We start from the raw sequence: 144,179 nt of genomic DNA, 5'->3' as shown, positions 1-144,179 counted from the left end.
AATTTTGTAAGTAACCAGAGATCTATTTGCGCTTCATTATCAGTTTGTTCTTAATATACCACACTACATTGGCTCCCAATATTGTTTTTGTACCTCTATTTCAAAGACTCTTTTATTCCTGTTGTCCTCTGAGGGAAAAACGTAACATTCTTGCAGATGACGTAGTTATTTATAACATCACATGAATTTGTTCACTATTTTGGGAGATAGAATTAGGCACTGACCTGCCTATGACCAAAGCTTTAGAATAAAGGGGTTTGTTTTCTGGGTTCTGAATTAACCAGCTCTTATTCTCCTGTATTTATTCCCAGATACCGAAAACTCTTCTGCATTTGAATGCTGCGGGTTTCACTTTGTACTGATACATCGGGCCTCTAATGAATTAAAGTTCTGCAGAGCTAGAGAAAAATAGAGACCATAAGAACTTGTTCTCATTAAGGGCAATTTTGTTTTTTTAAGTGCAATGTTCGCTTATGTGAGTGTTCTCGCATGAGCGATGAGCTTTCTATCCAATCGCAAAGGCGGCTCCTGCACTACTTTCAGAGCATTTGTTTTTCAATAGAAAGGATAGGGAAATCACTAACCGCTTGAAAAAGTGCTTTGAAAAGCGATTTCCCAAGCACTTTTAATGAATAAATACATTGTATTTATTCATTTCCAGGGCAAAGAGTTCACTTTCTGACTGATGTCAGGAAGTGAAAAAAAAAAAACGCTACACAAAAGCGCTTAGAAAAGCTCCTTCAAAATCGCTCAGTAAATCACTCGGCGCTTGCGATAGCAATGGCAATTTGTAATGTGAACTAGGCCTAAGAGGTTCTGCAATTGAGCATTGTCTATCAAAGAAATAACCTAACCCAGTGTTGTATGGCAATGTGAATGAAGATGAGAGTGAATGTACTGGTACTGCTGACCAGGACAGGAGGCCAGCCATGGCCAGATTTGAGGCAAGGACAGAAAGGCCATTGCTTAAGACATTATGAAGCAACGGGCAGGCAGCTGACTGGCACTGCCAAACGTGTAAACCCCAGACCCGGTCCATGGTCACACTGCTTAACAGGGAGAAGTGGTGTACAGCTCAAGATGGGGGGGGGGGGGCAGCACAGGATGGAGGAGCACAGGACAGTTGAGCACAGCACAGGACAAGGAGGATGGGTGGGGAGGGGGCGGAGTGCAGAGGCGTAGCTAGGGTTTTCAGCGCCCGGGGACAAAGACTATTAATGCGCCCCCTAAGGTGAAGGGTCGTGACCAAATGTGGGCGTGGTTATGTGTGCTCCACATTTGGTCATGCCCCTTCAAATGTACATGGAGGTGAGCAGGCTCACGCTCACCCACCCTCCCTCAGTATGTACCTTCCAGCATGTTCCAAGACAAATTCAGCAATCATGAGCCCCCCCCCCCATCAAGACAAATTCCGCAATCATGAGCAAACATGAGGCCCCCAACATGACCAACTCAGCAATCATGAGGCCCCCAACAAGACAAATTTAGCAATCCTGAGGCCCCCAACAAGACAAATTCAGCAATCATGAGGCCCCTAACAAGACAAATTCAGCAATCATGAGGCCCCTAACAAGACAAATTCAGCGATCTTGAGGCCCCCAACAAATCATGAGGCCCCCAACAAGACAAATTCAGTAACCATGAGGCCCCCAACAAGACAAATTCAGCAGTCATGAGGCACATAAATAGACAGCATTTCACATAAATAGGCAGAATGCCTCCTTAATATGGTAGACACCTCTCACCTGGCAGCAGTTACCCAAAATACACTCAATCTGACAGCAGTGCTTCCCCAAAAATAGGTAGCCCCAGGTCTATAGGTGTCCCCAGAATAGGTGGCCAGCAGTATAGATGTCCCCAGAACAGGTAGCCAGGGGTAGAGATGTCCACAGAACAGGTAGCCAGGGGTATATGTGCCCAGTATATGTAGGCAGGGGTATGTGTCCCCAGTATATGTAGCCAGAGGTATATGTGCCCAGTATATGTAGCCAGGGGTATATGTGCTGAGTATATATAGTCAGGGGTATATGTGCCCATTATATATAGCCAGGGGTATATGTGCCCAGTATATGTAGCCAGGGGTATATGTGCCCAGTATATGTAGTCAGGGTTATATGTGCCCAGTATATGTAGCCAGGGGTATAATATGTGCCCAGTATATATAGTCAGGGGTATATGTGGCCAGTATATGTAGCCAGGGGTATATATGCCCAGTATATGTAGGCAGGGGTATATGTGCCCAGTATATGTAGCCAGGGGTATAAATGCCCAGTATATGTAGCCAGGGGTATATATGCCCAGTATATGTAGCCAGGGGTATATGTACCCAGTATATGTAGTTAGGGGTATATGTGCCCAGTATATGTAGGCAGAGGTATATGTGCCCAGAGTAGGTAGCCAGGGGTATATGTGCCCAGAGTAGGTAGCCAGGGGTATATGCCCAGTATATGTAGTTAGGGGTATATGTGTCCAATATATGTAGGCAGGGGTATATGTGCCCAGAGTAGGTAGCCAGGGGTATATGTGCCCAGAGTAGGTAGCCAGGGGTATATGTGCCCAGAGTAGGTAGCCAGGGGTATATGCCCAGTATATGTAGTTAGGGGTATATGTGCCCAATATATGTAGGCAGGGGTATATGTGCCCAGAGTAGGTAGCCAGGGGTATATGTGCCCAGAGTAGTTAGCCAGGGGTATGTGTGCCCAGAGTAGGTAGCCAGGGGTATATGCCCAGTATATGTAGTTAGGGGTATATGTGCCCAATATATGTAGGCAGGGGTATATGTGCCCAGAGTAGGTAGCCAGGGGTATATGTGCCCAGAGTAGGTAGCCAGGGGTATATGCCCAGTATATGTAGTTAGGGGTATATGTGCCCAATATATGTAGCCAGGGGTATATGTGCCCAGAGTAGGTAGTCAGGGGTATATGTGCCCAGAGTAGGTAGCCAGGGGTATATGTGCCCAGAGTAGGTAGCCAGGGGTATATGTGCCCAGAGTAGGTAGCCAGGGGTATATGCCCAGTATATGTAGCCAGGGGTATATATGCCCAGTATATGTAGCCAGGGGTATATATGCCCAGTATATGTAGCCAGGGGTATATGTACCCAGTATATGTAGTTAGGGTATATGTGCCCAGTATATGTAGGCAGGGGTATATGTGCCCAGAGTAGGTAGCCAGGGGTATATGTGCCCAGAGTAGGTAGCCAGGAGTATATGCCCAGTATATGTAGTTAGGGGTATATGTGCCCAATATATGTAGTGAGGGGTATATGTGCCCAGAGTAGGTAGCCAGGGGTATATGTGCCCAGAGTAGGTAGCCAGGGGTATATGCCCAGTATATGTAGTTAGGGGTATATGTGCCCAATATATGTAGGCAGGGGTATATGTGCCCAGAGTAGGTAGCCAGGTGTATATGTGCCCAGAGTAGGTAGCCAGGGGTATATGCCCAGTATATGTAGTTAGGGGTATATGTGCCCAATATATGTAGGCAGGGGTATATGTGCCCAGAGTAGGTAGCCATTGGTATATGTGCCCAGAGTAGGTAGCCAGGGGTATATGTGCCCAGAGTAGGTAGCCAGGGGTATATGCCCAGTATATGTAGATAGGGGTATATGTGCCCAATACATGTAGGCAGGGGTATATGTGCCCAGAGTAGGTAGCCAGGGGTATATGTGCCCAGAGTAGGTAGCCAGGGGTATATGTGCCCAGAGTAGGTAGCCAGGGGTATATGCCCAGTATATGTAGTTAGAGGTATATGTGCCCAATATATGTAGGCAGGGGTATATGTGCCCAGAGTAGGTAGCCAGGGGTATATGTGCCCAGAGTAGGTAGCCAGGGGTATATGCCCAGTATATGTAGTTAGGGGTATATGTGCCCAATATATGTAGGCATGGGTATATGTGCCCAGAGTAGGTAGCCAGGTCAGGTGTCCCCCTCCCCAGCAGGAGGGGAGCAGCGCAGAGAAGAGGAAGAGCTGCTCTCCCTTCCTCGCTCTCCCCTCCAATGTCCGGGTGGCTGGCAGCGGCGGGCGGAACTTACCTCCGTCTCGTCGCAGCGCCGGATGGATCTGCCGCTACTCCGGTCTGGTTCAGACCAGAGCAGCGGCTGCAGGACCCGAACTTCCGGCCGGCGCTGGAGCGAGACGGAGGTAAGTTCCGCCCGCCGCTGCCAGCCACCCGGACATTGGAGGGGACAGCGAGGGAGGGAGAGCACCTAAGGTGAGGGAAGGAGGGGGGAGATGGCCCCCCTTCCCCACCGTCCGCACAGCTCTCCCTCTTCTCTGCGCTGCTTCCCTCACGCGCCGCAAAAAAAACCAAAACAAAACAAAACCCCGATGCTCAGCTGGGCGCCCTTGGGGACCAGGCGCCCCGGGGCACTTGTCCTACCCCGACCCCCCCTACCTCCGCGCCTGGCGGAGTGACAGTGTGACAGTGGGCCTTGGGTGATAAAATGTTCAAATTCGGCACTGAGGCCATCACCAGATCACACTGTGAAAATGATGACATCCTGCAGCTGTTGCATGCTCCACTGCCACACTTCAAGCTTGCAACCTCCAACCCCCACCAGTGCAGGGCTTCGGGCGCCATCTTCCTATAGCCCTGCTCTCTGCCTGTCAGAGAGGGACGTTCGCAGGCCCTGGCTGCAGGCAGATCATCGGGGAACTGCGCACCGGGAGAGGAGACTTCTGCAGGTGAGTAAATGCTTTTTTTTCCCTTTTTTTTTACAAGTGCACATTGTTTTCTGGTGAAACGCTGCACACATTACGATTATTTTCTAGTAAAACATTGCTGCATTGCGATTATTTTCTGGTGAAACACTGCCCACATTACGATTATTTTCTGGTGAAACATTGCGATTATTTTCTGGTGAAACGCTGCCCACTTTTTGATTATTTTCTAGTAAAACATTGCTGCGTTATGATTATTTTCTGGTAAAACACTGCACACATTATGATTATTTTCTAGTGAACCCTTGCTGCATTGCGATTATTTTGTGGTGAAACATTGCCCACATTACCATTATTTTCTATTGAAACATTGTTACATTGTGGTTATTTTCTAGTAAAACATTGCTGTGTTACGATTATTATTTTCTGCTGAAACACTGCACACAATACGATTATTTCCTAGTGAAACATTACTGCATTGCGATTATTTTCTGGTGAAGCATTGCCTATATAATTTTTTTCTGGTGAAACATTGTTGCGTTATGCTTATTTTCTGGTGAAACGCTGCACACATTACGATTATTTTCTAGTGAAACATTGCTGCATTACCATTATTTTATGGTGAAAGATTGCCATATGACAATTATTTTAGGGTGAAACATCGCTGCTTTACGATTATTTTATGGGGAAACATTGCCACATTACGATTATTTTATGGGGAAACATTGCCGCATTACGATTATTTTATGGTGAAATATTACCACATTACGATTATTTTCATGGGGGGCACCATGGGGGAGAGGGGGCAAGCAGAGTTGAGGCTGCATAGGATACAGCAGTATACTGAAGTCAGAAACAACCCTACATAATCTCAAACCTCATCAGCGGCCAACCCTTTTAAAATGCGCACACATACACATTAATGACGAAACCCCCAATACTTGCATACGCCGTGCCGATGCATGGGCAGAACAGAGAATCCTGTGCATAGGAGGATACAGACGTTGCCATGTGTGCCTCTAGGAAGGAGCCCACGCTTGGCCTGCCGAGGCACACATGAGTTATGACATACTCCAGCCGCAAAGTGGGCATTTCTGGGCTGTTGCACAGTGACTGTATTGATAACAGGGCACAGACAGTAATATTGCTAAGGCTGCACAGAAGTGCAATTTGAGCTCGCTGTCCAATAAAAATAATGTAAAAAAAGTGCTTAATATTTATATGTAAATGATTTAGTCAGTGTTTGCCCATTTTAAAATCTTTCCTCTCCCTGATTTACATTCTGACATTTATCACATGGTGACATTTTTACTACTGGCAAGTGATGTCAGTGGAAGGAGATTCTGCTTGCTTTTTTAGCAGTTGGAAAGAGCTGTAAACAGCTGTTATTTCCCACGATGCAACAAGGCTCCCACAGTGTGATGTCAGAACCATGGTCCTGACATCACACTGTGGGAGGGGTTTCACCACAATATCAGCCATACAGAGCCCCCTGATGATCCGTTTGAGAAAAGGAAAAGATTTCTTGTGTGAAAGGGGGTATCAGCTACTGATTGGGATAAAGTTCAATTCTTGGTTACGGTTTCTCTTTAAGGAAAATAATATAATACGACTGCAATAATATAATATGGCTGCATCAATTTATGTTTATGGCATTTTTTTCCAAGTTGACTTTCCCTTTAACCACTTCACACCAAGAAGTTATTTTTCCTAAAGGTTAGACTTTTACCTTTGCTCCTACTGATTCAGCAATAACTTTATCACCACTTAGGACACCTAATAGAAAAAAATATATACAGTATATTTGGGACAAGTCAGACCTTTGGGCCAATATCCAGAGCTCGGCTAATGATAACCAAACTTTGGAACTAATACTCAGAGCTTGGCTACTCTACAGCTCTGAGCTCTGGTGCCCAACTAAAGTACCCGGCACTCCATAGCCGCAAACTTACATTGCAGTCTACTTTGCCACCAGGTGTAACCATTGGGCTTTGCGCCCATTTACTTGATCCACGGACAGTTTTACTATAAATGCGGCAATCTTTCAGGTTAATAGCCACTTTTATAAATCTGGCGACCTGAATCATATTTTCCTGAAAGACAGATTTACCATTTACAAATAGCCCTTTACATTCCTTAAAGTAGCAGGGATAGCCATACTATGGGCTCTATTCACAAAGCTTCACGTAAATGTCTTATGTATCACTTAATTGATAAAAAAAATAACCTTTCAGCACCTTTACAAGAAAAATAATCACTCAAAGTAAGTTGTTCCTGATTATCTTCATTTCAATATTAATTTTCTTACCTTATGTTTATTAAATTGTCCTCTTTGGGGGCTTAAACAAAGTAACATAGATGAGGTCAAAACAGAGGAAAACAGGTGAAAAAGCTTTGTGAATCATTCCCTATGTCAGGGAATTTATAAGTAGATAACTACTTGTTCTGCTTACATAACAGATGTAGTACTGTCCATGTTTTGATTTCAATGAATTTTCTATAGTAAATAAAGATAATTCTGTTCCTAGCATTTGCCATCTTGGTTCCTTCTGACTGAAGCCAATACTAATTTCATTTCCTCCCTTACTATTTTTTTTCTCCTAGAATCTCTGTCATAGCTGCTTGCTTTGTAAATACATGAGAGCACAGCCATAGAAATCGTATTTCAGCTCACACTGAACTGCCCTCAGCCGATCAGTGAGGAGCAAGGATGTGGGAGGGTGGTTGACAAGCTTCCCTCTCTTACTGTCTTCGGCAATTGCGAGAATAGAGCCAGTCCGACTGAGATAAGATTTATTACAGCAGAAACATTTCTGAATAGATTGGAGAGTTTGCCCTGCAGGTTGAGGTTCCAGGCTTGCACAATGAACACAGAGCAGTGGGTAAATGGAATTTGATTTTGTGGATGACAATCCCTCTTCAAAGAGTGAAGGCGCACTTGAGGTAGCTTAGAACATGACATTCTCCTTTAAAAAGCTAGGTCTAGAATATAAGTGACTGGAAGAAGGAGATGTTCCAGAGGAAAGAGGTGCCAGGAATAACGGGGCCTCTTCTACAGACAATTATATGAGCTCTGAGTGGGACGTGATCATACCGAGCTGCATAAGATGAAAGCAAGCCAAAGGAAATGAAGACAGGGAAATAACACTAATGAAAGGGAAACACAAGAGGGTATTTCATGGAGAATAAAGGGTGGGAGAAAAGCAGAGGAAAAAACTACTGATTTTCTTTGCAAACGTTACTTAAAAGCAAAAGACTTCTAAGCGTAAAATGTTGAAGGATTCTGGTACTGGGAGAGTTGCAATATATAAACTACCAGCTCTGACTTGCTTCTAAAATAATGCCAGTTTCCTGCCTAGTTTCCTTTCCTTACATCTTCTGAGTCCCTAATCCTGGAAGAGTCTGCAGATCACATGTTCACACTTCTCTCTGTCTTCACACTTGAATAAGTCCGTGGCTGTGATAATGCTGAAGCACGTTTGTAAAGCAGTCAGCCACGACAGACTACATGCAATAGTGAATACCTCAAAAAACAGGAAGGGTAAAAAACACGCACTTCAACAAGCAAAATATTACTCATGTTCTGGGTCAGTAAGTAGCCAACCACTGATAAACAATTGGTTAAAACGGAGGCGCAAGATAAGGATAAAATAGTTAAAAACCGTATAAAAAGGGGGAGGTAGTTGTGGACTTACCTCCCACAAGTAGACACACTATCAGTTATTCACTGAAAAATATCTTTATTCAAATAGAGTCCGGAGTGGTTGCAACACGTTTCATGGGTTACATCCCTCTTCATCAGGCTGTCAATGGAGCTCGTAAAGATCCAGACCAGGTATGAGCACCTCCACTTATAGCTCTTATGGGAGGTAACCCATCCTTAGTAGAATCACATGAACGTTAAGAGTCCCTGTCTTAAGACACCAAAAGATACAATAAGATCTGCAAGTAAAACTCACCTCCTGGTAACTCCTGTCCGGAACCCGGCCCGCGGCACGCCTGCGTATATGGTTCCTGACTGCGGGTTTGACCAGATCAAGCGGGGTGCAGGCTTATTCAAGCTAAAAACAAGGCTGTGACCCCTCAAACGCTCCTACTGCCACCACTAGCTGTTGCTAGACACTTCCACTCTGCTGTCGAGTTACTTGCATTGGCGTTTTCGTACGTTGGGTCAGCTGCGCGCTTTAGGCCAACATATGACAAATGCCCCACACACACGCACAATTGCAATCTTACACTGTAGTGAAGCAAAACCACTAACAGTCGTTCCGAACGATACTGTTAGACTTCCCACTCTGCTGTCTAGCGCAGAAGTGCCCCATACACACAATGCAATTACAATCTTATACGGTAGCGTTGCTCAAACGTACAATCAGGCATGGACTTATACACAGATACACTTCAGTCTCTTCTAGGCTATGAGTGTTAGTTTAGTATAGCAGAAGTCACACTTATTAAATAACGATTTAATATTCCAGGAAAAAATGGAACAATGCAGAAGATAATATATACAAAAGATGTACAAGAAACAAAGTAAAAATTACAATTATAAAAGTTACAACGATACACACAAGGCTATTTGCTTACCAAAATAACACGGATCAAGATAGAATAACCTCGGACTTGGGTTTTGTGGACGGACACAGTTCTGGTTGGACCAGGAGCCCACTTAGCTTGGACCAGGAGTCCAGCTTCAGCTACCGTCAGGAGTGGACTGATTTTAGGTATCTGCCCCTGCTTTTTATGCTTTTGCCTTGAGGCTGCAAGCCTGTTTGGCCGGGGGGGGGGGGGGGGGGGACTAGTTTTAATTACATTCCCAGACATACAGTAATTTGATTCCCAGAGATCTACTTCCACATGTAAAAAGTGTATTATAGCACACACACAACAAAAGACTTCCTAACTCCTGGTCACCGGTGACAACACATGGGTGACATTATTTCCTAGCATATCAAAGGGAAGGATTTGACTGGCTATTGACTAAATAGCCATCTCCTTGCCAGGGGCTAGCAAATCCATTTAGCATTCCCTGCTCCTAAGTGTGCCCTAATTAGCAGCAGACAATGATAGAGTTCATTCACATGTATATACAGAACTCCAGGAAGCTAGCTGCCAATACCTTCAAAGCCAGACTGGCTGACATACATAATATACAGCAGATAGAAAAATGGAAATATACTCCTGTATTATCCCAACATCATAACTAGCTGCTATATCATGACAACTCCTGTAATAATAATACATTTCAAACTTTTAATGCACAATATGACATGTTTGATTTTAAAAGATAACTGAATTGAGAAGAATATGGAGGCTGCTACAGTTGTCCTTTATCCACTTTCACCTAAATAGGATGTGTGGACAGAGCCGGAACAAGGTCCTCCAGCACCCAAGGCTAAGACACCAAAGTGCGCCCCTCTATCCCTCCCACCCCAGCCATCACACACTGATTGCTATTAGACTAAAAGGCGCCCCAGGGCCCCCAATCCTCCCAACACCTTAATCTCTAGTTATCTGGCTTGCAGTCACTGCCATGTATACGCTTTTCTTATTTCTCTCTGCTTCATACACAATAGGGGAATGGTAGCTGAGTTTTGCGCCCCCTCCTACAATGCGCCCTGTGGCTGGAGCCTCTCTTGCCTCTGCCTCGGCCCTGTGTGTGGACCACAAAAATGCATTGTACGGTGCAATAAAAACAATTCCCATCTATTAAAAACATTTAAAAAACTGCAACATCTAAAGCTAACGAGATTCTTGTTTATATTAAAACAGGCATAAATGCAAAGATAATTTTGTAGCAGAAGGTGGGGGCTCAATCCATTTTTCTAACAATCTATTTAATGATATTTAATTCAAAGGAGAAGATAAAGTCCAGCACCCTTGCTGCATCAAACACTTTAATAGTGGCAGATTCTAGCTGCAGGTAAATACTTACATCCACGTCTGACGGGGCATCTAACAGTGATAGCTACACACTTTAACCACCAACATTTCAAATGGACTGTCTCCCACTTAGCTAAAACCGATTGCCCAAACTAGGGTGGAACGCAATCAACCAGACTGGTTGCAAAAGCGGATCTTGAATTCTTGATGTGAAAAGTAAAGCATGGCAACTCTTTCGACAATGTGCGCACAGCCAATTATCCAGTGTTAAAGTATACCTGACCCGAGGCCAAGCAACCCAAGGTAAGAATAGGGGCATGTTCATGCTGGATCTTACTGGATCCACATACCTGTAATTGTCCATTCCTCTCCTTGTTTCCCCTTCTCTACGTAATCACTTTCAGCTAAAGACAAGTTTTCAAACAGGAAGAGGAAGGCCAGTGGGCTAACAAAACCCCCTTAACCCCTGCCATTGCAGGGAGGCCAGGGGGCTAAATGACTAGGCTCCTGTGCTGCTGACTTGTAGAGCAGCAGACTGATACATTACATACTTCCACTGAGGGGTCCCAGCCAAAATTTTGCTGGGGAGTCCAGCAATTTCCAGTTATGCCCCTAAGGAAGGCTTGCCGCAGTGTTCCCTCCAATCACCCTCCCATTTCCCCACCCCATTCACTTCCTTATTTTGATTGGAAGAATTGGATAAAAAAAATGATAAATTCTTCCTACAAGCATTTTATTCAAGTTAAAAATATATATATTTTTTTCTGATAACAGCCGTGGGACCTCGCCCCCTACGGTGGGCTGGAGGAGGCTCAAGGTAAGTGAAACTTTTTATTTTTAGTAGAGCTCGGAGTCCCTTTAAGCATAGAAATGAGGTGCCCAGAGACTGCATAATAACATCAGAAATTATACATTACAGTAAAATCGTACCGTCTCACTTATGAGAGAATTTTTGTGAATCTACCCTATAATGATAGTTGACAGCTTCCCATACGCAATTAACTTTTTCTCCATTTTTTCCTAGGAGATAATTTTTCATCTTCTATTAAAACATTAACATCTTCTATTAAAAATTAAAAAATCTTTTCAGCTCTTTACAATTGGAAGAGTAGCAAAACAACGGTTAAAAAAAAGGAACCATGAGAGTAGGTTCACAGTGCTACATTAAAGTCGCGAGTTATAGCCCTTTCTAACGTGTACAATCGCACTGCAATGCAAAGTCATTGCTACATACACAGTGCATGCGTTGCGTTATAGTGTAACGCAGCACGTTCTGTGAAAGTAGTGCTTGCAGTGCGTTTTGCACGTTATGGGCTGCGTTACTGTGTTTGCACATGCTAAGTGGATTTTGTTTTGAACAAAAAACCTAACGCATGCGCCGGTTTGGGCGCATCAGGATGCCACGATAACGGCGCATTTGATGCAACGTTAAGGTCGCATTGAGATGACAGCTAAACGCAACGCAATATAGCATAACGTGTACTAACACATTATGCTTTTGCGTTGCGTTACTACCTGCGGTGCGACCTTAACGTCGCACCAAAAACGCAACGTCAACTGTGAACTTAGCCTCAAACTTATTTTGAGGATTTTCTTGCTTGCTGGTGGTCTGGTAGTTTAAAGGGCATTTTATTGACAAGTTTGAAAATATCACCTACGAGAAAACTCAGGAGAAAAAGTTAATCGCATATTGGCCAAGGGCTGTTGTTCAATTCACTTTTTCTCCTAAGTTTTCTCCTAGGTGATATTTTAATTCCTTAACAATAAAATGTCTATTTAAGGTCAGTGGGAACCTGTAAAAAAATTCAAACAGATACTCACCTAAGGAGAGGGGAAGGCTCCTCTCACCGTCCCAGCGCTGGCTCCCCCCGATTGCAGTATTCAACCAATTGGTCAAATACTTCTTTCCGCCGCCGAAGGAGACTTCGGAAGTCTTCGGGAGCCCAAATGCTCCCAAAGAAGGACGGCTTCGTACTGTGCAGTATAAAGCTGCCCGTCTTCGGGGGACCAAGAGAGGAGCAAGAAGGCTCTATTGGACCCAGAGCCCAGAGCTCCCATAGACTTTAAACCACCAGCAAGCAACAATAATCTTGACAGTACTTTTTCACCTACTTTTTTGGCACTTTTTCAATTGCAGATTGCTGAAAAGTTATTTTAATAGAAGATGAAAAATTATCTCCTTGGAGAAAGCTCAGGAGAAAAAGTTAATTGCATATGACCAGGATTGCCAATGCATTTAGGCATTTTCTTTAGAAGAGCTATACTGCCAGTTCTGTCAGTGGTATACAATTAACCACTTCCCTACCCTGGTCATTTTCACAGTACAGCTCAGCTTTAATTACTTTGACAATAACTTTATCAATTATCCCAACTAAATGATCTACAGTATATATTCTTTTTTCAGGACTAATTAGGCTTTTTGTGGCCGATATTTCTTTTTAGTAATTACCTTATTTCCTATGCATTTTAAAAGGAAAATAAAGAACAAAGTGGAAAAAATGCACAATTTATCCACTTTCATACATTATAGCTTTAAAGGTTAAAGTGAACCTAAAGTCTGCCCAAAAAAAGAGATGAACTCACCTGGGGCTTCCCTGCAGCCGATCGGTGCCCTCGCAGCTCCGCTCCGATGGTCCAGGACCCGCCGGCCAACACTTCCGGTTTGGCCGTCACCGGCCGACAGGCATGAGAAAGCGAGTGATTCTTTGCGTTCCCAGCCTGTATATTGCCCCCTATGCTGCTATTGCGACCTCCTGTATATCTCCCCCTATCGGCCAGGAGGCCGCAATAGCAGCATGGGGGGGGGGGGCGACATACAGGCTGGGAACGCGAAGAATCACTCGCGTTCCCATGTCTGTCGGCCGGTGACGGCCAAACCGGAAGTGTTCGCCGGCGGGTCCTGGACCATCGGAGCGGAGCTGCGAGGGCACCGATCGGCTGCAGGGGGCTGAGGGACGCCCCAGGTGAGTTCATCTCATTTTTTTGGGCAGACTTTAGGTTCACTTTAACTGTTCTATTGTGCATTAAACTCACGTTTTATTTGTCTATCTCTTCTTCTGAAACATTTAATTTGTTTTCATAATGTATTAGTAACAGATTGTATAACCTACTCACTTGTTACTCCTGTCTTCTCCTGGAATGTTTATTTTACACTTGTTACTCATTAGCCCTGAAAATTGAATTATGTGGGGGGAGGAGAGGGGTTTGCTGTCATCCCTTTTCAACTCTATAGCGTTTTTATCAGCTCAGAGATAAACAGTGTTATCTAGGATTTTGTAGGGAGGAGAGTGCAGTGACTTATTTTCACATCTTGGGGCAGGAGTGGATAAAAAGGGCACCGTGGTAATTTGGGCACCAGAGAAAGCCATTAGTGGAGTATTGGTTGATTCAGATAGTAAAATATTAATAATCTTTAACACAAACACAACCCCACCACCACCAGAACGCCGCATCTCTATCCCCCGCCAATGGCTAAATTTAAGATCACCTCCCCCCACCTATGCCTAAGGCTTAGATCACACTTGTCCATGAAGAAAGCCATCAGTTTACTGCTACGGGCATTTTCATGCCTTTTCCATGGATTGCCGTTTCTTAACCCTTTGGGGACCGGCTGCCTAACCCCCTTTAAGAACCAGGCGATTTTGCATGGGGGTGTGCTTTAGGGGGGTCAGGCATCCGTATCCTCAGTGTGGCTGTATAGGTATGTTGTCCCCTGTGTGGCCAGGTGTCCCCTGTATAGCCAGCAGCCTTTACACACCTCCCAAGCTCCAGCGATGAACAGCTGTGGACCCCTCCGCTCTGGCCGGCATCCCTGCTCATACTGATGTTAAGTTCCGGGTCGCGGCTTGATGACGTCATCAAGCTAGGACCCGACACTTATGTCAGAACGAGCAGAGATGCCAGCCAGAGTGGAGGGGAGCACCGATCCCCAGGGGAATGGCAGGAAGGTGAGTGAATCCTCTACTTTCCCTCCCTACCGCAGCATTACTAACAGTGATCACTATGATCCGCAGGCGATCATAGTGATCACGTGATCAGGAGCCACTTTTGATGGCTCCTGATCACTGAGGGGAGATGTCCGCTTTCACATGACAGCTAAATCTCCCCTCTCGGATGAGCACAATCGCGTCGGGAGCGGAAACGGCAGGTGGCGTAAATCCTATGCAGTATCAGCCTAAGACAGCCAGAAGTGCGGCGTAGGATTTACATGCGACGGTCCCGAAAGGGTTCATCAATATTCATATTTAACACGTAAAAATATTTGGGCAAAAACGCATGCGGATTGCATGCATTCTCTTTTTTGACCATGGAAAAGCATTGCATGCAGAATGCATGCGTTCTGCATATAATAAGCAGAAAGAATTAACTTGTTGAGCATTTTAAAAACGCATCTAAAAACACATTGAAAGCGCATACCAATGTGTTTTTTTTGTGCGACCCATAGACCTCGAGCAGTTAATTGCTTCAGCGTCAGTGACTGGACTCCTTGGATATCACTTGTGTGTGGGGTGAAACAGGAACAGACAACTGCCCTTTTCTCACATTGCCCCACTATGTTTTTATGGTGTTATTGCATTACCAGAAGAAATGGGTTTTGGGCACGCGAATGTCTGAGGGATCTTTCCAATAAGCAATAAATTATGCCTCATAAATTACATTTTAGCCAGGTTTCTCTCCAGGACTGATTGCACATCATCTTCTGTGACAGTTTCTTTGACACACATTGAGGAATTACTAGGTTTTATGTGCACATAAAACAAAACATTCCGGTTTAAAAAACATTTTCTGCTAATATAGTTGCAATGTAGGATCCAAACATAAAATGTAACTGTCAGGCATAAAGTAAAATATCAATTCTTTATTTTGATCTGGTAAACAAGTAATAAGGATGCTAACCAGGCAATCCAAAAGTTAAAAATCACTCTTAGTTTTCTTATCCATAAAACAACATTCCCCAGTTTCCCTGGCTCTTATTTAGTACATCTGCTGCAAAAAGGAACTGGCAGGGCATGCTGGGTTGTCTTTTTTTGCTTCTTCACTTTACCCTCAGACTTATCTAATACAGCCTGATTGGCTAAATCCTCTTTTCCTCCTGTTTTCCCCTCCTACACCTCTATTCCTCTCTGATTGGCCAATATTTCTCATACTGAGACAATGCACTTTCTATTGCAGAGCTGGGTTGGAGTGCCTGAAGACTGGGACAAGGGTGGGCAATGCATACACAATCAGGCAGAGGAGAGTTAAGGTGCATACACACATCAGACTATAGTCTTTGGAAACTGAAAGATCACAGACCAATCTTACCCCCTTCCATGTAGTATAAGAGCCATACTCTACACAGTCTTTTCTATGGAGCTGAACTCCACATCAGAAAAAAATCTTTGCAAGATGCTGCACACACAGATGCTGTACAGACACAAAAGATCAGGATCTGCAAAAGATCTGTTCCTGCCAAAAATCCATTCCTGCAAATTGCACTGATAGTCTATGAGATCTGCAGATCATCATACACACATGATTTAACTGACATTCATCTGCAGATCAGATCCACCAGGATGGATTTTCAGATCTGCGGATGATTGCTTGATCTGCAGATGAATGTCAGTTAAATCATGTGTGTATGATGATCTGCAGATCTCATAGACTATCATTGCAATTTGCAGGAATGGATTTTTGGCAGGAACAGATATTTTGCAGATACTGATCTTTTGTGTCTGTACAGCATCTGTGTGTGCAGCATCTTGCAGAGATTTTTTTCTGATGGGGAGTTCAGCTCCATAGAAAAGACTGTGTAGGTATGGCTCTCATACTACATGAAAGGTGGTAAGAGTGGTCTGTGATCTTTCAGTTTCCAAAGACTATAGTCTGATGTGTGTATGAGCCTTAAGGGAAGAAATGACATCAGGATTTATTTCAAAATAGACACAGTTAAGATGTAGAATCCCAAGAAGGATTTTCTCTTTTTTTACTATAGAAAAATCACTAATATCAAAACGTGGACAGTGCAATACATATGTTATGTAAATAGATCAAGTACCATTCATCTACTTATATACAGTATATGTTTTTTTTCTGAGGTAGTATGGCTGACAGTTCCTCTTTATGGCATGTGGGTCAGAAAGCTTTAATGGGACTCCAAGCTCTGGCTAAAATAAAAATTTTCACTTACCAGGGGCTTTCTGCAGCTCAGTACTGGTCGGGACGTCCCACGCCGGCCTCCTGGCTCTTCTCTCCACGGCTGTCCATATAGGGCTGTCCGGCGGCTCCCCGGGCGACACTGGCCGAGTGTCGGGGCTCCTTCTTCCGCAAACCTCATCAATGACGTCGCACGCCGGCCCCCTCGCGTCATCACGGTGGCCGGCGTAACAGTACGGCGCATGCGCGATTTAATCCCGCATGCGCCGTGCTGTCACGCCGGCCGCCGTGATGACGCGAGGTGGCCGGCGTGGGTGATCCGCTGCCATGTTTCGCGTATTTTGGGGAACTGCTTCCAAATTATGTGTATGTTGGTGGAACTGCTGCTGCCACATTGTCTATTTTGGGGGAACCACTTCCATATTATCTGTATTTTGGAGGAACTTATGTGTCTTTTTGGTGAAATGCTGTCAGATTACATCTATTTTTGGGGGATACACTACGGCAGAGCTCAAACTTCCTTGGCAGACCTTTTACATCACTGCTAAGGTCATGTATATTTGGCCCCACCCATGACCACGCCCATGGCGTGCTTGACCACGCCCATTTTTTGGCGCGAGGTTCTCCAAGTGAGTCCACTCACTTCTTTTCCCAGGACTAGACCCCTGTGCTAATGTAGCATGAACTAATTCCCGCAGGGCGATTGCTTTGCGGTTTTGGTTTTTGACCCTGCATATTTAGGCATGCGAAAGCAAATGCATATTTGCATGAGCAATGTCTCGTGATTAGCCAATAGGCCAAATTTGCAAAGCCAGATTTGTCAGGTTCACGTGGTTGATGCACACATTTCCTTTCTGGTGTAATTAAATGTAGCTTGTCAGGCTTGTCGAGCCTGGATTGCCGGAGACTTCCGGGGAGACAGCGCTGAACGACTTGCAGCTACACCGGAGGTGGAAGCCTCATTGGGACCCTGAGGCTTCCCCCTACCGAGGTGAGTACCCCCCAGGGTACAGGTTCTCTTTAAGAGGCATCATATCGCCTAGCAGGGATTGGGACTTGATCCCTCTGGTGACATTACATGGCTGATACTGTGGGCTAGCTATGCGTGGCAGAGGAGGGACGACAGAGCGGAATGTGCAGGGTCAAAGCTGCCACTGAGGCTAAAGGGGAAATTGCCCCAGGGCCCCCCGACCGCTGCCAGGCCCACCCCCCTTCCATGCTGCCGAATGCCCCAGGTGGTCTCCCACAACTGCTCCCGAGTCCCCTGCACAGTATTTAGCTGCATTGTAACAACTCACCTGTCCTGGCAGCTGCCTCGGCCATGCTCGGTCTTCATCCCCACTGCAAGTTATTTAGACATTTCATGTGCCGTATGGTGAAGAGGCAGGCAGCGGGGCTGGAGACAGAGCATGGATGAAGCAGCCACCTGAACAGTTGAGATATGACAATGCAGGTAGGGGGCCCCCAAGTTACCACTGCCCCGGGCCCCCATGCCACTTGACTACCTGAAGACCGCTCCACACCAATGGGCATGGCCACCGTGGCAGCCCCAGGACCACCTAACGTCAAACGCATCAAGTCCTGGGACTGCAGTTTGCAGGAGATCGCAAGCTGCGTGCGCATCTCCTGCTTGGGTGACGGAGCTGCGCCCTGCTTTCAGTCTCCAAGCGGCAATCGCCACTCGGGAGACTGTTAGACAGCGAAACCACCGCCTTTCCTTTAAGTACAGTGCTGTGATCAGCAGCAGCACTGTACTGGGGACAGCCGTGTGACATGGCTGTTCCCCTGGGGCACTTGGGAGTGATCGACAGTGATAGGCTGAAGCCTATCACAGCCAATCGCTGTGATAGGCTGGCTGGGGGACAAATGGAAGGCTGACGGGGGAGGCAGCAGAAACGTGTTTTTTTTAACTAAAAAAGACTATAAATATTTATATTAAAAAAATAAACAACTGGGGGGGGCGATCAGACCCCACCAACAGAGAGCTCTGTTGGTGGGGAGAAAAGGGGGGGGGGGGAATCACTAGTGTGCTGTATTGTGCGGCCCTGCAGCTTGGCCTTAAAGCTGCAGTGGCCCTTTTAGTAAAAAATGGCCTGGTCTTTAGGGGGGTTTAGCACTGTGGTCCTAAGGTGGTTAAGCCAGCCCTGGGCACACCATGACACAGGGCCGGATTTGTACTCTTTACCGCCCAAGGCCAGTGTCATCAGCCGCCCCCTTCAGTATAGGTAGCCAGATGACCCCTTACCCCTAGTATAGTTAACCTGATGACCCAACCTCCAGTATAGGTAGCCATATGACCCCTCCCCCCCCTCTAGTATAGGTAGCCCGATGACTCGTGAAGTATCCTGGTCAGACGCTCGCCTGATTTCCCTGCATTGCAGCATTTGCAAGCTTGCAAATGCTGCATAAGTTTAGCCTGCTGCTTTGGTGCCCTTGCTCCTGTGGTGCCCTAGGCCATGGCCTAGGTGGCCTTGGCCTAAATCCGGCCCTGAGTGGGAGGAGCGAGTTTTTCCTAGTTATGGTCCTAAACAAGAAAGGATACATGTAATGTACCCTCTGCTCCCACATCCATATCACAGGATGCCTGTATTGGTCTGTTGAGCAAAGTACTTAAAATGATCCCTTAGCGATTTTCAAAATGTGAAAATTAGGAGGAGCAGGCATGTGTAGGAGGATTTCCTCATGCCCACCGCTCCTCGTTCTCCCCCGTCTCCCCTCGATTATGGTCTAATGTCCCCCCAAAGTTACTTCTGGGTCAGTAGCACAGTGCAGGAGTTGCTCAGCAACGGAGCTCTCTGTGCATGTGCACTACGTCACAACTGCATAGTGCGTATGTGCAGAGCTCTCCCATACATGGAAACGCAATCAAGGACACAAGTCACCGGGCAGTGCATGCGCAGTACTCTCCGACCCACCCGACCCAGAGGTAGCTTCAAGCGGACATTAGACCATAACAGAGGAAGACGGAAGATAACGGGGGAAAGGAGGGTACGACAAGAGCCTCCTACACATGCGTCCAATACCCCCCCCCCACCCCTACCCCCCTACCCCAGCGCAAAGATATCCTTTAAATGACTTTTACAATATCTCCCTGCAATTTTAGATTGTCTACAGAGACAACAGACTGATGGCTTTCCCAGGGCCTTGTTCTTTTCATGTATCTGCTGCAATGCTTTGCTAGCTAGGAAGAAAGAGAATACTTCACATCTTTTCCTGGAAGCAGTTCTTGTGGGTCTTAGGCAAGCTGAATTACAGAGCAATTCAACTGAATGGAATAAATGAGCACGTCTATTTTAGCAGCTTCTATTTCTCATCATGAGATTGGATGTTTTCTTGGCATTCGCAGTCGAATTTTGCTCGAGGTGCTGGATCAGTAAATGCTCTTTACAGAATTGTGGTAATAATCATCGTTTTGCTCTGTGATCCTATCTTCAGGGGCGTAACTAAAGGGAAGGGGGGGTCATCAGAGGTGTGTGGAGGGCCTCCCAACTACTCACCTTCCCTTTCTCATACTCCAGATCATGTGTTTTTGTAGCTACACTTGTTAGGGCTGGGAGCCACTAGGGTGTTTTTGGAAATGTTTTGTCCGGCGAGTCCCAAAAATGCTTTGCCAATGAAAGTGAGTGGTGGGGAACCCACTAGTGCGATTGTGATGCAATAAGGGGTAATCTCAATCGCAGGACATGTAACATTTTAAGCACTTAGGGGGATTGAGCGGTTGCACTTTAAATAAACTTTGAGCGAATATATGCTAATGTGAACAGTACAACTGAGAAATTTGTAGAAAGATGGGATATATGGATTAATAAACAAGATTTACCTTAATGAATATTAAATACTGACTGAATTATAGACATAACTTAAACTCATTCAGGGTACCTCCTGATCATCGGGTATTCCTAAAATAACTAAATCAAACTGGTTTATTTGTTACTCTGTTAACCGGGTAATCTTACAGTTCACTTTTTCTTTTCAGATTACTGTACAGCGCTTCTAAGCATCGGGGAATCGCAATTGCACTAGGAATTGCTGCTCACAGCGCTGCAGTGATTTTTAAGCGCTGCAGCCATTCCCACTGGGTTCGGGGTCTTACTGGTGTGAAGATCCTGATGGCCACACTTGTTTTATGACCCTTGTATGAAGGACCCCCAAGCTATGAGTGTCACCAAGGGGAGGCAAGGGAAGGGTGTGAATATTATGGGGCCCCATCAACCAGGGGCGTAACTTGAAGTCACCGGGCCCCCCTACAAGAATTTTGATGGCCCCCCGGGTGCCCGCTAAGGGCTGTTTTGGGAGGCAGGAGGGGTCACAGCATAAGGGGAGAGCATTGGACACTCCCCCTCACCTCGGGCTCTCCTCTCAGCGCTCCCCCTCCAGCATCTATCACCGACAGTAGCAGCGGCAGCAACACATACCTCCATCCACCACAGAGGTCTCCAATCTGTAAGAGCCTAACGCTACTTCCTGTTTAAACAGGAAGTAGCGTCAGACACTTACAGAGCGGAACCTCCGGCCGTGGATGGAGGTATGTGTTGCTGCCGCCGCTGCTGCCAGTGTCCAATGCTCTCCCCTCATGCTGCAACCCCTCCTATCCCCCAAAACAGCCCTGTGCGGGCCCGAGGGCCCCCCCACGGCTGCATGGCTTGTTATGCCCCTGCCATCAACGTTTTACTGGGGTGCCCCATGATTTGTTGCCACGCCTCCGCCTATCTTAGTTACTTTAGTACTACTATGATATTTATGATATACTTGCACAGTGAAGCAGGTCTGGGGTGTTGTGGTACCACAATCTGAAGGGCCTTTTTACACTACATTTCCACTGTGCTTGTGCTGCATTCATGTGTTTGGAAAGCATTAGTGTTTTCTGAATGCAACAGGATAGATAATGTCTTATGCCCAGCATGAATTTCAAACTAAAGTTAACTGGGCTGAGGCAGCCAATCAGAAGCAAGCTCTAATGTGCACATCCAATCGCCTGCGCACGCACACGAGCATTCACACCAAGTGTTTATGTGCAAGCGTATGTTCACGGGGAGCATTGGTTCAGACACGCATTTGTATCTGTTCACGAACAAGCAGGAGTGTCTTTGCCATTTGCCATGTTCACCCTGGGCTAGCTGTGTTAAAGAAAACCTGCCATAGCGTACAAGTCTTTTTTTTGCAATTTAATTTTATTATAAAATTAACTTTACATTTCATTTTGCAGATGGCCCTTGACTGCGTCTGGAGTGCAGACTGCCTTGAGATCTACCTTCTACTGCATAAGCAATTGGCTGCCCTGAGCAAGAATCCTTGTTACACATTCTATGCACCTACATTAATACAATAACTGGCAACAAACTTGGCACCCTCATCTGTTTTTGTTAGAAGGACAGCGGCATTTCACAAAGGAAAGCAGGATGAAAGAAGACCTAGCGTGTCTTGTTTTTGGAAATTCACAATCAGAATCTTGAAAATATGAAATCTTCTTCATTGTGTATTCTCTACACCAAATGACTGTAAGGATATCTGCAACCATGTCCTCAGTTATACATTGCAAGTCTGTCTGCCTTTGTGTTGTACCACTCAACCGAGTTGTCAGTGGTATACTTGACACTAAGGTCCATTCACACTGGGGATCGCAAAACGCTAGCGGTAGCATTCTGCCGCAACAATTTTTTTCATGTTAAACGTGTATTTTTCACTGTATATTTTTTGGGGGAGGAGTCAATCAACATATCTGTATGTTTTTAAAAAGTGGGGGGAAACCCACGCAAAACATGAGGAAAACACAGAAACTCCAATGCAGAGAGTGCCCCGACCTGAATATTGGCGGGGTGGATAATTGGGCGCCCAAGGTTTGGCTTTTACATTAACAGTCAGTTTAGTTAAAAAATCTGTCCATCAAGCTCAACCAGAAACAGAGAGAAAAAAAGGAAGCACCGTCCTGAACCTGCTAATGGTTAGAATTAGGCTGAAGTAAGCGGCTTAGTGTTGGTGTAGGTGAGGAGTTAGTGTTAGGCGTAGGGGAGGAGGAGTTAGACATGGTGGGGTGTTTAAATTAGGCAAAAGTGGGGGGGAGGCTAGTGTTAGGTGTAAGTGGGGGAGGTTAGTGTTAGGCGTAGGTGGGGGTTAGGGTTAGGGGTAAGTAGTGGTGGTTAGTGTTAAGCATTGGTGGGGGGTTAGTGTTAGGCGTAGGAAGGGGAAGTTAATGTTATACTGGATCCACACTAAACAGCGCTGCGTAATATGTTGGCACTTTATAAATACAATAAATAATAATAATTATAATGATACAATTTTTGAGACGATTTACATGGCAGATCGATTTTTTTCCAGCATGTCTGATCTGAGGATCGATCGATTTTATGACCCATTTCCATTCGTTTGGAAATTGGTCGTAAATCGCTTATACAATCGATCAACCCTTACATCGAACATGCTGGAAATAATCGATCGGGGATGTAAGTCGACAGAAAAATTGTATGGTGTGGATCCAGCATTAGGTGCGAGTACAGGGGGGTAGTCTTAGGCGTAGGAGGGGGAGGTTAGTTTTAAGTGCCAGTACAGGGGGTTAATGTTAGCCATGGGTGGAGGTTAGTGTTAGGGGTAAGTAGTGGTGGTTAGTGTTAGGCATTGCTGGGGGGGTTAGTGTTAGGTGTAGGAAGGAGAGATTATTATTAGGTGTAAGTGGGGGAGGTTAGTGTTAGGCATAGGTGGGGGTTAGTGTTAGGGGTAAGTAGTGGTGGTTAGTGTTAGGCATTGTTGGGGGGGTTAGTGTTAGGTGTAGGAAGGAGAGATTATTATTAGGTGTAAGTGGGGGAGGTTAGTGTTAGGCATAGAAGGGGGAGGATAGTGTTAGGTGAGAGTACAGGGGGTTAGTGTTAGGTGTAGGTGGTACCTATGCAAAGTCCAGAGCAGAGTGTAAATGAGAGGTTACTCGCCCAGATCTTTGCATTCCACTGACGAGATCTCCCTTCAACCAGGGGCACCTCTAGTTACTTAATACTGAGGGTATCTCTGGCTACCTAATGCTAAGTGACACCTGCAGCTACCCATGATGGGTAAGGGAAGGCAAGGGTAGAGAGAAGTAACAGCTGGGCCAGCTAGCACACTTGCGGTTTGGTTCGGCAGGAGTTTGCATATTCATTGAGGGTAAAATCTAGGGTGCCAGGACATCTGTGCCTATAGTAGTGTTGGGCGAACAGTGTTCGCCACTGTTCGGGTTCTGCAGAACATCACCCTGTTCGGGTGATGTTCGGGTTCGGCCGAACACCTGATGGTGTTCAGCCAAACTGTTCGGCCATATGGCCGAACTAAGAGCGCATGGCCGAACGTTACCCGAACGTTCGGCTAGCGCTGTGATTGGCCGAACGGGTCACGTGTAGTGTTGGGCGAACATCTAGATGTTCGGGTTCGGGCCGAACATGGCCGAACTCCGAACATAATGGAAGTCAATGGGGACCCGAACTTTCGTGCTTTGTAAAGCCTCCTTACATGCTACATACCCCAAATTTACAGGGTATGTGCACCTTGGGAGTGGGTACAAGAGGAAAAATTTTTTAGCAAAAAGAGCTTATAGTTTTTGAGAAAATCGATTTTAAAGTTTCAAAGGGAAAACTGTCTTTTAAATGCGGGAAATGTCTGTTTTCTTTGCACAGGTAACATGCTTTTTGTCGGCATGCAGTCATAAATGTAATACATATAAGAGGTTCCAGGAAAAGGGACCGGTAACGCTAACCCAGCAGCAGCACACGTGATGGAACAAGAGGAGGGTGGCGCAGGAGGAGAAGGCCACGCTTTGAGACACAACAACCCATGCCTTGCATGAGGACAAGAAGCGTGCGGATAGCAATTTGCATTTTGTCGCCATGCAGTCATAAATGTAATACAGATGAGAGGTTCAATAAACAGGGACCGGAAACGCTAACCCATCACAGATGTTCATTGTTCATGTTACTTGGTTGGGGTCCGGGAGTGTTGCGTAGTCGTTTCCAATCCAGGATTGATTCATTTTAATTTGAGTCAGACGGTCTGCATTTTCTGTGGAGAGGCGGATACGCCGCCGATCTGTGACGATGCCTCCGGCAGCACTGAAACAGCGTTCCGACATAACGCTGGCTGCCGGGCAAGCCAGCACCTCTATTGCGTACATTGCCAGTTTGTGCCAGGTGTCTAGCTTCGATACCCAATAGTTGAAGGGTGCAGATGGATTGTTCAACACAGCTACGCCATCTGACATGTAGTCCTTGACCATCTTCTCCAGGCGATCGGTGTTGGAGGTGGATCTGCACGCTTGCTGTTCTGTGTGCTGCTGCATGGGTGTCAGAAAATTTTCCCACTCCAAGGACACTGCCGATACCATTCCCTTTTGGGCACTAGCTGCGGCTTGTGTTGTTTGCTGCCCTCCTGGTCGTCCTGGGTTTGCGGAAGTCAGTCTGTCAGCGTACAACTGGCTAGGGGAGGGGGAGGATGTCAATCTCCTCTCTAAAGTCTCCACAAGGGCCTGCTGGTATTCTTCCATTTTGACCTGTCTGGCTCCTTCTTCAAGCAGTTTTGGAACATTGTGTTTGTACCGTGGATCCAGAAGGGTATAAACCCAGTAATTGGTGTTGTCCAGAATGCGCACAATGCGTGGGTCTTGTTCAATGCAGTCCTAGGCCGAAGAGGTCATAGCCTAGGGTCACAAAACCTGTTTATTGGGCAATTTCAATGGTGGCGAGTCTGACGTACATAAATCGCAGCAATGGCCGTTAGCAACGTCTGAATCTCACGAAATGTCTCATGCAGGTAGAAGACATATTGTTAGACTTGGGCTCCAAAGATGGGTTCCCTACATCTCTGCAAACCAGAGTTACAGGGCTCCAAATTTGGTAAAATCCCCCATAGGCTTTCATTGGGCCTCCTATTTACAGTTCCAAAATCTCACATCTTTTCAAAGGGCAATTACTCAGCAGTGGCAAATTTTCTAGCATTGTAGGGACCCTTAGGGGGAACATGACTGGTGAGTTTCGGGCCCCTAGGCCGAAGAGGTCATAGCCTAGGGTCACAAAAACCTGTTTATTGGGGCTATTTCAATGGTAGCGATGGTGACGTACATAAATCGCAGCAATGGCCGTTAGCAAAGTCTGAATCTCACGAAATGTCTCATGCAGGTAGAAGACATATTGTTAGACTTGGATTCCAAAGATGGGGTCCCTACATCTCTGCAAACCAGAGTTACAGGGGTCCAAAATTGGTAAAATCCCCCATAGGATTTCATTGGCTCCCTATTTCACTTTCCAAAATCTCACATCTTTTCAAAGGGCAATGGCTCAGCAGTACCAAATTTTCTAGCATTGTAGGGACCCTTAGGGGGAACATGACTGGTGAGTTTCGGGCCCCTAGGCCGAAGAGGTCATAGCCTAGGGTCACAAAAACCTGTTTATTGGGGCTATTTCAATGGTAGTGATGGTGACGTACATAAATCGCAGCAATGGCCGTTAGCAAAGTCTGAATCTCACGAAATGTCTCATGCAGGTAGAAGACATATTGTTAGACTTGGATTCCAAAGATGGGGTCCCTACATCTCTGCAAACCAGAGTTACAGGGGTCCAAAATTGGTAAAATCCCCCATAGGATTTCATTGGCTCCCTATTTCACTTTCCAAAATCTCACATCTTTTCAAAGGGCAATGGCTCAGCAGTACCAAATTTTCTAGTATTGTAGGGACCCTTAGGGGGAACATGACTGGTGAGTTTCGGGTCCCTAGGCCGAAGAGGTCATAGCCTAGGGTCACAAAAACCTGTTTATTGGGGCTATTTCAATGGTAGTGATGGTGACGTACATAAATCGCAGCAATGGCCGTTAGCAAAGTCTGAATCTCACGAAATGTCTCATGCAGGTAGAAGACATATTGTTAGACTTGGATTCCAAAGATGGGGTCCCTACATCTCTGCAAACCAGAGTTACAGGGGTCCAAAATTGGTAAAATCCCCCATAGGATTTCATTGGCTCCCTATTTCACTTTCCAAAATCTCACATCTTTTCAAAGGGCAATGGCTCAGCAGTACCAAATTTTCTAGCATTGTAGGGACCCTTAGGGGGAACATGACTGGTGAGTTTTGCCACTGCTGAGCCATTGCCCTTTGAAATGGTGTGAGATTTTGGAACGGTAAATAGGAGGCCCAATGAAAGCCTATGGGGGATTTTACCAATTTTGGACCCCTGTAACTCTGGTTTGCAGAGATGTAGGGACCCCATCTTTGGAATCTAAGTCTAACAATATGTCTTCTACCTGCATGAGACATTTCGTGAGATTCAGACTTTGCTAACGGCCATGGCTGAGATTTATGTACGCCACCATCACTACCATTGAAATAGCCCAAATAAACAGGTTTTTGTGACCCTAGGCTATGACCTCTTCGGCCTAGGGGCCCGAAACTCACCAGTCATGTTCCCCCTAAGGGTCCCTACAATGCTAGAAAATTTGGTACTGCTGAGCAATTGCCCTTTGAAAAGATGTGAGATTTTGGAAAGTGAAATAGGGAGCCAATGAAATCCTATGGGGGATTTTACCAATTTTGGACCCCTGTAACTCTGGTTTGCAGAGATGTAGGGACCCCATCTTTGGAATCCAAGTCTAACAATATGTCTTCTACCTGCATGAGACATTTCGTGAGATTCAGACTTTGCTAACGGCCATTGCTGCGATTTATGTACGTCACCATCACTACCATTGAAATAGCCCCAATAAACAGGTTTTTGTGACCCTAGGCTATGACCTCTTCGGCCTAGGGGCCCGAAACTCACCAGTCATGTTCCCCCTAAGGGTCCCTACAATGCTAGAAAATTTGCCACTGCTGAGTAATTGACCTTTGAAAAGATGTGAGATTTTGGAACTGTAAATAGGAGGCCCAATGAAAGCCTATGGGGGATTTTACCAAATTTGGAGCCCTGTAACTCTGGTTTGCAGAGATGTAGGGAACCCATCTTTGGAGCCCAAGTCTAACAATATGTCTTCTACCTGCATGAGACATTTCGTGAGATTCAGACGTTGCTAACGGCCATTGCTGCGATTTATGTACGTCAGACTCGCCACCATTGAAATTGCCCAATAAACAGGTTTTGTGACCCTAGGCTATGACCTCTTCGGCCTTGGACTGCATTGAACGCGACCAGGGCCGGCCCTAGACTTTTTGCCGCCTGAGGCAAATTTTAAAAAAATTGCCACCGCCGCCCCTTCCCCCCCCCCCCCCCCCCCCGAGAGGGGGGGGGGGCGCGCTCTGGGGGGCCGCCGAACTGGAGGGGTAGCTGGCAGGACGGGGGTATTGGGCCAGCGGCGGGGAGGGGGGTCGGACCCCCCCCTCCCTTGCCTGGGTCCCCGTCCTCCGCTCCCTTCCAGCCTAAATAGACGCAGCCGAAGTGTAAGAGGCACGGGCGGGGAAGACACTCACCTCTTCCTAGCGTGCGCTCCACTGACGTCACTTCCTGCAGCGTCCTGCAGGAAGTGATGTCAGTGGAGCGCACGCTGGAGCGAGGAGGAGGTGAGTGTCCTCCCCGCCCGTGCCTCTTACACTTCGGCTGCGTCTATTTAGGCTGGAAGGGACCCAGGCGAGGGAGGGGGGGTCCGACCCCCCTCCCCGCCGCTGGCCCAATACCCCCGTCCTGCCAGCTACCCCTCCAGCTCGGCGGGCCGGCTCCCCGCACCCACGGACGGGCGGGTGCCGCACTGCCGCCCCTGGAAATTTGCCGCCTGAGGCAAAAGTTTCACCCCGCCTCATGAGCGGGCCGGCCCTGAACGCGACCCACGCATTGTGCGCATTCTGGACAACACCAATTACTGGGTTTATACCCTTCTGGATCCACGGTACAAACACAATGTTCCAAAACTGCTTGAAGAAAGAGCCAGACAGGTCAAAATGGAAGAATACCAGCAGGCCCTTGTGGAGACTTTAGAGAGGAGATTGACATCCTCCCCCTCCTCTAGCCAGTTGTACGCCGACAGACTGACTTCCGCAAACCCAGGACGACCAGGAGGGCAGCAAACAACACAAGCTGCAGCTAGTGCCCAAAAGGGAATGGTATCGGCAGTGTCCTTGGAGTGGGAAAATTTTCTGACACCCATGCAGCAGCACACAGAACAGCAAGCGTGCAGATCCACCTCCAACACCGATCGCCTGGAGAAGATGGTCAAGGACTACATGTCAGATGGCGTAGCTGTGTTGAACAATCCATCTGCACCCTTCAACTATTGGGTATCGAAGCTAGACACCTGGCACAAACTGGCAATGTACGCAATAGAGGTGCTGGCTTGCCCGGCAGCCAGCGTTATGTCGGAGGCATCGTCACAGATCGGCGGCGTATCCACCTCTCCACAGAAAATGCAGACCGTCTGACTCAAATTAAAATGAATCAATCCTGGATTGGAAACGACTACGCAACACTCCCGGACCCCAACCAAGTAACATGAACAATGAACATCTGTGATGGGTTAGCGTTTCCGGTCCCTGTTTATTGAACCTCTCATCTGTATTACATTTATGACTGCATGGCGACAAAATGCAAATTGCTATCCGCACGCTTCTTGTCCTCATGCAAGGCCTGGGTTGTTGTGTCTCAAAGCGTGGCCTTCTCCTCCTGCGCCACCCTCCTCTTGTTCCATCACGTGTGCTGCTGCTGGGTTAGCGTTACCGGTCCCTTTTCCTGGAACCTCTTATATGTATTACATTTATGACTGCATGCCGACAAAAAGCATGTTACCTGTGCAAAGAAAACAGACATTTCCCGCATTTAAAAGACAGTTTTCCCTTTGAAACTTTAAAATCGATTTTCTCAAAAACTATAAGCTCTTTTTGCTAAATTTTTTTTCCCTCTTGTACCCACTCCCAAGGTGCACATACCCTGTAAATTTGGGGTATGTAGCATGTAAGGAGGCTTTACAAAGCACAAAAGTTCGGGTCCCCATTGACTTCCATTATGTTCGGAGTTTGGGTCGAACACCCGAACATCGCGGCCATGTTCGGCCTGTTCGGCCCGAACCCGAACATCTAGATGTTCGCCCAACACTAGCCTATAGCTGCCATATTTATTTCTTTTAAGTAATTCCAGTTTCGCAGGCAGCATCTGTGGTGGGAATATAGAGGCCGGAGCGGAGCCAGTGGTGGGGGCAGCGGAGACGGTGCGTCAGGTCACTTGCAGAGAAGTAATGCAAGGAAGCTGGGAGTGGCATGGCTGGATGTTCTCACCCCTATGACAGTAACTCCAGTGATCCAGAGAACTGGGATCGGAAATTGTGTAACAGACCTCGTAAACTGTACAAACACTCAAGGTACTTTGCATGGATTATGGGGAGGATGATGGTGGTCTAAACGGACAGCATCACAGCGGTACCAGGATCCTGAAGTATTGAGGCTCCTGGATTTGTGCATGGTTGGCCAGTCTAACAGTGGCCAATACATCTGGTGAGTCTGTTTACTGTTGGGTGTCCATGGTAATGGTGGCACAAGAGATCAAGAAATTGCATATGAGAACGGCGTTTGAGAACTCCTGAATTATGTCTATGTGGACGTTTTATATGAAATAGGATGTGCGCTTAAACGATTGTATACAAGTAATTCCAGTTGCCTGGCAGCCCTGCTGGTCTATTTGGCTGCATAATCACACCAGAAACAAGCATGCAGCTAATCTTGTCAGATATGACAATAATGTCGGAAACACCTGATCTGCTGCATGCTTGTTCAGGGTCTATGGCTAAAAGTATTAGAGGCAGAGGATCGGCTGGACTGCCAGGCAACTGGTATTGCCTAAAACAAAATAAACATGGCAGCCTCCATTTCCCTCTCCTTACAGTTGTCCTTTAAGTAGTAAAAGGTGACAGACCCGGGGTTGAAAAAAGAAAAATCAAAACTTTCACTTTTAAGATTTATCTCCTACCAGGTTCCTTTGAAATTGCAAGGCTGGATGATCTAATGCAAGCTGCAAATAACAGTGCTCAGGAAAGCTAATACTCACCTACGTAAAAGGCTTTAACTCCATCAACAATCCATTTCCTCTCCCCCAGCTGTGACACGGCTCTCTCTGAAAGCACATGAATAAAAGCTCGGCTGATGCCCGCGCAGAATAATATCTAGTGTAATAAAGCTGCATGCGACTGGGTAAATATCACCCAAAACAGTGTTTGATCTTCACTTCACTTTCACTGTTTACCCACCACTATCAGTGTATAAATACGCCGTTTGGCAGTTTGGCAGTCTGCCAAGTAGTCCAGTCTGTATTTTAGAGAAAGAAGAGGGGAGGACCCGCAAATCACAGCAGAGCGCGAAATAACAATCCGCCAAGGATCTTTTAGGGCTTGTTCACACCTAGGACGTTTTCGCCTTTTTTTTAAGCGCTGGCGATTAAAATCTCCCTAGCCTTTTGCACACTACATGCGATTCCGATTTTTTTATTGTTTTTTACATGCGATTCCGATTTCTGATTTTTAACTGTATTTTTCGGACTATAAGACACTCCTGACCATAAGATGCACCTAGGTTTAGAGGACGAAAACTAAGGGAAAAAATATATACTAAACCTGGTGCATCCATGGTGAAGGGGCATCTTGTGGATTATGCCCCCCCTTGTACCTCTTGTGTCTCCCTGTGTCATCCTCTGTCTCCCTTGTGTCCTCCTGTGTCCACCTCTGATCTCCTTGTGTCCTCTATGCCCTTTGTGTCCCCCTGTATCCTCCTCTGCATGGGCACAGTACAGGGAGTCCCCGCTATTGCGGTGGGTTGGAGGTTCGTATTGGCAGGCATTCATAAGTCAGGAACTCCCTGCATTTGTCCCATAAATAACCTACAAAAAAACTCTACCAAAGACACGCACAGCCATGGCTGCGCATGAGCAGTGGCCCATCGACTCGCCAGTTGGCCAAACGGAAGAGGGTCACTGCAGGGGACTGGAGTCATCAGGCAAGTTAAAACATAGTTGATTTACTTACCTGGGGCTTCCTCCAGCCCCTTGCAGCTGACATGTCCCATGCCGCATCTCTGATCGCAGCTGTTGGCCTGGGGTCACCTCACGGTGCTGAGGCCGACCTTGAGGTCGTCCTTACTGCGCCGGCGTGAAGCGCCGTCGTCAATCAAGCTCACGTTGTCCGCAGCGTACTCTGCAGACGCAGAACTACTCCGCATGTGCAGTACGCTGCAGACAACGTGGACCTGATTGACAGCGGTGCTTGCGCAGGCGCAGTAGTGTAGGTCGGCCTCTGCACAAGCTGCGGACCCCGGGTTGGCGGCTGCGATCAGAGATGTGGAGTGGGACATGTCAGCTGCAAGGGACTGGAAGCCCCGGGTAAGTAAATCAGCTATGTTTTATTATGCCTGATGACTCCATTAAAGTGCAACCCTCCATCCCTCCCACCCCAGCCGTCACACACTGATTGCTATTGGACTAAGAGTAGCCCCAGGGCCCCCAACACCTTAATCTCTATTTATCTGGCTTGCAGTCACTGCCATGTATCGCCTTTTATTATTTCTCTCTGCATCAAACACTCTAGGGGAATTATAGCTGAGTGAGTTGTGCGCCTCTCCTATACTGCGCCCTGTGGCTGGAGCCTCTCTCACCTCTGCCTCGGCCTAGCCCTGACACAGGGGGCTGGAAGATGCCCCAGGTAAGTTAAACCCGTGTGTTCCCCTACAGTTAAGGTTCCCTTATATTGATGTACACTGTACGAAGTTTTCCAGGTTTAGGGTTAAAACTCAATGGGAAATCTTTGTAGCTGCCTGTTGTGAGGGCTCCAGTGATTTCTGCAGAGATCCTGGATTCACATCACTCTGCAAAGCATCTGAGATGCCTTCAGGGATTTCTGCTGTTACTTGTGCATCATTCTCCTCAACCATTCAACAAGAACTGTCTTGCGTAGGGCACTTTTTATACATCAGGCTCTGTATGCCTGATGAAATATAGCACAAAGTGCATCCTGAAAACACCATGGCATTGAATGGCCAGAACTGAAGAGATCTGAAATGCATTCATTCACATTTCCAAACATTACTGGTCAGAGAAGCAGCACAATGTTTGATTAAGAAATGCAAATCTATTAAATCACTAAAGCTAAAGGTGGCCTTACATCAGGCGACTTGGTGGACGATCAAGTGCTTGCCCAACTGACAAAGCGACCAATTTCAGGACAGAAATTGGTCGCATGGCCGATCGTGCATGCTGCAAGATGTCGGGCCGAAGTTGGTTGGTCGGGTTGCGCGGCAGTACGGCAGATGATTTTGGAATGAGTGATGAAATAACAAAACCCCCAGCGCCGTAATGTATAAACGTGCCCCCGGTGTGTGCATTTATACATTACCTGTCCGGAGTGAGCCTCCACGCGGTGTCCGTCCATTTCGCCGGGTTCCGCATACACTCATACACATTAGCAGCGCATAGCGTTTGACGTCAGGCTGTTAGAACCCGGAGAGATGGGCGGACACCGCACGGAGGTTGCTACAGGACAGGTAATGTATAAATGCACACACGGGGGGGGGGGGCACATTTATACATTGCGGCGGTGGGGACACGGCGGGCTCAGCTGATTCCCTGAAGATTTCAGGCTGAAATCGGCCGGGAATCGGCCTGTAATATATGGGCAGCTTCAACAAGAGACAAATCTATCTCTAATAAGGCTTGATTTGTCGAATCTGCCCATAATTGTCAGGTCTGTCTATGAGCACCTTACGTACACACATGAGATAAAAGTCTTTGGAAAATGAAAGATTACAGACCAATTTTACCCCCTTCCATGTAGTATGGGAGCCATACCTACACAGTCTATTCCATTAAGCTGAGTACACCCAGGGCCGGCCCGCTCATGAGGCGGGGTGAAACATTTGCCTCAGGCGGCAAATCTGGGGGGGGGCGGCAGGCACTCGCCTGTCCATAGACGCTGCTGCTGGGGGCCGCCCGCCGAACTGGAGAGGCGGCGGGCAGAAAGGGGGCATTGGGCCTAGCGGCGGGGAGGGGGGTCGGACCCCCCTCCCTCGCCTGGGTCCCCCAAACTGCGCTCCTCCTCCAGCGTTACGTATGAGCCTGCATATGATGAAGAGGCAACGGGCGGGGGAATCACTCACCTCTTCCGCGTTCCATCGCGTGCTTCACTGACGTCACTTTCGGCAACGCCGCCCACTGTATTGTAAGTGGACGGCCTTGCAGGAAGTGACGTCAGTGGAGCGCACGATGGAACGCGGAAGAGGTGAGTGATTCCCCCGCCCGTTGCCTCTTCAAATCTTCATCATATGCAGGCTGGTACGTAACGCTGGAGGAGGAGCGCAGATCGGGGGACCCAGGCGAGGGAGGGGGGGTCCGACCCCCCCTCTCCGCCGCTAGGCCCAATACCCCCTTTCTACCCCTCCAGCTCGGCGCCCCCCCATCCCCATGGGGGGGGGGGGGGGGGGGGGCGATTTTTTCTAATTTTGCCTCAGGCGGCAAAAAGTCTAGGGCCGGCCCTGAGTACACCCATCAGATAAAAAATCTTTGCATACTGAGGAATTTATCTGTCACATTTTGTCAGGTTTGTCAGGGAGGTTTGAAAGACTGATCTTTCTAATGCTAGGTACACACCATACAATTTTCTCGTAGAGTTACCTGTCAGATCGATTTCTTCCAACATGTCCGATCTGAATTTCGATCGATTTACTGATCTTTTTTTCATCGTTTTTTTTATCGATTTTCATTGAAAATTGGTGGAAAAAAACGATCGAAAAAAACAATTAAAAAAACCATTGGAAAATCAAAAGATCTATCAAAATTCAGATCGGACATGTTGGAAATAATCGATCTGGCAGGCAAATCTGCCAGAAAATTTTATGGTGTCTACCTAGCATAAAGATGCTGTCCACATGCAAAAGATCAATTCCTGCAAAATGCATTCAAAGTCTATGATATCTGGAGATCTCATACACACCTTGTTTAATGCACATTCATCTGCAGATCAGATCCACCAGGATGGATCTTGCATGTGTGACTCTGCAGTGCATTGCCGCGGGGTACAAGAGGTACACAACTGCATTGGAGTTAATGGTACTGCAACTTGCCATAGATGTGGCATGCATGCACAGATTTTTGGAAAAACAGTGACAAACTGTCCAACAGGGAGCAGGTGATTGAGCGGGGAAGGGGGGGGGGGGGGAGCTAGCCAAATTACCCTGTTCAGTAAGCAATCCCCATCTGGCATATGGCCAAGCAGGAAGTGACACTCACTTCCTGTTGGGCAATCGATGACGTGCACGGTAGTGTATTGCTAACTGCGTGGAAGTGTATTGCTGATGTGCGCAGAAGCGTATTGCTAAAATACGCTTCCGCACATGTGCGATGCTGAAAACTGCGGCTTTTTTTTATACACATGCGGCATGCGCTACCATAGACTTACATGACTTCCGATCTGACGCAGATCGCTGCAGGAGCCGCACGGTAACGTAGGTATGGATGCGCGTTAGATAGTGGGGGAGGGGGGTGAACCAACCCATAGACTTACATTAGACTTAAATTTACTGCACTGCACCACCCCAGTGTGAAAGGTTCCTAAAGTGTATCTGAGCAGAAAATAATTAAGAGATGAATTTATCGTTAGATGCAAACTGCCACTGCTCTCTGCAGCACTGCGTGTCAAGTGCCGATATGCATGGTGTCACAGACCCTACCATTCGGCTGCATTTAAATTGATAAGTGTGCAGTTTAAAGGGTACTGGAGATGACGGCGGGGGGGGGAGAGATATACATGCCTTGGGCTTCCTCCAGCCCCTTCTAGTCCAATCGCTCCCTCACCGTCCTTCTGCATTGTCTGAATAGTCTGCAATTGGACCTGGAAAATCCTACAGTCAGGCCATTAGGTGCAGACGCAGTCCAGCCCCCGTCACGCTCCCATAGCGCCTGCACAGAACACTCCCAGCCACGGGAGCGCAACGGGGCATGCGGCGGCCGCCCTCACATGCGCAGTACACCCCGGTGTGGTGAAAATGTTATAATATTTTGCAACCAGTTGCAATAATTAATATTTTTAGCTATCAGAAAGTGCAACCTAACCATTGATTTCAATGTATATGTATCAGAAAATGCAACCCAACCTAACCCTAATCGCACACAGAACCCTCCTCTACTGGGCAACTAATAACCCACCCGGAGGGAACTAAACATCGCCAGTTGCAAATAATGATAGCCAGGAAATGTGGTAGAAGGCGGGGCATGCGCAAACGCAATTGTGCTTGCAAGTGGAAAAGGGCCTTTTCCACTGGTTGTGATCCACTTCAAAAAGCGGATCGCAGCCGTTGCTGATCACTAGAGCACCGTGATAACATGTAAATCGTGGTGCTTATTTTCCATTACCGTGATTCGTTTTTTGCCGAAATTACAATCGCTGGCTGATGCAACTCTTTTTGCGATCGCGCTACATTCCCGACGACTCCACGCACAATTGCGGAGAGTGGAAAAAAAACAGCTTGCACAATCGCAAGTGCAGGTGATTTGCAATTGCGATCACGCTTGCTAGTGGAATAGGGCCCTTACTGTGGTTGCAGCATGCAAAATAATGTAATTCATAAAAATGTAAAAGTGAGAAAATCAGAGAGTTCCAACTCCCAGACATTTTATCTATCGTTTGCAGGAATGCATCATGATTATGTCTAGTCGTTGTGTTTGTCTTCATCACTGTCATCACTGTCTGATCGCTATCTTTGCACAGTGTAGATGGATGCAGACAGCAGAAGGAGCAGCAGCTACAACATCCTGTTTCTTTAACCGGGCGGTATAAAGGCTGAGATGCTTGCTAAGTGGCTCCTCCTCTCTCTGTTCAGCTGTGAGTCAGACACTCCCCACGGCTCATCATTGTACTGTGCCTGTCTCTGGGATAACACTGCTGCTCCCGAACCCCTCAACCATGTCTGCTTGTGAAGAAGCAGCCACTGCCCAGCCCCAGAAGCCTGAGGAGCAGCAGCAGCAGGCGGAGGAGAACCAGACTGCCGAGCCCAAGAAGGAAGAGACGCCGGCTAAGGAGGAGCAGAAGCCGGCGGAGGAGACCCCAGCAGCCGAGCCAGCAGCCCCCCAGCAGCCTGAAGTCACCTACAGGTCCCTGGTGCTCAACAGCCATGGGGGCTATGATAAAGTCAAGCTGCAGAACAAGAAGGGCACCCCCAAACCCAAAGCTGGCCAGGTGCTGGTGCGGGTGAAAGCCTGCGGCTTGAACTTTGCCGATCTCATGGCCAGGCAAGGGGTATACGACCGCCTGCCCTCTCTGCCATTCTCCCTGGGCTTGGAGTGCTCCGGCATCGTGGAGGAGCTGGGAGAGGAGGTGACTGATAGGAAGGTGAGTGGCATGGCTGGCATAGGGTGCCTTCTGCTGAGCTGTGTGGTCCTGACTGCCTGTTGCCATTGTGACTATACAAGAAAAAGATACAACTTTGCACCAATCTGTTGAACAGAAAAATCTGAGTAATACATTGTAACATTTTAAAAAATCTGAGTGATACATTGGTCATTGTCATTTTAAAGGTTACAATCAATCAAACTTTGATGTGTAATTCTCAGATTAAAAATGGTATGGTGTGGCCACCTTAAGGCTGGCATCCTGCTCCTCTTGGTCACCTGCTGCCAGTGTGCAGCAGGCACCTGCTAGCTCCTTACATTACAGGTACATAGGGTGTGCTGCAAGTGGCACAGCTGTCACAGGCTGGCACACTCAGTGAGAGCAGCTGCCAGTGTATGGGTGGTGCCCCTCTGTCACACTGATGCTGAAAGGTGAGATGGGGAGGGGTTGGCACATGCACTGGCCTTAGGAGGGTGCAATAATGTATTCCCATGATTGGTGGGTGCAGCATCCCTGCTGATGGATTTTTAGACGATAACAACTTGCATCTTATTTAGTGATTAGTTGGCGTTTTCAGCTGGCCTGTTGGGTTCTGATTTATAATCTCACAAATAGCCACAAGAGGGCGCACTTGTCAGCGTCCTCCGTGCAGTTAATTTCGCTACAGTATACAGCTTGCTGTTAGTGTTGGCAAATCCTATTCTTTCTATCTGGAGTGGTTCGATGAATGATGGCCGGGGATGGAAGAGTTCATGAACTGCTGTAGACTAGTTGGCTGATTATACACCCGAGTCGACCATGGTGCCTTCTATTGATGGAATTTTTTTTCCCCAATCCTTACCATTTCTCTGTGATAAGGGACTGCTTAAAATATCCATTTAAAGTATATTGCACTGTTTACCCTCCTACAGATTTGATACATTTGGAAAAAAAACAACTTGTATCCTTAGTGGGCACATTTTTTAATCTTCAGCTGTGCACATTAATAAATGAGGGGGGAAAGATGTCTTTTGTCTGACCACACCCTAACTTCTTGCATTGTCTTGGATATGAACATTGTCTATTGGGCATGTATTTCTTTTCTTATAAGCCTATAGCTCAATCAGAATCTACTTGGCATAGGATGTTTTTAGGGCTCATCACATCAGACAACGCGAACAGGAGCCGTTCTACTGCACGCGTTGTCTGCCTGCGGCGTGTCTGGTATCTGGGGTGCGACGCAATCAGCGGCGGTAGCTGGTAATTAAACCTGACGGAAAACGCCGGCTCGCGGGTGCGTTGGAGGAAAAACTGCGCCCGGGTGCGTCGGAACCGCAACGCATCGACACGCAGTGTCGAGTGTGAAAGGTAAAATGAAAGTCTATGGACTTTCATCTTACCTTGGTTAACGCAAATGGCTTCCGTTTGCGTTAACGCACAAAGTCTGCCCTAATATGAAAGAGCCCTTAGCCCTGGATGAGTTGTATTACACGTTACACCAGGAAGCCTGATATATTAACACTTTTGTGCTTGGCCTTGCTAAGGAGGGTTGTATCAGTCTGAGCAACTTAATGTAGTAATCATTCAAGTTCTATGATCCAAAATCCTGTTTCCTTTTGGCATGTGGATGACTTGCTTATCATTCCCTTGTGTTGTGTAGGCCTGACTAGTGAGAAGTCAAGATTTATAAATTGTATCGCTATGTAGAATGCTTTGAACTCTATGAAGTTTTGCACTTGTGCAGTTTTGTGGCAGTGATGATCAGCATGTAGTGGTGGGATGTCATACTGTGGGGAGATGGGTGGGGCACTTACTAGAAAGGAATTCTGAAGTTCTCTAATTGACTGACAAAGGATTTGTGGCATCTGGGTTAACATGAATATTCATCTCCTTACCCTCAGATCTGTAAAGTGATGCATTTTCTCACCACAGTAAAGATCCTGTACTGTGGGACTCTGAATGGTGGTCAGTAGTGGGAGAGCCCTGCTGCAGATGTCTACTACTAGATTCTTCAAACCACACCCTATCTGGCCTGTGTAGAAGTCTCCAGTCTTGTGCCTCACAAGTCCACACCAGTAATGATGTATAGATCAGAATTAATCCTTTGCATACATTTTTTGATACACAAATACCAGAATTGGGGGAGAAACAGATCTTTGCATCTGACTTGATTTTGGAAGCAAAGGATTAACTGTTGCTCGATTAATCAAGAAGGCAATAAATCAATCCTTCCAAAATCAAATTAGCCCTGTGTGAAGATGGGATCAGCTTCTGACCCTAGCAACCAGATTAATAGCCCAAATGGTAAGTTAGATGCCACATTATATCGAGCGATGCACTTACAGTGAATGCAGTCTGTGTTACAACAGCTAATGCCAGATAGCATTTTGAGTTGTACCCAAACAGTAATTTTGCAGTGTTCCAACCTAATGCTGTTTTTCTCTAGTCAAAATATACATGTAAACCCCACCCCAACTTTACAAATTAAGTACCTCTAAAATACCCCTTGTATACAGCTATGGAAGTGATATGCCAAAAGCCTGAATTCAGGACATTGCTCTGCCTGGACCATGTCCTCATGGTGAAACTGTGAAGCTTCACTGGTAGGCAGGCCCACCCTTCCTCCAAGCTGAAGTGCAGAAGCCATGCTCACACCTGCTGCATTGGAGCACAGGAAGAGGGTAAAGCCCAGTACATACGTTCAATTATGATTGTCCAATCACTGACCGATGTTACCACCAGGGCTGTGGAGTTGGAGCAATTCTGGGTACCTGTAGTTGGTCTGTGATTTCACAAACTGAAGAGTTGGAAGATTTTTGTACCAACTCCACAGCCCTGGTTGCCACCTCCATGTAGTATGAGGATTTGCCTACATTAAATTCTCGTAGTATTCAGTGTCGATCCTCCTACAACATGGAGGTGGTAAAATTGGTCAGTGATTGGCCAATCACAAGTGAAAGTGTACCAGGCTTGTGGTGCTTGCATCAGCCTTCATCCTGGAATGCATTATTGGAGGATGATCTACTGCATTGGCTCATTTGCTGGCCCTTCAGTCATCTTGACATTGGTAGCAAGCCTCTTTGATTTGATAAATGGGGCTTTTTAGGGACTTTGAGTATTTAGATTTTTGGATTGGAGAACACGCCTGACTAAGAGCAGGATAATTATAGCACATCTTTGGCTATAATGCAAACACTGGGGCAAGTGGCAAGGCTCAGTGCCACACCAGTACAATGATGCGTTTATAAAGACCTTGCCAACCACTGAGGCTATCACAGGCTGACATTTTGATACCCATAGGCCTCAATTCACTAAGCTTAATCAAACACTTTATCAAGCATTTGATGATTTACCTCATGAGTACAATCTAATTTTGAATTCACTAAAGTGTTAGACTTATTGAAAGTTTCATCGATTAAAACATTACATAAATGACACCTTAGTGAATTCAAAATTAGATTTTACCCATGATGTAAATTATCAAACGTTTGAAAGGTGTTTGATAAAGCTTAGTGAATTGAGGCCATTGTGAGATGTACAGTAATTATATCTGACAGAACGATCTGACTGTTGGAAGATGCTGGATTGCTCTATTTGGTTCTATCAACTGAAAAGATGAACTGCCATTAACTGTCACACAGCTGCTCACCTGTCTGAAGAGAAGTACCGTATATTCCGGCGTATAAGACTGGGCGTATAAGACGACCCCCCAACTTTTTCAGTTAAAATATAGTTTGTGATATACTCGCCGTATAAGACTACCCCTCTTCCAACGTACACTAAATTTGAAAAAAATCATATACTGGTACTGTATGTGGTACCCAGTATATAACAGTATATAGTCAATTGACTGGTTGGACTGGTCACCTCTCCCTCTCCCTAAGTGGATTGGTCAGCTCTCCCTGTCTCCCTGTTTATCAGCAGTATGGAAGAATAGATCGCGCTGTGCCCATAAAATACGCCTCTATCACCCCTCTGGCCCACCCCTGTATCCTTTTTATCTGCCTCTCAGATCTCACACATATGCGCCTGCGCCGCTTCACTACAGTCCTCAGCAGTAAGATCTGAGAGACGGATAGGGGGTATCACCCAGCATCAATGATACCCGGCGTATAAGACAACCCCCAACTTTTCAGAAGATTTTCAAGAGTTAAAAAGTAGTCTTATATGCAGGAATATACAGTATTTGCACAAAACATACCAATGTTGCTAGTGCACATGAGCTCACCGATACTGAAGATGCATTTCTGAGATGTTTTTTAGCTTTTATTCCTATAGTACATGGGTAGGGGTAGCATGAACCTGAGAATGATCACAATTTTGTCCTTTTTTTTTTTTTTTTTTTTTTTTTTTTTTATAGCCTAGACTTCTTCCGGTCTCTGATATTTTATCAGTATCTTCCCCAGACTCTTTTGGCTGGGTGCACCACCCGGCTAGTTTTGGTGAGCACCCAGCTGTTATCAGCTCACCTCCTCCTATGCTGTAAGTTGCACACAGACGCACCGCCCTGCATCCTCATCTTGCCCTACCCGGCTACATTTTCATGCCACCTGGCTGGAAAAAATTCTGGGTAGAACACTGTTTTATGGTCAAAGGAATCTATTTCTGATTTGATCAGTGATGGAATGGGAAAATTGGGTGTGTATGGGCACTTTTTGGGTAGGCACACTAGGCAGAATTGCATATGCGTGTTCTATAGCACATAATAGAAAAACGCATATGCGATTTCTGCCTAGTGTTCCTACCCTCTGGTCTGCGGCTGTTCCTGCAATTGGTTTTTTTTTTTTTTTTTTTTTTACTGACTGACCTTCATGTGGAGTTTGGAATGGATTGTCTATTGGTAAGTAGGGATGATCAAAGATGTGCAAATTCTTGGAAGTTGATGCACATTTTTAATGCAAATGTATGAAGTTTGAAAATGGACCAATCAATTTAAACCCAGCTTTAAAGAGAATCTGTATTGTTAAAATCGCACAAAAGTAAACATACTAGTGCGTTAGGGGACATCTCCTAATACCCTCGGTCACAATTTTGCCGCTCCTCGCCGCATTAAAAGTGGTTAAAAACTGTTTTAAAATTTGTTTATAAACAAACAAAATGGCCACCAAAACAGGAAGTAGGTTGATGTACAGTATGTCCACACATAGAAAATACATCCATACACAAGCAGGCTGTATACAGCCTTCCTTTTGAATCTCAAGAGATCGTTTGTGTGTTTCTTTCCCCCTGTTCTCATGCACTGAAGTTTAAGGTTGCTCGTTTCTTCCTGCAAACAGCTTTGCCCTTGTCTGTAATTCCTCAGTATGTGAAAGCCCAGCCAGCTCAGAGGACGATTTATCCAGCTTGTAAAAGATGAGAAGAGAGAAGCTGCCCAAATCTAAATAATACACAGGCCGTGTGCATAGAGGGGCCTGGAAGGGGAAGTTCATAGCAGAACCACAACACTGAAGAACTTGGCAGCCTTCCAGACACAGGCCGACAAGTCTGACAGGGGAAAGATACATTGATTTATTACAGAGACTGTGATAGTAGAAAGTGCTGCAGTAAGCCAGAACACATTAGAATAGCTTTTGGAACTTGTAGGATGATAAAAAACAGGATGCAATTTTTGTTACGGAGTCTCTTTAAACTGATTGGTCCTTTTTCAAGCTGCATATATTTGCATAATTTCAGAAGTATTTGCGTTTCATTGATCATCCCTATGGGTTAGTGTTGTACAGCAGTTTGTTTCTCTGGCTTTGTTTCCAGTGTATAGTACTAACTAGAGTCACATGACTGGCAGGCCTTGGCTACTAAATTATTTATTTTTATTTTTTTGCGGTAAAAATGCGTTTTTTTACTGTACTTTTTTTTTTTTTAATTTTTTTTGAGTGATGGTAATTGGCTCATTTTTAACATTGAAATAAGCACTGCATTCTCCACATTTGCATTTATCAAAAATCGTCAGCAATTGCAGCAGTGAGATCACTGCCATATACTTTACATTATGCTAGTGATTGCCTGCAATTTGGTGATCCATGGTAAACTCGCATGCATTGCCCCAGTGTAAATGGACCCTAAGACAGATGCTGAAAACCAAAATCCCCTAGCAGACTGGTCTGCTTCTGTCTGACTTTTGTCCCGGTGCAGCAGGTAGTGTTGTAGTTGCTAGGCAACAGCTAATGGGCAGAGCTGTGGATGTGCAGCCTGGCAAAGTATGTATTTTGCTTTTCCTAAAGGGAAGCCCTGAATAAAGGAATCACCCCGTGGTTGGATAGGATCTCTGTAGGGGTCCCTTTCGATTCAGCTACCCCTTGCCCAATTAATACTGATTTTGGAAGTGTGACTATTGTGGCAGCATGTTTTTCTCCCCCCCCCCCCCCCCCCCCCCCCCCAATCAGCTGGCCTAAGCTGGACTGTAGATCTGGTTGGGAGAGGCTAATAATGTGGTCTTGTGCGCAAGGTAAAATAGAATTTGAACGTTCTCAGCTGCTTGAAGACATGAAAGAAGCACCTTGTGCCATCATTATACAGTCCTGCCTCCCATTCTGCTGCTTTCACAACAGCAGCATTATCATTTGCTTTGGATATGTAGGAAAACTGTTTAAGGTAGCCTTACATCTAGCAATGGGTGGAATCGACCAAGAGACAAATCTCTCTAATCGAATCTGATTAGTGAGAGATCTGTCAGCTGCCTGTACACCGTGGCCAAATAGATTTCAGTATTAAATCTCTCAAATCGTCTGAGCTTGCCACTGTTCCCCTAATGTGTAAATGCACACTTAAGCATTATCTGTCCTGTTCTGGTGCCTGCCTTTCTTCCGCCTCTCTTCTATTAACATCATTCACGCTACTGGCATGGCGCCTGTGACATCACGCGTTGGCATGCTATGCGCCAGCATATGCAGCTAATAGGAGCGTGGCAGAAGACAAACTGGCACCACCTCACAGGAGTGATGTGTAAATGCACATATATGCATTAGGGGAGCAGTGCCAGAGGATTTCATTGTGTTTCTAGTCCAGATATCGCTTGCCGTTACTGCCGTGCACCCGATTGAGCAAGTCTGCCCTACGTCTTGCAGTCGGCCCGAAATTGTTTGCATCATTGATCAGGCATGCACTTTGCGGCACAGATTTTCATCCAAGTAATAATCAGATGGTAAATCTGTTGCCGCCTGCATGGCCACCTTAGAGTTTTTAACTGCTAATCTTTTGTTCTCATGATCAGGTGGCCTGCCTGAGCTCTCAATGTGGATTGCTGTTCCGATGGTATCCTTTGCAATTCTCTTCCAAGTAGCTTTCATATTGCCTGATATCTGTGCTGTTGCTCTGTCTACAATAAAGGGGCATGATGGCAAAAAATTTTAAAATATGTAAACTTAGACGTTGTTATAAACTGTTCTTATCACCTTGCTTCGACACCATCGTCTCAGACTGTGAGATCACTTGACTCTCCACACAGCAAACAGTAGATAGACTTTCTCAGGCTTCTTCAATGTTTACGTTATTTATTCAGGACTACAGAAATACAGATAGATACATTCATCATATCCTAGCCATGCCAATCTTCATGTTGCGTTACAAGCTCGTGATTAGACTCCCTACTGAAGTCACTCAGGCACTTCTTGCTAACCTACGTTCCACTAAACTACCTATGTACAGCAGACATTAGATCAGATTACATAAGGGAAGAACATGCTTAGAGGTCCCAGTCGGCCTTGGGAGCTAGTGCGGAAGGAAGAAGCAGAAGTGAATTCTCCATTGCTCGCTCCAGATTTAATACCGACTAGGAAAGAGTTAAATGACATCATCTTCGCCACCCCCTATATCAGTCTATTGGTGGACCCACTCGTGGTGTCGTCATACCCGCCTACTCGATTAATAATGAATGAGGCATTTGACATACATGCAGGAATGTGGATATTTACAAAACATGGCTGATGTTTATTGTTCCATGTCCAGGTCAGGGAGACCTGCGGCCTTGTTCAGAACAGCTTCTTGGTATGTTCTAGTTCTGCTGACAGAAGTGCAGATTTTCTCTCTACAGAGAAAATCCCCTTAAAGGACAGGTCTGCTCATCAAGCCTTTTTGACTAACTCAGTCCAAATAACTGAGGCCTACTTAAATTATAACAGACGTGTGTGTATTTTGTTGTTTTTGTTTTTCATAGTAAAATGAGCCATACATTTTCTATGTTGCTGGCAAAGCAGGTAGTAGTAATCTGACAGAAGTGACAGGTTTTGGACTAGTCCATCTCTTCATGGGGGATTCTCAGCAACACTTTTATTCCTTAAAAAGATATTCCCTAAATATTTAAACAATGATGCTGGCCAGCTTCCCTGCTCGCTACACAATTTTTTTTTTGGCACTTGGACAGAGCAACTGCCATTCACAATACTTTTGAAAATTAATTCCCTGAGAATCCCTATGAAGAGATGGACTGGTCCAAAACCTGCCTTTGTCAGATTTCTGCTACCTGCTGTGACAGCAACATAGAAGTAATTTTATGGCTTATTTTACTCTGGGGGAAAATGTACTTATTTGTATGTTTGCACATATTTTAAATTTTAAAATGTTTTGCCATAGTATCCCTTTAAAGTTAACTTAAGGTGCAAGTGATATGGAAGCTGCCATATTTGCTTTTAAATACTGTACCAGCTGCTTGGCAGTCTTGTTGATCTACTGGTATTGCCATGAGGCTGCCATATTTATTATTAAACCATACCAGTTACCCTGATAATATATTTGGCTGCATGGTGGCTGAATTACCGCAGAAACAAGCATGCAGCTAATCTTGTCAGATCTGACAATGTCACACCTGATCTGCTGCATGCTTGTTCTGGGTCTGTGGCTGAAAGTATTAGAGGCAGAGGATCAGCAGAATAGCCAGGCAACTGGTATTGCTAAAAAGGCAGCCTCCATATCCCCCTCGCTTCAGTTGTCCTACAAATAAAATAATATTCCTTCTCAACTCTAATGCCAATATTCGTTTTTCAGTGTAACAAAGGGGCAAATGCTATTGGACAGTCTCTAGAGTGGTAATCATGCTAAACATCACTTTATACTGTCAATTATTCTGTTTCTGCTCATATCCACATTTTCAAATGGATGTAGAAACTGTATTCCAAGCATGTGCACAAAAAGGAGATAAGGAAAAAATGTGCACCCATATGAAGCAGATACAAGTCTAAACTATACTATTGTGATTTGGGCACCCAGTGAAAGACAAAAAATATTTAGTGGTAGTAGTAGTAAATCAGTAAAATTTACTTTTTTTTTTTTTTTTTTTTTTTTTTTTACTATAACGACACATAACTCGACTCTGACTCCCACTCAAGTTTACTGCCTCCACTCTGAGCACCAGCTAGCTTAGAGAGTTGTCAAATGTGCATGAGAATGTGTCCCCTGCTTTAATTTGGTTGCTGCTTGCAAAAATGTAATTCAAAAAATGGAAAAGGAAGTTATGAATTCAGGCCCACAGGCTTACACTCCATAGTGACCAGGCCACTTTTCACAAATCCATGCTGTGCAGCTTTGACAGCTTGCTGCACAGCCATACAACTTGGCACACAAATGAGTCTTGCCTCCTTTTCTTGTCCTTGACAGGGCATTCTTTTAGAGGTCTCTGGACACTGCTGTGATCAGGTTTTTTTTTTTTTATTAAATGTTCCCTCCCTCTCCCCTTCCCCATTCTAAATTGACATAGGATGGCAATCCGTCCTCTTCCCTGCCTGGGCTTTCAATGCAAGCTGCTCTGAGGGGTAGCAGTGTCCCCTGTACAGTGCTATGCTAGATCGCAGCACTGTACAAATGCAAACAAAGGTGTTTTTTTTGTTTTTTTTTTTTCCTCCCCCCCCCCCCCCCCCCCCCCCCCCTTTCATTTACTAACAGCCTGCTGGCTGCAATGGCGAAGAGCAGGCTGATCACCGGCATGTAATTGCACGTGCACACAATCATTCCTTATCTCTGCCTCTGGGACTTGATGCTGATTGGGCAGTCCTGGGGCTGCCACCCTCCTACCACCAGGCAGTCGAGGTGTTAACTCCTTCCCGACTACCTAATGCCGCTGGGCATCGAAGGTGGCAGCCCCAGGACCGCCTAATGCCTAAAGGAGTCAAGCCCTGAGCAGAGTTTTGCAGGGAATCATGCATGCATCCCTGCTTGAGCCACTAGGAAACTGTTAGGGCCTGTTTCCACTACACACAGATTCTGGATGCAGGAAAACTGACCTATGGGCCTGTTTCCACTAAACGAGATTTTTCTGATGCAGATTACCCATAGGCATTCATTGGAGTCAGTTTCCTGCATCCAGAATGCGTGTGTAGTGGAAATAGGCCTTAAGACTGTGAAACCTCTGTCTATTTACATTGTACAGTGTTGTGATCTACTGCATTGCTGTACTGGGGACAGCCGTGTCACTCAGCTGTCCCCTGGAGAGGCTCCGATCGCAATCCCTCTCATAGACTGATGCCTATGAGGGCTGATCACTGTGATTGGCTGGTGGGGGGAGGGATCTGAATTTAAAAAAAAATACAATTATTTAAAAAAACACAATTAATAAAAAAACAAACCCTGCAGCAGTGATCAGAACCCACCAACAGAAAGCTCTGTTGGTAGACAGAAAGGGGGGGATTCATTTTTGTGCTGTGGGGTGGGGGGGGGGTCAAGCCTGTGGTCCTTAAGTGGTTAAAGGACAACTGAAGCAATATGGAGGTTGACACTACTTTTTAAGCCATGCCAGTTGCCTGGTAGCCCAGCTGCTCCTGTCTCTAATACATTTAGCCATAGACCCAATCATATTCAGATCAGGTGTTTCTGACAATGTCTGTCAAGATTGGCTGCATGCTTGTTTCTGATGTGATTCAGACAATACAATCAGCAGGGCTGCCAGGTAACTGGTATTGTTTAAAAGGTCATAAATATAGCAGCCTCCATACTCTTGTTACTACAGTTGTCGTCTAATGCCTGGTACACACTATGCATTTTTCATTCAGATTGACAGTCAAATCTTTTTCTGAATCCCTTCTATTGTAAGTAAATTTGACTGTCAAGCTGACAAATTGCATGATGTACCAGGCATAAGGGGCACATTAGCAGGAATGCACCATGATTGTCTGTCGTTGCCTGGCTTCATTGCTGTTATCACGGTCTGTGGCTTGGAGATTGCCATCTTTGCAGTGTAGCAAGAGGTTTTGAATCAGAATACCATTTATTGGCTAACTTAAATGCAGACAAGTTAAAGTACACCACTATATACATGCAACATCAAAAGGGGTACATGGATTTTTTGGGGGAAACATTAGTACATGTAATTACAATGCCTTAGAGGAGCACTATCATGAAAATTGTACAATTTTAAATACAAAGACCTACAAATACACTTCTGCCAGAGTAAAATGAGGTGTAATTGCTCTTCTCTGTTGCTGTCACAAACAGTAGGTAGTAATCTGACAGAACCGACAGATTTTGGACTAGCCCATCCTCATGGGGGATTCACAGGGTTTTTAGTTTCAAAAGCACTTGGTGAATGGCAGTTGCTCAGTCCAACCTCCAGAATAGTGTGCAGTAAGGCTGGCCAGCATCCTTGTATAAATGTGTTTCAGGGACTAACGGCTGTGCTGGGAATCCCCCATGATGAGATGGACTAGTAGAAAACCTGTTGGTTCTGTCATTTCTTTGACCTACTGTAAATGACCACAACCTAGCAGAAAAGTAATTTATGGCTCACTTTACTCTGGGAGAAACATACTTTTTATTTGCATGTTTACACATATTTTACATTTTACAATTTTCAGGGTCCTTTAATTGAAGCAAGAAATCTAAGTGTGTGTATATAGCTGTAGGATTTAACCACTTGTCAGTGTACAGGATTCAAGTCTGATGAAGGCACAATAGCTGAAAGCTTAGGGCCGGTTCATACTGGCACTTATCTGCTACATGGATCTGTGAACCATGATCAATTTTCCATTTGAATGGACCAGTTCCATTTTCTCCTATCAAAACAACCAACGCCTCAACCCCACACTATCACCAAAATAGATTTTGCTGGGTTATAACCGCCCATTTTCTAGCCAGTGTGTACCACAGGATCCGTTTCTTATACCGTAGCTTCTGGTGCAGAGCTTCAGCGGCAGTTTCCATACCGCTGGACTCCGCTGTCTGGAAAAATGGCGGCAGCACCAAACTTGCAGAGCATTCAGAATGGATCCATAGGTTAACATTGGATCTGATAGCATTTTTTTTTTTCACAATAAATTGTAGTAGTCTCATTCAAAACTTTTTGCTATGACTGATGGCTAACACAGTTCAACACTTTACTGATGCACTTGCATGTAGATGAATGCAGCAGTCAGTTGTGCTGGAACTCTACAACATCCAGTCTCTTTAACCTGACAGAGTAAAGGCTGAGCTGGTAAGGGGCCCCACCTCTGTTCACCTGAGGTGCCCTCCTCTCTGTTCACCTGTCTGCTGGACACTCCCCACTGCTGTATAATTGTGCTGTGCCTGTCGCTGGGATAACACTTCTGCTCAATCACTCAACCATGTCTGCTGCTCAGGCTCAGAATCCTAAAGACACTTACAAGTGTCTGGTGCTCAGCAGCCATGGGGGGTTTGACAAAGTCAAGCTGCAGAACAAGAAGGGGATCCCTAAACCCAAAGCTGGCCAGGTGCTGGTGCGGGTGAAAGCCTGCGGCATGAACTTTGCTGATCTCATGGCCAGGCAAGGGGTATACGACCGCCTTCCGACTCTGCCATCCTCCCTGGGCTTGGAGTGCTCGGGCATCGTGGAGGAGCTGGGAGAGGGAGTGACTGACAAACGGGTAAGTGGCATGGCTGGCATATGGTTCCTTCTGCTGAGCTGTGTGGTCCTGATTGCTGGCTGCCATGTGTGCACATTAACATTACAATTTCTTTTCATCAGATTTAATTTTTCAACTCTTTATATAAGTAATCAGAAGGAAATGATCGATTGTTCCCATAAATGGGTCAATTAGGGCATTTTCTCTCCAGATGTGATCATAAAATCACTTTCAGATTCAGATTGTTCTAATCAACCATAGAATAGATTTTCATTGATTTTTTTGCTGCAAATAGCAGTCTTATGTATTTGATTGTAAAGTGTTTTGAAAGATCGTCTGAGAAATTGTACTGATAATGGGCACATTAAAGGTGACCATACAATTTCATCGGTTGTACAATTTCATCAGTTGTACAGGAAAATCTAAAGTGTGTATATATCTTGCATTTTTTTTTGTTTATACATTATACACATACACACTAGAATACCTTTATGGTAAGCTCCAAGGGACCAGGATAGATTTACATCATAATTGGTCATACATTTGTTTGCTGGGCCCTGAGGACAGTTTTATATCCATAGGTTTACTAGAACGAGATTTGTGTGTATGTAAGTTATGGTATTTAAAAATGTATTTCTTGGGAGTGGTGGTTTTTTTTTTTTCCAGAAAATTCAATGGTGTAGGGTGATTGCTAATTTCTTCATGTATAGACCAATGCAAGGTTTTTGTTTTCAATGTTTGGTTTTCAAAATGTAACATGTTTGTGATATATTGATCAGACATTGGAATTCTCAGATTGAAGAGCTATAAAAAAATGGTATGGCGTGGCCACCTTAAGGCTGGCATCCTGCTCCCCTGATCACCTGCTGGCAATGTGCAGTAAGGGGAGTCACCTGCCGGCTCCCTACACTAGTTACATGGGGTGAGCTGCATGTGGGCACAGCTGTCACAGGCTGGCAGTCTCTACTGAGCAGCTGCCAGTGTATGGGTGGTGCCTGCTGTCACACTGATGCTGAAAGGGGAGATGGGGGTGGCACATGCCCTGGCCCTAGGTGGGTATAATAGTCACAAGATGGGTGCATCAGCCCTGAATGTATTTTCCAACATTAACCCGTTGATGGCATCTCAATGAGTGATTAGTTGGTGCTATAAGCTGACACAGAACTCAGCAGATCTTGTTGGGCTCTGATTTATAATCTCACAAATGGCCACAAGAGGGCACTTTTGTCAGCCTCCTCTGTGCAGTTAAGGAACCCCAGACGAAGCACCCTCATGTATTTTATCATATATCAGTGGGAACATTAGAGAATGCCTACCCTGCTGTTTGTTTCATTTTAAACTGTTCTACTTGCTTCTAAACAGCCTGATAAAATCCCCAACTGAGCATTCAGTCTGGCTTTGCTATGATTGCTGAGCAGAGCCACAAGGGGGCAGGCTTGGGCTTGAAAAGACACCAGAGAACACTCTGCTATAAAAATCTTGAGCAACGCCAGACTGAATGCTCAGTCGGGGATTTTATCATGGCTGAATAGAAGCAAGCTGAACAGTTAAAAATGAAACAGACAGCAGGGTAGGCGTTTTCTCTAATGTCCCCATAGATAGATATAGATACATGAGGGTGCTTCGTCTCTGGTTCACTTTAAAAGTGGATCAGACATGAAAAACTGACAAGTAACTTGTCTGTCTTATCTAGAGTTTAGATACTTTACACAGCAAATCTAGCTGCAAACAGCTTCAACAGTTTCATATTTATTTATTCCTGTGATACGACAGCAGCCATGTTTTGTTTGTCATATTACACACCGGCAAGCTGCAACTGCATCTCCAGCCCTCGGCTCACTCCCCTCTCCTGCTCCCGCCTCCCCTCTGCCTCTGAAATCTATGGCTAGTAATCCCCTCCTCTTGCCCAGAGTGAGCTTGCATAAGCCCTTGCTACATGGAGTGCCAAGGCACTGAGCTGTGGGTGAGGCTTGTTTAGTTCATAAGGAATTAGTGTTAAAACCTAAAAATATTTGGCTAACTTATTACTCGTTCTAAATGCAGCCAAAACAATAGAACTGATATTGGACTTCAGGAGACACCCACCCATGCCACAACCAGTCCTCAACGAGACTGAAGTGTCCAGGGTATCTAGTGTTAGGTTCCTTGGAACAACACTGACTAGTGACCTAAGGTGGGGGCAGAACGCCTTCAAAATCCAGAAGAGGGCTCAGCAGAGATGGTGTTCTTCCTACGCCAACTGAAAAAATTTGGTATGCTACAGAAGCTGCTGTCCAGTTTCTACACTGCCACTACTGAAGCCACCCTTTGCTCCACCATCGTGTGGTATGCAGGAGCAACTGCCAGGGATAAGTATAAACTTCAGTCATCAGCTCAGCAGAAAGGGTCATCGGCTCCCCTCTGCCACCCCTAGACCTCTATACCGCTAGATTGAAGAAAAGGGCTGACAGGATATCCCTGGACCCCTCCCACCCAGGCTTCCATTTCTTCAAGCTCCTTCCATCGGGCCGCTGTTTCAGAACCATCCGCCCAAAAACCAACAGGCGTAGGGACACCTATTTTCCTCAAGCAGCCCTCCTGCTTCACTCCTGCCACTCGAGGGGCACTCTTGCCCCACTCAGCTCAAATACTGTAGGATAGGGCACACTGGAGCCCGTTCCTGCATAACCCAGCCATCACCCTGATACACTTCTAAGAAATCCATTCAAGGTGCTGCGTGATGTTTTATCCCTGGGGCTAGACGAATCCACTCCCTGGTGTGGACCATTCAGGCGCAAACTGCATGTTGTACAACAATCGACTATTTTCTTGTGTACTGCCTGTCTTTCGCTTGTTTTCATTGTGAACTTCTTTGTGTCACTTCTGACTTTGTTCTATTGCCAATGCCATGTGAACCACAACCAATTCTGGGTATGACTTCGGTCGCACTTGGCGAAATAAAGATTCTGCTTCTGATAAACTATATGTAAGGATGCAATTATCAATGAGTAAAAGCTTATCTCAGATCCACTTTAATGTCACTATAGTATACAGTACAGTTGGGGGAGGGAAATGTCCTTTTACATCTCCCTAACTTCTTGCATTGTCTTGGGTATGAACGTCTGTCTTTTTTTTTTTTTTTTTTTTTCCGAGCCGGGTGGCATGAAAAAGTAGCAGAGTGGGGCCCGATGGGGAAATGCAGGGCAGCTCTACTTGCAGCATAGGAAAAGTGTTATGAGGTGAGCAGATGACAGCCGGGTGCTCACCAAAATTAGCTGGGTGGAGCACCGGCTAAAAGAGCCTGAGAACAGTTTTTTATATATAGTTTATAGCTCAGTCAGAACCTACTTGACATAAGATCTGTTGTACCCGAACATCAGGAAGGCTGATATATTAATGCTTTCTGTGCTTGGCCTTGCTGAGGAGAATATTACTCTAGATCTTAATGTAACAATCATCGAAGTTCTATGATCCAAAATACTGTTTTGCACATGACTTGCTTTAAAGAGACACTGAAGCGAAAAAAAATTATGATATTATGATTTGTATGTGTAGTACAGCTAAGAAATAAAACATTAAAGCCCCATCTACACCTTGGGACATTGCAGCGATCCGGCGGCTCGATTAGCCGCCGGATCGCCTCTTCCACGTGCCCGCCGCGTCCCCGCTCGCCGTGCATGCACCGCATTCGTTTGCCCGCTCGGCCCCGCCGGCGCCGCTTATCTTCCGCTCGATTCCCTGCCATTGTCCCCTCGCGGGGAGCGAGCAGGGAATCGGCGGTGCGGAGATCCGTCCTGTCGGATCTTATCAATCGAGCCGCATCAGCGGCTCGATTGATAAGGAGCATCGCGGCCGTATCTACGCGTGTAGATGCGGCTTAAGATCAGATACATCAGTCTAATTGTTTCCAGTACAGGAAGAGTTGAGAAACTCCAGTTGTTATCTCTATGCAAACAAGCCATTAAGCTCTCCGACTAAGTTAGTCGTGGAGAGGGCTGTTATCTGACTTTTATTATCTCAACTGTAAATGAACTGTTTACTTTTTCTCTGCTAGAGGAGGTCATTACTTCACAGACTGCTCTGAAAGAATCATTTTGAATGCTGAGTGTTGTGTAATCTGCACATATTATAGAATAATGCAATGTTAGAAAAAACACTATATACCTGAAAATAAAAGTATGAGAATATTTTCTTTGCTGCTAATCTTCTAGTAATTATTCATAGTACACAACCAATTCATTATATCATATTTTTTTTTCGCTTCAGTGTCTCTTTAAACATCCTTCCCTGTGTTGTGTAGGTCTGACTAGTGAAAAGTCAAGGCTTAAATATTGTATGTGTAGAATGCTTTGAACTGTATGAAGTTTTGCACTTGTGCAGTTTTGTGGCAGTGATGATCAGCATGTAGTGGTGGGATGTTATACTGTGGGGAGATGGGTGGGGCACTTAATATAAAGGAATTATGAAGTTCTCTGAGGCCTGAAACACACCAGAGGAGTTTTTCTGAGCGTTTTGAGTTTTTAAATCTGCTGCTAATGTTATCCTATGTGTCTGTGCACACTGGAGCAATGAGGTTTTGTAAAAAACCCCATAGCATTACATTGGTAAGAGCTTTTAGAGGTTTCAAAACCTCTTCCCAATGTAATGCTATGGGGTTTTTTACAAAACCTCATCGCTCCAGTGTGCACAGACACATAGGATAACCTTAGCAGCAGATATAAAAACTCAAAACACTCAGAAAAACTCCTCTGGTGTGTTTCAGGCCTGAGTGACAAAAGTATTTGTGGCATGTGGGTTGACCATCAGTATGCATCTCCTTGCCCTCAAATATATAAAGTGCTGCATTTTCTCACCACAGTAAAGACAGTGTACTGTGGGACTCTGGAATGGTGGTCAGTAGTGGGAGAGCCCTGCTGCAGATGGCCACTAGATTCTTCAATCCACACCCTATCTGGCCTGTGTAGAAGTCTCCAGTCTTGTGCCTCACAAGTCCACACCAGTAATGACCTATAGATGAGAATTAAACCTTAAATGTTAGATATACAAATACCAGAATTGGTTTAGGAGAAACAGATCTTTGCATCTGACTTGCAGGCTTTGAATTGCATGTTCGCATGCAGGCTTTGAATTGGTCTGTTTTCAGTCTTCATTGCAGTTCACTCATAATGCATATGTTATGCAATGCACCCCAGGGAACCTGGCCTAAACCTCAGCAGGATAGCCAGGCAACTGGCATGGTTTTATAAGGGAATGAAGATGGCAACATCTGTATTCCCCTCACTTTGGGTTGCTTTTAAAGGACAACTGAAGCGAGAGGGTTATAGACCCATATTATAAGCAATGCTAACTGCCTGGCTATCCTGCTGATCCTCAGCCTCACCGTAGACCCTGAACAGGCATGCAGCAGATCTGGTGTATCTGACAAGATTAGCTACATGCTTGTTTCTGGTGGTGTGCAGCCAAATGGATCAGCAGAGCTGCTAGGCAAATGGTATTGTTTAACCACTTTACCCCCAGCGGTACAAATTTCTCCGCCCTTTTTTCCCCCCCTAAAAAACCAGGGACGGAGAAATCCGTACCTTCCGCGCTACCGCCGCTGTCCGCGCTCCCGCGCGCGCACCTGCCGCTCGTGCACGCCGCCACCCGCTCGCCCGGAGATCAATGAACGGGAAAATCCATTCCCGTTCGTTGATCTAGCCCCCGCAATGATCTGCTGCTTCTTTCAGAAACAGCGAGATCATTGAGTCTCCCAGCCTCCTACTGCTTTCTGTAAGCGTCCTTCCGGACGCTTACAGGTCGCATGTAAGCAAACACTCTGTGGCCATCTTGTGGCCAAATAGTAAACTACACCCTAAAAGCATTTTACATATTAAAACATTACATTTACACAATAAATTAACTCATTACCTCCCACACTCCCCAATTTGTATTTTTTTGTAATAAAAAAAAAAAATACAATAAAAAAAACATAGTTAGCTTAGGGACTGAACTTTTTTAAATATTTATGTCAAGAGGGTATAACACTGTTACTTTATAAACTGCGGGCTTGTAATTAGGGATGGATGCAAAACTGAAAAAAATGCACCTTATTTCCAAATAAAATATTGTCGCCAAACATTGTGATAGGGACATAATTTAAATGGTTTTATAACAGGGACAAATGGGCAAATACATTTCATGGGTTTTAATTACAGTAGCATGCTTTATTTAAAAACTATAATGGCCGAAAACTGAAAAAAAATTTCCCACATTTTTTTCCTATTTCCCCATTAAAACACATTTAGAATAAAATAATTCTTGGCATAATGTCTGACCTAAAGAAAGCCTAATTGGTGGCGAAAAAAACAAGATATAGTTCATTTCATTGGGATAAGTAATAATAAAGTTATAGATGAATGAATGGAAGGAACGCTGAAAGGTGAAAATTGCTCTGGTGTTAACGGGGTAAAACCCCTCAGTGGTGAAGTGGTTAAGAGGAAATGGATAGGGCAGTCTCCATATTATTCTCACTACACTTGTCCTTTAATTGCATCTGAATCCCCACTTTTTTTGTTAAAAAATGGCAAATGCTATTGGGACATCTTTGAATCACTTCTACACAAAATCAATCACAAAAAATGATCGGATATCATATCATACCTGTCTAATTTTTAATACAACCGTCAAGCTGACAGAATTGCATGGTGTACCAGGCATAAGGGGCACATTTGCTGGAAGGCACCATGATTAGGTCTTGTCTTTATCACTGTCGCTCGGAGAATGCTGTCTTTGTAGTGTAGCAAGAAGTTTTGAATCTGGGTGATACAACTTGACAAAGTAAAACCTTAGAGTAGCTTTCAGCTTTTGTCTAAGGCCAGGTGCACACGAGCGGTTTTGGATGCGATCCGCTGGCCGCATCCGCCTGTAAAACGTTTGGCTAATGTATTTTAATGGGCTGGTGCACACCGGCGGTTTGAGGTTTGCAGCAAACCACAAATGTGCCTCCTGCTGCACATTTGCAGGAGTTTCTGCCTCAATGTAAAGTATAGAAAAAATGAAAACAGCTCTGAAAATGCTACATCAGAGCGTTTTGTTACAGAAGCTGTTCAGTAACAGCTGTGTAATCTGCTGCACAAAAACGTACCCAAAATCGCTAGGGATGTTTAGAAAACTTCTGGACATACCTAGAATCACACTGAAATCCGCTCCAAAACCCGCTAGCATTTTGTGGATCTGCTAGCAGTTTTGGCATGCACTGGGCTAAATCAGCAAAGCACACAGGCAGCTATATCCCTGCAACATGAATACATAGGTTTTCTTTTATTTGGAAACCAACTATATAGCTGTGTGCATAATAACAACTTCTCAGCATACAGGATTCAAGTCTGATGAAGGCACAATAGCCGAAAGCTTACTTGTTTTTTTGTTTTGTTTTTTTGTTTTTGTCAATGGTTTCCTGATTAAAAACTTTTGCTTTTACTGATGGCTAATATGTTACAATACGCTACTGCTACTTCACAGTGTAGATGAATGCAGGAGCAGCAGCCATTTGTGCTGGAGCTCTACCACAACCTGTTAAACTGGGTGGCATAAAGGCTGAGTTGCTAAGGGGCCCCGCCTTGGTTCACCTGAGGTGCCCTCCTCTTTTCACCTGGTTGCTGGACACTCCCCACTGCTCTATAATTGTGCTGTGCCAGTCACAGGGATAACACTTCTGCTCCTTAATCATTCAACCATGTCTGCTGCTCATTCCCAGAATCCTAAAGACACTTACAAGTGTCTGGTGCTCAATAGTTATGGGGGCTTTGACAAAGTCAAGCTGCAGAACAAGAAGGGACTCCCCAAACCCAAAGCTGGCCAGGTGCTGCTCCGGGTAAAAGCCTGCGGCATGAACTTTGCCGATCTCATGGCCAGGCAAGGGGTATACAACCGCCTGCCGTCTCTGCCATTCTCCCTGGGCTTGGAGTGCTCGGGCATCGTGGAGGAGCTGGGAGAGGGAGTGACTGACAAACGGGTAAGTGGCATGGCTGGCATAGGGTGCATTCTACTGAGCGGTGTAGTCGTGATTGCCGGTTGCAATGTGTATAGGTACCACTTGTACAACGTTCATCAGATGCAATCTTTACCCAATTTTATGAGAAGTTATTGATTGATCCCATAAACAGGTCAAGTTAGGTTATTTTACCTCTTTAGATATGCTTGTAAAATCCAACTTTCAGAATTTTTTTTTTTGGGGGGGGGGGGGGGGGTTCTAATAGACCATAGAATTGTTTTACCTTGCTTTTCGCTGTTTTCTGTACAAATGAGATTGTAAAAAGCTTTAAAAGGTCTCATCTAATGAGAAAATTGTACAGTTAAAGGACACCTTAACCCATTTCAAAATTTAAAAAAAGGGTAGCAAGCATGTGCATGAAACTCTCTCTCCTCAGGCCCACAGCTCCCGGTCTCCTCTCCTGTAGCTACATCCAGGTTGGAAGGGTTGGTGAGCACTGTACAGGCCTCCTTTCTCCCATGGTGAGAGCACTTTACACATGCAAACTCAATCACAACTATGTAACGCATGCAGAGCACTCCTGGCTGCAGGCACGCAATCAAAGACCCACAGCGCCTGCACGGTGCTCACAACCCTCCTGATCTGAAAGTCATTTGGGAGATCATTACACCATAATGGGGGGGGGGGGGGGCAGAGCAGTGGGCATGAGGGCATCATATGCATGCCTGCTCCTGGTTTTATACATTTTGAAATTGGTGGAGATGACCATTCAATAAAAATCTAACTGCACCAATTAGACCATCTGCTCTACAGAAAAGTTTTTTTTTTTTTTTTTTTTTCCTGTCTATATAGATCTGAGTGGTGGAGTTTTTTTTTTTCGTTTTTTTTCAGAAGATTCCATGGTGCAATTAAAATTTTTCAATTTCTTGATGTGGAGACCATGCAAAATGTTTGTTTGTAAAACTCTGTAGATCGCGTTGGGTTTTTCCTCACAAATGGCCACAATAGAGTTCTTTTTGTCAGATGGTGCCCTGGCTAGGACTTGAGTCGGGGACCCAGCACACAAGGAGAGGGCGCTAACCACTACACCATGCTCCTTATGCTTGGTGGGCACTTTTAGCCTTCAGCTGTGCACATTCATAAATGGGGTTAGTTCTTGTCTAACGACACCTCATGTCTTGCATTGTCTTGGGTATGAACATCTATTGGTCATTTGTTATATATGGCTCAGAACATGCTTGACATAGGATATTTGTAGCCCTGTATGAGTTATATCGGCCTTCCTGGTGTAGGGTGCCAAATTACATGAACACTTTCTGTGCTTGGCCTTGCTAAGGAGTGTTGTATCATTCTGAGTAACTTAATGTAACAATCACCAAGTGCCGTGATGCAAAGAATTTTTCTTTTGGCACGTAGATGACTTGCTTTACACATAATCATTCCCTGTTGTGTACGCGTGGCTAAATAAGCCTATTGTATGGATGTGTAGAATGCTTTGAACTATAAAGTTTTGCACTTGTGCTGTTTTTTTTGTGGTAGTGGTGGGATGTCACTGGTGAGATGGGTGGGGCACTTAATATAATGCTGGGAATACACTGTTCGTTTCTGTCACTCGATTCTCCTCCCGATCGTATTTGCCACTCGATTCTTCAGTCCATTTGCATAACTTCCACTCGTTTGTTCTTTTACATTCACTTCTATCAGAAATCGATCAGTTAAAGGATCAAAAGGGAGATCGGACATGTCGGAAATATCTATCAAACCATCTAATCCCCTCAAACGAACTGTGTATTCCCAGCATAAAGGGATTCTGAAGTTCTCTGAATGGGTGACAAAGTATTTGTGGTATCTGGGTTGATCATGTATCTCCTTGCCCTCAGATCTATAAGGTGCTGCCTCTTCTCACCACAGTAAAATGTGTACTGTGGGACTCTGGAATGGTGGTCAGTAGTGGAAGAGCCCTGCTGCAGATGGCCTCTAGATTCTTCAAACCACACCCTATCTGGCCTGTGTAGAAGTCTCCAGTCTTGTGCCTCACAAGTTGACATCAGTAATAATGTATAAATCAGAATTAAACCTTTCCATACAGTTTTGATATACAATTACCAGAATTGGTGGGGGGAGGGGGGAAACAGATCTTGGTGTCTGACTTGCATGTTTTTGGAAGCAAAGGATTAGCTGTTCAATTTAATAAGAAGGCAATAAATCAAACCTTTCAAAATATGATTAGCCCTGTGTGAAGATAAGATCAGCTTCTGACTCTAGCAGTCAGAAGAATAAAGACAGTGTTAGGTTGAATGTCACATCTGCTTTCCTCCCACAACCCAAAAGCATACAGATAAGCTAAACTGCTGCCACCTAAATTTACCCTAGTTTAGGATACTTATGCTGGGAATACACGGCTCGATTCTGAGCCATTAAGATAGTTAATTTCTGACATGTCCGATCACTGTTCAATTATTTTGCTGCTCGATTCACCATTTAAGTTAATTGAAAAAAGATGAAAAAACTAGCAAAGATAAGAGAATCGAGCGTGCAGAACGATTGGGTGCCAGAATCAGAATCTTTATTTCGCCAAGCACGACTGGGTCGTGCCCGGAATTGGGCTTGGCACGTACAGGGTACTGATACACGATATACAGTGTTTACAGATACAGGACAGGGCATGCAGTAGGAACAGAACATTATACAGAATACAGAACATTTTATAACTTTTATGCAGAGGGAGACAATGTGGCATAATTGCAATACAAAAAAACATCCGAAAGGTACGCTTAAGCTGAAGCGGCGTCTATGTGCAGGGTGCTTCAGTGCGTCATAGTATTGTGGGGTGGGGATGGGCATTTCCACGGGGAGAGTTCAGGAGGTTGACAGCCGAGGGAAAGAAACTGTTCTTATGTCTAGAGGTCCTGGTGTAGATGGATCTGAACCGGAGCTTCCGGCACGAGGGGAGCTGATTAAAGAAGCGGTAGCCTGGGTGCGAGGGGTCGTTGGCGATCTTTAATGCTCTGGTGTTCAGCCTGGAGTGGTAGAGGAGGTCCAGAGTTGGAAGGGATCTCCCGATGATCCTCTCTGCAGATTTGATGACCCTCTGCAGTTTGAGCTTGTCGCTGGCGGAGGAGCTGGCGTACCAGACCAGGATGGACGAGCCTAGGACGGATTCGATCGTGGCGGAGTAAAAATTTGTCAGTTTTTGGGCCATACCGAACTTTTTCAGTTGGCGGAGAAAAAGTCTCTACTGGGCTTTCCTCTGTGTTGAGGCAGTGTTGGTGTTCCACCTCAGGTCATTGGAGATAGTTGTGCCCAGGAGGCGGACACTGGGGACTCTTTCCACTTCCATGCCATCAATGTGGATTGGAGGCGGGGAAGAGGCGCGCCTCCTGAAATCAACGATCATCTCCACCGTTTTTGCTGTGTTTAGGACCAAACCGTTCTCTCTGCACCAGCGGCATATGCTTTCGACCTGGTGGCGGTACGCCTTATCGTTTTTGGTGATGAGACCTACAATGGTCGTGTCATCGGCAAATTTGATTACTTTTACCTAGTCTGACGTGGATTTGCAGTTGTTCGTATACAGAGAACAGAAACGGCGACAGGACGCAGCCTTGTGGGGCCCCTGTGTTGGTGATCCTAGGTTGTGAGGAGATGGTGCCTAACCTGACGACCTGGGACCTGTTGGTGAGGAAGTCCGTGATCCACAGGCGAAGGATGGGGTGGACTCCTAGCGCAGCGAGATTGTCTTGAAGTATTTTAGAGCTGATGGTATTGAATGCTGAGCTGAAGTCCAGTAGGAGGATCCTGGCGTAGGAGTCCGGCCCATCCAGGTGATCATAGACGTGCTCCAAGCAGATGTTGATGGCGTCATCTGTGGACCTGTTCGCTCTGTACGCGAATTGGTGCGGGTCCAGCAGTCCCTCAGTAGAGTGCTTAAGGAGGGGTAGCACCATGCTTTCAAAAGCTTTCATGATCACGGATGTAAGTGCCACGGGCCTGAAGTTGTTGAGGTCGAGGATGCCCTGCTTTTTGGGGACAGGGATAATGGCAGACCTCTTGAAGCACGCGGGAACTTTGCCTTCCTGGAGGGACCTTGTGAAGATGGAAGAGAGGGTGGTAGCGAGCTGGCGAGCACAGGTTTTCAGGCAGGCTGGTGACTCCGTCCGGGCCTGAGGCTTTCCTAGCATTTAACCTTAGCAAGTGTTTCAGTACATCCGCCTCCCTCACTGACGGTGGGGGTGAGTGAGGGCTCAGGGCTACAGTGGCAGATTGTGCAGGGGGCTGTGGGAGTCCTGCAAGTGCTGGCTGGTTCTCGAATCTGCAGTAGAAGTCGCTGAGACTCTCGGCAAGCTCAGTGCTCGGTGTGGCATGCTGAGGGGGGGGCTTGTAGTTGGTGGCAGCCTTCAGTCCTTTCCACACGGCTTGTGGGTCGTTTGAGGAGAGGTTCTGTTCCAGCTTTTCTGCGTAGCACTTCTTTGCGGACCTCCGCTCTGTTCAGGTCGTTTCTTGCCTTCTTGTATTCCTCCTGGTTGCCGGACTTATGTGCGGCTTCTTTGCTGCGCCGTAGTCGTAGTCTTTTTGAGAACCACGGTTTATCGTTTGGATACAGTTTGAAGGTTTTAGTTGGGATACAGGAGTCCTCGCAGAAGCTAATGTACGAGGATACGTGGTCTGCCCACTCGTCCAGGTTAGGCGATTCCAGGGCCTTCCAGTCTGTGCAGTCAAAGCAGGCCTGAAGTTGAAGTTTGGCATCACTTGACCACACTTTGGAGGACTTAGTGACAGGTTTTGAGGTTTCCAGGCGCCTTTTATAAGTAGGTACCAGGTGGATGATGCAGTGGTCAGATGAGCCTAGGGCTGCCCACGGTGTCGCTTTATATGCTTCTTTCAGGGCCGTGTAGCAGTGGTCGAGGGTGTTGGCACTCCTGGTGGGGCAGGTGATGTGCTGATGGAAGCGGGGCAGCTCTTTGCGGAGGTTGGCCTTGTTAAAATCCCCCAAGATAATGAACAGCGAGTCCGGGAGTGCTGTCTCCCACTGCATGATGGTATCACTGAGATCACGCAGGGCAGCATTTACCTCTGCATCAGGAGGGATATACACACCCGCGAGGACGTAGAACTCCCTGGGCGAGTAGGTTGGCCTGCAATTGATGAGGAGTTCAAGTTCTGGTGTGCATTTCTTGGCCAGTACAGAGGTGTTTGAGCACCAGGCGTAGCTGATGTAGAAGCAGATGCCGCCCCCTTTCTTTTTCCCAGAGAGGGTGCTGTGCCGGTCTGCACGGATGAGGCTGAAGCCTGGGAGCTGGAGGGCACTCTCAGGGATGTCGTCATGGAGCCACGTTTCAGTAAAGCAAAAGACTGGGGTGTTGTGACCGAGTTCCCTCTTTTCGCTGAGGAGTCTCAGCTCATCTAGCTTGTTAGGGAGGGAGCGGACATTTGCGAGGACTGCGGGGATGGCTGACCGCAGGCCCCTCTTCAGCCTCGCCCGGACACCTGATCGACAGCCCCTGCGGCGCTGGCTACCAGGAGGCCAGGGCGCAGAAGCAGTGATTACAGAATCGACCGTGTATTCCCAGCATTTACACTACATAATATAGACATGACTATAGTAGGGCTTAGATTGTGAGCCCCTCTGTGGGACCATTTAAAGGATACCCAAAGTGACATGTGACATGAGCGACATGGGTATGTACAGTGTCTAGCACACAAATGACTATGCCGTATTCCCTTTTTTTTTTTTTTTTTTTCTCTGCCTGAAAGTAAACGAAGTGGAGAAAATTATGACATTTGCATGTGTATTACAGCTAAGAAATAAAACATTAGGAGCAGAGACAAGTCTCTAATGTTTCCATGTTTCCAGTACATGAGTTGAGGTGCGTACACACATGCTGCGCCCATCAACGACTGGTCCTTCAGACCCTCTCACTGGGCAGACTGTCAGCCGACAGTGTGTATACATGGTCGGCAGACTGACAAGGATGTTCCTGAACGATCTGCTGAACACAGCATAGTTGTGTTATGCACTGTACATATGTCTCTCATCATGTCACATGGCACTTCAGGTATCCTTTAAGTGTCAAAACAATATGCTGTGTACAGTGCTGCAGAAGATGTTGGCACTTTATAAATTCATAATTGCATTGAGTGATGCACTGTAAAGGTAAAACGCAGTCTGCATTCCATTGCGTAATGACAGATGGCATTCTGACTCGTACCCAAACAGTAATTTTGCAGTGTTCCAACCTAATGCTCGATGGCTTTTTTTTTTTTTTTTTTTTTTTTTAATTGAAGTATACATGTACCCCCCCCCCCCCCCTTGTATACATCTATGGAAGTGGCATGGAAAAAACTGACTTCAGGATGCTGCACTGTCCCCAGGCCATGGAAAACGGGAGCTTATGTGGTAGGTGGGCCCACCCTTCCTCCAATCTGAATTGCAGAAGCCATGCCCACTGAGGCAGGGGGCTGAGAAAGTTGAACAGTCACACCTAATGCATTGGAGCGCAGGAAGAGGGTATGTGGTGCTTGAATCTGTCAGGCTACTTCCTAGAATGTATTATTGGAGGATGACCTACTGCAATGACTCATTGGCTGGCTTCAAGTCATCTTCACATTGTTAGCAAGCCCCTCTATTGATGGGCTTCTTTAGGGATCTCAAGTGTCAGGATTTATGTTACAATACAAAAATTCAAATTGGAGAACTCATCTGAAGAACTTAACAGGACAATCATAGCAGGCCTTTTGCTATAATGCAAACACTGGGGCAAGGGGCAAGGATCAGTGCCACTCCAGTACAATGTTTTGCGTTTAAGTCCTTGTCAACCACTGAGGTTGTCCTGTGGTTTCTCCCCTCTTTGGCTAGTTCAGTGCTCCGTTGCATTGCAGAATATTTCTGCATGTTAACGCATTACCCGATGCATCCTTTGGTTTTCTTGGTCATGAGTACTGAATTGGTTCTATTAGGGGTCATAATCTACTTTTACAACTGTGCAGGCCACATTTAATCAGATAAGGCAAGAGGAGCCATGGGCAATGCTCACCAAACACAAATTGATAGATACAATAAAGCCCTGAAATGCAAGCAATTGCAGAGGGAACAAGGGAAAAATGCACAATTGTGTTTGTGTTTATATTTATATTTTTCTGTAGAAAGTGGCCCTAAGAGCCAAAGGTTTCTGAAAACCAAAATATTCCCCTAGCAGGCTGATCTGTGCTTCTATGACTTTTGTCCTGGTGCAGCAGGTATGGCAGTATTTGTATAATGGCAGTATTTGTATAGCGCCTTTCTCCTGTCGGACTCAAAGCGCTTGCGAGGCAGCCACTAGAGCGCACTCAGTAGGCAGTAGCAGTGTTAGGGAGTCTTGCCCAATGAACTCCTTACTGAATTACTGGCTTACTGAACAGGCAGAGCCAAGATTCAAACCCTGGTCTCCCGTGTCAGAGGCAGAGCCCTTAACCAGTACACCATCCAGCCACCTAAATGCACCCTGTATGGTTTTAGTTTAGCCTGTCTAATCCCCCCCCCCACCCTCTACTATGACTAATCACAACTGTAATTTGATCTCTCAAGGTAGTGTTGTAGTTGCTAGGCAACAGCTAATAGGCAGAGCTGTGGATGTGCAGCCTGGCAAAGTATGTATCTTTTCCTAAAGGCAAGCCCTGAATAAAGGAATCACCTGGTAGCTGGATAGGATTTCTGTAGCAGTCCAATTAGACCCAGCTACCCCCTTGCCCAATCAGGGCCGGGCCGAGGCAGAGGCTGGAGAGGCTCCAGCCTCAGGGCGCAGTGTAGGAGGGGGCGCACAATTCATTCAGCTGTCATTCCCAATTGTGTTTGAAGCAGAAAGAAATAAGAAAAGGGGATACATGACAGTGACTGCAAGCCAGATAACTAGAGATTAAGGTGTTGGGGAGGTTGGGGGCCCTGGGGCACCTATTAGTCTAATAGCAATCAGTGTGTGACGGCTGGGGTGGGAGGGATGGGGGGGCGCACTTTGGTGTCTCAGCCTTGGGTGCCGAAGGACCTTGTCCCGCCTCTGTGCCCAATTACTACTGACTTTGTAAGTTGGACTATTGTGGCAGCATGTTTCATTTTGCACACTTTATTTTACCAGCTGGCCTAAACTTGACTGTAGATCTGTCCAGGAGAGGCTAATAATGCGGTCTTGTGTGCAGATGTCAATCAAATTCTATGCATCTTGAAATAGGACTAGTCCCTATTGAGAAGATGCATTTGGCCAATTTCCTGGCTGCATGATACTAAAGGTGCCTATAACTGAACATTTTTTTTTTCCACTAAATGCAATACTTTGATACTGGGCAGCTTGAGGTTTTCATGCAGCCAATTTAGTTTTTAACGTGAACCTGAACTTTTGCACAGGACAGAAGGAAAACCTAAATGCACCCTGTGTGGTTTTAGTTTAGCCTGTCTAATCCCCCCCCCCCCCCCTCTCAACTATGACTAATCACAACTGTTATGATCTCTCAACTGCATCAGCTGACAGAGCAGCTAATTTGTAAAAACAGGCTGTTAACCCCATATCTGCTTCCTTTAATGCAAGAAGTAGACACTGCATGTATTGCAAGATCTTATCAGCTGTAACTAAAATGTTTTAAAGCTTATGCTGTTATCTTTTAGAGCAGAGAGGAAGTTCTGATTTCAAGTCCGCTTTAAATGGACACTAAACGCAACCATGAAAAAGTACAATAGCATTTGACCGTTCTCAGCTGCTAGACATGAAAGTACCTTGTGCCATCATTATACAGTCCTGCCTCCCACTCTGCTGCTTTCACTACAGCAGCATTGTCATTTGCTTCGGTTGATGTGTGTAGGAAGACTATTAGAATTTGACTGCTTATCTTTTGTTCTCATGTGATCAGGTGGTCTGCCTCGCCTGCATGAGCTCTTTTCGCGTGGATCGCTGGCGTTCTGATGGTCTCATTTGCAATTCTCTTCCAAGTAGCTTTCCCCTTTCATGTCTGGATGTGAGGCTCTGCTCTTGGGAGAAATGCCTGGAATGTTTCGTAGGGATGGTTAATGAGATGCTAATATTTTGGAGTTTATACAAATGCATAACTTTTTATGCAAATATAAACAGCTTGAAAATGGACCAATCAGGTCCCACCCAGGTTTAAATAGTTTGGTCCAATTTCAAGTTACATATATTTGTATAAAATTTACATTTTGCATAAACTCAGAAGTATTTGCAGATCATTGATCATCCCTAATGCTGAGTGAGTGTGTGGGTTTGGTTTAGGTGTGCCTGACTTAGTTTCCACATCTGCCACATTATTAATTTGTAGAATATTATTCTGGTTGTTGAAAAATTAATTAGGCCACATTCGCACACTTCACATGTTTACACGTACTGCCTATCTTCATCTATGCCTTGCTCTTCCAGGCCCCTTGTGAGCATGTCATGGAGATTCTGTAGACGATATGAATGTATTGACAAGGCAATATACATTACTCTGTACAGTGCTGTGGAAGATGTCTGCGCTATATAAATTCTCAATTTAAAAAAAGTTGAAATGTAGACAAATGGGTAATAAAACATACATCATTTGGAATGTGCGAATGTGACTGGCCTTAAAGGAATACCGAGGGGAAATTGAACCAACATGTAAATGTACAGGGCTAAGCATACAAATGGTTTATTTTTTTTTTTTTTCTGCCTGGAAGGGTGATAATTCTGGTATGCAAGCGACTGCTTCTCCCTAGGACTATAGTATAACCTTCACTGATGAGGTATTAAAGCTATAAAACAATTTCCTCGCAGAGAACAACTTCTAAGAGCAGGAAGGGTGTAAAAAAGGTTCAACCGTTCATGAACTTTAGCTCTGGCATACTTTGCAGAACGTATTTTTCAGCATATAGGATGTACTCTGTTCCAAAAATGGGGGGGGGGGGGGGGGAGTCTCTGAGACTTGTAAGGCGAATACTGGGTGTCCCGACGTGCAAACACCCACAAATATGAACTGCCGACCCATTGCGACTCCCGCTGAGGTCTGTGATCACTGAGGGAGCCATGGATTACAGCAGCTCCAGTGTTCTCCCCAGAATTTTTTTTTTCCCAGCCGGCAGCCATGAAAAATCCAGGTGGGGTGCCAGGGGGAAATGCAGGGCTGTTGCAACTCTACTTACAGCATAGGAGGAAGATGAGAAGCCAAACCAATGACAGCCGGGCGCTCACCAGTATAAGCCAGGTGACGCACTTGGCTAAGTCTGTGGAGAACGCTCTGTACTGTGCACACGCAAGTTGGCTCTGTAGCTTGTTAAAAATGCTCAAGGACCCCCAGTACTTCTGAAGCCTACTCGTGAGGGGAAAAGACCTATTTGACATGTAGGGTGAATAACTTTATGGAGGAGGCAGTAGTGGAACAAGGACACTGCTAGAGGAAGGCCTGATGGTGTCCAGAGCATCCCCTCTAAATAGGAGTATCATTTTTAATTTGCTTCAGGGTCATTTTAAATCCAATACGACACAGGCGGTTGGTGCATTCCCATGGATCTGCTGACTGCTTGATTGCTAGCTCACTAAGATTGGTGATGGCTGTGCTAAGTCATCTGGACATTTTTATCTGATTTTTAATAATGCAATATAAATCGCTTGATATTTGCTTTCTAAAAAAACCTGGCATGTGACTGCATGCAATTTGCAACAAATTTGGCAACTCCTAAATTGTCTACCTCTTGAAATAACAGCATTACCACAGGTGGGCACCAGAGGGAACTTTTCACTTCCTTAGGAATTTGCTGGTTTTCTCAGGCCTTTCAAATAAGTGAGTGTGACACACGTGGTCACAACCGCTGCATTTAAACTGCACTGACAGGCAGTAGATGTGACGCTGAACTGCTTGGCAAGCAGTTTAGTCAGCAGTCTAAGAGGCCTTAATCTGGTCTTCACAACAGGAGTCAGTTCAGTGACTCACCGGTCCTATTGACCTCACTTGGCATGCAGGCTTGGTGCAATTCCAACAAAGGTGGCAAGCAGGGCTGACACTTCCGTTGAAGCAAAGGGGGCAATTGCCCCGGGGCGCCTCTCCAGCTATGGTGACTTAAGACAGCGGGATGCTGTCTACACTGTATGGGGGGGGGGGGGGAGGTGAATGAGAACCCAAAAATGCTTTTTAGAGGACATGATGGACAGATAGTGACTGGGGGGGGGGGGGGGGGGGGGTGGGGGGGGGAGGTGTTGGATCAGGCCTGGTAGCCAACTTAGGGGTACTGGGGATTATTTGGCTGGAAGGGGGGAGGTGGGAGTGGCCCCAATTTATTTTTGCTCCAGGGCTCCATTGTAGGTAGAACAGGTGCTGCATACAGGCTTGGTGTAATTCCAGCAGGAAGGTGGCCTTACACAAAGTATTAACAAGACAAGAGATCAATAACCTTTTATATTGCGCTTTTCTCCTGGTGGACTCAAAGCACCAGAGCTGCAGCCACTAGGATGTGCTAAATGGGAAGTAGCAGTGTTGGGGAATCTTGCCCAAGGTTTCCTACTGAATAGGTGCTGGCTTACTGAACAAGAGCATATAAGCCAGAATTGCAGCAAACACCGCAATAAAATCAATTCAGATTTCACCAAAATTAAAGTGCCCCCACTGGAGTTTCTGAATTTCAAAAAGTCTGAGGTGTTTGGCAGGGTCAGATCATTTGCTCTGTGCTAGGCATGAACTGTATGAAGACCTGCTGCAACCTGCTCGGACACACCCACCTAAAGGAGCACATACACCTAACGATTTTCCCGCCGATATACAGCAGATTTGATCACTGATCGAATCTGCTGTGAAATTGTTGTGCAAACAAACGCTGACAGAATGATCGATTTCTGTCAAATGGTTGATTCGTCTATGTGGAAGATTTTGCTCAATCGCCGGTGGGTCGGGAGTCGATAGTGGCGTTTGAATACCTGACGACCGACACTAGCGGCTGATACATTACCTGATCCGGCCGGCGCAACTCCCCCTGTCTCTGCTCTTCTCTGCTGGGCTGCAGCTTCACTGAACTTCCTGTCCCGGCAGGAAGTTTAAACAGTAGAGCGCCCTCTATTTAAACTTCACCGGGCAGAAAGTGAAGCCAGCCGGTCTGGAGCCCAGCAGAGAAGACGGCGGAGACTGGGGACTCTTGCCAGTCGGATCAGGTAATGTATGCACGGGCGGCGGCGGCAGCTCCACAGATTGCAAATCTATTTCAGCATGAAACCGATCACAATCTGTCTGCAGTAAGGCAGCCTTACGATCCCACTCTGATCAAATCTGATCAGAGGGATCTGTTGGTCGATCTGATGGCAAATCGACCAGTGTATGGCCACCTTAAGGGAAGAGACTCCCATGTACATGTAATGGAGTCTGGAGATTTGGGTGCAGGGTGAAGCAGAGAAACTGCTCACTCACTGTGGCAAGTTTTCCGGCAACGTTAATGACCATTTCCCCTCTGAACCGCAGTTCAGTTGAGCAAGATGCAATTCTGCCTCCAGTTATTGCCAAAATTAGTGTTTTTGTAAATTAATTTGCAAATTACTCACTGAGGTCCGCTATAGCCATAATTCACATTAATGGCCTATGGTTGCGTCCAAATGGGGAACTGCATGCAGTTTTTCACAAGAAAAGTTTTTTCTTTCAGAAGTGTGCATTTGTGGAACAAAATGACAAACTTCCACATTCTGATTTACTGATTACTGGCACTTAATAAATAAGAATGCTGATAAGTTGAAGAGGGCACTGCCCAATAGTGCGCGCACTATGCATTTCCACATCCCCTCGCTTCCCATCACTTAAGGGAAAGGAGTAAAAGGAACTGTAGTGAAAATATTAATGTTAAAATGAATACTGTAAGTGAATATAATCATAAGTCGGCATTCCCATTTTAAAATCTTTCCTCATTTACATTCTGAAATCCATCCATCACATCTTTGATCTGTGCACAGAACTTTCAGTAGCAAACATTCTGCACAAAGGGATCTTGTGCATGGCAGTTGGAAAAAGACATTAGACAGCAAACTGTCGGTTTCACCATACTAGCCACACATCCCCCCCCCCCCCCCTTCTTGAAATGGCAGTGATCCTGGAACACCAGAGCTGCCAGGGGCTGGAAGATGCCCCAGGTATGTAGATCTCATTTTTATTTTACTTCGGATGTTTCCTTTAAGAATCCTGCTCATCTAGAACAAACAATGTTTGCCAAGCCCTAGCAGCAGGAGTGCTGAATGTCAAGGATGTGTGTAGAAACTGCATCTCCACTTCCTCTGAGCCACAGGAGACTATTCTAGAGAAAGGCAGAAATAAAGTGAAAAATACACTGGCAGCTTCAGAATAAACTGTGTGCAGCAAGCTTACACGAACACTGCTACTGCCACCTTTTTCATGCCAAGCTACCCAGTGCTGTGGTTTACAGACATTCCACTGGCAACTGTAGCAAATATTTCAAATTCATATACAAACATGACTGTCCAAATAAATAAAGCTAAAGCTGGCCACTAACGGTACAATTTCTAGCGAGAAATCGTTTGAGCTATCAGAAATTCTGATCGGATTGGTTGTAAATCTCCATTGGTGGACACAATCGATTATGAACGAGTGAAAAAAATGTCGCCCGAATGAATTTTCGTCGAACAAAAATTTGGATTTTTTTGGTGGTCGTGATAGGAAGCAATGATTGGTTAGTTGATGGTGTAGTGAACGACTTTTCGTCCGATCAGAATTTCTGATCGCTCAAACGATTTTTCGCTAGAAATTGGACCGTTAGTGGCCAGCTTAAGTGAGAGAGTGCCAAATCTGTAAAAAACAGCTTCCTTATCTGTGGTGTTCAGGAAGACCGTAATCTGGTGTGTGGTCTAGAGCTTGTTTTCTATACTGAGTACTACAGTGTTACTTGGGCTCAATATACACTTGCCAGAAGATTACTAAACATTTTGAAATCACTGTAAAAGCACAGTCAAACTTCAATAGGCATTTAATCAAAAACCCACACATGTAAACAGACATCTATATGACAAAAGGTACTAAGAGCGTTCTAATATTAGGCACCATTAGACATCCAGATTACTCCCCTCCTTCTGCTGTGAGATTTGAGGTCAGCACTGGAGTAGAGCCGGGTGTTTGAAGGACTCTTGCATATCTCCCAACTGTCTGCCCTTTTTGGAGGGACTCTCCCTCTTTGGGAACACAGTACATCTGTCCCCCTTTCTTCATAATTTGTTCCTCTTTCAGGACTGATATACAGATCTATGTCAATATATGTATTTTTCGATTGGAAAAATATGTATTTGAGTCTAAAGTTTATTCCCATCCTTTGAATTGGAGTTCAGCACCCCTGATTTAAAGTGGGCGGAAATTGAGCTCTGGGGCCAAGTTGTGGGCCAACCTCACTGTCCATTAGCCACCTCTTCCTTTATGAAGTTCCCTGATAGCCCCCCTCATCCCTGTTGTCTATTGGCCACCTCTCTCCTATACTGTGTGTGTGTGTGTGTGTGTGTGTGTGTGTGTGTGTGTGTGTGTGTGTGCGGTCCCCTTCCCTCTCCTATACGGCTTTCCTGGTGTGTAGTGCGGCCCCCTTCCCTCTCCTATACGGCTTTCCTGGTGTGTAGTGCGGCCCCCTTCCCTCTCCTATACGGCTTTCCTGGTGATCTAGGGCTTACCCTCAATATAGCTTCTCCGATGGGCTAAAGTGGGCCAAACATAATGCAAAGTGGGGAAACCACCTGAGGGGCTGAATCTGATGGCTCTGAGGGCCACATTTGGCCCACCCACAGGTTGACATGTGTGCTTTTAAATTGTAATCTCCTTTTTTCAAAAATCTCTTTTCAGAATGCTAATATGAAGGACCAGTGTGCTTTAAATTATAAAATTACCTCTTTCTTACAAAATATTTATGGTATGGGTGGCTTAAAGTGGACCCAAACCAAACATTTATTTAATTACAAATATTTAGGTGCACCACTCTGACACATACAAAGATAACAAAGAAATGAACAGCGCTACTTAAAAACAGATGAATGCTTACCTGCAAAAAAGTGCAGACCCCACTCATGGGATACAAATACACAATGAGCACACATACAACCTGTCTACCACTTGGAGGATGTTAGTTTCCACTAACAGCTTGCAATGCAATTTGTTAGGTACTCGTCCCTCCCACTGTCGAAGTCTTTCCTCCATGGGAGGGGAACTAAAACCTACCTATGCATATGCATAGCCTGGGCGCGCTACCAGTAAAATTAAGAATTGCGCAGAAAAAGTGGGATCAGCGCATCACCAGGCCGCCTCTGAATGGCCTCAGCTCAGAGATGCGCTGAGCCCCCTCAGGAACTACAAACGCACCTTGAACCAAACAGAGGCTCTGCATATACACCAAAGAAAAACTAACAAGTGGGAGCAGCTGACCAGAATTAAATCAAACATAGCAAAGAAATGAACAGCGCTACTTAAAAACAGATGAATGCTTACCTGCAAAAAAGTGCAGACCCCACTCATGGGATACAAATACACAATGAGCACACATACAACCTGTCTACCTGCACTTTTTTGCAGGTAAGCATTCATCTGTTTTTAAGTAGCGCTGTTCATTTCTTTGCTATGTTTGATTTAATTCTGGTCAGCTGCTCCCACTTGTTAGTTTTTTTCTTTGGTGTATATGCAGAGCCTCTGTTTGGTTCAAGGTGCGTTTGTAGTTCCTGAGGGGGCTCAGCACATCTCTGAGCTGAGGCCATTCAGAGGCAGCCTGGTGATGCGCTGATCCCACTTTTTCTGCACATACAAAGATAAGTAAACACTCCTTCAAACCTATGATCATATCAGTACATGCTTTTCACCCTTCTCTTTTCATAGCTAGGGTTATACTGGGGGCAGCCATTAGCAATTCCTTCATTGCCGGGCACAATCTACTCCACCAGTTTGCCGGAAAAATGCCGGCAATAAGGAAGGGAGGGGTTCCTCCAATAAATGTAAAATATTTTATATTTGTCGTCATGCAGCTGAAAAAAGGCCGCTATTTATTATTTAGAAAATAGATTTAATTTCTGAAATCTTGTATTTTTAATTTGGGTCCACTTTAAGTGTCCCTCTTATCTAAAAAGGTTGGGAGCCATGCTCTTGCCTTATGGCCCATACTCATGAGGGACTTTTGTCGCCTCAACACGCGGCGCCCGCGTGTTGCGGCGACAGGTTGCCCGTGAGTATGGGCCACGCGCAACCCGAACTGTCGCCCGGCGCTGATGTCGCCAGGCGATTGAAATGTTCAATCGCCTGGCGACAGTCGCCGCCGCAGCTGTCGCTAGTCCGCGTGAGTACGCGGACTAGCGACAGCAACCTCCATTGGGATACGCATAGCTTCTGGCGGGGGGAGGAGGAACGTTGGCGACAGCTTCCGTCGCGGCTGCTGGTCCCTCTTCCGCGTGTGTACGCGGAGGGACATGGCGAGGAGCTGTCGCCCACACACTCACGTGTGCTGGCGACAGGCTACTTTTGCTGCCCATGAGTATGGGCCATTACGTTCAGGACTAGGAACAGTTTTGCACCTTTTAGGGTGGCCACACAGCATCCTAGTAGGGCAATTTTACCAAATCTATGTAGTTTAAGAGCAATTTAAACTACAGTTTCAAATGCACAACAGTTTGACTTTAAAACAAATGAAATGTTACTAAACCATTGTTTAAATCAATTATGCCACGTACTACAATCGCTAGTATAAGGTCAAAGCAGATGGAAAATAACTTTAAACTGACACATGCAGCAAACTGATGGGACATTTCTGGGAAACTTCAACATGTGTGAAGGAACAAATGAACTCTATGAACTGCCCCTGGACTGGGCTCTGAAGAGGAGCTAAAGGCTCTTGCAGCCAGCTGTCGGGAGGCTGAACTTGCCTGGGTGTAGGAAGCACTATGGGAAATTGCTGATATACCAAAGCAATTAATCTGTACAGTGCCAAAGTCATACCTGTGTAGGAGGGATGGTTCCATGGTGCACAACTGAGCAGCTTCTGGTGCGGAGGGTAAAAACAATGCTCAGGTGGTCACTGCTTTTTAAAGATCTAGTGTGACAGATCTTAAAGCAAGCTTGTGGGGGGAGACACTTACTGATGCTAGCTTCTTGGGTAGGATGGAGTGATTAGCCTAAAGCCAGTACACCTACACTTTCCGTTGCCTGGCAGGGATTGGTGCTCAATCAGTCGATAGATCAGGGCAGAGTACTAAACATACATGTTGCTAGCCTACAGGCTAGTGATGCATCTGTTGCAATAGGGAGGGGGGGGGGTGCAGAGGGATTACTGTGATGCACAAGAGTATCTTTGTGTGGGGAGGGGGGTTGGGAGAACCATGCAATTGGGGTTGCTGTTGTACTCCAGATAGGCGTACAACCCTTATCTGCGTTTAAAGGATTTCAGTTTAGTCCAATGTGTACATGGATAATTTTTTTTTTTTTAAATCCTTCAGTCAGGGAACACACTTGTCTTTCAGTTTTGTACATTTTCTGCACTGTTTCTATTCTGAAAAGCTTTATTTATTTTTTTGGTTCACCACAGCTAATGTAATTGATACAAAAAACTGACAATGTGCAGAATCATGATGCAGAATGTCCTTAAGGGCCCATTCACACCTGAGCGGGAATCGCACGATTCCCGCTCGCGGCAAACCGCTAGCGGTTCTGCAAGAACCGCTACACATTGTAGCCAGTGGCCGTGTTCTCACTGCCGCGGTTGCGGTTAGCGATAACCGCAACCGCGTTGCATGCAGCGGTTTGCCGGCGACGAGCGTTCTGCGATTTGCGATCGTGATTAGCGTGCATAGCACGCTAATCGCGATCGCTCCAAAACCGCCGCAGTGTCCAGTGATTTTTCCGCGCTAATCGCGGGAAAATCACTCCTGCAGAACGCCGGCGGTAATCGCCGGCGTTCTGCGATTGTAAGTGTGAATGGGCCCTAATGTGTGTTTTGCATGCAGAAAGTGTGAACTGGCCCACTGATTTTACCATGAGTTCTCAGTTTTTCTGTGCAGAAAACTCGTACGAAAACAGTAAAGTGTTCCCTGCTGACTTTGGTAGACTAATCATTGTAATCTGCACTTTTGGATTTTTTTTTTCTGCTCAGTGATCACTCTAAATAGTATGATGCCTGCATTGGCAGAGCATTGTGGGTAACGGTTTCCATGGTGACTAGAACTAGTTACCTTGGTGAGCTGTCTTGGCAGCAAACATAAAGGTAATTTTTGATGAATTATATTCAGTGAATAATCTGTTGCATATGCATCAGATCAGGGTTATTCTGTTGTGTGCTGTTGCATCAAGGATTACTCTGACTAACCATACACATGAAATGTACAACCTGTTTATACAAATGTCTGCTAACAAGCAGTCAGGCTTACTGGAGCGTTTATTCACTCTAAGGCAGCCAGGAGCTGCTTGTTGGCAATGGCATGTTTGTTCGTTCCACGTAGCTTACATTCAAGTAGTGGAAAAATAGGTGATAAAGCTGACAATATTAAGCTTGTTTTCAAAACTTTAAATCGTGCTTGCCGATAAGTGAACTCTAATGGGAGTGCTACTGCTAAAACCATTTCTGGGAAACTTTTTGTAATAGAACAAAGGAACTAGACATGGTAAATGACATACCTACTAATGCACAGGTGTCAAACACAAGGCCTGCGGGCCAAATGCGGCCCTCCTTGCCATTTTGTGTCCCTCAAGGGCTTTGTGAATCATTGAGCAGTAAAAAGACCAACTTCCTGTCTGGAGGAGCTCACCAGTAACAGGGTTTTGGGTTAAAAATATTATAAGAAATAACCCATGGGACTTCCTCCTGGGATGCCACACCTTCTCCCCGCAGAGTAGCGGAGCAGTGTAATTACCTGCAACAGCGATTCATCATGTCTCTTTGGCTCTTCCTGGCAGTCACATGCTCTATACATATATTTATAGCCATACCGCCAACTTCTAATCACGTGACATGCCTCAGGAGCCCAGAGGTATGCTGCATAGAGCATGTGGCTGTAAGGAACCTCACAGGAGACTTGAAGCAGCAGGGTAGCAATTAAATATTAAACTGCTACTCTGCAGAAGGGAAAGGAGCAGGCCCCCATGGTTGCTATAGTTATGCCACTTTGAGACGGTTTAATGTTATCTTAACGATGTGGCCTGTGACCTAATATGGTTTTAGATTTTGGCCCCCTAAGTGATCAAGTTTGATACCCCTGCTCTAATGTATCTTGCTCAATTGTCCACCAGTGATACATTTTGTGGAAACTCAATCTTACGATTGGTTGCTGCATAGTACTGCATGTTGCCATTGGATGATACGGTTTCACAGTGCATGCTAATGGCCTAGGTCTTTGTATAGTGTTGTAGAAGGTAAAAGCAGGTGGTCCTCTTCTTCACAAACCGGTTGCATTCTGGGAGGTTGTTGGTAAATTGAATTTGAAAGAAGACATTTATCAGAGCTTCTGACAGACCAGGGTTTGAATCTCTGCTCAGTTAGCAAGCATCTAGTCAGTATGGAGACCTCAGGCAAGACTCCCTAACACTGCTACGGCCTATAGACCAGATCCTAGGGGCTGCAGCTCTGGGGCTTTGAGTCCGCCAGGAGAAAAGTGCAAAATGTCTTGGGGCGGGGGTATCGCTAGGTGGCAAAAGTCTAGAACCAGCTTTGTCTTCAATATTAAACTACCTGTGGTGCTTTCTTCTATACCTCTGTAAAAAGCAGAATACAGATGGTTAGCCTAAACCTAGCTTATGCACCCTACATTTTGATTTTTTTCAGCATATTGAACCTTATTGCTTTATTCTATTGTCACTCTCCAAATTTGTGATTGCGTGCTTTGGTTTTTAACAAATTTCTTTAGCGTTTATTGGCATCCTGTGCAATTTTGCCTTCCAAAAAGACTAGTTCATTACAGGTATACAGCGTCACAGGAGTTATTCCCTGGTGCATCAATTGTAAGTAAATGATTGTTAGCTGCAGATTATGTAGTATTGCAGTTAAAAATGGCAGAAAATGATGTAGGCAATTATCATTTTGATTATAGGTAAAGTTGCGTGTTTTAAAGGGAACGTCTTAACACAGATCTCACACCTGCAGCCATAGCTTGTTGTATTGCACAATTGGGGACGCATGTTTGGAGCATCTGCACTATTCCACATTTACCAAAGATTAAAGGATAACTGAAATGAGAGGGCTACGGAGGCTACCATATTTATTTCCTTTTAAGCAATAACAGTTGCCTGGCTGTCCTGCTGATCCTCTGCCTCTAATACTTTCAGCCATAGACCCTGAACAAGCATGTAGTAGATCAGGCGTCTGACATTGTGACATTATCTGCATGCTGGTTTCTGGGGTTATCCAGACACTACTGCAGCCAAATAGACCAGCAGGATGCCAGATAACTGGTATTTAAAATGTACCAGAGACACATACCGTTTTATACATACCTGGGGCTTCCTCCAGTCCCATGTGCACGGATCACTCCCACGCTGCCACGAACACTGGCAATCCAGCACAGGAGATTTAGGTGCAGCCAGCGCCACCATATTCCATAACAAGAATTACGGCTATAGCTGTGCAGTGAGTAACTTAGGCGCCATCAGACTGAGCTGAAGTTACTTTTAAAACCCTAATTTGTCCGCCAGCAATAGCTGGAAGCCGCATTACAACATTCCCCGCCATCCACATGGACCTAGAGGGTAAATGGTAAGTAATGTTGCTGGGAACTTGTGCAGCAGCAGGATAAACCATACCGGCTGTATCCTGTGTCCAGGTCTCCTGGTATTGGGTCCTGTTAGTTCACCCAGTCTGCGCAAGAGGAAGTGCGCTCTTTACGTATGTCAGCAGTGGGCACTCTCTGCCTACTGCAGTGATGTCACTCCTGGAAATTTTCAGCAATATTACTGTCATAGTCGAAGGTATGTCAAAGCTTTTTGTAATAAAACACTAGACCTAATCTACATCACGAATTACCAGAGCTGGGATTAGTCAGTTGGAATGACTGAACTAATTTCTAATCCACCAGCTGTTCTCCTTGCATTCTCCAGGATGGCCGATAGGTTGAAAGTACACCGGATCCTCCCCGAACCCCCCACCCTCCCCAAGGAAACAGACCACCTGCATAATTGGCCACCCTATAACTAGCGTCCACCTTGAAGCCCAACTACGTTCCTCAAACACTGCAGGACTGACCTGTTTTTGAATCAAGATGTATCTTTTGTAAGAGGTCTTGCAGGCAGTTGTCCTGCCCTAAAAGTGAATTAAGTTTTTTACGTGTACTCTGTGGTCCCTCAACCTATCGGCCATCCTAGAGGACACAAGGAGAAAATCCCTGTTAGACTGATCGGTAATTGGGATTTCTGGGAGCCTTGCCTATACCCTCCCTTTCTGTAGTCTTTTCTGGAAGGATGGTTGTAATCTACACCTTTGCTCTTATGCACCTGAGGGGAGTACTCTGTTCTAGCGTCCCAGTTCCTTGAAACGGTGCCCCCTGGGTTACAAGGGGATGGAATGCAAGAGCAGGAAGAATGAAGCCAACACATGTGTGCAGGACCTGCCAGCAAGTGAGTATTTGTAACCCCCCCCCCCCCCCCGATTCTCTATACTGCAGGCACCTATCCTGGCTACGCCTATCCCTGGCTACCTATGCTGTGCCCACCTACTACTGGCTACACTTATCTCTAACACCACCAGGAGCAGGGTGAGGTTTTTGTTTACCTGGTACCCCAAATCTCCTGTGGCTTTATCATATGTATGCCAAAGGAATGGGGTACCCCATGGTGGGGGGCACATTAATGTAAGGGGGTCCAATTTGTCTAACATCATACTGTTTTTTTAGACTTATACTGTGAAATTTCATACAGTTGCAACCCTAGTTAGGACTGGGTCGGACTATAGCATAACCTTCACTGATTAGGAATTACAGCCAGAAAACATTTTCCTGTGAGGAAATGGCTTATAGGAGCAGGAAAGACATACAGGGTTAATAGTGTGTGTGTGGGCCTATAGCAATTCATTGCTGTTTTTGTATGTGGGTGTGCTGAGAACACACATTCACACCTATTGGGAAACGGGTCCTTACAGACTTTGATGGTCAAATGCCTAATCAACTAAGCACTTGGAGGTTTACGGAGAATTGTAATAAAGGATTTGGAAGCCTGCATTTGTGTACTAGTTGTATTTGCATCCTTTCTTTTGGTCTGCAGGTTTTTTGCACAACAGAAACCAGCTGTACCCATGTAGCAACAAATCTTGCAAGTTGTAAACAGGCTGTTGCTATATACAGTGCCAAATCCTTATATAGTGCCAAGACATGGTCTGTGTGAAGATGAGGAGCCTTATATACAAAGATTGAGTGACTGCCTCATCACTGACCTAAACTCCTCACCCACCAAGGCTCAGGCTTGTGCTATTGAGACCAAACTAAGACAAGTGGCTGTTAAAGTAGACTTTAGAAAGCATGCAGTATAAACAAAAAAAATCATCTGATCTAACACTTGCTGTAGCCTGTTATAAGCATTTCACACATCTTGCCACAGTGCTCTTGTTATAAATGTGTTAATTTGTATCAATGTTTTAGTCTATTTGTCAAAGGAAACCACATGGCTCTGTATGTTCATGGTCTCTGCAGTGCACATACGGTTAGGGAAGTTGTAGCTGTCATAGGGCCAGAAGTGTTCATGGATCTGAAGCCACCAAAATGGGGGTGTTTGTGCTGCCTTATCTGATCTTAAACCCTAGAATCTCTGAAGGGTTTTTACAGATCTGGCTACAGCTTTATAGTACAACTTGGAAGTTAAACTAATAAAACAGTGTAAATACTGAAACTGAAAGCAGTATATTTTCAAATTGTCATACTGCAATGCCGGTGTTCGAACAAACTAGGATGTATCGTAAAGTACATAACCTGTCCCTACTGCCTCAGAGCCCTCCTCCGGGCAACGAACACCCCTCTCCCTGAAGGAACTAATAGCCCTACCTCAGACAACTAACCCCCGCCCCTTTAGAGGGGAATGGCACCCTCTCGGACAACTAACGTAAATGTATTAAAGAGACTCCGTAACAAAAATTGCATCCTGTTTTTTATCATCCTACAAGTTCCAAAAGCTATTCTAATGTGTTCTGGCTTACTGCGGCACTTTCTGCTATCACAGTCTCTGTAATAAATCAATGTATCTTTCCCTTGTCAGACTTGTCAGCCTGTGTCTGGAAGGCTGCCAAGTTCTTCAGTGGTGTGGTTCTGCTATGAACTCCCCCTTCCAGGCCCCTCTATGCACACTGCCTGTGTATTATTTAGATTAGAGCAGCTTCTCTCTTCTCTCTTATCTTTTACAAGCTGGATAAATCGTCCTCTGAGCTGGCTGGGCTTTCACATACTGAAGAATTACAGACAAGGGCAAAGCTGTTTGCAGGAGAAAAAAGAGCGGCCTGAAACTTCAGTGCATGAGAACTGCAGGGAGAAAGAAACACACAAATGATCTCTTGAGATTCAAAAGGAATGCTGTATACAGCCGCCTTGTGTATGGATGTATTTTCTATGTGTGGACATACAGTACATCAACCTATTTCCTGTTTTGGTGGCCATTTTGTTTGTTTATAAACAAACTTTTTAAAACTGTTTTTAACCACTTTTAATGCGGCAAGGAGCGGCGAAATTGTGACAGAGGGTAATAGGAGATGTCCCCTAACGCACTGGTATGTTTACTTTTGTGCGATTTTAACAATACAGATTCTCTTTAAGTATGCTAGGCTTTTGGAACACAGGTATTCTAGATGTGCTTGCCTGCAGCTGTACATGTGCCCACACAGATTGAACTCTGCATTTTGCTGGCTTGAAAGTAGGGTTTTGCAGGTGAGGTAAAGAGGGTCCTGTATTTACTGCTGGTATCTGCTCCTTGACTATGCATATTAAAAGGTATTACCTCAATCAACATTTGATGTCTGCATACGGTAGGATCTTGAGATGCAGGTTACTGCCGTCTAGATGCAGGCTGTGGTAAAAGTGACTGGTACAAGCCTTCACTAATCCTCTTGTACATTAAACTGAATTAGGGTGTGGACAATGTGCCTTTTTTTTTTTTTTTTCACTGAGTCGCAGCTCTCTGCCACCTCCTTTCAGACACGTGTCCTATGTTGATAAATGCAGTCTGTCATTAGGAAGTCACGTGGTCACCCCAGGGCTTGGTACTCACTCAAATCTAAAAAGGTCATATTCAAAGGCTGGACCACAACACATTGATGGATAGTATCTGTTCAGACCTGAGCTAGTATTTTCTTCACTGTAAAGGCTCATACACACGGGGTACGGCCGTCGCCGCAACCACGTGGCACGCGCGTGTTGCGGTGACAGGGCGCCCGTGTGTATGATGTGCGCGCCCTGAACCGTCGCCCGTCGGAGCTGTCGCCAGGCGATTGACATGTTCAATCGCCGGCTACAGCTGTCGCCGGAACTGTCGCTAGTCCCGCATGTGTATGCGGGCTAGCGACAGCAACCCACACAGCACACGGAGCTTCCGGCGGGGGGGTAGGAACCTCGGCGACAGCTTCCACCGCATCGCTAATCCCTCTGCTGCCGTGTGGATGCAGAGGGACTTGGCGGCGAGCTGTCGCGCACACGCTCCCGTGTGCTAGTGACAGCTACAATTGTCCCCTGTGTGTACTTAACTTTATGGACAGAAATCCAACCAGCATGACCTTTCTGGACAGTGGACAGAAGTTGTCATAGCAATGCTGATATGTTCAGATATGTCCCATTATACTCTGGACAGGTTTTTTGAGTTCCATGGTTCAATGATATGGACACTGGCACGCAGGGCTGAAGTTGGGCAATTTTTGGGTACCTGGATTTGGTGGTTTTTTGAACTGAACAGAGTTGGAGTCGGATGATTTTTGTACAGACTCCACAGCCCTGCTGAGGACTATATGGCTTGGGCTGGTGGGTCAATAAGGCAAGGATTACACTGCAATGTCCTTGCCCTCAGTGCTGCTTATGTATGCACAGCACTGTGGTGGTCTCCCAGGAACACCTGAGCCACCTGAGTGCTGGATACATAGGCTCAATTAACTGAGCTTTATCAAAAACTTTATCAAACGTTTGATTTGCCTCATGGGTAAAATCTAATTTTGAATTCACTAAGGTGTTTTAGATTTATTGAACATTATCGATAAAACATTTGCTAGATATACAACACCTTAGTGAATTCAAAATTAGATTTTACCCATGAGGCAAATTATCAAACGTTTGATCAGTGCTGGGCCGAAATTACGCATGAGCGTAATTACGCATCGTAATTCAATGTAAATTTACGCGTAAGCGTTACGCGTAACTTACGGTCTTACGCGTAATTATTTACGCGTAAGACCGTAAGTAGTATCGTAATTACACTGTCTACCGTAATTGATAGGCATGCGTAATTTTACGAACACTTACGCGTAATTTTACGCGTAATTACTAATGTAAAATCTCCCATTTTCTAAGAGTAGCCAATCAGTCAACATCCTAAGCAACCAATAGTATCTTATCCCGCCCTTCAGTATATGCGTACGTTTTGACGCATACGAATGATATGTACGCAATAACTGTCACATTGACGGCTATTGCGTACATATCGTCCGCATGCGTCAAAAAATACGCATTAATGGGTATTACGGCACTACGCGTAACATCGTAGTGTAAGCGCCTTCATTACGGTATCCTTACGCGTAATTGCGTAAGTTTACGCGTAATTACGGTGATGTACCGTAGATAATTTCCTATGCCGTAACCGTAATTGCGTAATGCGTAATAGCGTAAAATTACGCGTAATGATCCGTAAGCGTAGATTTTTCCATTACGAGCAGCACTGCGTTTGATAAAGTTTTTGATAAAGCTCAGTGAATTGAGGCCAATGTGTATGAAGTATCTTACATTGGTGGAAACTGATGTGACCAATAACTGTTAACACTAAATCAGCAAGTTGTTATAATGTACCGATCTAAAGCACAAAAACCCTTAAATCTCCAGTGCAGCCTTTCCTGTCCCCAGCACTCCCCTCCCTCCATGCTCTTGTCTGAATGTACAATCAGGCATCATGTGCAGCCTTAAGTAGTGGTAGCCCTTTGGGTCCTCTGTCTTGCTCTGTAAGCGGTTAGTATATATGAAATATTAAAGCAAATCACTTGTTTCAATGCATGAGTTAGAATATGAACTTGTGTCAAATGCGCAGAACTTGGGTTTTTATCCACTTAATTTCATCTCTACAGCTGGCTGCCATCTGAAGGATTCTAAAACCTGTTACAGTGCTTAGTTATTTCCTTCATCCACATAGACCCGTGGGACTACTTTCACTTCATACACTTGCTGTGTACTTGAGTATTTTTTTTCTGTCATTGCTGCATTTTTTTTTTTTTATTTTTTTTTTGTTAGTAACTGTTGCTGAATCACTACTACCTAGAATCTACTCAATCTGGTTCCTGATAAAATGAAGACTTCTACATTTGTAGTGCATCTGCGTTCAGCAGCTATCGCATGGTTTGAGCTACAGAGACAGGATACCACTGGGAAAGGCCTGAGGAAATATATCCCTCGTGTGACAATCGGTCAAACCAATCTCTTCCAAGGGTAATATAAAAGCTTCAAAGCTGAGGCACTGGGTAGACATGTGGCTTGGGAGTAGTAATCAGATTGGGAGTTGCCAAGGAAAAAAATGCTAGGCAATGTAGTAACTATTTTCAATTTCCTTATAGTCATAAGACCCAACTGGTAACTGAAACTTACTTTATTTGGAGCTACACGGTTTTAAGTACTGATAAAGCTTGTCACTAGATATGCCTTCGTAAGGAAGACTGTTAGTTCATATCTCCGATGAAAACTGGCACTTTTGGGCGGTTTGATTCAGGAACTGCCAATAAAATTTCAAAAAAGGAATCAAGGCTGAATGGGAAGGATTGTTTGAAAGGCTGTACGAGTAAAGAGGGAAAAGTTGAAGCTTATGCAGGAGTTAGAGCACAGGGCCCATATGTAATTCACTTTTTTAACCTGAGTTTTCTCCAAGGTGAAATTTTCAAATGTCAAATGCCCTTTAAACCGGCAGCAAGTAAACAAGTACTAAAAATGTTGATGCCACTTTCACCTTTTTTTTTTTTTTTTTTTTTTTTTTTTTTTCCAATTGCAAAGTGCTAAAAAGTTGTTATAAATCAATGAAACATTATCTCATAGGAGAAAACTCAGGAGAAAGTTAATTGCATTTGGCCCCAGGTGTCAATCTCCGGTCCTCATAGGTCCATATTCATGCCAGTGTTTAGGATGGACTGAGAATCTGGAAACGTGAGTTTATCAAGTAGCACATTTCTCTCAATTTGAGCTGTGCCAAAAATGAGGCCCCTGTCCTCGAACTGGAGTACTCTGTACAGACGCTTGGTTATCCACCAGGGTGGTAGTTTTCTGCCTAAGCCGACTTTCATCAATTTAATTAATCTTTCTCTGCCTGAAAGAGTTAAATATAAGGTATGCAAGTGGCTGACTCAGCCCTGACTCAGACAGGAAGTGACTACAGTGTGACCCTCCCTGATAAGAAATTCCAACTATAAAACACTTTTCTAGCAGAAAATGGCTTCTGAGAGCAAGAAAGAGGTAAAAATGGGGAATTTCTTATCTGTGAGGGTCACACTGTAGTCACTTCCTGTCTGAGTCAGGACTGAGTCAGCCACTTGCATACCTTATATTTAACTTTCAGGCAGAGAAAGAAAGAGGAACACAGCATAGTTATTTGTGTGCTAGGCACTGTACATACACATGTCTATCATTATGTCACATTTCAGTTCGGGTATCCTTTAAGCAGTCTCCTTGCTCCCAGCCTGATCTTGTAGTGGAATACTGTTACAAATTTCCACATGGTTCTTAAAAACCTATGCAAAAAACCTGGACATGTAGTATAGCATTTCTTTACAGCTCAAAGGCTTGAGTACTTCTAGCTGTTTCCCTCTTAAGGACAACCGAAGTGGCATAATCAGGTAGACGTGTAAGTATAGTGCCAAGCACACAAATGACTGTGCTTTGTGTTCCCCCCCCCCCCCCCCCTCAACTTCCATGCCCCCACCCCTCCCGAAAGTTAATCAGGTATGCATGTGACAGTTTCTGTCCAGGTCAGGACTAGGTCAGACTATAGTGTAACCCTCACTGATAAGGAATTATAGCCTTAAAACCATTTCCTGTCAGTAAATTGCTTCTCAGAGCAGGAAAGAGACAATGGTTAATAGATTTGAGCTCTGGAATACTTCTGGAATAAGTAAATGCATGTGTCATTGAGCAGAGACAATGACACGTGAAACTGATGAAACAATTGTATCTATCCTAAGTGTTTTCTATCTGTCCTTTAACCAGCAGCGTAGGTGTTCAGTGTAAATTATGCATCTGCCTCTTCCTTTCAGTCCACCTCACTACTGCCTACAGCAGATATGGTGTTAAGGATCTTTCATCATTCACAGGGCCTAGGCATTGATAGAGAATGAATAGCAGTGGTTAGATCTGATGTCCATGGCTGACTAAATTTCAGTCCAGAAAGCTTCTCCACAAATTTGATCAAAATGCTAGAGCACTGCTGTGGGTGTACCAGCTGCTGAAAGGGTAAATGCATGTACATAGTGAGCCAGAGTAATCGCAATGCCGAGGAACTGTTTTGGGGTTCAATCAGGTGCCCTCTAGTTGAAGACTAGAATTGATATCCTTGGCTTGCATGAGTGAGGCAGAAAAATCTGCCGTAGTTTAAAGAGACACTGAAGCGAAAAAAAATTATGATTTGTATGTGTAGCACAGCTAAGAAATAAAACATTAAGATCAGATACATCAGTGTAATTGTTTCCAGTACAGGAAGAGTTGAGAAACTCCAGTTATCTCTATGCAAACAAGCCATTAAGCTCTCCGACTAATGCTGGGAATACACGGTTCGTTTTTGCCTTCGTTTAAACCTTCGTTTCGATTGTGCCTTTTGTCCTTTTCGATCCCGAAATAATCGGTCATATGGTTAATATCACCACCCACGGTTTCGTTTTTTTTTTTCGATTCTGATGGTTTCGTTTTTCCAATGATCGAAGGCTGCAAAGAAACTAAACGAAAATCCCTTTTTACAGGGACGGACTAGCATAAACGAATATATAATCGATCTGAACAGCCATCAAGCCTACCAATGGCTCGATTAGATGGATAAAGAGAGATAATATCAAACATGTTCGATCACTAGTCGTTCGTTTTTGGGGTCTATTAATCGAAACTATAATGAGATTATGACTATTTTCACATACTTTTTAACACTCGATTCGTTTACCGAACGAATCGAAGGTTTAAACGAAGGCAAAAACGAACCGTGTATTCCCAGCATAAGTTAGTCGTGGAGAGGGCTGGTATCTGACTTTTATTATCTCAACTGTTCCTGGACTATTTACTTTTCCTCTGCTAGAGGAGAGGTCATTACTTCACAGACTGCTCTGAAAGACTCATTTTGAATGCTGAGTGTTGTGTAATCTGCACATATTATAGAATGATGCAATGTTAGAAAAAAACACTATATACCTGAAAATAAAAGTGTGAGAATATTTTCTTTGCTGCTAATCTTCTAGTAATTATTCATAGTACACAACCAATTCACTATATCATAATTTTTTTTTTGCTTCAGTCTCTTTAAAGGATGACTAATGGGGGGGAAAATATGGAAGCATTCATATTTTAACAATACTAATTGCCTGGAAGCCCTGCTGGATAGTGTAATGGTTAAGGGCTCTGCCTCTGACATGGGAGACCAGGGTTCGAATCTCTGCTCTGCCTGTTAGTAAGCCAGCACCTATTCAGCAGGAGACCCTAGGCAAGTCTCCCTAACACTGCTACTGCCTATAGAGCGCGTCCTAGTGGCTGCAGCTCTGGCGCTTTGAGTCCGCCAGGAGAAAAGCGCAATATAAGTGTTTGTCTTTTGTCTTTTTATTTGGCTGTAGTAGTGTTTGACATTGTCAGATCTGACAATATGAGCTGCATGCTTGTTTCTGGTGTTTAAACATCTGCATGCTTGTTCAGGGTCTAATACCTTTAGCCTAGAGGATCAGCGGCATAGCCAGGCAACTGGTATTGTTTTAAAAGAGGAATTAATATGGCAACTTCCATATCCCTCACTAATTGTCCTTCAGTAAGTGACTTTGTTAACTTTTAGAGCTTTTACCAACTGCCCTGTGCCCGTGCTATCATGGAACAATCCTCCAGTCCCCCACAGTGACTACGTTTTTTTATTTTGGCGACCAAACCAGTCGCTGGTCACTGCACCTGTGCGGGTCTGGCTGGGCGCGTGCTTCTGCTGCCGGGAGCATCCTGCACAGTATGAAAATATCATACTGCGCATGACTCTCTCCTGGCAGGATCATGATCGAGGCTTTGCAGTGACCGGCTCTGTCACTGAAATCAAAACTTAGTCACACTGGGGGACCAGAGGCTTGTCCTGTGGCTGGTGGGAGGGGGGGTGAACTCCACCCCCCTCCCCAGTAGATTTGTCACCATGGAGTGGGTAATCTCCAGCTCAGTATTATGCACTACAGCCTGTGTTGCTGCTGAGCGCAGATCCCATGAAGCATTCTTGAGGTGGTGAGAGGCGGCTGTGGTGCTTCTCCACAATAAGGGTTTGTGTCTAGTTCCTGTGGTCTCTGAATGAATAGAGGAATGTGAGGAATTGAGCAGCAGGGAAGAGAGGGGGTGGCAAAGGCCTTTCCTGTCATGGGGGTAAAGCTGGGCAGTGACCTTTCATACGCATTCATGGTTGCCAATTTCCACCCATTTAACAATATATTCCCTGGAAGCTGTTTGTCACACTTGTAAGGATGTCATAAAAGTAAACACAGCCGGTGAAACTTCCTTGGCTGGAAAGTGCTGGAAGGATGCTCAGCACACACCCAGCTTATTTATTCGGCAGCAGGTATATTTAATATTCAAACATTGAGGCATACGGGAAGATTAATGATTTTTTTATAGAGAAGCGAAGCTGGTTGGGTGAACTCTTCATAGGAGTGTGTCAAATTATCACGCCTGTACACTGTAACTTTTCTATCTTTGCTCAGCACTCTTTAATTACAGATTACCGATTACCCAGCAAGCTCATGGTGAACCAGGACTCCTAGGAGAGTGTAGGGCTACAAAGGACCAGAAAGCCCTCTTACTAAATGCTATGCAAAACAGAAATTTTTCTTTCTTAAAGCAAACACGACTCAAAGCTCTGGTTCAAAATATTTACCCTGCAATGAGGGATGCCTCAGTATCCTTTTGACAGAGCATTTATAGTGCGCTTTTCTCCTGGCGGACTCAAAGCGCCAGAGCTGCAGCCACTAGGATGTGCTCTACAGGCAGTAGCAGTGTTAGGGAGACTTGCCCGAGGTGCTGGCTTAGTGAACAGACTGACAGGAGACCTAGGTTAGAATCTCTGCTCTGAGGTAGATCCCATTACACTATCCAGCCCCTGCTTTTGAGGCTTCTCTCAGTGGTCTGCAGTGCCCCTGATGCTGAGAACCGACCCCTCCTCGCTGTGGGGCTCCTTCTGCAATAATGGCCGCACATGTGCAGTAGCCTGGAGCTGCGGGCTCAGTGGTACTGTGCATGCGCTGGCAGGCTCGGTCTGCTATTGCGTGGCCATGAATTTGCAAGAGGAGCCATGTGGCCCTGATAGACAATGCATTGTTGCTAATCTTTGGGGGGGCGTGCTACGATGGGGTCAGCAGACCCCTCCTCGCTGTGGGGCTCCTTCTGCAATAATGGCCGCACACATGCAGTAGCCTGGAGCTGTGGGCTCAGTTGTACTGTGCATGCGCTGGCAGGCTCAGTCTGCTATTGCGTGGCCATGAATGCGCCACGTGGCCCCGATTAGAATTATTGGCAATGCATTGTTGCTAATCTTTGGGGGGCGTGCTCCGTTGGGGACAGCAGACCCCTGAGGGAAGTCTCAATAGGATCCTGAGGCTTCCCTCTCTTTAGGAGAGTATGTGATGTTGTGTACCCAAGCTTTACATGTGTATGAGGCTTCAGTCAGCACAGAATTATGACAAAACTTCCCAGGGCTTTGATTGTAAATACACTGGGAAGAAAATGGTGACAATTAGTCTAATTAAAAATGGAAGATGGCAGAAACAGATGAGCTGTGAAAACTGAACATGGCAGTGTCCATACATGGTTTCTCCTCCATAGCTAGGAATGCTTGGCTTTGTGGAGTTGATGAGATTTGTCTAAACCTTGTGCCCTATGCCAGGGCTTCCCAACTCTCTCCTCAAGTAACAGGTGTGCATGCTTTGCAGAAAACCAACATTCCCAGGTGAGGTAATTGGTGTCTCAGCAGAGCTGAGTAATTACCTGTGGATTTCCGCAAAGCATGCACTTTTCGTGGTACTTGAGGACAGGTGTGAGAAGCCTACTTCCATTAACCTCCTGTTGATAGCCATATTTTTGTATGGATTTTTAACTATCACTCATAAATGCCTTTGGATATCGGATTGTATCCCCCAAGGTCTAGTTTCTCCTCCAGATATCCATGGCATTAAATACTCAGCTGACCAATATTGCAGCTCCTGCAGTGGCATGCTACTAGTTCCCCTCCTCATAAAACAGCCTGGTTAAGGCTGGATTCACAGTGGTCCTTTGCATAAAATGAGTGTGAACTGTGATGGAGACTGAACACAGACTTTAATACAAAGCCTGCAGTAAGTTAGAATAATGCGTTCGGTTACAACACACTACTGTGAACAGACCCAAAGAATTGTATGGGCAGCGAGCTGACCTGCAGAATTATTCTGCAACAGAACTGAGCACTATGAACTAGGCCTAAGGCTTCCTTTACCCAGTAGGCTGAAGGTGTTGAATTCACAGCCTGTTAGCTGCACTGACAAGTCACTTGCTAACACTTGGTACATGCAATGACTCTGCCGTTTGGCTGCATATTAATTACAGCTGGGAGCAGTTCAGCCCCTCAAGTGAAAGACCCCTCCCTGAACTGGGCTGCACATCTGTACAGGGGTTGTTTCTAAACGGTGACTTGAATCTTGTGACCATATATCTAGTGTCCTCAGTCTCACTCCTGTTGCAGCAGAGCAGTCCTACACTAATTGCTATTTGGACTGCTGGCTTCTGAAGATATGATTAGATTACCCGCCCACCTCCTGTTTGCTACATTAAGGCTAATTTCACACCAGGACGTTGCGTTAGAGGGGGCGTTAAGGTCGCATAACGTCCCCCTAACGGAACGCCTGGTGGTGCTGGATCTGGACGTCAGAGTGAGCCGCGTTGTGCAGCTCACTCTGGCGTCAGTGATGCCGTGATGCGCACTCTTGTGCGCATGCGGCATCACGTGGTCCTGCCGGCCAATCGCCGCACAGAGCGGCTGCTCCAGGAAGTAAACACTGCACGTCATAACTTGCAGTGCATATTAATTAGCCATGTGCCTGGCCGCTCTCCGCTCCTCCCCCACATTACTGAGTATGTGCAAGCAGTCTAACGCGGCTCAGCCGCGTCCAAAGTACTGCATGCAGTACGTTGTCTTGTGACGCAGCGTTACAATGTAACGCAACATGGACACTGTGAACAGCCCCATTGATTTTTCATTGCTGTGCGGTGGGCTGCCTTACAGGCTGCTCTAACGTGCGCCTGTAACGTCCCACTGTGAAACCAGCCTTAGAGTTTCCATCTGTTGCACAGCACAGTTTTGTAAGCAGGCCCATGCAGCATGAGTACTACTGAGCAATAATTAAAAGCCTACAAATCTGTAGCCCAGCGGTGTGTAATGTTGGAGCTGTATAAATACAATAAATACTGCATTAAGTGTTTTTTTTTTTTTTTTTTAATGAAAACTGGGGTGTAGTAAATTTTGCATCACTAAGCATTAGACTTCCAGTTACCAATACAGGAATATCCAAATGATCGGTTTATGGCTACTGGATTTTAATTGAATACAGGTGCAAATCTTAAACCATGTAGGCTATAACAAGACTGGTTACGCAATCAGGTTCTTGCTAAACTGACTCCAGAACTGAAAGCCCTAGCAATTGACAACCACCATGCAACCATTGGATTGTACCATAACAGAACTATTGTCCACAATCCAGTCTAACAATCACTAGATGGTGACAAACGACTGGTCCACAAAGGCTCATGTTCACTAGTTGGAGTAACCTGGGAATTGAAATACTGGGGCACACGTATATTTTTAAATATAGGGGTTGCAGGGAAACTAACAAGGTTTCCTTTAACTCTAGTACTTTAGACAAACCTTATTTATTTCACTTTTTATTAAATTTTCTCCTAGGTCTTTTTCACATATCTTCATGTAAATGCTGTAGAACAAACCCTTACAGCATTCTGCAGTCGGGTAATACAGCATTTGTTTGCAACCTGCAGTGCTGTCCTCGTTTACTGCATTCAGTGGAGCAATACCCAGAAATTCCTGCAGTTGTGCAGTGTATGATGCTGCACATTACATGCTTTAAACCAGGGCTGTGAAGTCGGTGCAAAAATCATCCAACTCCGTTTGAATCCTTCTCCACGTACACACAAATTGCTCTGACTCCACAGCCCTGGTTTGAACAAGCAGGCCTGTACTATGAACAGCTTTAATACTTGTAAATTGTATCTGTAATTACTGTTCCATCCAAATCCAGCTAGTGAAGAGCCTGTCCACCTACTTTACCCCCTCATTCGAAGGGATGTGCCAGCTGGGTGGAAGTGAGGGCATTTAGCTTTGGGGGACACTCTCTCCCCTTTCTACGTGGTAGAGGAACACTTTCTTTTTTACTTCTGTAGTACGGAAACCAGTAGCTACTTATTTACATAAGGCGGTTTAGATGGTTTCTCTAGCGATCTAGGAACAATTGTATTGTATTTTTTCTTTATCCACCTCCATTATCTGCTGGCTTAATCTAAGGTGTCTTTAGGGTGAAGTCATAGTTCATACAACTTAGTACAATAGTTGGCCCATAGGATGAGGACACCCCAAATCTCTCTACACGTACACGCTGATCTCCACTTCACAATGAACTTTTGCAAGTGGAATAAAGAATTTTGGAAAGCAACCAGGGGATTTGTCTGACATCAGCCTAGAAAAATGATCTCTTGAACTGCCAGATTATAAAGGAAGTGTGTAAGTTGGCGGAGCAGTTTCTGAAAAGTTTCCTCTGCAAAAGTCCATTTAACTATTTTGAGACTACAACTGTGTTACTGTACACTGAGCTATCCTATTTTGATCGCTTGTACTGTTAGCTAGTCCTAGCTTCTAAGCTTGCTTGTGGCACTTCATACCTTAATGGACTTGTACATCATTTTAGTCAAATTTTAATAAGCTTTGAGTAGATCTCCAGCAAAACACTGTATGGAATGGCTTACAGCACACCTGAATTGAAACAAAGTAGATTTTCACTTGTGGCTTCTTCCTGTTGTGCTGTTGCCACCTCCCCAAAGGTCTGACTGGATCTCAAGTCATCAGTGGTGTACCTATGGAATTTGATACCTGGCGCTACTGCTGATTGACCAGCACCGCCACTTCCTCTTGCCCCCCCTTCCTTCTACTCTCTACAGTGCTGCAGAAAAATGTCAGTGCTATATAAAAATATGGTGGCACATTAGTCTATGGTATGATTAGATTGTGAGTTCCTCTGAGGACACTCAGAAAAGGGGGTAAAAACAAGAGGGGAATGCGTAGGAAGGGAGGGGGATAGAGGTAGTGGCACAAGACACGGTTATCTCCTCCATGGGTTTTAACTATCATCTGTATGCAGATGACACCCAGATCGACCTCCACACCCCTGACATATCCACCACTACCATGGACAAGGTCTCCTCCTGCCTATCAGCCATCTCCTCCTGGATGTCCGCTAGGTTCCTGAAACTAAATCTAGACAAAACTGAATTTATGATCTTCCCACCCCGGCCATCCACGAACCTCCCAGATGTGCATGTCACTGTTAACCACACTACCATTCGCCCTACCTCTCAAGCCCGCTGTCTGGGTGTCACCCTGGACTCCGCACTCTCCTTCACTTCCCACATCCAAAACCTCACTAAGTCCCGCAACTTCCACCTTCGTAACATCTGTAAGATTCGCCCTTTCCTGACCTCTGCCACCACCAAACTCCTCATCCATGCCCTCATAATTTCCCACCTTGACTACTGCAATGCCCTGCTGTCTGGTCTCCCTATGACCCGAACAGCCCCACTGCAGTCCATCATGAATGCGGCAGCCAGAATTATCCACTGCTCCCATCGCTCCACCACGGCGGATCTGCTCCTAGAATCCCTCCACTGGCTTCCTATCCAGTCCAGAATCAGATTCAAGATACTGTCTGACCTACAAATCTGTCCACAAAACCTGTCCAACCTACATTTCCGATCTTACTCAGAGGTACACACCTAGCTGCTCACTCCGCTCTTCCAATGAACTTCGCCTAACCGCCCCTCGCATCACCCAGTCCCATGCACGCCTCCAGGACTTCTCAAGAGCTGCTCCAACACTATGGAACTCCTTACCTCCACCCATTAGGGCAGCCCCCTCCTTCAACATCTTCAAGAAAGCCCTCAAAACTCACCTTTTCACTCTGGCCTACCACCCCTCACAAGTGCTCTAAACCTACACCTGAACTCTGGTCCCCTACCATTCGTGTCCTTACCTCTCCCTCTAGATTGTAAGCCTTTGGGCAGAGTCCTCCTCCTTTTGTGTCCTACCTGATCTTGCACCTCCATTACTGTGCACCCATGCTATGCATCTGAGTGAACCTAACCTGCCTAATCTCCATGCTCCATCCAGTGACTGACTAAGCATTACCTTGTACTCATACAGCAATATGACAATACAGGAATACAAGAAAACCAGATCACACACCATAGTATGTCACCCCTAAATATTGTCTGTAACCTAAATTAATGTTCAGCGCTGCGTAATATGTTGGTGCTTTATAAATACAATTAATAATAATAAGACAGAGCCTGGTGGAAGAGAAGAAATGGCAGGAAGAATCTCATCAGCACTGCAGACATTACCAGTGCTGTTTGGCAGGTACATGCTGTTAGAAGAAGCCACTGAAATCTGAAAAGTGGAAAGGGTCATGGGGAAAGACCACAACCTGCAATCAAGCTAATTTAAATTGCCAGAAGCTTTCCTCTACTCACTACAGAAGTCAGTTGCCAGCACCTGTATCGCTGGCTTCTGCAGCAGCAGACTGCCCTGCATTTATCCTGATCACTCTGGTATTACAGCAGCCAATTCACATGGCTACTAATGACAGGCAACTTCTGAAGCACTAAACACATCCTATCACCTCTCCATGCTAATGTCCCAGCTGCAGCACAGCAATAATCCTCTCTACCCACCCTGCTGCACTACACATTCACTCACTGCAAGCTGTGTAGAGAGCAAGGCAAAACCTTGCTCACTGAACAGGAAAGGGGCGCCACATCTAGTGCAGGAAGTAGTACAGTCCCCTGCACTGCCTGCTGCTATATTCCCAAATGTTGACTGAACTATGAAAAAAAGTCCCAGGTGTTAGAACAGTGACTGAGCACCACAGCGGCACCCCTACCCATGGCGACACCTAGGCTGTGAGCACCTGCAGCCCTATGGTAGGCTTGCCACTGTCAGTCATGGATACTATGCATGTGCAATCAATCAGCATGCTACCTCAGTTGCAGGAGTGCTCTGCACCTGTGCTGTTATAAGTCTATACTGATTGCACATGTGCACAATGCCATGAGAGCACTATCTAAGACGTGGATAAGACAACACATGCCCAGTAGCTGCACCTGGAGTTTCTGTTGCAAATTTGGAGACTGGGGGGTCCTGAAACTAAGGGGGGCTGGAAAGCCCTGGTAAGTAAAAATCATTTTTTGAGTTCCAATTCAAGTGTGCATTAAGGCATAACTAAATCCAAAATTGAATAAGGCAATTTTTGTATTCCATTGCAGTGTTCTCCTCAGGCTCTTTTAGCCGGGTGCTCCACCCGGCTAGATTTGGTGACCACCCGGCTGTCATCGGCTCAGCTCCTCACCTCCTCCTATGCTGGAAGCACAGTTGCCCTGCATTTTCAACTTGCCCCACCCCGCTACTATTTCATGGCACCCCGCTACTATTTCATGGCACCCGGCTACTATTTCATGCCACCCGGCTGGAAAAAAATTCTGGGGAGAACACTGCATTGAACCCTACATTTGTGGCGTTAGGTGACCAAATTCAATTCCTACTAGACTTGGTGTAAGACTAATTTACTGGAATTCTGCACAACAAACGGGTCTACATGAGGAGCAGTGTTCTCCTCAGGCTCTTTTAGCTAGGTGCTCCACCCGGCTAGTTTTGGTGAGCGCCCAGCTTTTATCAACTCACCTCCTCCTATGCTGTAAGCAGAGTTGCACACAAGCACTGGCCCTGCATTCTTATCTCACCCCACTCGGATACTTTTTCATGCCATCTAGCTGCTGGCTGGAAGAAAAATTCTGGTGAGAACACTTGAGGAGTAACTTGTAGTCACAGGAATGTTAAAAATCCCTGCCATTTGCTTCTGGTTATTTTAATCATTTAAGTCTAAAGCTGCACTCTCCTGGAGCCTGGAAGATGGATCCCAGCAACGTCCCACAAGCTCTCTGATCCATGTTCCTGGCATTGGGTATGCGTTACGGGAGCTAACGAGAGGCCAAGTGATCGAGGTAGTTTGCATGGGAGTCATCAGGGATCATAAAGATCCTGCCAAGACAGTGGTCATTGCAGTGTCACGGTCTGTGTAATCATGTGCCTGTAACCACATTGACTGAAAATCAATCATTTCCATGATCTCACAATCTGCAGTCCTTGAAAAAAATGGGAAGAAATTGCATAGTGAGTGCAGGCCTTAACCCATTCCTGTTCCATCGTTTTCACTTGAGCAATGTTCACCTCCCATTCATTAGCCTATAACTTTATCACTACTTAGCAAAATGTACCCCCCAAAGAAAGCCTAATTGGTGGTGGAAAAAACAAGATATAGATCAGTTCATTGTGATAAGAGCCACTTTACTGCAAATGCTTTTTAACTGGAAGAATAAAAAATGGAAAAACATTTTCTCAGTTTTCAGCCATTATAGTTTTAACCACTTTACCCCCGCGCGTACGTATTTCTCCGCCCCTTTTTCCATCCTTTAAAAACCAGGGACGGAGAAACACGTACTTTCCGCGTTCCCGACGCTGTCCGCGCTCCCGCTCGTAAACACGCCGCCCGCCGCTAGTAAAACCGCCGCCGCCCGCTCGCCCGGAGATCAATGAACGGGAAAATCCATTCCCGTTCGTTGATCTAAGCCCCACAATGACCCGCTGCTCTCCTATGGGCAGCGCGATCATTGTGAGAAGAAACTCACGTGTCCAGCCTCCTTATTCTTCCTCCAAGCTTCCGGAAGGAGGCTTGGAGGTAGCAATAAAGCAAAAAGTTACTGTGGCCATCTTGTGGCCAAATAGTAAACTACACCCTACACATTTTTCACATACAAATAAATGACTTTTACACACAAAATTAACTCATTACCTCCCACACTCCCCATTTTTTTTTTTTTTTGTAATTAAAAAAAAATTAAAAAATTTACAATTAAAAAAAATACATAATTAGTTACCTTAGGGACTGAACTTTTTAAATATTTAAGTCAAGAGGGTATAACACTTGTTACTTTATAAACTATGGGCTTGTAATTAGGGATGGACGCAAAACTGAAAAAAATGCACCTTTATTTCCAAATGAAATATTGGCGCCAAACATTGTGATAGGGACATAATTTAAACGGTTTTATAACCGGGACAAAAGGGCACATACATTTCATGGGTTTTAATTACAGTACCATGCATTATTTAAAAACTATAATGGCCGAAAACTGAAAAATATTTTTTTTTTCCTATTTTCCCATTAAAACACATTTAGAAAAAAATAATTCTTGGCATAATGTCCCACCTAAAGAAAGCCTAATTGGTGGCGGAAAAAACAAGATATAGTTCATTTCATTGCGATAAGTAATGATAAAGTTATAGACGAATGAATGGAAGGAGCGCTGAAAGGTGAAAATTGCTCTGGTGGTCAGGGGGTAAAACCCCTCAGTGGTGAAGTGGTTAATATACATGCCTCCATAATTAAAACTCACATTTGCCCATTTGTCCCGGTTATTTCACCGTTAAAATATTGTCGCCATACATGATAGGGACATAATTTTATTTGGAAATGTGCATTTTTTCCGTTTTGCATCTATCACTATTTAAAAGTTTAAAATAAAAAAATATCGAAATATTTCCTCTTTACATTGATGTATTAAAAGTTTAGACACTTAGGTGTAAATTTACTTTTTTTTATTGTAATGTTTGTTAAACATTTTATTTGGGTAGTTTTGGGAGGGTGGGATGTAAACAATAGGGTTATAATGTAAATGTGTTTTTTTTTGTTTTTTTTTGTTTTAGTTGTAGTATTTTTTGGCCACAAGATGGAGGCCATGAGTTTGTTTACATGACGTCACCTTAAGCGTAACATACGCTTAGAGACGCATTGGGGGGCGCTACAGCCAGAAAAAGCGAAGCTTCCAAGAGAAGCTGTTGCTTTTTCAGCAGGGGAGAGGAATCCGTGATCGGGCACCATAGCCAGATTCACTGATTACCTGGCTAACGAACCGCGGGCCGGGATTGCACGATCGCCCGCGGAAGCGCGCATGGTTCCTGGACGTAGTTTCTACGTCCAGGAACTAAAATAGGTTACAGGACAACTAACAATATGGAGGCTGACCAGTAGTTCTGAGCGTTTTGCGTTTTTGAAACCTGCTAATGTTATCCTATGTGTCTATGCACACTGGAGCGATGAGGTTTTGTAAAAAAAACCCATACCATTACATTGGGAAGAGCTTCAGTGTTCTCCCCAGAGCCATTTACCTGGGCGGGCCACCCGGGTGAGATCCATGAGCGCCCGGGTAAAATTTCCCCATTCTGTGCATTAATTAGTAAGCAGCGGAAGCTGTACTCATTGCAGCCAACCGCTGTCGCTCAGGGCCGGTATCTCTGCCCTTCTCAGCTCCCGGCAGTTGTGTGGAGGGGCGGGGAATGCAGGGACGTCACGCAGCTCAGTTGAGCTGAAAAGGAAGCACCGCTCTGAATGTTCAGCCAGACGCTGCCCTCCTCCCTGTACTTGCAGCTCAATTGAGCTGAAGAGCGCAGAGAACACGCAGCTCTGATCTTTGTGGAATGTTTTGCCAGGCGCTCTCCTCTCCCTGTACTGGTCCTGCTGCCAACCGCAGTGTGTTTGCGTGAGTCTCACTAGCGTCTAATGGAGGGGGGCTTCTAACTCAGCTCCTGCCAGTCAGAACTTAACGATGCTTGACCCCTTTACCCCATGATTATCCTGTCCTGCCACTGCTTTCCCCAGCCAGAAGTGAGTCACTGGTGTAAAAGCTGCAGCTGGGGGGGGGGGGGGGGGGAGAGGAGTGAGCCCGTGTACAGATGGCCACCACCCAGGGCAACTGCAGACAGAGGCACAGAGTGAGACACCCTGGCCCCCTTTACAGCCACAGCCAGCAATATCCTGTGTGACTGACAGTGTCACACTGCAGCCAGGTTCAATCTGCAGATTTGAAAGTGAAACCAACAATATTCCCCCCCCTATGTTTCCTATAGATGGGTGGTGTAAGTGGGGATATCTGGGGGGTGCGCACGCAATTTCCCACCTAATGCCACCCAGCATAACCTTCCCCGCCGGCTACTTTTTCATACCACCCGGCTGGAAAATTCTGGGGAGAACACTGCTTTTGAAACCTTTTAGCGTTTGGGGAGCTATTCTGGTGTCTCAGCCCTAAGGGCCTGTTCACACTACAAGAGCTTTTCTAATCGCTTTGTGATTTTACAAGCTCTTGCTAATGTTATCCTGTGTGTTCACACTGGAGCGATGTGATTTTATACAAATCCCCATAGCATTGCATTAGCAAGAGTTTTCAAATCAAAAGTGCTTAGAAAAATGCTACTAGTGGGTTCCAGGTCTTGGATCTGATTACCAGTTATGGAGCATTTGCTAAACTGAGCTTTAAAAAGAAAAGATACTTTGTTTGCTAGGTGTGGCAACAAAGTTGCTTCTTTGGGCCCCTTTTCATGCCTGACCCTGACTGCTCAGCAAGGCCTGGCTCACTAAGTTTGAGACCACATGCTATTTTGTGATCTTAACCACATTGAACTGTGTGCTGCTTAAAATCACTATTCATCTGTAGTACCATAGCTTTGTCCTCCCTACTGACCCTGCCCACTGCAAGACACCACTCCTGCACTACTCCATTGGCCCTACCCTCATTGCAGCAGAACACAGTTGACCTGCAGGCTAAAACATCTGTACCATGTCAGCCCAACGATATCACCCAACATATTGGGTTCCAATTTCTCTTCCCCAATTGATCCAGCATGTATGGACCTTTATGGGTGCTATATAGATATTTGCCTGGTTATAGCAAGTGAAATAATGCACTGCAACCCTGTCTAGTGACATGAAAATAAAGCTCACCCCAGGTTAATGACCCAATTTGAACTTGACTGCAGGATCTGTGCTGTTGCCATCTATTAGACCTCATTATTTCTCTGGCAGTTTTGCTGATTTTCCCAAAAAACTCAATGGGTCCAGAACCTAAAAGAATTCTTATGAAACCAATTAGCTGCCAGACATGCAATTTCCTTAAATTGTATTGCATCAGTAAATGTATTGTGTGAAACTCATGACTGCCAAGATGTATAAAGCTTTGACCTAGAAAGCAGTGAGAATGGCAACTCTAACATGATCATGGCAACACACAGTAACAGAACTTCATGATCTGTTTTTTTTTAATCCAACCTTCAGTAAACTTGCTGATAAGTTTGCACACCTCACCTGTTACTCAATGTCCCCTTTGAAATGATTGGCCTGTGAAATGAGACCTTTTTAATTTGGTGTGGAGTGCTACAGCTGGGGAAAGGGGATGACTCTTCCGTAGACCATGTATGAACAGGCCAGCACATCCAATACAATATTGTGTGTATAAAATTCAAAGCCAGTCTTTCAGGACCAAGTTTGGTTCCTTGATCAAGGCAATTTGTGCGTAAGGCACAGTCTGCTGCACATGAAATAATGCTGCTTTTGTTGTCTTCACCCTGACCTGCTAACAAATTGCCTTGATAAAGGGATCCTACATGTTTAAATGTTGGCTTTGAATTTTTATACACAATGTGCATTGGCTGTGCCGGCCTTTGTTCATAAGTTACCGTATGGTATGTCTGAGAAGTACACATGCTTTCTACTGTAATGCAAGCATGTTAGGAAATGTAGGATGTCGTGTTTTGGATGATTTGTGCCCATGCATGGCCTGCCAAACCCAGAGGGAATAAACAGTAGTGCTACATATGAAACCCACTTGGTCAATGCAAGTGGTCCTCTTTCTGCCCCCATTGGCTTTGTATATGTATGGGGTATACTTATTGCGATTTGCCTTGTTGCATATTGAGTCATTTGACCACCTTGACTTGTGCATAAACTGGGAAGCAAAGAAGTCCTCCTTTGATGCCACACCTGTATGACATGGTGGCAGTTGGACTGGTTGCTAGTGTATTTTGGTATGCAAATTGTCCTGTTGCAGGCAGGGAAAAGTGCCTGGAAAAAGTTGCAGGGGATTGCCACTAGTCTGAGATCTCTAACATTAGTGCAACTCTACTGGCCCTAAATCTTCCACAAAGCATTACCCCCTCCCCCTTCCTCTGTCACAAAGATGAGATATGTGGCAAAATGGTAAATTGAGGTGCCTGGTAGAATCGTGGGGGCTTGCAGTAAACCAAATTGCAGCATTGCATAGTGGGTGCTCCTGGCACCTATAGGCAGCACCGTTTTCTGCAAGGGCACCGGCACCCTTTTTCCCTGCAGTTTCAGCAACCAGCAGATGGGGAGTGAAGCATGAGAACCTCCTCAGCAGTGGAGCTTTCTACAGCTAATCTGTGACCTATTGCAACAGCATTGTTGGCTGGGGGAGTAGCTTCGGGTTGCTTTAATTTAGAAGTAGTCTTCCCAAATTAGATAATGGAGCAAAAGGTAATGTGTAAAGATGGCATCTATAGGACCTGTGGTGCTAGCTTGGTCTCATGCAGCTCTGTGGAAGCAGCTGCTGTTACTAAAATATTCTGGATTTTTTTTTTTTTATGCAGCACAATGAACTACAGTAACCAGTGTTCCTGTCTAACCTTCTTCTTTCCCTGTGCTGTTTACATGGGAGATGGAATGTTACATCCAAACTTTGGCCTCACTGCAACAGGTTGAAGTTCAGCAAATGGAAAACTCTCTCCTTCCATGCAGCAGATGAACTCATCAACGGCAATAAATCAGTTCTTTACGAGATCTATTCTAGTAAACATTTACAGCAGTCTCTCTTCTAAAGCACTCAGCTTTTCAGAACATTGTAGAACACATTGATCCATGGTTAGGCCTGGCCTGGGGCCCACTATCTTTCAGGAGCATTTTCGATCAGTCAGTGATTCCAAAAGGGCTGGTTATGGAGGTGACCAGGCAGTAGCAGATGTGATTTCCCGATGTCGCAATTGTTAAGCCTGCAACATTTTTAGAGCGTTTGAAATTCAGTACAAAGCATAGGATCGCTGCAAAATCCCTCTTTCTTTTGATTTCAAAAAGGTTATTGGAATCGCAAGTGCATTAGCAAACTATGAAAAGCTCCAAACACTGAGCAATGAGATGTATAGCAGTTATGACAATATCATAATGGCAATAAATGCACATGCATAGCTTCCGGAAGCAATCAAAAAGTGAGAAAGGGCCCATACACCTGCCATTCCTATTTTACCCCTCCAGCACCACCTTTCCTACCCTCTCCCACTCTTCCTCTCCCAGTGGATCTCAATCAACTACCCATCACAAACTAGGAAACAGTTTATGCCATAGGCTAACATGTATCCCAGCATCAAGGGCTTAGTTTAGCAGAGCAAGCTGAGAAATCAATTGCATGTATCAAATCAAAGCACCCAACGATTGAGTAAACATAATCGCACTAAATCACATAACCCATAAACTCTCCATTACCCAGGAACACCCACATTATTTAACCTTCATAAGATTCCTGATATATATATGCCACAACAGTTGGCATGACAACGGTCTGCTATGTGGTTCTTGAACCAAATTCTCCGCTCGTTCTATATACCAGGGTTGTTAGTTTGGTACAAAAAATCATCGGACTCAGACTCCAGGTTTGACTCCTCAGTTTATGAAACCACCTCCAGGTACCCAAAATTACTCAAACTCCACAGCCTTTCTATATACTCAATTTCCCTATACCAATCCTGAATAGATACAGCAGTAGTAGATTTCCAAAATTTGGGGAGAGTGGAAAATGTCTCAAGTGAGAGATATAGAGATTGGAGATAAGTCTTCCAAAAGGGTTGAAATTAGGGGGCACATATTCCATATATGAACCATGGAGCCTTCTCCCTCCAGGCAGCGCCAGCATCTTGTTGATCTAGCATGGTTCATCTTATTAACCCTCCTGGTGGTATAATTCCCAGATTTATTTATATTTTCCAAAAGCGTTGCAATTTTTTCACAAGTGTTCAGACCCTAAAAATCATACTGCTTTATCTGTGGCCGCCCTGCACAATCCCACCTCCGATAGATGAACTCGAGGTAACTGCCCTGAGCTGCAGATTTCCATTTTAGGCAGTAAAAGCTGCGTTTGCGTTTATGTAATCAGCATGCCCCACATTGCAATTTGATTTGAAATCGATATATATTGCACAGCCCTAGTAGGCAGTAGAAATCTGACAGAACTGACAGCAACATAGCAGAAAAGTAATTTGTTGCTGCCTAGATGTAAGTTTACATGTATTTTAAATTTACATTTTTTTTTGAGATAGTGGCTCTTTAAGCTACTCTGCACAGCTCCACAGAATGTTGGCAAATTACAATTACAGTAAAATACAATTTGAAAAGGCTGGATTCACACTACAGTCTAAAATGTGACCATTCATAGAACAGATCACATCAGGCGAGCGGTTGCCATATGAAATGTTAAGCAAGGGATCTGTTCAGATGTTCTGAATTTGCATTCTTTCACTCACTACAATAGCCTTCTTTCACTACAATAGCCAAGTCATGACCTGTATCACCATATTTTTCAGATTAAGACGCTCCTGACCATAAGACGCTCCTAGGTTTAGAGGACAAAGACCGGGAGAAAAAATAAATCCTAAACTTGCTGCAGCCATGGTGAAGGGGCATCTTGTTGTGACTCCTTTGTACCTCTTGTGTCCTGTCTGCCACGTGTCCTCCTGCCACTTTGTGTCCCCCTGTGTTGTCCTCTGCATAGGCACAGTACAGGGAGACCCCAACATTGCAGTGGGCTGGAGGTTTGTATTGGCAGGCATTCACAAGTCAGGAACTCTGTTTGGACTAGAAGACTCAGCAGTGACTACCCCCCCCCCAGCTTCCTGTAAGGGCAGGGCTACTTTGGACCACTTATATGGGGGACCCTGTGGCTAACTATATGGAGGGCAACTTCTGGCTACCTATTGAGCCGTGCTATTGAATTCTGAGTCTTGGAAGTTGGGGGTGAGGGTAACTGCCTTGTTTTGGCTTGTCGTTTGGCCAAATCCTGGCAAATTTTGGTATAAAACTGTATGGGGTGCTTTTAGCAATCATTGGTGAGTTTGAACAGAACAATTGTAATGTGTGGACACCATAGGTTAGGTTCACACTACAGGCCAGATGCACAAGTGTATTCAGCATATCCTGAGTGGATACACCCATTGCAGCATCAGGTAAGTGTGTGCACTACTCACGGTTATGAATCCAGGCCCTCTGGCACTTGTCTCTGAGCACAGCGGCAGGGTCAGCACGTGCAGTTAGCTCAGAAACCCAATGTAAATTTAGGACTACCATTGGCTAGATCAAGGGGAATCCTGCCTAGCAACATGGAGGATTCTCATTGGACCACTACGCCATAAACCAATGAAAATGTTTTTGGCGCATTATGAACGAGCCAGACAGGAAAGGTAATGTTGTTGTAACCTAAAGCAGTTTAGCTGAAATTGGGTTTAGTGTTTGACTCTAGTGTACCCCTCAGATTGTGGGTTTGTGACTTGTCACATGCAGTGTCACTTTGCTCTTGCGGCGTGACAGTCAGCATGATTAGCAGTTTTGAAACTGTCATAATAACAATCTGATCATGTGGGAGGTGAGTTCAGACACTGTAGTACAATCCAGCAGGGCCTTCCTATTTACTCATGATTCTGCCCTTTGCCAAAAGCTTCATATCAGGCTTTGGCTTAGTTTGACTTCCTGTTTTTTGTAATCTACAGTTTGAACAAACCCTAGTACAATTTTATGTTTGGTGTTTGCTAAATGGAAGAAAACAAAAGTACATGTCCCAACATTGCAAGAGATGCTAGAGACAAGTTCAGGTTATTTTTATTTGTTCACACCAAATTGCAGTGTATGTTTACAAACTACACTGATAACATTGCCTATAAACAGTGCCTGCCAACACTTAAGACCTGAAACATTCGGTGCCATCAAGCTTAACCACTTCAGCCTTCAGTCGTTTTCACTTCATGCATCCGAACAATGTTCACCTCCCATTCATTAGCCTATAACTTTATCACTAATCACAATGAACTGATCTATATCTTTTCCGCCACCAATTAGGCTTTCTTTGGGGGGTACATTTTGCTAAGGGCCACTTTACTGTAAATGCATTTTAACAGGAAGAATAAGAAAAATGAAAAAAATGCATGATTTCTGTTTTCAGCCATTATAGTTTTAAAATACATGCCTCCATAATTAAAACTCACGTATTGTATTTGCCCATATGTCCCGGTTATTACACCGTTAAGATTATGTCCCCATCACAATGTATGGCGACAATATTTTATTTGGAAATAAAGGTGCATTTTTTCAGTTTTGCATCAATCACTATTTACAAGTTTAAATATCAATGTAAAGATGAAATTTCTATATTTTTTTTATTCTAAAGTTTAGACCCTTAGCTAAATATTTACATTTTATATTTTTATTATTGTAATTTTTTTTATATTAAACATTTTATTTGGGTATTTTTTGGGAGGGTGGGATGTAAATAGTACTTTTATAATGTAAATGTGTTTTGTTTTTTTACTTTTAGTTGTAGTTTTACTTTTTGGCCACAAGATGGTGGCCATGAGTTTGTTTACATGACGTCACTCTAAGCGTAACATACGCTTAGAGGGATGCATGGGGGACGCAACAGCCAGAAAAAGCGGAGCTTCTGAGAGAAGCTGTCGCTTTTTCTGCGGGGGAGAGGAATCAGTGATCGGGCACCATAGCCCGATTCACTGATTCGTGGGCTAACAATCCGCGGCCGGGAGCGCATGCGTGCGATCGGTCGCAGAAGCGTGCAGACGCGCACATAGCCTCCTGGGCGTAGCTAGTACGTCCAGGAGGCCAAAGTAGTTAAGGGTACAATAGTGTTCTAGAGCAGTGTTTCTCAACCTTTTATAAGTGTGTACCCCTTTTAAAACCCTGTACTCATCGAGTACCCCCTAGCATAGTAAACATGATCACAAGTACCCCTTGACAAATATATATTTAATCGTAGTACATAATTGGTTCTAAACAATGTGCGAGCATTTATTACTGCTTTTAATTAGCTAAAATACTAATTTGATGTTTAAATAAGAATTATAATTTTCTAAATCTCTAAATTTGTTATTCTTGGTTAAGTATATCAAGCCTGAGTACCCCCTGGACCCATCAGAAGTACCCCCTGGGGTACGCGTACCGCATGTTGAGAACCTAGGTTCTAGAGAATGTGGCACAATTGCTGAAAACTACAACAAATTAAAGGGAATCTAAACTTAGGAAATGGATTCTTCCTTTTTAAAATACCAGTTGCCTTATTCTCCTGCTAAACCTGTGCCTCTAATACTTTCAGCCACAGTCCCTGAACAAGCATTCAGATCAGGTGCTCTGACTGAAGTCAGACTGGATTAGCTGCATGCTTGTTTCAGGTCTGTGATTCAGCCACTACTGCAGCCAAAGATCAGCAGGACTTCCAGGCAATTAGTAAGGTTTAAAAGAACCTCCATAACCCTCTTAAGGTTCCCTTTAGGAGAAAAAAAAACACTTCCAATTGGCCAGTCACTGATCAATTTTATCAGCTACATGTAAGCTTACCTACCCAACTGTTGTGCCTGAGTGGTAGTACATGCACAAGCAGCTCCATGCTACTGCGGGGGCTGTACTTTGCACCTGTCTGGTGCGGTAATTCCCTTCTATGGATTCACAAATATGCATTTGCATTTAGATGTAATACACTTCCAGGTGTTTCATTGGCTCAGTTACAAGCTTGGAAGCTGGCATTCACTAATAAGTATAAACAAGTTAAATGCAGATGCCATCAGCCTCAGTGTTTACTTAGCAGGGGTCAGCTAGACATCAAAGGACCTCTGTATATGTTTACATGTATTTAAAATTGTAAGATTGTCATGACAAAGTACATTTCTCCCAGAGTAAAAAGAGCCATAAATTACTTTTTCTACTGTCAATGGAAGTAGAGAGCAGATGAATCTTCAGCACTCTTAGGATAACAGCAAGGGTCTGGACTTGACCATAATCAGCATATGATTGTAACAATTAAATCCCCTTTCGAAGCGTGCACAGGCTGATGATTGTAGACATATAGATGTAGAATGGAGAGAGAGAGAGGAGCCAGCACTGCTAATGGGGTAATTTATTTCAGCAGATAAAAACAGTGACACTTACAATCAGCGTGGTCGGATGCAGAGCGGGAGGGTGGGCGCCAGGTCTATGTCCCCCTGCGGACGTCCGTTTCGCGCTACAAGCGCTTGTTCACCGCATACTCTTCCCCATTGCGGTGAACAAGCGCTTGTAGCGCGAAACGGACGTCCGCAGGGGGACATAGACCTGGCGCCCACCCTCCCGCTCTGCATCCGACCACGCTGATTGTAAGTGTCACTGTTTTTATCTGCTGAAATAAATTACCCCATTAGCAGTGCTGGCTCCTCTCTATCTCTCCATACTTTTTCTACTGTGTTGCTGTCATTTGCAGGAAGTAGTAGGAATCTGACTACCGACAGATTCTTGGACTAGCCCATCTTCTCATGGGGGGGGGGGGGGTTCTTTTTTTGTGAATGGTAGTTGCTCTGTCCAACTGCCAAGAAAATGTGCACGGAGGTTGGACAACCTCTGTATACATTTCTCGGAGTGTCTTTATAAAAAAGGCCATGCTGAGAATCCCCCATGAAGAGGTGGACTAACCCAGTGATCTGCAAACTTGGCTCTCCAGCTGTTAAGGAACTAAAAGTCCCACAATGAATTTGCCTTTATGAATCATGACTATGGCTGTCGGACTCCCGCAATGCTTTGTGGGACTTGTAGTTCCTGAACAGCTGGAGCCAAGTTTGCAGATCACTGGAGTAACCCAAAAACCTGTCGGTAATGTCAGATTTCTACTACCTACTGTAGGTGACCGCAACATAGGAGACATGTAATGTATAGATCATTTTACTCAGGAAGAAATGTACTTATTTGTATGGGTTTTAAGATTTGCGCAACAGTTTCTCTAACTAAAATGCACAAGTGTCTCTTTATTTGGCTCACCATAGTGTTGAAAGGTGATCCTGAACACCTGGCCACTAGATGGCAGTTACCAATTGTGGTGGGACATGAAGGCAGACTTTAGTTCCTTTTTAAACAAAGCACATTGCCTGGCTGTCCTGCTGATCCTCTGCCTCAGAAACGGCTGCATGCTTGTCTAGGGCCTATAGCTAATTGTATCAGACTATCTGAATCACACCTAAAAACAAATATGCAGCTAATCTTGTCCGATACTACTGACCAGAAAGATTGATAAAATCTTAATGGACAACTGAAGTGAGAGGGATATGGAGGCTGCCATATTTTTTCCTTTAAAGAGACTGGTTTTTAAATTGTAATAGGACACAGAGGCATGTCATTGTGCACAGAATATGCCCGTCTTTCTGCTGACAGTCACCCTCCTTTCACTGGATCCCCTCTACTGTGGAGGAAGGTGGAAGCCTCTTTAGCCCCCGAGGTCCTCGCTGTGCTGCACTGCAGAATAGTTCAGATCTCAGATCAGCAGTAACCCGACTGTCACTGTCACTGTGCACCGATTGCCTGGCTGTCTCTTCGCCACTGATCTGAGGTCTGAAGTATGCCGTAGGGCAGCAAAGCGAGTAGCAAGCGAGGGGGAGCTGAACTTTGTGGAGACAAGATGGGACCATGACAAGTGGCAGACAAACCTGGTGTGTACCACCTGGCCAACAAAGTACCACTGGTGGTACACGTACCACAGGTTGAAAAGCCCTGGTCTAAAGACCAAACGTAGTGCAAAGTTGAGAAACCATTTTTTTTGGCTCTGGGGGCCAGATTTGACCTGTAAGCTGGATTTTGACATATATTAACTACATGAATGGTTGCAAATTTTCCGGAGGTGTTACCTTCTCTTCTGACTACCCTCAAGGCTTTATATTGGACTAAAATATTAGTGTGCATTTTTTTCCTCTTTCCATGTGCGAATTGTGACTTTGAAATTTTTTTAGAACAGGAAGTTTTGTATCGGCCGTCCAGTAAAAGGGAATTTGACATCCTAACATGGTAACTCTGCATTGAAGTCAATGACTTGCTCCCAAGTAACATTTAGCCTTGAATGCTCTCCAGTGTGACTCTCTTGTGCACAAAGATCTCATGTGACTGATGTGGTTACACATCTGCTAATAAAGTAGGCATTGCACAGATAAAGTAACTGTAAACCACACGTCACCTGTTGATTCTTACTGCTGTTTAACAGTCACATTTTTCGGCTGCTCAGCAGCATCCTGGCATGTGATGTGCCGATTTCTCACTACTACATATTCTAAGCAGCATTCACAAGCAATGAGCTGGATAAATGCATACAGATCTAAGATTTTGAGATTTTTTTTTGTTTTTTTAAATCTAGCAAAGCAGATGGTCTAGCATATTATATGTGTAATATAAGCGTTGAACTTCATTCCAGTCAGTAGCTGATACCCCCCCCCCCCCCCCCCCCCCCAGTGTTCTCCCCAGAAATTATTTCCAGCCGGGTGGCATTAAAAAGTAGCTGGGGTAGGGAAAGATAAGAATGCAGGGCTGGTGCTTCTGTGCGCAACTCTGCTCACAGCATAGGAGGTGAGCTGATAACAGCCCAGTGTTCACCAAAACATCCAGGGGAGAATACTGCTCGTTCCCATGAGAAATATTTACTTTTTTCTCTCTCAAATAGAGCACCAGGGAGGGCTGTATGGTGGATATTGTGGTGAAACTCCTCCCACAATGTGAGGTCATGACCATGGTCCTGACAGTTTGCTCTGTGAGCCTCATTGCATTGTGGGAAATAATGGTTACCGCCAAGAAACCATGGTCTCCCTCTGTGCATAGAACTCAGTAACGAAGATTCCGTACAGATAACCTGGCAGAACTGTTAACATAAGAGAAGCATTTTAGAATGTGAATTGGGGGAAGAAAGATTTTGCAATAGGCAAAAACTGACTAAATCTACCGGTATCTATTTTTGAAATAGGCAATTTTATTCGTGTTTTCACTACAGTTCCGCTTATGTGGCCATGAGCCAGCTCTTCAAAGATCTGCAATGTAGAATATGGAGTTGGTTACAATTGACTGACCTACTATGGGGGCCTCTTGCTAATGTTTAGGGAGGCCTGTTGGTTGAGGTAGTCCTGACATAACTCTACATGAAGCCTCAGCTTAGACTGGCAATGAATACAGCCCTACTTCTGAACTTCCTAATCTTCCAGCCTTTCCAATACTGTCCACATGTAACTGAGTGGATTTAAATGTTGGTGGAAAGTCCATTATCCTATACAGTACATGGTAAATGTCTTAAAAAAAAACCTCACGTGCATCAGTTCCAGTTGTAATGATCAGGGTTTTAGGCTGTTATGATGGAATAAAATGACAAACCTGACTGTAGAGGGGGGGAGGGGGGGGGGAATTCTTTTGTAGGACAATTGGCAGTATGGAGACTTTAAGAACATCTCCTTTGCTTATGAATAGCCTTAATGGCTCAACTCCTGCTGTAGTGGAACATGAAGACTTCAATTTCTTAGTAGGGCTAGTACTATATGTACAAATTTGTCATATCATATGCCACTCAGGTATGCTTTCAGGATTATCTTATGCTTGAGTATAGGGTTTGTTGCTATAGCTGCTGCCCAGTGGTCAATGGAGACATTCCTGCTGATTACACCTTGTGCAATGCCTTTGGACATTTCTGCAGATGAATGAGTTGTAGTCATGTGGCCATGAAGCAACTAATATCTTGCCTCAATTTAGAACATTTTATACAGTTAAGCTACTTGAATTTTAAACTGGCAACCTTGTGAATGAAATACCTGCTTCCACAGACATTCACTGGTCCCCTTGCTAGCAGCACTGAAGTCAGGCAGCAGGTGACAGCAGTTCCAGGCTACAATTCAAACTGAACAGTGGTGAAAAATTATGGTAGATACAAACCCCTGGAAGTCAATATTCAAGATTACAGAATTTTATAGTTCTTGAATGATTCATATTAAAGAGGAGCTGTCAGCTATACTATCAGGAAAAACACATGTAGATAAATACTTGCTACTCTATCTTGAAACCAATCCTTACATGATTTCCTCCCTTACTGTCTCATTGCCTGCCCTCCTCCCAGTCTTTAGACACTCCCACCCAACTCTACAGTAAGTGCATTGTCTCAGTATGAGAAATAATGGCCAATCGGAGAGGGACAGAGGTGTGGGAGGGGAAAACTGGAGGGAAAGAGGCTTCAGCCAGTTGGGCTGCATTAGTTATATCTGAGGGGAAGTAAAGCTGTAAAAGAGAACCCAGCATGCCCTGCAACTTCCTTTGTGTGGCAGATGTACCAAATAAGAGCCAGGGTAACTGGGGAAAACTGGGGAATGATCTTTTATGGAGAAGAAAAATAAGTTTACTTTTGGATTGCCTGGTTAGCATCCTTATTCCTTTACCAGAGAAAATTAAATGTTATGCCTGACCATTGCGCTTCAAGCGTATATGCAGGATTTTGCTTTCTGTTCTGTATGGTCATGGTCCCTCATTCTTATCTTTCAGGTTGGCGATAGGGTCATGGTCTTCAGCGGCAAATTTGGTTTATGGCAAGAACTGGTGACTGTACAGTCTAACCTCACATTCCTCATGCCAGAGGAAATGACTTTTGAGGAAGGAGCAGCATTGCTGGTAAACTACCTAACTGCCCACATGGTACTATTTAACTTCGGCAACCTGAAACCAAGACAAAGTGTCCTCGTCCACATGGCAGCAGGTAAGCATCTGGCACAGGTTTGGTAAGCAGTGCATAAAGTTAGTCTTGTTTGGATCTAAGGGTGTTAACACATTTAAATTTGGGGAAATCGTTGTCAATTTTACCACCTTCATGCAGTATGAGGGTCAACAGAATTTTGAATACTATGAACAGATTGTGTAGGTAAGCACTCGTGCTATACTGCATGGAAATGGGGATTTTGGGCAATCCAAATTTGTGTATGTACCCTTACTATACGCTTTATTCAAATCTCAGATAAAGATTGAGCATGATAGTGGAATAATGGTTTGTGAACCAAAGCTATATGTGCTGTGCTACGTAACATTCAGCGCCATTTCAATGTCCATGACTGCTCCGTACTGCGCTTGTGCAAGCATGCGCTCATGCAGGTGCAGCACAGAGCCGATCGTCTTCTGGAGCTCTGACTGCACCGCAGTGGGGGGGTTGAAATGGGGAGCTGCTGCTTAAACGAGGGGACCACGGGAATGAAGGCTCTATAGGACCCAGAGACTTCCCTCTTTGGGTAAGTGGCAGCTGACAAAGCTAATGGGAACTTAATAATAAAAAAGCTAGCTTATCTAGTGGCCATTTTGCAAACAAATCTGTGCCGTTTTGGGGAATAGAAGCCATTAGTATTAAGGGGGAACTTAAGCCTAAACAAACATACTGTCCTTAAGTTACATCAGTTATGGTAATTAAAATAGGTGGGTAATATAACCTCTTACCCACCCTGTTTTAAAAGAACAGGCAAATGTTTGTGATTTCATGGGGGCAGCCATCTTTGTCATGGGGGCAGCCATCTTTTTGGTTGAAAGGAGTTGACAGGGAGCATGAAACACAGTTCCAACTGTCTTGTGTCCTGATCACCCCTCCCAGTTGCATGCTCTAGGCTTCAAATCTCAAATTCAAAATAAAATAATGTTGTGCACCAAAACAGAAGAATGAGAGCAACATCAGAAATCCCATGCTTTGCACAGCATCAGGGGAAAAATGCCTGGGCAGTTTTCTTCTGTGCAGCTAAAAATGAGGCTTGGGTAAGAAACAAAAGTTCTGATGCTTTGAAACTGTTAAACACCAAGCCTTTTCAGTGCTGCCGAGTACATTTTTAGTCTGGAGGTTCACTTTAAGGACAGCAATGTCAATGGATTAGTGGTTTGGGATGTACTTTAGCATTGCACGGTGGGGAGCCGGGTTGGAGCTGCCATTGTGCTGCAATGCACCACTGTAATTTTCAATCTCCAGTTTGAGGCATTTGTACTTTTGAGACTTAAACTCGACCCACAAATGGAAATATCTTTCACTAGTAGTCTGTAGCAACATTCCAGTGATGACCTCACGTTTTATGACCACATCTAGCGTTTCCTTTCCATTTTCCTGCAAGTTAATGATTAGTCTTCCGTTCCATTTGTGAAGCTTCCTGTTTAGGTTCAAGTTTTGTACAGGAGAATATAAATCCAACTGTAAGGACATTGTACAGGACATGGAAAAGAATCATTCACCCATTTCAGACATGTTGTAAAATCAGAATTTCCTTTTTGTTTATGGCTGCTTTTATAGACCTGACATGTATTTTTAGCATCCTATACCTGTATAGAGTGTACAATCTCAACTGGCCATGTGTCTGTTGCAATGGAATTTGGTAGGAAATTCTGAGGTGCATTACAGGAGGTGCTCTTATGCAGTTTTGGATTTGATCAGTCAGGACAACTGAAGTGAGAAGACTATGGAGGCTGCCATGTTTATTTCCTTTTAAACAATACCAGTTGCCTGGCAGCCCTGCTGGTCTTTTTGGCTGCAGAAGTGTCTGACATTGTCAGATCTGACAGATTAGCTGCATGCTTGTTCGGGCAGAGGGTCAACTGGGCTGCCAGGCAACTGGTATTGCTTAAAAGGAAATGAGCATGGCAGCCTCCATATACCCCTCTTCAGTTGTCCTTTAAATTTGTATGCGTCAATTTCTATCATGGATTGTGACTTTAAAGCTGCGTATGATTTGTACTAAATGTGCATGCAAGCTGAAATCCTTAGCATCTCGCTGTCAATCTCCACTCCAGCCCTGCAAAGGACCACAGTAGCAAGTGGGATATGGAGGCTGCCATTTCTTTTTCTTGCAATACGAGTTGCCTGGCTGTTTTGCTGATGTTCTGCCTTGAATACGTTCAGCCATAGACCCTGAACAAGCATATGCAGGTCAGGTGTTTCTGACATTGAATAATACAAGAAACAAGCATGCAGCTAGTCTTGTCAGATCTGACACACTACTGCAGCCAAATGGATCAGCAGGGCTGCCAGGCAACAGGTATTTAACAGGAAATATGGCAGCCTCCATATACTTCTCACTTCAGTTGGCCTTTAGGTTTAGCACTTGGGGGTGTGGGATAGGGACATCACAGCATATGATTATGACCACTGCTCAGGCAAAGAGGTGCCTGGCTGCTGGGTGGGGCGGGTACTGTGTACTGCATGCAGCGTGAAGTTGCTCTGAAACGTTTCAAGACTTGCAAAAACCCTGTATGTATGTTCTGCTTCTGCCCTATGTCCTCGACATACTTTATTCTTGAGCTTTAAAATTGGCCATCAGTAGTTAGAGCTGTGCTACAGTGGGAGACTCCGGTGAATTTCCATGGTAGTCTCTCATTTAGAGGTTATAATTTACCCAAGGGTAAGGATGGGTTCCTAAATAGAACAGTGAAGGCTGCATCTTTTCTTTTTTTATTCCTGCTTTGTGTACCCCATTAACTTCAGGAGTTCTCTGTAGCCCCTCTTCCCTCCCCAGCCTGGCAGTTGATTTTAGCACAGTTACATCGTCGTTTGGGTTGAAGAGACATACAGCCATTAAGTTCAATCAGAAAAGCTGTGAACTAGGATGGGGATGAACCCACCCATAAAAGCTCTCTCTCGATGCAAATTTCTCAAACTCTAGCATTGACTAACCAGCCTCAGCACTGTATACTGCAAGGTTTAATTGCAAGCCCTATGGCAGTGTTTCTCAAACCTGTCCACATGACTCTCCAACAGTGGATGTTTTGCAGGCAACCTCACCTATGCACAGTTGGGGTAATTAGTGTCCGCTACATGGAATCCACCTAGCTGAAACAATTACCCCACCTGTGCTTAGGTGAGGCTGCCTGCAAAACATTGCCCTGTGGTTTTCCTGATTACATGCAAGCTAAAATGTGCTTGTAATGTGGTAATCAGGGCCGGTTCTAGACTTTTTGCTGCCTGAGGCACACTTCTGAGGATGCACACCCCCCAAAAAAATTTGGAATGATCACACAGCAACCGGCAATTTGCACAACACGTTACAGCTGCAGTGAGCCCCCAAAACTCCCTCCAGTATAGGCAAGTAGCCAGTTATAGGTGTCCCCACTGTTGGTAGCTAGGTACAGTTGCCCCAGTATAGCATGTGGTGATGGATTTTTAGCCTGTCGTGTACGTGATTGAATAAAGCAAGTTTGTTCCTGCCGACATTGTGCGGAATCTACTCTCTACTGCCCCAGTATAGGTTAGCCAGGTACAGTTGGCCAGGCACTCCTCCTCTTCCTGTTTCTGCCTGATGCTGTCCTAGACTTCTGCCTTATAAAAGATTGCCACACCAATATCGGTCAACAGAATCTTTGTACTCCAAAGTAGGAGCTTGTTGCACAGATATTCCCCCTCCCCTGCCCAACCCAACGTAGAGATTCTAGGCTTGCAAAGTGATTTCAGCTTTGCTTTTGGAAGTTCATATCCAACTGCAAATTCTATTTACATGGCCTCCCCACCTCTTGGAAACTGGGTAGTAAATGAGCACCAAGGGGCTAATCTTCAGCTGCTGAGCAACTACAAATCTATTGCAGCCTATTTTGGTTAGTGCAGTTTGCTCCTTCAGGAAGTCCGCCTGCTGGAACACAATAGACTCGGCCTGAATTCTGTTAATGACTTAAATCTTCCTTTGTGATAAACACTGCAGAATTCATTAGAAACATCTTTGCTTGCTTTGAAGTGCCGCAGTAGCCATGTTTTCTGGAAGACAAGGCAAATGAGATGACCGTAGCAGAAGAGGACATTATTGTCATTCTTTGTGGCCTGCTACACAATGTATGCATTTTCCACCCACGCTTCCAGGGAGTATGTGAATTCCAGGAATCTATAGCTTAGATGGCGGGAGCCAATTTTTGTGCAGAATAAAACTGCTTTCATTAGAAAACTAATCTCCCCGGACTCTGCTCGGTCTTGATTACCACAAATTAACGGTGTGGGATGGGAAAAGGATTTCATCTGATTTCTGAATAGGATTTTAGTAGAGGGCATAAAATTAAGCCGTTTAAAATTGACATAGCTTTGACATGATGATGATTGCAGTATTTGTATAGCGCCTTTCTCTTGTCGGACTCAAAGCGCTTGTGAGGCAGCCAATAGAGCGCACTCAGTAGGCAGTAGCAGTGTTAAGGACTTGCCCAAGAAACTCCTTACTGAAATAGGTGCTGGCTTACTGATCCCACAGAGCAGCAACTGCTTCAGTCTTGGCACTTGCCAGTGATCCTAATGCTCATAGATGAGAGGCACTCAATCTAACTTGATTGGAATCCAGATTGCTGCTCACACTGCTGGCTATTAAGATGGTGGAAAGCATACATTCAAAACTGGTGCTGACAAATTCTAGACGAGACTGCTCACCCGGGCAAACTTCCGGTGGCGTTAATGCGACTCCCCGTGTGGGGGTTGGTTGCGGGGAGAAGACTTTTAATACACACACTGGCTATTAGGGATGTTCAATGAGATGCAAATATTTTCACGTTGATGCAGTATTATGCAAATTTTGTCCTGCTGAGGTAAAATGCGACTGGACAATTTTCAACCTGCATAGTTTTGCACCTTCTCACCCATCCCTACCGGCTATTGCCGGCAGCTGAATTACCCTCCCACTCTAATTTGAGCTCCAGCACTTGCCAGCGCCTAAAATTGGTCACAGAGCGCCAATACAGCCATGATTATCAATACGGCCTATGGCGGTGCCCAAATGATTGGTGCAGCTCTACGCCAAAATGATCTCTGAGAGCAAAGGGCTGGTAAGCCAGCCCTGCCTATATGCCTGCTGTCACCAGAATGACCTGTCTCGGGGAAAGCAAAGGGCTGGTAAGTCGGCCTTTCCTGTATGAGGCCTCTGGTTCCTCTGCATAGCATAAACAAGGATGTTAATGGTCTAATGAAAGTTTGCCATCTTCAACCTGAATTATCGCAAATACCTTTTTGTTTTTGAGTGACCATATGAGGTGTCCCACAATGCATCACTGCTGAATATGCAAATCAACCTCTGTCCCTGTAAGCTAGCCATACCTCCAGAACTGCTGGCAGTGGCGTACCTAGGGCATTTGACACCCAGTATTGGGTATTAATAAACATACATATATCCAGGCACATCGCCTCTAGTTAGGACATTAAATAAATTATTATTAGGGAAAGGGAGGTGCTGAAGGGGGTGTGGCTAGAAAACAGCAAAAATCTATTAACCCTTCGCACACTCACATGCAAACGCTCAAACAATTGCATCCACAGATTCACTCATCCAGGCACAACTGTTATCCCTACAGCTAAATTAAAAGCCAGGGTCTTAGTTCACAGAAGAATGCATTCTTATGCTTAGTCACCTATACCTCGCAGAAGTACCCAGGTAAACATAGGTGTCCTAACTCTGGCCCTGTAACATGCATAGTGCTCTGGCCCTGTAACATGCATATTGGGTATTAAATGACACACCTCTGCATGCCCCCCAAAATGTGGCGTGTGAAGCACTCCATGGTGGGTAATGCCAGGTGTTGGTGCCTCCATGTAGGTAGCCTGGAATAGTCTCCCCAGTATAGGTAGCTTGGAATAGTTGCACCCAGTATGAGCCGATGTTCAGTGTGCCGGTCTCCAGCTGTAAACTGTCAAAGTTGGAGGTTAACACTGAAGAGATCTCTTCATCTCAACAGGTACTTGGAGTTCTGCTCCATGCCACCTTGGCAGTTAGAATTCCCAGGCACTCTTCCATGTTATGGCTTTGAAGAAACATATGAAGTTGTAGAATTCTGACAGTTTTTAGACTCCTGTTCTCATCAGTTAATCTGTCAACAGCCTAGGCTTTCATATAAATGCTTTCCTTCACTCCAGTTACATTGCCAAACAGTGACGGACTGCTGGTCAACACTACAACCATTCACCGGTGATTTGGCAAGCACTTTGTGCTGGTGATTCCACAGTAGAATTGTAGTTTAAATTAAGTGGCAAGCACCCTGCAAACAGAATTTCCTGAGTGGAGCTTTGAGACTGCAATGAAGGAATGTAATGCCTAGTACACACCATACAATTTTCTGTAAGATTTACCTGCCAGATAATTTCCAACATGGAAATTATCTAACCATCTATCTGCCTAGCGGTTAAGCATTGTTCTACTCCGCAGGAGATAACCAGAAGACAATGCACCAGCGATAATGACCAGTCTCTAGCAGTACTTAACAGAAAATCTAATTATAGGGGCCCATACACTGGTCGATTTTAGCGATCAGAAATCTATTCTAATTCCTCATTCAATCGATTTGCGGCCGATTTCAATCGATTTGATCTATCTGACAGGATGGAAGATCTAGGTCGATCAGCTGCTGGCAGCAGATCGATGGCCTATACAGTTACATTGAATCCAATGGTCCAATAATGCATTTAGATCTATTTTCAATAGATTTAATTCTGAAATCTATTAGACATCTGTTCCTAGTGTGGCACACATCAGATTTCTGGCAGATTCCTGTCAGATTCCACTTGACCAGCATCTATCTGATGGTCGAATCTGCTGCAAATCTATAAGTGTATGGCCACCTTAACAGTCAGATCTAACCAAAAATGTTAAGGTAGCTATACACTGGTCGATTTGCCATCAGATCCAACCAACAGATAGATCCCGCTCTGATCGAATCTGATCAGAGAGGGATCGTATGGCTGCCTTTACTGCAAACAGATTGTGAATCGATTTCAGCATGAAACCGATCACAATCTGTGAAGCTGCTGCCGCCCCCTTCCCCTGCATACATTACCTGCTCCGGCTGGCGTGTGTCCCCTGGTCTCCGCTGTCCCTTCTCCGTGCTCAGCTCCTCCAGCTTCACTGAACTTCCTGCCGGGGAAGTTTAAATAGTACAGGGCGCTCTACTGTTTAAACTTCCTGCCGGGACATGAAGTTCAGTGAAACTGGAGGAGCCAAGCACGAAGGAGGGATAGGCGCCGGCTGGAGCAGGTAATGTATTTTCGCTAGCGTCGGTCATCAGGCATTCGGACACCGCTATCGACGCACTCCCAACTGTCGGCGATCGAGCGAAATCTTCCGCATGGACGGATCGACGGGAATTATTGATTTCGGATGGAAATCAATCGTTTTGTCAGCATTTGCGCAACTATTTCACAGCAGATTCGATCAGTGATCGAATCTGCTGTGAAATCGTTGCGCAAATGCTATCAGTGATCGAATCTGCTGTATATCGGCGGGAAAATCGTTAGGTGTATGGGCCCCTTTATTATGTGTACTAGGCATTCGATTTTGTAGCGTTCCTTCAGTCACTAAAATCTTGCACATTTCACACTACAAACTGAACTGGCTAATATGAAAATTCACTATGCCCTGAAGCCTGGCTTACTTTCAGAACCTGACTTCAGGGGCATAGAGAATTTGCATATTCAGTAATGCATTCTGGGAGATAAGTCGCTCACTAAAAGGAATACTATCGATTCACATTTTTTTCAATTGACACAGGAATTGTTTGGGAAGTGCTGCTAAGTACTGGTGTCAACATTTTAGTAGCAACTTCTTTGAATGTATTTTGCTAAGAGTAAACAGTTTACTGATGCCAAAACTGACTGACTGAGCCATGAGGAGAGGGGAAATTCCCCTCACACTTCATCAGTTAACTCTATGCGTAGCTCTGTGTGTGACAGAGAGAGACAGGACACAGGAGCTGCAGCTGTTGGGAGCTCTGTTTCTGACTGAAGTGTCTGAAAAAAGCTGTGACAATTAGTTACATTTCCTCTGCTCTCCATATTATTTTTGCTTTCAGAGTTTGATATGTTTGATATTTGCTTTCTGTAGTCTGCCTCAATGCACAGCCAGAGTTGCATATCAGACACCCCTTCTGCAATTTATTTGTCCCAATACAGCTAAATCCTACCCTCAATAAGTTACAGCTTTTGCCTCTGATATTTAACATGAAAAGTAGGAAATGTTTCCACAGCTACTTGGACATTATTTGTACATTGTCATTTTAGAACACTTGGGTATCGCTGGTATTCCTTTAAAACAGAAGGTATTTGCTATAATTCAGCTTTAAGGCAAAGTACACTAAGCATTGTCTTTTTAGTAGATCTTTTTGGACTTTGCCTGTTCTATACTTTGAGTCAAACAGGAGAAATGTGCTATACAAATGTTAGGGTTCTTTTTACTAGCAAAGCACTCAAGAGCTGCAACCACTAAGGTCTTGCTCAAAGGACCACCCTGCAGTGATAGCAAGAAGTCCTGGGGCAAGACTTCCTGAGTAGGTACTGACCCTAATTTTTGGTCACCCCAAGCAGCTTGGGTTTTCTGTTGCACTGGTCCAAGGCAAACCCCTATCCCATAGAGCCATATCAATCCCTGCCATGCACAGAGTATGTCCAACTGTCTGAAACAGGCTGTCTGCATGTTGGGTTGGTGGTGGTGAAAAGCAAACCTATAGCTTAATTTAAACAAGCTGTTCTGGGCGTAAGCCTGGCTTCAGGGGCGTAAAGAGAGAATATGCATATTCAGGAGATGCATTGTGGGGGACCAGTCACAACTGAATTATCACTTTTTTTTTTTTTTTTTTTTTTTTTTTTTTTTTTTTACTCCAGATCAAAATTATACTCTTCTGAAGATAGGGAAGCCTCAGGATCCTATTGAGGCTTCCCCCTGTAGTCTGAAGTCCTCAGTTGCTGAGCGTGGTCCTTCTCCACATCTGAGGCAGCGCAGTAAATACGCAAGCACGGCTGTGTATGTGCAGTAGCATGCAGCCTATGGCTCCAGCTTACTGTGAATGCGCGGGTGGGCTTGTGCAGCTTCTGCATGGCCATGCTGCAAGGAGCTGTGCGGCACAGTTGTGATTAGCGGCAGGGGCCATGCTCAGCAACGGGGGACATCAGGATCCTATTGAGGCTTCCCAGTCATTGGGTAAGCGTCTCAATTTGTACCGGAGCTTCATCTCTGGTACATTTTAAGGCAAACCACACTGACTATTGATTTATCAGATTCTGCTTGGAAATGGGAGTTTTGACTTTGCGATGGGTTTATGAAGCCTTTTCTCTTGTTCTCAGGTGGTGTAGGCACTGCAGCAGTACAGCTCTGTAAAACGGTGGAGGATGTGACCATATTTGGGACAGCTTCTGCTTCCAAACATGAAGCCCTCAAGGAGAGTGGAGTTACTCACCCAATTGATTACAGGACAAGTGACTACGTGGATGAAGTTCGCAAAATCTCCCCTAAAGGTACGAACTACAGTCAGAGTACAACTTTTATCTCACATATACAACTTTAAGAATCTAATTACTCAGGTGGGCCTGCTCATGTGTTTAAGAGGATCAATCAATCAATGTAAGAAACCACGTAACAAATAGTTCAATCCAAAATTCCATATCCTGTTTTATTATAATTGCAAAAGTCTGGATAAAACTTTTTTTTTTTTTTTTCGGCCAAAATAGGGGAAAATCTTCCAAGGAAACAAAATCCATAATTCAGATTGCACAAATTCAACAGCAGGGGATATGTACTTTGGTTAGTTATTCAAGCTACGGCACTAGTCTTTCGGGGCAGATTAACCCTTCACCAGGCTTTTATCAAAGCATAAGCACTTATGTAATGGCGCCCATAGCAAGGCTAAGAGGAAATATAGGGTGTCTGCTCCAACCAGACACACCTCTGCACCTTTCCAATGCCCAGCATGTACACACCTGTGCTACAAGGCTTTTGAGCCTCTTCCAAGCAGCCATTTTGGTATTTTAGAGGGGGGTAACGAGCGGGAGATTTTCCACTGCATCTCAGCAGCTGCCTGAATAGGTGAATTTGGCAGGTTGCAGGAGGCTGCGAACATTGTGGCGCTTGTACTTGAAATGCATCCAAAATTACCACGAAAAGTTTGGGTAAAGTGTAGCATGTGTGAAGAGCCACAGACTGCAACAAGATGCCACTGTTGTTGATGCAGTGGCTGCCAGCTGTGGCATACGACTTCAGTTTAGTCCTGCATGTTACTGCTCGGAGAAATGTCTTAGTGCTGTGGTGTTAGGCTTCCAATCTTCTCAGGTGCCCACCTCCCATGTGCAAACCCAATTGCTGAGTGGCATGTTAAAGGTCTAGATGCCCAAAGCAGCAGGCTATAGCTGCTGTACAGATTTTATTTAAAAAAAACTGTCCATGAAGTCATGCAGATCAAGATTTGTGCCTTGAAGAATGGGATCCTGTAGGTAAACTGGGTAGAATCCTTGCACACTGAAGTTAGATATTGTGAAGTGCTGTCTCCCCACCCCATCCCCTTTTTGGTTAAACTGTGACCCATGTTTAATTCTTATTTGGTCATAGCTCCCACCTACTAATACTAAGCAGCATATGTGCATACCGCCTAATGTGATTCTGGGTAGTTCTGCACATTGGTGGTCTGATCATGGCTGTTCTGTTTCCAGCTGGACTAACACCTGGAAAGGAGGGTGCTGCCCACCACGGCATGAAGGAAATGATTTCCCTGGCTGATTGCACATGTAGGGCAATGCTAAACTAAATGCAGCAGATCTGTGCTTTGTAGAAGGGCTGTGGAGTTGGTACAAAAATTGTCACTCCTAAGTTTATGAAACCACCGACTCCAGGTACCCACAATTGCTCCAACTCTTTAGCATCAGATTCATTTTTTATAAACCATGGATTTGGTTCAAAAATTGACTCCTGAGTTTACTGAAACCTCCAACCCAGGTACCCAAAATTGCTCTGACTCTAGTCCTGCTTTTTTAGTAGGGAAAAGCAGGGTCATAGCAGAAGGGGTTAACTTGGCGCCTCTGGGCAAAGCATTGCAGGCTGTGTACATGTAAAATTACCAGCATTGACCTACTGGGCTATAGGTAATACAGCGGTAAAATATTGCCAGTACAGTAGTCTACCATCCTCAAATATAACCCTATTCTCACCTCTAACCCACCATACAACAAAAATACAATTTGCAATTGAATTTAAGATCTAAAGTAAAAATTGTGTTGATGTCTTAAAGGGGAACTGAAGTAAGTTTATACGGAGGCTGCCATATTTATTTCCTTTTAATCAATACCAGTTGCCTGGCAGCCCTGCTGGTCTATTTCTCTGCAGTAGTATCTGAATAACACCAGAAACAAGCATGCAGCTAGTCTTGTCAGATCTGACTTTAAAGTCTGAAACGCCTGATCTGCTGCATGCTTGTTCAGGGGCTTTGGCTAATAGTATTAGAGGCAGAGGATCAGCAGGGCTGCCAGGCAACTGGTATTGCTTAAAAGGAAATAAACCTGGCAGCCTCCATATACCTCATCAGTTCCCCATTAACTGTATATTTTTTTTCCTTCAGGTTCAATATTTCAATGCAATGTGAACAATCCAACTAATAAAGGCAATTAATCAATTGTTCCCATTAATGGAACAATTTAAGGTTTTACATTCTGACTATCAGAACATCCAACTTTCAGATTGTGAAATTTTTATTTTCCAATCAACCAAAAAATTATCATCGCTTTGCGCTGCCCACAGCGCAGTTTTCTCTACAGTGTTCAGTAAAATCATGATGAAAAATTGTACAGTTAATGGGCATCTTTATATTGGGTTGCTGATAGGAGATTGGCCACACCAGAGCCAGGACAAGGTCCTCCAGCATGCAAGGCTGAGACACCAGTGTGGTTCCTCCATCCCGCCCAGCCGTCTCACACACTGATTGCTATTAGACTAGAGGCCCTCCAGGGCTCCCAACACCTTAATCTCTATCTGGTTTGCAGTCACTGCTATGTATCCCCCTAGTGTTAGCTAGCATTCTTTTCTTATTTCTCTCTGCTTCAGAGTGAGTTTTGCCCCACCTACACTGCACCCTGAGGCTGGAGCCTCTTTCGCCTCTGCCTTGGCACGGCCCTGGGACAATCTACTTTGCTTCAGCCTGAATCAGGTGGATGAGGATATAGCTGTGTAGAATATGACCACACCCCTCTTCCATGCAGGCCTTTGGAGTCGGTACAAAAATTAAATGGCTCTTCAGTTTATGACACTATAACAACAACAAATAACATTTGTAAAGCGCTTTTCTCCCGTGGGACTCAAAGCGCATAAGCATGGCTCCGACCATCGTGGTACAGAGGAAGAATTTTATAAATCTGGAAATGCCATGCTAAACAGGTGGCTTTTCAGTCTGGATTTGAATAGCTCCAGGGATGGTGCTGTCTTTACTGGGTGTGGTAGGGAGTTCCAAAGAGTAGGGGCAGCATGACAGAAGGCTCTGTCTCCAGATTTTTTGAGGTGCACTCTGGGAGTGACCAAGTTTATAGAACTTGCTGATCTGAGGTTGTGAGAGGTGTGGTGCAGCTTCAGCAAGTCCTTCATGTATCCAGGGCCCAGATTGTGCAGGGATTTGAATGTCAGCAGTCCAATCTTGAAGAGTATTCTCCATTCTACTGGTAGCCAGTGCAGTGAGCGAAGGATCGGTGTAATGTGACAGTGGCGAGGCTGGTTTGTTAGCAATCTGGCAGCAGCATTCTGCACTAATTGCAGGCGACGCAGGTCCTTTTTGGGGAGGCCAGCATAAAGGGCATTGCAGTAGTCCAGCCGTGATGTGATGAAGGCGTGGACTAGGGTTTGAAGATCCTCTGGGGGAATCAGATGTTTAATCTTTGCAATGTTCTTCAGATGAAAGAAGGAAGATTTAACTACAGATGAAATTTGGTTTCTGAAACTCAATTCCCCATCGATTAGTACGCCAAGGCTGCGCACAAGGTTGGAGCTGTTTGTCTGAATTCCCAATCCTGATTGGTGTTGCTTTAGGATAGAGCTGTTTTGATGGCGAGCACTGGCTTTGGACAAACGGGACCTCAGTTTTGTCAGCATTCAGTTTCAACCAGTTATCATTCATCCATGCCTGAAGCTCAGCTAAGCAAGAGTTTATTTTTGGGGTAGGGTCTGTTCCACCAGGTTTGAAGGACAGGTATAGCTGTGTGTCATCGGCGTAGCAGTGGTACGTCAGGCCATGTCGTTGGATAAGTGTACCGATTGGCAACATGTAGATTGCAAACAGCAGAGGGGATAGTATTGATCCTTGTGGCACTCCGAATTGTAGAGGTGCAGGTTTGGACATTATAGGTCCTAGGGATACTCTGTGTTCTGTCAGTCAGGAATGATCTGAACCACTGGAGGACTGATCCACTGATGCCACAGTACTCCTGCAGTCTGTTAAGCAGGATTTTATGGTCAACTGTATCAAAAGCAGCTGAGAGATCCAACAGGATTAGGATGAAGCATTCTCCTCTGTCCCTTGCCATGAGCAGATCGTTGCAGACTTGGATGAGGGCTGTTTCACAGCTGTGGTGTTTCTTAAAGCCAGATTGTAGAGGGTCCAGGATGTTGTTTACTGACAGGCTGGTTTCAAGTTGCAGATAGACAGCCTTTTCAATAACTTTACCTAAGAAGGGGAGGTTGGAGACAGGTCTGTAGCTGCTCATAGCATCTGGATCCATGGAAGGTTTTTTAAGAAGGGGCTTGATGATTCCTTCTTTTAGAGAGGTAGGAAACCTCCCTGCTTGCAGAGAGCAATTTACTATTTTGTGAAATGCTGGACCAAGCAGGTCAGGGCATTTCAGCATATGTTTAGTTGGTCCAGGGTCCAGGTCGCAGGTTGTCTGGCGGAGACGACAGAGGATGTCTGAGATCTCTTCCTCACTAATACTTTTGAAGTCAGTCCAGGGTGTTAGGTTGTTTTTGCAGCTATTTCCATTAGTTGCATGAGTCTTGGGTGCTGTGGACTGAGAGACCGAATAGAAGATACTTTGTCAGCAAAGTAGCAAGCAAATTTCTCACATAGCTCCTTTGAGGGAGTTATAGTGGGTTTTAGACAGGATGGATTACATAGTCTATCAACTATAGACAAACCACTTCTGGGTACCTGGTGTCACTCCAGTCTTGCTCCTATGTCCAGAATTCTAGGCGAGCCTTGCTGGTTTATGGTCACATGGGCAGCAAGGGGTGTGGCTGCATAAATTTGTGGTCTGCCTGCACAGTCCTACACCCTCCAGTGCATTTATACACATGCATGCGCGCACAATTTTGTGTAGAAGTGATCGGAAAATCAATCGGAAAGCTAGGCAATCAGATCCTATCTGTTGGAAATGATCAATTCGACAATCTGACAGAATATTGAATCGTGTACCAGGCATTAGATCAGCCTTTCTCTACCTTTCTACCCTGGAGGAACCCTGCAAATAGCTTTTTGATCTCAAGGAACCCGTGCATTTATTTTGGAGGCATGGTCTTTAAAAGTAGGTCAGCCCCCCCCCCCCACGATAGGGTAAAATGCCAAGGAACCCCTGCAGGGTACTCAAGGAACCCTGGGGTTCCAAGGATCACTGGTTGAGAAAGCCTGCATTAGATCATTGTTCACTAGATTAGATGTTGAAATTGATTCTAGAAGCCATTCATATTCAATTTCATAAAACTTGATAAGGAAAGGCTCTTTGAGCAATAATTTGCAGTCTCCTGTTTAATAGCTGTAAAGGTGGCTACTGTGTGCTTGATATTGATATTTCATTTGATTGCTGCTGCAATGTAAGACAGGTTTTTTTTTTCTGTAAATTTGCCTAAAATGTTTAATCTTAAACCCAGACAACTTCCTTCATTTCAGGTGTGAACATTGTTATGGATCCTTTGGGAGGTTCAGACACTTCTAAAGGCTTTAACTTGCTGAAACCTATGGGAAAACTGGTAATTTATGGTGAGTATTTTTCTCTTCCTACTTTTAATTATAAGGGGTTTATACATTTGACAATGTTTGTTTTTTTTAAAAAAAAAGCTAACTAATCCTAATTTTAAGGCAAAATTACATTTTGAATTTAACCGCTTGCTCAATTCTAAATTGTGAATACTTCTGTCTGAAAGAGGGCAACTGTGGTTTCCCATGATGCATCCCTTCTGAATAGGCAATCTTCTTTCTGCCCCTGAAAGCCAGGCTGCACATCCAGAACCGCTGGTATATAGTAAGCCTGCAGCTAATTTATAGAGCAACACCAATATGTAATTTTCTTAAAACTGAAGGGATTTGCATTAATTCATTTGGCTTTGCTTCTTGATGGGCCTCTCCATATGGCCATGTTATGTCCCTATCCTACTTGGTGTTCTGCATAATTTTGTACCCTTTGAAAAAGATTGCAATGTTATAGTTGCAGTAATCCTTTAAATGGGAAACTTCTCAGTGGGGGTCCCACGAGACCCAGTACTAGGTCATTCTTTTCAGAGATGTGCAGTTGACCACCCATGTTTTGCCTTCTGCCCACTCCTGTCAGATATTAAATGCTTACTTTGACTGAAGTGACAGGTTTTGGATTAGTCAATTTCCTCATGGGGGAATTCTCAGTTTTATTTTTCAAAAGAATTTCCTGTACAGCAGTTGCTAAGTGTAGATGCCAAAATAGTGTGCCAAGTGAGTGGGGAGGGTGGCTGGTATCTAAATGTCTTGTCAGTTAAAGTGCCATTCAGGTAATGCTTTAAAAAAACAAACCAAGAAATCCCTGAGCATCACCCATGGGATGAAGTCTGAAACCTGTAGGTTCTTCCAGATATTAACTGCTTTTTTTGCTGGAGTGGTCCTTTAACCAGTCCTCTTTCCACATACACACTTTTTTTCTATTGTGGGGAAAAGCATCAAGCCTTTGCAAAGTCCAACTTTATTACATCTATTACACTCCCAAGGTCTAAATTTTTCATTTGCCACTTCATAAAAGTTGAACATGTTTGTGAGACGACTTGTCTGTAGTATCCAGTTCCGTCAGCACTGGTTTATATCTAAACGCGTGACTCGAATCCCATCAGTTTTTGCCTGAGAATGCAACAGAGTATCTAAAGTGGAATTTTTCTCAGGGTCCTTGTACTGAACAGGTCCTTTGGCTGTTATTGGTGTTGCGGTTTCAGCCTCCCTCACAAGTTCTTCTGAGTCTTCACACTTGAGCTCCTACTTGCAAGCTACTCTATAAAATTACTTTTGGTTAATCCAGCATAACTTCTTAGAGGAATCCTAAAACTTTTTTTTTTAAGCTCGATACAATTCTTTGTGCGATTCCATTACGATTCTTTTTACAATCCGATGGGATTTGATTTGATGGCATTGCAAAAGAACGGCAAAACAATTTCAAATTGAATTTAATCAGACATGTCTGATTTAATCGGATCGTAAATAGAATCTTAATCGAATTGCACAAAGAATCGTATCGTGTAGATTGGGCTTTAGAATGATGCAATTGTTTGGAGACCAGGATCAACCTTGCAAAAATCCCTCTTTACTAACAATTGCATCATTCTAAAGCCCAATCTACACGATACGATTCTTTGTGCAATTCGATTACGATTTTATTTACGATCCGATTAAATCCGACATGTCCAATCTGGATTCAATTAGATTTGGCATTGCAAAACAATGGCGAATCAAATCGAATCCTGATCGGACATGTCTTAATCGGATCGTAAATAGAATCTTAATTGAATTGCACAAAGAATCTTATCGTGTAGATTGGGCTTTAGAATGATGCATTTGTTAGTAAGGAGGGATTTTTGCAAGGTTGACTCTGGTCTCCAAAGGAAACCTAAGGAGTCTCATATGAAGCTTCATATGCTATCTTCTGTTTTCTAGGGTTTTAGTGCTGATCTAAAGATCCAGTCTGAGACTGGTTCTCTCGTTTGGTAGTGCTTGGAGGGGGGGTAAGAGGAAGACCTCGGTTCACCTGGCTAAAATTTCCTGCCTGACAGTTTTGGGTGTACCCCCCTCCCCTTTGAGTGCAAATGTGTGATTTGGCAATGAGGGCTTCACAAATCCAGGGCTGTCATGTGGTGAATACAGAACTTTCAAGTTACAGCTTAGAGCAGTCATGTGAGTGACTTCTGAAACCAAGAGGATGTGCGATAACCCTAATCTTTTTGCACACATGCACATAATCTGGATTTATAAGGGCAATACCATTCATGTTCTCGCAAATTAACCAATTAATAAAAAATTGACATGTGATTTGTGTAGGATAACTTGTGCCCTGGATAGGGTGACCAGATTTTTCCTTCAACTCATTTTCCCCTGACCCCCCCCCCTACAGTATCCCTTTAATATCTTGAACTTACTTGGGGCTTCTAATGGTCCCCCGCAGAAGTCCTGTGCCCGCGCAGCCACTCACCGATGGTCTGGCCCTGCCTCCGGTTCACTTTTGGAATTTTAGGTCTGAAAACCACTGCACCTGCGTTGCCGTGTCCTCTCTCCCGCTGATGTCACCAGAAGCGTACTGTACAGGCACAGACCATACTAGGCTTGTGCTATACACTCCTGGTGACTAGGCTTGTGCTATACACTCCTGGTGACATCAGCGGTAGCGAGGACACGGCAACGCAGGCGCAGTGGTTTTCAGACTTTATTTTAAATATTTTTACTCAGTACAGGTTCTCTTTAAAGTCTGAAAACCACTGCGCCTGCGTTGCCGTGTCCTCGCTACCGCTGATGTCACCAGGAGTGTATAGCACAAGCCTAGTCACCAGGAGTGTATAGCACAAGCCTAGTATGGTCTGTGCCTGTACAGTACGCTTCTGGTGACATCAGCGGTAGCGAGGACACGGCAACGCAGGCGCAGTGGTTTTCAGACTTTAAAGAGAACCTGTACTGAGTAAAAATATTTAAAATAAACACATGAGGTATGTTTAAATGAACATTACATAGTTACCTCACCATCAGTTTCTCTCAAAAGTTCACGATTTTCTTCTGACAACAATCCCTTCCAGTTCTGACAATATTTTGTCAAATCTGAAATAAATCAGTTGCTGTCAGTAAAATATCGGTTGCTGTCATAGCTGAGAGGAAAACTGATGTACCAGGTAATGTCCATGTTTCCCTATGGCTCAAGTGGGCGATGTTACAGTTTAACTGTGTGCTGACCAGAAAGCTGTTATGGGTAATGGCCATTTTCAAAATGGACGGAAAATTCCCTTGATCACAGTGAACAAATAGGATGCGGGACAGGAGAAAGACACTGAGGAGTAGACTACATGGAAGGTAAGTATGACTTGTGTATGTTTATTTTGACTTAATTTTCAGTTCAGGTTTTCCTTAGTCTAAAATTCCAGAAGTGAACCGGAGGCTGGGCCAGAGCATCGGTAAGTGGCTTGCGCGGGCACAGGATGTCTGCGGGGGACCATTAGAAGAAAGGGTGTTTAACTCTTTCCTCCCCCCCCCCCCCCCCCCCCCTACAGTATCCCTTTAAGGCTGAGTAGGCTGGAGGCAGCTGTAGTAGTAATTTCAGTCTTACTTTACAGCAAGTCAATCGGTCTTCAGATGTCTAAAATAGTGTTGCTACAAGCCTGAATGCTCACTAGTGAAATCTGAGGTCCTTCTGTTTGTAAGATTAACATTATCAACCGAGTCAGATCACCTGTGTACATGTTGGACCAGCATAGCTCAAGATTTGCCTGCCTAAAGGCCTGACAAGTTTAAATATCAAACTTTACAAATTTTACCAAATGCTCTGAGCTTTAAAATAAGGCTAGTGAGGTAAATTCCTCAGTAAATGTGAATTCACACTTTTTTCAATGCAGTAAAGGATTTAGTGAATAGGCATTTGGAAAGATGTTCAATATAATATGCTGTTATCTGCATTATGGAATGCGGTGATACTTAGTGAATTGAGTCTATAGTCTGTACAATGAATTCGGCGTGGAGGGGTCCTTAAAAGGAACTGGAGGTGTGAGACCTATGGAAGATGCTATATTTCCTTTCAAACAGTTTCAGTTGCCTGGCAGTCCTGCTATTTGTTTCTGGTCAGTAAGGTCTAAATCACACACCTGAAACAAGCATGCAGATTACCAGATTTTCAGACCTCTAGTCTGCATGCTTGTTCAGGGTCTATGGCTTTAAAGGGGAACTGAAGAGAGAGGTATATGGAGGCTGTCATGTTTATTTCCTTTTAATCAATACCAGTTGCCTGGCAGCCCTGCTGGTCTATTTCTCTGCAGTAGTATCTGATTAAAACCAGAAACTAGCATGCAGCTAGTGTTGTCAGATCAGACTTATAAGTCTGAACCACTGAAACACCTGATCTGCTGCATGCTTGTTTAGGGGCTATGGCTAATAGTATTAGAGGCAGAGGATCAGCTGAGCTGCCAGGCAACTGGTATTGTCTAAAAGGAAATAAACATGACAGCCTCCAAATACCTCTCTCTTCAGTTCCCCTTTAAGTATTCGAGGCAGAATAAGCAGGACAGCCAGGCAATGTGCTTAGTTTAAAAGGAAATGAACAAGTCAGCCTCCATACCCCTCTCCCCTCTGGTTCTCTTAGCTTCATGTTGGAGCCTCTGCTGGGGCTGGAAAAAAATAGTTTTTGCTACACTTAGAATTAAAGGGAATTAAAAATGTAGCTTTACAGTTAAAACTGCATGAAAAACACATCTGTGCGCAAGTAGTTTAGCTTTTCTTAATTGGTCATGACTCAGTGAGGAGCTCTACCATGGATCACTCTTAGTGTGCTTGTCTGCTTCTGCTTATCACAGCCATTGTTTTTGAACCTGCTCCTATGTGGTCACTTCTTACAAAGCACCAATGTTGCAACTTAAAGAACTCCAGTGAAAATGTAATAAAGTAAATCATTTATACATAATTGTAAACATGAAGCAGTCAGTGGCTTCCCGTTGTAAAATATTTCCTCTCCCTTATTTACATTCTGACATTTACCACATGGTGACATTTTTACTGCTGGCAGGTGATGTGGAAGGAGATGCTGCTTGCTTTTTTTTTGACAGTTGAAACAAGCTGTAAACTGCTGTTTCTCACTGCAATGAGGTTCAGACCGGAAACTGTCAGGACCATGGTTCTGACATCACACTGTGGGAAGAGTCACCACAATATCAGCCATACAGAGCCCCCTGATCTGTTTGTGAAAAGGAAAAGATTGATCATGGGAAAGGGGAGATCAGCTACTGATTGGGATGAAGTTCAAGTCTTGGTTATGGTTTCTCTTTAATATACTTTAGCCTAATATACCTTAGCACATGCTGTAAATCAGGGTGCTGTATATTTGGCTAAGTTTTTTTTTTTTTTTTTTACAAAACAAGACTACTATAGATATTGGAACACCTTTTGAAGTCTGGTTATTGAGGGGTTTCCCCAAGCAGTTAGTGTTTCCTACTGTTGACATTGCAGTCATATCAAACTATGAATATTTATTTCTTCTATAGGGAGTGCCAACCTGGTGACTGGGCCAAAGAGGAACGTCATGGCTCTTGCCAAAACGTGGTGGCATCAGTTCAACATAAGTGCTTTGCAGATTCTTACTACAAACAAGGCTGTGTGTGGCTACCATCTTAGCTTCATGGATAATGAACCAGAACTACTGTCAGAAGTTGTGGCTGAACTGGTTCGCCTCTACAAAGAAGGGAAGATCAAGCCCAAGATTGACAGCAAATATCCATTTGAGCAGGTAAGTTGTGGTTGTAGTAAATCAATGAAATGTGGCCCTGAATGTGTTCAATTGCTGTAGCATCTAGCCTGGGTGCGAGTTCTAAGCAGAGTCCAGCGGTTGTGTATTCTGTCGGAAGGTGCAGAGTCTGGCAGTTCTGTGTATTCTGTAGAGGGGTGGAGTCCGGCGGTTCTGTGTATTCTGTATGGAGGTGCAGATTCCAGTGGTTCTATAAATTCTGTAAGGAGGGGCAGAATGTGGTCCTGCTATAAACATGGCAGTAAAATGGATCATTCTGAACTCAGACCGGTTTGCCTTGCCTGGTAGATGCAGATTCATTTTTGCCCTGTTATCAGGGGAGAGGCTAATGCTAGTAAGTAAAGATGTGAAATCTTGCGCTGCGGAGGCGGTATCACCGATGGTGGTCACTCTAGCTGCTCCTGTAGAGCCTGGCTGTCAAGAGGCTTAGGCAAAGACAAAAATGGAAAAGAAGCGCTTCAAAGTGTGGACTTTTATTGCGCATTTTGTTTTAATAAAACGTTACTATTGTATAAAAAATCCAACATGTAGTTGGACATATAGCCCTTCAGTCCTTCCCGGGTGGGTGCAACCTCAGACTACCGTGGCCATCGGAGTTGAGCGGATCTGGTGGTAAACGACCCTGGGTGCCCCACTATGGGATAAACGTGTGCTGGTGACGATATTATGCGTTTCGGCGTTCTACGCCTTCGTCAGATAACCTTATTAACCCTTTTTTTATATATACAATCTAGTAAGTGGATTTTTTTTATTGCTCATTTGTTTTAATAAAACATTGGTACACTATGGAGAGCTGCTCCTTTTCCATTCATGCTAGAAAGTGTCCAGAGGTTCTAAATACAGGCAGTCTAAATATCTGCCTGGAGAATGATGCATCAGGACTCTGGCTGCACTACACTAGTCTGGCATTAGGGATGAGCTAGCGATTTCCAAGGTTGTTTGCCTTCCTTAAAACCGAACCGCCATGACAGTGGGATGCACCGGAGAGGAATAACTCTCCTAGGTTGGCACCTCACACTATCTTCTCCACACTTCCACCTTCAGCCATACCACTGTAAAGGTGGGCATGTCTCCAAAGATGGAGAGCAGTTTGCATTGGTGAGAGGCTGTAAAATGGGAGTTAACCCTCTGCCGTGGCCTGCGCCCGCTAATCCCCTGCATCAGAACTGAACCGAGGTAAGATGGATCTCACAATTGCTAGCTCATACCTGTCTGGCAGCTTGCTCTGTCTCGCAAGCTATAGGCTGAACTTCTTACTGCGGCACTCTACACATTAAGTCTAATGAGTGGTTTGGGGACATTACTGGGGAGTAAGGCCAGCTTATAGCTGCAGAACTGGACAGGACTTAGGTGTTAACCCTCTGTCGTGGTCAGTGCCCTCTGTTGCAACCGCTTGCTAATGCACTGCTTTCCAGCTCAAATACTTCTGCCTTCAGCCGTTCAGTTATGAAGGTGGAGAGATTGAGAGCAGCGAGAGGCAGTGACATGGATGGTGACCTCACTGGTGTTTCCCGTGCCGGTCCAGTTTTGCAGCAGGTGAAGTTGGATCTCAGTTGCCGGCTCATCCCTTGTCATCCAACCTGGTGCACCAAGGAGGCTGCCAAAGTAGTTTGGGGCCAGAGCAAAGTATGTCACACAGTGCATTAAGCCAACTTGAGTTAAAGGCAGCAGGTAGAGACTGCAGACTCTTGATCAAAGTTGTGAGGTGGTTTGAGGTGAGCAGCAACTTCAATAATTTTTTCTTTTAGACTCAGTTCAGATCAATAATGTACATTGTTGGCAATTAAACTTTGAACCTCCGATTTACTACCTTTACCACCCAAGTAGTTCTCTTCAAGTGACTGGGGTGATCAGGCTGAAATTTACAAAAGTGATTAGTCATTCAGACTTTCAAATCTGTCCTTACTATTTATCTGGACGCGGCTGGTTGGATACTGAAGAGCTGCAGATATTTTATTTTATCTGGAATAAAATGTGCAAGAGTTGTAAGCTGCGTCATTGAGCTGTTTACAACCTGTAGGGGGATGTTGTTGGCAGCTGCCTCAAGTCTCATTTCCTCTGAACATGCCCATACACCTCCTTTAAAGGATACCTGAAGTGACATGGGATGGCAGTTATTTGTGTGCTTGGCACTGCATACACGTCTGTTTTTGTTTTTTTGTCTATGCCTGAAAGTTAAATATAAGGTATGTGAGTGGCTGACTCAATCTTGACTCAGACAGGAAGTGACTACAGTGTGAGCCTCACTGATAAGAAATTCCAACTATAAACCACTTTCCTAGCAGAAAATGGCTTCTGAGAGCAAGAGATAAAAATGGAAATTTCTCATTAGTGAGGGGTCACACTGTAGTCACTTCCTGTCTGTCAGCCACTTACATACCTGATATATTAACTTTCAGAGGAGAAAAGAACACAGCATAGTTATTTGTACTAGGCACTGTACATACACATGCCTATCTCATGTCACTTTGGGTATCCTTTAAAAGATCAATGGTCTGAATTATGCTGTGAGTGCCAGACTAATACTGCATATCTGTGCTTAGACCCCATGCCACATTGATCTCCTTATTGGTCAACCAGAAAACCTAACCTGGGCTTTGTGTACAGAATGAAAAATGGCCTAAAAAACACTGGTGCCTATAGGTGACCAATACCATACATATATTGAATTTGTGACCCAGATCGACTGTCTGATGTGATAGTTTTATCTAATTGGATGAGTCTGCCGCAACAAGCATGGCCAATAGATGACGGTCAATGTCGGGCCAAAATCTGCTGCGTATAATGTATTGATCAAGCATGCTGGGAAATCTCAGGCTGATGTGGTCATTTGGTTGCACATCTGTAATGGTGTGCAATGTCATTGTCCCCAGTGTGAATGCAGGAGGGGCATAATAATAATTATTATTATTATTATTATCAGTATTTGTATAGCGCCTGTCTCCTGTCGGACTCAAAGCGCTTGCGAGGCAGCCACTAGAGCGCACTCAGTAGGCAGTAGCAGTGTTAGGGAGTCTTGCCCAATGAACTCCTTACTGAATTACTGGCTTACTGAACAGGCAGAGCCGAGATTCGAACCCAGGTCTCCCATGTCAGAGGCAGAGCCCTTAACCAGTATACCTTCCAGCCACTACTGGCATTAACATTGGGGAGGCAGATTCTGAAGGCCGATTCCAAAGCTTTCATGTTGAAATCTCATGAATAGGCCTGCAGTGTATGGGCAGCAAACAGATCTCTGGTCAGATTCCATCTTGCATTGACACCTTATCAGCTGTGACCAAATATTGACTTGCTATTACTCTTCAGGCAAATGAGACATCCAGTCTTAATTGGAGCTTCAGGGTTATCTCCCGAGGGCACAGACAAAAGCAGAACAAAGGTTACTTCCTCAGGCCTTGATATTTACCATCACTTTCAGCATTGGGCAGCAGGAAGACCTTTTCAGCTGCTTTGTTTACCTTTCCTCCCTGCTGCACTTCCTGGCATTGAAATGGCTCTCCTTTTGCAAGTGGATGTTTCCTTGCTACATTTCTGGGAGAATGTCTGTCAAACAAGCTGACCATGTTATAAGTACAGTGCTTTACCATTGAGCAGTGGCAGTTTCGTGCAAATATCAGTTACAGGTTTTGGCCAGTTACCTAGAAGCAGCCTGTGGAAGTGCATTTCCATTTTATTTATGCGCTGTCCTTTCTAAATAATGAATGTTACTTTTCATCCTGACCCAGATTTACATCACAGGAGCCTATAGGCACAGGTGTCCTGGTAAGACTACACCCTCTGCAAACCTACAAGGCCTGTTGAATAGACCGGTTGAGTGGTGGGCTTTGGTTAGGATGTGAAGTTTGCCCTTGGATGGGAGGTGGCTTTTCCATGTCTTCGCATATTAGATGTAGGCATTCTGGAGCTTTTGTGTTGCTTCCTTGGAAAACTGGAGCATTCATATCCTTGGAAAACGTCAAAGTGAGATTTCTGGTGTTCAATTTCCCTGTCTTTTCTCTTCCTCTTCAGTCACTTCTGTATTGCTTCCCTGCATGCTGACATCTGGCAGCAACATAACTAAATTCATAATCCAGATGTCTCTGCTATGGGGACTCTAGTTGGTTCCTCCCCAAATCTTCACAGAAATAAACTAAGCGGCTTGTAGATGAACCACCCATTTCCCTTAAGATGAAACGTTTATGCAGCAAGTGTTCTGTTTAAACCATGGTCTTATTTTTTTAGAGCCAAGGAAAGCCTAATAACTGCCAGGTACACAGCCACACTGGTACTCGGACTTTTATATGTAGGATTGATCTTAAAAAATCCTGCAAATGCTATGCTAGAAGTTAGTGGCCAGATCAATGTTACAGAACATCTCCAATATGGGAAACTGCTCACATGCCGTGTTAATGTGTGCCTTATTTCCTTTGGGCCGAACAAAACTGATTATTTTTAAACCATTTCCAAGGTTAACAAAATAGAGGAAAGCATCTGCTTGACCAAACTTTATTAAAAAAAAATGTGCACACTGGACATGGCACAGAAATTGGCTCATATGTATCAGTTTCTCATTCGCTCCTTAGTCATAGCTCCAGTGAATTATGGCTGCCTCTATACCTCTCCCAGCCCTAAGGGTGATGCGGTGTTCACACTTTCTGTATACTGAACAAAATATAGCTTTATTTACCTGGGGCTTTCTCCAGCCCCTAGAAGTAATTTATATCCCTTGCTACTGCCCCAGTTTTTTCTCCCGGGTCCTGTTGGCAGCCTCTGAAGGATCACCAACCTCCGCCCCCCCCCCCCCCCCCCCATGGGTCGGCGTCTGCGCCCACCTTACACCCAAATGCACCTATATCAGGAGTGTAGGTGTAACCGGCTCCTGCTGAGTGGGTGTGTACTTGTGCGGGGCAGGCCGGAGCTTGTGCAGAAGACTCCGACCTATCGGTCGGTGATACTTCAGAGGCTGCCAATGGGATCCAAGTAAATAATGGAACCGAGGGACACGTGTGACTTCTAGATGCTGGAAGAAGCACCAGGTAAGTAAGGCTGCATTTTGTGCACCTCAGAAATCCTTTAACCAAGGCTCATATTTTTGGTACATCTGAAATAAACATGCATGGTGTTGCACGACTCCTGACTTTAACAAATGGTCCATGCTTTGTCCCCTCCTAAGATCACGTGAAACCAATTCTGTTCCTTCTGCAGGTGGGTGATGCCATGAGACAGATGCAGGACAAGAAGAATGTTGGAAAAGTGATCCTGGTCACTGAAGTGCCAAAGGAAGAGGTGAAGAAGGAAGAGAAATAAGGAGATGAGCTGCAGGAGTGAGCACTAAGTCCTGCAGATTGTGAAACCTGTGTCCTACTAATGTGTGTGTTGTGTGTTTGGGAGGAGAATGTCTGAGCCTTATGGGAAATGACTGACCTGCTCTCCTGCCACTAGGTGCTGCAGCATCTTTTGGAATTGAGCAGGTTACGGTTGGAACACCCATTCCGTATTCTGGGGAATGCCTTTTGAGAAATCTCACTTTTTTAAACTTGAAACTGCACACGATTTAGCAAAGAGAATCCTGAGCCAAGCTGTGGGGAGTTTGTTTTGATTTTGTCTGCTGCAGTTTTGCTTTTCTAAAAAGGAGAATTTTCATTGTGGTCCCCTCGGGTCATTACACAATAACATTCCAGCTATTGGGTTGCAGTCTTGCTGAGGGCGGATGAAATGTGGGGTATTTTTCTATCCCGTTTCCATCAGGCAAACTTTGAGACCGTCCATAATATTCATGCTTAACTCTTCGTACAAACTGTGGTTGCTGATGTGTTTTTGTTAAATAAATGTACTCTTGTACTACCACTACCATTTTCTTTCTTTTTATTTTCTTTGCACTATGCTCCTTTACCAACCCACCTACCCACGGTAAGATTTGCGGATCCACCCTTGGCAGTAAATCAGTGTGGACAAGGCACCTATCAACTTTAATTTTATATTTTTTGTTTTACCACCAATTTCAGCTTTAAAGGGAATCTGAAATGCCTTGGGGGGGGGGGGGGGATATTTAGTGGTTCTACCAGCCCTCTGCAGCCGTCCTGTGCCAGTACTCGACGATCCTCCAGCCCCCGCCACTGCTCACTTTCTTTTCTGCCAGTCGAAGGCCACTGCGCCTGCATGGCCCTGGCTGCATGCATCCTAGTTTGCACTCCTGTTGCCGGGTGCGTCCTGTGCCAGCGCAATAGAGGTTTTCTAGTACGGCACAGGAAGCTCTTGGCAACGGGAGCACAATCTAGGATGCGCGGGACCGTCTACTTGTGAGTTGGTGGTAACGAAAACTGTGGTGGGGGACCGGAGGATCTTTGGGTGTTGGTGTGGGCACTTTCGAAGGTTAAATATTTTGACTTTAACTTATCTATTCTAGAACACAGAATTAACCTGGGACTAGTTCTCAGATTTAAGGGAACCTGAAGCGAGAGGTATATGGAGGATGCCATATTTCCTTTTTAAACAATACCAGCTGCCTGCCAGCCCTGCTAATCTCTTTGGCTGCAGTAGAGTGAATCGCCCCAGAAACAAGCATGCACATAATAATGTCAGATTTTACAAAAATCACACCTTTTCCTGGTGCATGCTTGTTCAGGGTTTGACTAAAAGCATTAGACAGAGGATCAGCAGGACTGCCAGGCACACTGCATTGTTTGAAGGGCAATAAATATGGCAGCCTCCATATCCCACACTTCAGGTGTCCTTAAAGCTTTATGCCACTAAATGGCAAAAGTTTGTCCAGAACACTAGTGCACATTCATAAGGTAGGTTCACATTTGTATGCACAGAAAATACTTATGCAAAAATACTGTACACAACAGCACAATGTGAAATACAGAGACTGCCTCCAGCATTTTCCAGACACTGCGGTCTGCACACTTTTTTTTTTCTTACAATGTGAACAAATTGCACATATAGTAAACCACCCATTGATTAGCATTGAGCATGCATTTGCCTCTAATACAGAAAAATGTGCAAAATATAGCATGTGAACTCCTCAGGCATTCTAACATTTAAGCAGGCTTCCTATAAATTGTCCTTTATTCGATCAACCTAAAATGTAAGAATTTATAAAGTGATGTGCTATGGCAAGCTTCACTTTATTCTAAGGGGGCGAGTTAAATTCAAAACCCCAATCCTGGGCAACAGAGCATGCAATTCATGGCTAGACACCCTGCGTATGCTAAACCTTTGCTCCATTCTGTGGTTAGTTATACAGGCGCACTGAACCATGTGCATTATAATTAATGCTTAGCTACCTATCGTTTTGGATTGGTCCTGTTTAAGTTGCGCCTTGCTTCTCCCCATTAGTACCAAAAATAAGCAGACTAGACTTGCTCTGCTGTAATGTACAATCAGTAGCACATCCCCACCTTCAGTAACTGTATAACGCCAAGAGCAGGATCGTCCACCAGGCAACCTAGGCAGGTGCTTAGGAGGGAGAGTGGCTGCAAACCTGCTACCATGCCTTGGCCCCATTATAGCTTAATCCATCTCTGATCACACCTAAATCGTGTTGCCATGCTGGAATCTAAAAGTGGAAGAAGCAGTTTACTCACCTGGTTTACCTGTTTGACTACCTGTGTTTTTTTTTTTTTTCTTCAATGCAATTCTCCCATGACTTTCTGTGCTGCACGAGACTCATGGGATAAACATTCACCAGGTTCGCTTCTGATTACTGCCCCGCCCATAGCTTGCAGCATGTTTTGAGGTCTATTTGCTTGTTTTTCCACATGCAGTTAGTATACAGCATTTTTGAAGTGACTTTAGTGACTGCTCATGCAAAGCAATGTCTTTACTCTAGGCCTCTGTGTAAAAGAGGGAGTCTACACAACATGGGTGTGAGCAATTCTAGCAGTTAACTCTGTGCATTCTGCCATGGCTATGATATAGGGATGTACTGGTGAACTAATATGGGGACACTCTCTCCACATTTTAGCACAATTTGCTTTACACTTTCAGAGTGGATCAGGGGGAGGGGAAAAATGTTTCTCCCACTTACATATTTATATATGGGTTAAGTAGCAACAGAACTGCATGTGTTAAACTCAGTGCCGTGTCCACAGTTTGACATGACAAGTAGTCACTTAAACATCTTGTTTCACAGATCTGACTTCCCTTCATGTGGATGGAAGTTCACATTCAGGTTACTGGTTTGCCTTGTTGGACAAGATATCTACAGGGTGGGCCATTTATATGGATACACCTTAATAAAATGGGAATGGTTGGTGATATACTAATGTGCCACAAACAAGAATTTAATGTGAGGGGTGAACTTTTCAAGATGGGCAGTGACCAAGGCAACTATTCTGAAGTTGGCCATTTTGAATCCAACTTTTATTTTTTCAATAGGAAGGTCATGTGACACGTGCTTTGTTTTTAACGTAATTTTATTCTTGAGTTATTTACAAGTTTCTGACCACTTCTAAAATGTGTTCAATGTGCTGCCCATTGTGTTGGATTGTCAATGCAACCCTCTTCTTCCACTCTTCATACACTGATAGCATCACCACATTGACAATACAGCACAATGGGCAGCACATTGAACACATTTTAGAAGTGGTCAAACTTGTAAATAACTCATGAAAGAATAACGTTACATTAAAACCAAGCACACCATTGTTTTTCTTGTGATATTCCCAATAAGTTTGTCACATGACCGACCCTCAGCCATTTTGAATCCAACTTTTGTTTTTTCAATAGGAAGACTTAAAAATGGCCGCCATAGTCACATCTATCTTGAAGTCCCCCCCCCCCTCACATATACTAATGTGCCACAAACAGGAAGTTAATATCACCAACCATTCTTATATTAAGGTGTATCCATATAAATGTCCCACCCTGTACATTTTCCTTATCCACTGAAACTGTATTTGGGAACTGCCGTGTTGAAGAATGAATGGTCAAAACCCCACATGCAGAATTGTGAAACTGGGCTGAACAAATGCCGATCCACAAAACTATTAAGCCCTCTCAAATTTGTCACACATTTTCTGGAGAGATTTCCAAAAACACGAACTGCTGTTGGCACCTTAACCTCCCTGGCGGTATGATTCGTTCCTGATTTTCCTGCTTTTAGGGTCTATAAAAATGGTACAATTTTCTCATGTGCTTTAACCTAAAGACATACTGTAGAGCTTCAGCAGCCCCTGAACACTCACTTCCGAGATTACCACTCCCAGCAACTTTACTTTTTACTCAGAACCTGACTCGGGGCTTCCTCCAAGGAGGTTAAGGGGCTCTGTTGGCATCGGTTATGAATGTTTGCTTGTTGCGTTGGTCATGAAGCTTTAGTTGTCCCCAAATAACTAGTTTCTAAAAATCTTACAGCTTCTGTAAAATCAACAAAGACCTCAGCATGATCACTTCTGTGCCAAACCTTAAAGCCTTTTCACGTGTTTGTTTTTTCTTCAACCATTCCTCTTGGAGAAATCTGATGCTCACTGGTTGCCTTATTTGAGTGCATTCCTGAACCTCCTACATTCAGTTTAGCTGGATCACTGCCAGATGTTTACCACCCAATACCAATGTGCCAACCAATTTCATGGTGCCAATACAATGAACGTTTACCTGTCTGAACTTTATTACTATCACAAAGCTGTACATGTTGTTTTTGAGGTTTGACACTTTATATGAATTGTAGCGTAATTACAAAAAGTCAAGCATTTAATGGTTTTCTGCTCTTTCAGCATCTTCCTTCCGTGAAACAGATTCTGAAATGTACCTGGTTTCTTAAAGAGCTGCAGTTGTGTGAAAAATCCAAATATTGGAACACTGTTTTTTAGTTTGTCTGGGCTTATAGGGGTATCACCTTGGCTTAGGCCATTTGCCTTGTTGCTTGTCACCACTAACTTTGACAGACTTGTCCATCAGTGTCTGATCTACTGAGTTTGGGGAATGGGAGAGAGATGGGTTATTTGGGCCTAGCGCTCAATGTGATTTAAGACTGTGTAATGGCACTTGCTTGTGTAATTTGGATGCAGGAGATAGTTTTGAGTCTTAATTATGTAGGGAAATAGGTTATCAGTAGGGGGATAGATGTGAACGTGGGAAGGAGAATCGCTAGGTCAGGGTACGTCTTGGTTTCACCCTGCTCCCACATTTCCTCATGCCGTCTTTGCACTAGGAGCGGTGGCCAATGTAATTGAGTATCATTTACAGTTAAAACCTGACTTTTTACTGTCCTGGGTGACAAATTTAAATTTTGATCCAAACAATAAAATCTGAATCCCCCCCCCATTGTTTTAGGAAGCATGGGGAAAGGTTACCTTAACCTCCCTGGTGGTATGATTTCTGGATTTTAGGGTTTTCTGAACGTTTCAGACCCTACAATCAGGAAAAAACATGCCGCCAGAAATCCAGCAGCAGCCCCAGCTCACCTCCCTGGGCTCCAGCGCTGCAATTTTCCCTCCGTCCTCCGAGTGGTGCTGTAACTCTAGTGAGATCATTAATGGCGATCTTAGTGATTCAGAGCCTCCATGGAGGAAGTAGAAAGGCTGTCTACATCTGGATCCCCCAGGAGGTGAGTAAAAACACCCACTGTGCACAAATGTTCTGCATTGAGCTGCTAGCCTGAGCTTACCTCAGGGTTACCACCAGGGAGGTTAAAGTGGGTACAGGTTAGAGCCTGTTCAGGTTTTTACTGGTCAGTCCTTAATTACAACCTAAGACAGGGGTCTCAAACTTGCGGCCCTCGATACAATATTTTGTGGCCCGTGCCGGCAAAAGCTTCCTTACAGTTTGCTTCAGTGCTCCGAAGTAATCCGCTGCATCTCTGCCGCTAAACGAAAGCTGCAGAGCCCCCAAATCGCCCGGGGGCAATCCACCGGTATTTCCTGATGTCAATCGCGGAGCATCGCCGCCTCTGCCCACCCCTCACACTTCCTTCAGAGAGGGGCGGGGAGAGGTGGCGATGCGCAGCGATTGACGTCAGGAGGGGCAGAGCTGAAGCTGAAAGCTCTGCCCTTTCCAGGAAATGCCGGCGGATTGCCCCCGGGCGATTTGAGGGCTCTGCAGCCCTCATTTTGTGGCAGGGACACGGCGGATTACTTGTAATGGGAGCACTGAAGCGAACTATAAGGTAAAATGGGCAAAATAGTTCGCCTCAGTGTGAATTTGATTTTGAAATAAAAATCAAAGGGAGGGGGGGGGGGGGTTTAGGGTTGGGAGCTGCTGATTAACTTTTTTTGTGAAATCCCTTATGCGGCCCAGCCTCCTCTTGACTTTGCCTCCTGCGGGCCCCAGGTAAATTGAGTTTGAAACCCTGACCTAAGTGATGAGGCAGAGGTGGGCCTTTCCCCGTCATGAGGGCTTCTCTTACTATCACAACCAGAGAATGCTGGAAACACAACTTTGTTCACTTGTGTTTTAAACATCCATGCAACCAAGGAAAATGTAGCCCAATGTAGTAAACACTAAAAGTAATTTAAGCCAAAATTCTCCAATAGCGCATTTGAAAAT

General features: G+C 44.8%; 1 protein-coding gene across 2 annotated transcripts; it reads left to right on the top strand.

The window, feature by feature from the left end:
• Positions 1-36,460: 36,460 nt before the first annotated feature.
• On the top strand, positions 36,461-138,536 carry VAT1 (vesicle amine transport 1). 2 transcript variants are annotated; one of them, XM_068264148.1, is made up of 6 exons: positions 36,461-36,969; positions 111,779-111,989; positions 121,317-121,487; positions 126,881-126,970; positions 132,451-132,692; positions 137,895-138,536. In XM_068264148.1, the coding sequence occupies exons 1-6, from the start codon at positions 36,544-36,546 to the stop codon at positions 137,994-137,996; spliced, it is 1,242 nt and encodes a 413-aa protein (XP_068120249.1). In that variant the 5' UTR covers positions 36,461-36,543; the 3' UTR covers positions 137,997-138,536. The 2 variants fall into 2 exon arrangements, with proteins under 2 accessions (XP_068120249.1, XP_068120250.1); XM_068264149.1 differs by lacking the exon at positions 36,461-36,969 and adding an exon at positions 57,382-57,699.
• The last annotated feature ends 5,643 nt before the right edge of the window (positions 138,537-144,179 follow it).

This window comes from Hyperolius riggenbachi, chromosome 12, assembly GCF_040937935.1.
Source record: "Hyperolius riggenbachi isolate aHypRig1 chromosome 12, aHypRig1.pri, whole genome shotgun sequence".
Taxonomy (NCBI): domain Eukaryota; kingdom Metazoa; phylum Chordata; class Amphibia; order Anura; family Hyperoliidae; genus Hyperolius; species Hyperolius riggenbachi.
The sequence above is the reverse complement of the archived record's forward strand: the minus strand, read 5'-3'. Positions and strand labels throughout refer to the sequence as shown.

What these genes read in the sequence shown, in the direction of transcription:
- VAT1 (XM_068264148.1), top strand. Translation starts at nt 36,544, where the DNA reads ATGTCTGCTTGTGAAGAAGCAGCCACTGCCCAGCCCCAGAAGCCTGAG. An exon ending in AGGAGGTGACTGATAGGAAG is followed by an intron (nt 36,970 to 111,778) that starts GTGAGTGGCATG and finishes CTTATCTTTCAG; the next exon opens with GTTGGCGATAGGGTCATGGT. An exon ending in CCTCGTCCACATGGCAGCAG is followed by an intron (nt 111,990 to 121,316) that starts GTAAGCATCTGG and finishes TCTTGTTCTCAG; the next exon opens with GTGGTGTAGGCACTGCAGCA.